General features: G+C 48.9%; 4 protein-coding genes and 1 non-coding gene across 12 annotated transcripts; 4 read left to right on the top strand and 1 right to left on the bottom strand.

Moving 5' to 3' along the window:
* Window positions 1-4,733: 4,733 nt before the first annotated feature.
* Window positions 4,734-33,168, bottom strand: LOC105496156 (defensin beta 124). Of its 4 annotated transcripts, XM_024797406.2 has the most exons (4): window positions 33,073-33,168; window positions 30,477-30,609; window positions 9,091-9,173; window positions 4,736-4,927 (listed from the first exon to the last, which is right to left on the bottom strand). In XM_024797406.2, the coding sequence occupies exons 3-4, from the start codon at window positions 9,152-9,154 to the stop codon at window positions 4,770-4,772; spliced, it is 222 nt and encodes a 73-aa protein (XP_024653174.1). In that variant the 5' UTR covers window positions 9,155-9,173; window positions 30,477-30,609; window positions 33,073-33,168; the 3' UTR covers window positions 4,736-4,769. The 4 variants fall into 4 exon arrangements, with proteins under 4 accessions (XP_070935649.1, XP_024653174.1, XP_024653175.1 ...); XM_071079548.1 differs by lacking the exons at window positions 30,477-30,609; window positions 33,073-33,168 and adding an exon at window positions 10,765-11,253 and having other exon boundaries at window positions 4,734-4,927; XM_024797407.2 differs by lacking the exons at window positions 30,477-30,609; window positions 33,073-33,168 and adding an exon at window positions 20,505-20,674.
* Window positions 11,393-25,731, top strand: LOC105496155 (RRAD and GEM like GTPase 1). Of its 5 annotated transcripts, none has more exons than XM_071079546.1 (5): window positions 11,393-11,492; window positions 12,533-12,910; window positions 13,939-14,045; window positions 18,698-18,899; window positions 23,393-25,731. In XM_071079546.1, the coding sequence occupies exons 2-5, from the start codon at window positions 12,571-12,573 to the stop codon at window positions 23,590-23,592; spliced, it is 849 nt and encodes a 282-aa protein (XP_070935647.1). In that variant the 5' UTR covers window positions 11,393-11,492; window positions 12,533-12,570; the 3' UTR covers window positions 23,593-25,731. The 5 variants fall into 5 exon arrangements, with proteins under 5 accessions (XP_070935647.1, XP_011764582.1, XP_011764580.1 ...); XM_011766280.2 differs by lacking the exon at window positions 23,393-25,731 and adding an exon at window positions 20,564-22,430 and having other exon boundaries at window positions 13,963-14,045; XM_011766278.2 differs by lacking the exon at window positions 23,393-25,731 and adding an exon at window positions 20,564-22,430.
* A 17,925-nt stretch (window positions 33,169-51,093) lies between the features above and the next one.
* LOC105496157 (histocompatibility minor 13) lies at window positions 51,094-107,531 on the top strand. Its single transcript, XM_011766283.3, is given in 14 exon segments — window positions 51,094-51,399; window positions 64,296-64,394; window positions 75,959-76,041; window positions 83,088-83,176; window positions 87,212-87,297; window positions 87,390-87,515; window positions 88,305-88,362; window positions 92,717-92,800; window positions 97,913-97,949; window positions 99,920-100,022; window positions 104,486-104,571; window positions 106,361-106,507; window positions 107,402-107,445; window positions 107,448-107,531. Coding segments are annotated over 14 exon segments (1,275 nt in total). The 5' UTR covers window positions 51,094-51,216; the 3' UTR covers window positions 107,498-107,531.
* On the top strand, window positions 83,183-87,205 carry LOC139358482 (MCTS family member 2). Its single transcript, XM_071079544.1, has one exon. The coding sequence runs from the start codon at window positions 85,688-85,690 to the stop codon at window positions 86,231-86,233; it is 546 nt and encodes a 181-aa protein (XP_070935645.1). The 5' UTR covers window positions 83,183-85,687; the 3' UTR covers window positions 86,234-87,205.
* Window positions 107,532-119,213: 11,682 nt separating the features above from the next.
* On the top strand, window positions 119,214-119,317 carry LOC112429283 (U6 spliceosomal RNA). Its single transcript, XR_003021475.1, has one exon. It is a non-coding gene; the product is annotated as a U6 spliceosomal RNA (small nuclear RNA).
* The last annotated feature ends 13,549 nt before the right edge of the window (window positions 119,318-132,866 follow it).

The raw sequence follows: 132,866 nt of genomic DNA, 5'->3' as shown, positions 1-132,866 counted from the left end.
CCTGTCTGAAAAATCATATAAATGGAATTACTCAGCGTGTATTTCTTTGTGTCTGACTTATTTCACTTAACATAGTGTTTTTGAAATTAATTTATGTTGTGTGTATTGGTAAATTATCACTATTTATTGAGTAGCCTATTGTATGGATATAACTCAACTTATCCATTTACCTGTTGAACATTTGGGCTGTTTCCATTTATGGGTTATTACAAATAAAGCTGCAACAAACAGCTCTACCCCAAACACCGTTGGGGTCACAGGGAAGGACAGAGAAGTCTTTGTATAGATATATGTCTATTTAATTTTGTTTGTTTGTTTGTTTGTTTGAAACGGAGTCTCACTCTGTCGCCCAGGCTAGAGTGCACTGGCGCCATCTTGCAACCTCCGCCATCATTGCAACCTCCGCCTCCCGGGTTCAAGCAAATTCCCCAGCCTCGGCCTCCCAAGTAGCTGGAATTAGAGGCACGCGCCACCACGCCCAGCTAATTTTTGTATTGTTTTAGTAGAGACGGGGTTTCGCCATGTTGGCCAGGCTGGTCTTAAACGCCTAACCTCGAGTGATCTGCCCGTCTCTGCCCCCAGAGTGCTGGGATTACAGGCATGAGCCACCCTGCCCAGCCAACATATGTCTATTTAATTTTATAAGTAATTATGCACCTGTTTTTCCAGTTGCAGAGTGGTTGTCCATGTTACAGTCCCACCAGCAATGTATCAGCATTCCAGTTGCCCCATATCCTTACTAACCTTGCTATGGTCAGTCTTTTTTACTTTAATTATTCTAGTGAGTGTGTATGGTAGTATCTCATTGTGATTTTAATTTGCATTCTCCTGATATACTAATGATATTGAACATCTTTTCACAAACTTATTGGCCGCTTACGTATTTTCATTTGTAAAATGTCATTTAAATATTTGCCCATTCTGTTATTGAGTTGTTTTTTCTCTTTTCTTATTGATTTGTAAGAGTTATTTATATATTGTGGATATGAGTCTTTTGTCAGATATATGTTTTGCAAATATGCACAATAACAGTCCAAATAAGCCAGAAAAATCCCTCCTTGAGCCAGTGTCTGAATGAGTGGGAGATGGGAAATGGATTATTTCCTGTGCAGGGAAAGCTTCTGGCAGTGAAGACATCACATTGCACTGCGTGATTCCACTATGGAAAGATATTTATTTTTCACCAAAAAAAAATGGTGCCTACACATAACCAACCACTTCCTTTAATGCACGTTCGGAGAAATGTGGTATGTTCCATCAATGGAGGAAAACTTGCTGTGTATGTCTGTCTCCAAAAAGGTGCCTTCCTGAGCAGTTTTCAAGGATAATTTAAGTCATGTGCGATTGTCACTTGGCTCTCAGACTTAAACCTAGCCCTAGCAGAATAATAAACAATTCCACTGAACACTCTGCAATTGAAAGAAGGGAGTGGGGATAGAAGTCAGACACCCAGGTCTACCCTGAACTACCTACAGTATCCATCCATTGTCGTAACTTCCTTGTTATTTTCCTTCCCTGTGACCCCAAAGGTGTCCACCTGATCAGCAGAAGCCCCTCTCGTAGAAGAGTCTCTGATGTGTGTGAAAATGCCTTCAAATATATATATATTTTATATATTTATATATATACGTATTTACATATATATTTATATGTATTTACATATATATTTACATATATTTGTATGTATTTACATATATTTGTATGTATTTACATATATTTTTATATATATACACCAAAATACTAACAGGAATTATAAAAGACAGGTGAATATTTTGAGGCTTATCTATACTATACTTTCTTAGTTTTTGACACTGTATTTTATTTTATTTTGTTTTGTTTTTATTTTTTGAGATGGAGTCTCCCTCTGTCACCCAGGCTGGAGTGCAGTGGCACAATCTCAGCTCACTGCAACCTCCACCTCCCAGGTTCAAGCGATTCTCCTGCCTCAGCCTCCCGAGTAGCTGGGATTACAGGCGCACACTACCATGCCCGGCTATTTTTTGTGTTTTTAGTAGAGACGGGGTTTCACCATGTTAGCCAGGTTTTGTCTTGAACTCCGAACCTCAGACGATCCACCTGCCTCAGCCTCCTAAAGTGCTGGGATTACAGGTGTGAGCCACCGCGCCTGGCCTCCATACTTATTTTAAACGTACTACTCAAGTTATAAAAACTAGAAGTGACTTAAAATTTTTCAGGAGGAATTTTAGTGCTAAAAATATTGTTTTGGAAGACTAAGCACATACATAAATTTTTATGATATATTGATCAGTGAAAAAAACCAGGATACAAAATACCTACAGCTTGATTCCATTTTATTTTTGTCACATTTTACATTTTTCTTTATTTCTGGGTATTTCTTTTCTTTTCTTTTCTTTTCTTTTTTTTTTTTTTTTGAGACAGAGTCTTGCTCTGTTGTCCAGGCTAGAGTGCAGTGGTGTGATCTTGGCTCACTGCAACCTCCATCTCCCAGGTTCAAGTGATTCTCCTGCCTCAGCCTCCCGAGTAGCTAGGATTATAGGCGTGCACCACCATGCCAGCTAATTTTTGTATTTTTAGTAGAGGCAGGGTTTCATCATTTTGGCTAGGCTGGTCTTGAACTCCTGACCTCAAGTGATCCGCCTGCCTCGGCCTCCCAAAGTGCTGGGATTATAGAAGTGAGCCACAACAGCCGGCCTATTGCTGGGTATTTCTGTACAGTGAAAATACTAATGATTTTAGTTTTCCTATTTGTGCTTCTCTGTTTACATGTTTTCCAATGAACATGTATTATTTTTACAATTAGAAAAAAAATATTATTTTTAAAGTACAAGTAAGAATGACTCTGGAGTCTGGCACAGTGGCTCATGCCTGTAATCCCAACACTTTGGGAGGCCGAGGCAGGAGGATTGCTTGAGGCCAGGAGTTCAAGACCAGCCTGGGCAACATAGCAAGACTTTGTGTCTACAAAAAATACAAAAATTAGCCAGGCATGGTGGTACATGCCTACTGTCCCAGCTACTGGGAAGGCTGAGGTGGGAGGACTCCTTGAGCCGGGGAGTTCAAAGCTGCAGTGAGCCATGATTGCACCACTGCATTCCAGCCTGGGCAACAGAGCAAGACTGTCTCCAAAAAAAGACTGACTCTGGGAGACAAAATCAGGTGACAGAGGATCAGGGTAGAGTTCCATCTCCACCACTTCCTAGGTGTATGACCTGGGCAACTTTCTTAGTTGCCTTATAGAGTCGTAGTTACCTTATAGAAAAGGCAAAGATAGGCTGGCTGCGGCGGCTCACACCTGTGATCCCAGCACCTTGGGAGGCCAAGGCAGGAGGATCACTTGAGCCCAGAAGTTCAAGACCAGCCTGGGAAACATAGAAAGACCCCATGTTTTTTTTGTTGTTTTTTGTTTTCGGTGTTTTGTGTTTTTTTTGTTTGTTTGTTTTTTTAGCAAGACTCCATCTCTACAAAACAAACAAACCAAAAACACATTAGCCAGGTATGGTGGCATACACTTATAGTCCTAGCTCCTTGGAGGCTGAGGCAGATTGCTTGAGCCCAGAAGTGTGAGGCTGCAGTGAGCTATGTGATCTCCACTGTACTCCAGCCTGGGCAACAGAGTGAGGACCTGTGTTAAAAAAGAAATGAGAGAGAGAGAGAAAGAGAGAGAGGAAGGAAGGAAGGAAGGAAGGAAGGAAGGAAGGAAGGAAGGAAGGAAGGAAGGAAGGAAGGAAGGCAGGCAGGCAGGCAGGCGGGCATAATATATAACTGAGGTGATATGAATAAAGCAATTGGCACTTTCTAAAGGATACTTACATATCATCATCTCAACCATTCAATGATTGGTTTGGCTTAAGTAGAACCTGTCCTCCAAAAAAACACTTCTGAGCACCTATCCAGGTAACTTCCTTCTCTAGCATCCCAGAGCCACCAGGCTCACCTTGCACATCTCCAGTGTCAAGGGACTCCCTTCCTCCCAAAATTTCCCCATCACACTGTCCTGTCCTACCGGGGTATGGCTCCATTCCTTGACACATCACTCGGGAACTGTACGGTCTTCGACAAGTCACTTTTCCTCTCTGGGCTTGTGGGCCTGATCTGTGAGGTATTTTGGGGAATCTTCCACCCTAGAATTGGCTGGTCTCTTTGGCTTTTTGGGTGTATCCTAATGACTTAGGAAGTTGGATGTATGCTTAGATGAGGGTCTATTTGAACACTGGGAGGAAAATGGCGGTTTGTGTGTGAAAATGGCGGTTTAATTTTCAGAAAAGTATCTAGTCTGTTGGTCTTGGCTTCATCCCTAAGTCGTTAGGATACCCTATCAAGGAACATAGGAAAACCCTTTCACTCTCAGTGGGGCCTGCCTCTCAAGCCAAATGTGCCATCTCATTCTGAATTCCAGAAGCTTATTTTTGACTCTACTATTATTCACCGTTATTATCAACTATATTATTAACTCTTGTTATTATTAACTCTACCTTTCTTCTTGCATTTCTTTTATAAAGTGCTAATCTCCTGATATTATAATTATTCCCATTTTATGGTTGAGGAGACTTTCAGAGGTTCAGTAACTTTTCCGGAGTTGGACAGAGAGAAAGTGAAGTGGCCAGGACCGGAACCATTTACAATGGTCATTAGCGCCCACTCTCCTCAGGTCCCTCACTTCCTTCCACAGACCATTTCTCCCACATCCTAGGCCTATCCCCCACCCCAGGGGGGAGAGGAGCACAGGCGAGCAAACAGAAAGAAGAGACAACTGGCGGCCCGTGTTTTATTGGACAGCAAAGAACCAGCTACTCATATTTACTCTTGGGGACCGGCGGAGGTTTCAATGCATAGGAGAGACAGCACAGGGACGCATCCGGGCACAGGTGCATGTAAGTTTCTTGCCTTGTGCAGTAAGTTCGGCAGGCCCCTTGGCCCTTCCAGCACCGTTTGAATTCACTTCTCCCTAAGCAGAGGAAGACCATAGGTCACAGAGCAGCCCAAGGGTCACAGGTTAGACCACTGGTCACAAGTTAGGCCACAGATTCACTAACACTCGTCACAAGTTAGCTCTCTGGTCATTTGTTAGATCACTAGTCATAGATGAGAGTACTGATTTAGGTTTAGGTTAGACCACATGCCATAGGTTAGACCATTAGTTACAAATTGCAGACTAAGGCCAGGCACGGTGGCTTACACCTGTAATCCCAGCACTTTGGGAGGCTGAGGCAGGCAGATCACCTGAGGTCAGGAGTTTGAGAACAGCCTGGCCAACATGGCAAAACCTCTCTACCAAAAATACAAAAATTAGCCAGGTGTGTTGTCACGTGCCTTTAGTCCCAGCTACACAGGAGACTGAGGCAGGATAATCGCTTGAACCCAGGAGGAGGAGATTGCAATGAGCCACGATTGTGCCACTGCACTCCAGCCTGGGTGACAGAGGGAGACTCCATCTCAAATAAATAAATAGAGACTAATTTCTTGACCGGGTGAAACAACACACCAAGTACACATAAGCACTTTTCATAACACTATACAATAATAGTCTTATTACAATTCCTACTATACAGGTAAGGAAACTGAGGCTCAGTGAGGTTAATAATCTTCTCTAGCTGGGCACAGTTGCTCACACCTGTAATCCCAGCACTTTGGGAGGCTGAGGCGGGCGGATCACCTGAGGTCAGGAGTTCGAGACCAGCCAGGCCAACATAGCAAAACCCCATCTCTACTAGAAATATAAAAATTAGCTAGGCATGGTGGCAGATGCCTGTAATCCCAGCCACTTGGGGGACTGAGGCAGGAGAATCGCTTGAACCCAGTGCAGCTCGGCTCACTGCAGCCTTGGCAACAAAGTAAGACTCCATCTCAAAAAAAAAGAAAAATTAAATATAAAATATAACCTTATCCAAAGTCATACCGCCATTCAGGAGCAGAACTAGGACTCAAACCCAAGCAATCCGGCTCCAGAGTCCACACCCGTTACACGAACTGCCCCTGACACATAGGGACTTGTTTAATGTTAGGTTTTAGTGAAGGAATTTCCAACCATGGGCCATGGAAAAGGTAAGGCTTTGGGGAATAGGTCCTTTGCTCCCTCCAAGGGTCTTTGGTCACAACATGGGATGGAGCCTGTCCTTCATTTATTCACTCAATAAAGACGCAGCACTAGAAGTACTACAATGAACAATATGGTCATGGTCCCTGCCCTCAAAAAAAACAAGCAAATAAATAAAAGAAATAGATTCTCTGGTAACTGCCACACTGGAAATGATGAGGGTACTGTGATGGTCAGTTAAAACCGATGTGGGAAGTGAGGGGAGACTAGGACCATGTAGACAAGCTTGACTGTTAAATGACATTTCCAGACATACAACCTCAGACAAGCAGAGAGCAAGCAGCCCAGAAGAACTAGCACTGAATGGGAGGTGGAAGAGAAAGGCTTCCCTGAATCTCTGTGGATTAAAATACATCCCATGTAATCCTCAAATGATGCCTTGGGCATATCCGCAGGTTTTATTCAGCCTGCCGAGCAGTCCACACTTCCCTCTTGCTAAGGTAGAGAATCTCAGAATGATACGGTACTGGCCTCAAAATTTCCATGAGGCAAAGAATACACCCTCTGAAGACAGTGTGTAGTATAATCGCTAACAGTGTGGTGTGAACCCAGCTCAGACCTCCTGGGTCTAAATCCCAGCTCAGTCATTTCCCACTGAGTGACCTTGGCCTCAGTTCTTCATCTGTACAACTCTCCTTCAGAGCACAGATAAGGATCACGTTAGCACAGTGCCTGGCATATAGTAAATGCTCAATAAATAGGAGGCAAGATTATCAGTATGATAGCTTAGATTGCTGGAACAACCAGGACCCATTCTAGGTAAATCCTCTCACTTACCAGTAAAGAGAGGAATGAACTTGCCCAAGCTCCCATAGCCACTAAGTGGTGGGTCTGGAACCAGAACCCGAGACATTAGCTCCCAGGTGAGGACACTTTCTATAATAATTTTTTTTTTTTTTTGAGACGGGGTCTCACTCTGTTGCCCAGGCTGGAGTGCAGTAGTGCAATCTTGGCTGACTGTAGCCTCTACTTCCTAGGCTCAAGCAATCCTTCTACCTCAGCCTCCTAAATAACTAGGACTACAGGTGCATACCACTACACCCAACTAATCCTTTTATTTTTTTGTAGAGATGGGGTCTCCCTATATTGCCCAGGCTGGTCTCGAAGTCCTGGGCTCAAGTGATCCTCCCGCCTTGACCTCCCAAAGTGCTAGGATTTACAAGTATGAACCACCACACCCAGCCAAGAAATACTCTTAACACACCATCGCGTTTGAACTTCCCAGTCACCCCAATATCCAGAAGCAGTTCCTTTCTCCTGCATGATCTGCACTCTCTTCCTCATGTCTTTGACTCCGTCTCCCACCAATTTCCTTTATGCTCCCTCCCCAAGCCACACCAGCCTCCTTGCTGCTGTTCAAACGCATCCATTACCCTGCCTCAGAGCCTCGGCCCTTGCTGCTCCCTCTGCCTGGAATGATCTTCTCTCGTATTTTCACTTTATTAAGATCTCCGTTCAGGCCGGGAGCGGTGGCTCACACCTGTAATCCCAGCACTTTGGGAGGCCGAGGCAGGCGGATCATGAGGTCAGGAGATCGAGACCATCCTGGCTAATATGGTGAAACCCTGTCTTTATAAAAATACAAAAAAAATTAGCCTGGCATGGTAGCGGGCGCCTGTAGTCCCAGCTACTCAGGAGGCTGAGGCAGGAGAACGGCCTGAACCTGGGAGGCGGAGCTTGCAGTGAGCCGAGATGGCATCACTGCACTCCAGCCTGGGCAAGGAGCGAGACTCCGTTTCAAAAAAAAAAAGAAAAAAGACCTCGGTTCAAACCCACTTTATATAAAATAAGATCGCTGGAATGTACTTCAAAATAATTCACAGGAAAGGAGGGGGAAGTGAATAACAAAACAGGATTGGTTCAAATTGGTAAGTGTTGAGGTTGGGTGATGGGTAATAGGGATTCTTTATACTATTTATTTCTTATTTCTGGTTGAAATTTTCCTAAATACCAAAGTTTCTAGCTGGGCTCATACCTGTAATCCCAGAACTTTGGGAGGCCAAAGCTGGAGGATTGCTTGAGGCCAAGAGTTTGAGACCAGCCTGGACAACATAGTGAGACTCTATCTCTACACAAATTTAAAAGTCAAATAAAGAAGTCTCTTTTAAAAACTCATGCTGTTACGGTATTCTCTATTTCTGCACAAGTTTAAATTTTCCCATAATAAAAATGTTTCAAACTCACCTTGTTATTCTCTCTACTTTCATGTATATGTGAAATCTTCCAAAATAAAAAGTTTTTAAAAAGAAAAAAATCTAGGCCGGGCATGGTGGCTCATGTCTGTAATCCTAGCACTTTGGGAGGCCGAGGCGGGTGGATCACCTGAGGTCAGGAGATCTAGACCAGCCTGACCAATATGGTGAAACCCCGTCTCTACTAAAAATACAAAAATTAGCCAGGCATGGTGGCACATGCCTATAGTCCCAGCTACTCAGGAGGCTGAGGCAGGAGAATCGCTTGAACCCAGGAGGCAGAGGTTGCAGTGAGCTGATCATGCCATTGCACTCTAGCCTGGGCAACAAGAATGAAACTCCGTCTCAAAAAAAGAAAAAGAAACAAATCTTATTAGATTTGTTTCTTTCTCATCAGTCTTCCCATCCCCGCCCTTCTCCATGCACACACCACTCTAACCCCTTCCCTTGCCTTTCCTCTTCTTAGCACTTATCACCACCCAACATGTTTATCCGCTTATTTTCTATCTCTACCAACTAAAATATCAGCTGCGTGAAAGCAAGGACCTTCTTTTCTTTCACTGCTAGATGTCTTTCACTGTTATGATTTCACAACAATCATAACATAAATTAATATTTATTGAGAGAATCCCATTTTATAGATTAGGAAACTGAGGTGCAGGCTGATTTAGCAACTTGCTCTAAGTTGCCCACCAAGTCAGTGGTGGGGCCAGAACTTAAATGCTGGTAGAGGCCCCTCTGTCCTCCAGGACCTAAGAGTCTAGTCCTCATTTTTACACGCACACACGTGCAGACACACACACATGCACACGATGTTGCTACCTGGTGGCACATGACCCAGAACCAGGAGAGCCACAAGGAGCAGAAGCAGCTGTGTCATGGCCATGGGGCTCCTGGGGAGGCTGCTGGAGAGAACACAAGAGAGATCTGAGCATGCTGAGCCTCGCTGCTTCCAGTCCAGCCTTTATTGAGCTGCAGATAAAGGCAGTGCTGTGGGCAGCAGGCCTAAGTGGGAGTATGAGGCCATGTAGTCCCCAGGCTGCTTGGGATCTCAGCCAGCTACGTGGGAACTGGTCAGCCACACCCTCCGGAGCCTGTTGAGCTCGGAAGCTGGGGGTAGAATTTCCTGAGGCATTGTCTAGGGTCAGAAACTAGACATCTTCCCCACCTAAGACAGTGGAAAAAACTTTGACTTAAGAGAGACCTAGTTCAATCCCCACATCTCCCCCTAACTGCTGTGAGACATCAGACAAGTCACTTAACCTCTCTGAGCCTCAGGCTGTTGTCTATGAAATGATGACTAGTATCGCTTACAAGGCCAAGTGACCAGCATGTATGCAGGCCTACTCTAAAATGGGAAGAGTAATAGTACCCATGTCATAGACAGTAATAGCTACCTATCTCATTTAGGGGATTAAATGAAGTAATACAGTGGCTCCTATAGTGTGGTTCCCAGACCAGCAAGCAGCAGCAACACCTGGGACTTGTTAGAAATGCCAGTTCTTTAGCCCTACCCCGAACCTACTGAATTCACCTCTCTCTAAGCAGAGGAAGACCACAGGTCACGGAGCAGCCCATGGGTCACAGGTTAGATCACTGGTCACAAGTTAGACCACAGATTCACTAACACTGGTCACAAGTTAGCTCTCTGGTCATTTGTTAGATCACTAGTCACAGATGAGAGTATTGGTGGGTCCTGGCAAACTGTGGCTTAACAAGCCCTCCAGGTGGTTCTAACACACCACCAAAGTTTGAGAACCCCTGAGATAATATTCGTGCAGAGCTTAGAACAGTGTCTGGTACACAGGAATCTAAATTGCATCATGAAAGATGAGTAGGGGAAAAGGTATCCCAGGCAGAAAGAACAGAATGTGCCTAAAAGAGTGGGGCATGAGCCAAGCAAGGGTTTTCCTGGGAGGAGAGGTTGAAATGATTCTGCAGAGAATATGATGGGGCTTGAATGCCAAGTTCAGACTTTTGTATTATAGACAACCAAAAGTTTTTTAGCAAGAGTGTAAGCTGTTCAGATTATAGTTTTAAATAAAGGAACTGAAACCCAAAGAGGGGAGTTGACTTGCCTAAGGTCACACAGCAATTGTGCTGCAGAGATGGAACTAAAAGCCAAGTCACCTCACTCCCAGACAATGAAGGGTGCCGCACCACTCACGGCCCATCTTGCAAGGTAGAAAGGTAAGCTTAGAGGGCCACGCCACGGAAAGAAGCCAGGCACGAGGGGGTTCTGCATCAGCTCCAAGACCTGTGGGGGCTGAGCCAGTCTGTTCAGCTGCTGTGGGAGTTATTCCAAGCTGAACACCTGAATCCCCTCAGCCATGACAATGAGCCCCACCCACAGGTGCAGCCTGGCCTCCATGGCTCCACACACGTACACACCCCAATTTCTCAAGACCTAAAGGGAGGCACCCCAGTCAAAGAGTCTGGATCCTGGCCCCTTGGATAGCCAACATCACCAGTGATCTCTTTCCTCCTCCTCTATACCTGGGAGCATTTATTTTTAAGCCATGAGTGATAGAAACAGTAGACAGAATGGCAGAGACCTCAGGCCCAGGCCCAGCTAAGCCTGTTGGTGAGTGAGTGAATGAATGAATGAATGATGCCAAAATAAGATTTTCAGAATTCTTCAGTGCAGACTTTCTGAGCTCTCTCTTCCTCCAAGCCACCTCCCAAAATTAATTCTTCATCCAGAGCAGAGTTTCTTAAAGTGAGGTCCATGAACCGTCTGCATCAGGATCACTTGGGGCGCTTGTTTAAAACCCAGATTCCTGAACCCCTCTCCCAGCACTGTGGAATCCGCCTCTCTTGGAAGGTGGGACCTGAATATTTAGCAAGTTCCCCAAGTGGTTTTTCTGGGGGCTAATGTGTTGGTGCATCCCCTACGCAGATGGAGCTCCAGACCCAGGAATCCAGAGCCCCCATCCTTCCTCTCTCGTCTGCCACCCTCACTCGGTGCATAGGGCTGGCAGAAGCGGGTCAGCTGAGCTCTGCACTTTCAGAAAAGTCACTGAGCGGCCAGGGCCTTAGGGCGGGGACCCCGGGGCTGCCCTAATGGGGCGGGGCTGGATGGGGCGGGGTCGCGGCTCCTCCCCCGGCCCAGGCGGCGAGGGGAGGGGAATTGGCCTGAGGGGCTGCGTGCGGAGGCGGGTGGTACAGCCTGGAGCATCCAGCCGCTGGAGCTGCGAGGGACCCTGGACCCCTCCCACGCCGAGGTAAAGCCCTGCGCTACGCGCGGCCAACTCGCTCAAGTTGGAGCAGAGTTCTCCAGGCGATTGAAGGGGAATTCGGCAGCGTTGGCAGGAGTAGGAGGGCTTTGAAACCGCGTCCCTAGGGTGAGGGTCTTCAGACCTGCGACCCGGAGGGCTGGATAGTCCTGGACAAAGACCCCTTCAACCCCAGGATGGGGGATTCACACCCAGGATGCCGGCTGGGAAAGCTCGGACCCAGACTCCAGGAATGGCACAGCGTTCCCGGGCCCTGTGGTCTGCCCTCCCCGTCCCCTGCCAGGACCCTGTCCTGTCACCTAACCTGGGGCCTGGCCGCCGCAGCTCCCGTCCCCAAAAGCAGTTAGAGGCCGTAGCGTCAGCCGCTCCTGAATATTTCACACAGGGGGCGGGTCAGACACGCGGTTCCCATGGCACCAGGGCACTCGGGTTACAGTCGGGTTACCCCTCTACCCCCCTCGCCCTTCTGTAGTTCCAACCCACCCTCCTGCCTCTTCTTCCTCAGACCCCGTGAAATTGGGCATCCAAAGTTAAGTAACCCCTACTCTTGCAGTGGGGGAAGACCTGAAACTGCACTCCCAACCCAGAACCTGTGAAAGAGAGCGGTGGGGAAGGGGAGAAGGGGGACAATTTGGATGCCTTTCAGAGCCAGGGCCTCATGTTCTGTGGGAAGGGCAGGTCCGTGTGCACGGAATGGGGAGTGTGCATGTGAGGACATCCCACCTCACTACTGCCCCTCTGCCTGCCTGCCTGTCTGTCATCATCCTTAAGGCGAGGGAATGGCCTCTGGGTGTGTGTGTCTGTGTGTTCACAGCCTGCACACTCACTCCTTCCAGCCACATCCAGGTTTACGCAGAGCCTGAGGCCAGAAAGCCTAGGGGCTTTCTGCCCCAAGAAGCTGAGGCACCTCCTACTCCAATCTGAACAAGAGGGGGATCTGGAAGAAGCCATCTCAGCAGCTCATCAGGACGCTATAGAAAGAAGCAGCCTAAAGCAATTGACTGACAACCAATTCCCCCTTCTTTCAGAAGGAAGGAAGGAAGAAGCAAAACCCCCTCTACCAAAGATGACACTCAACACCGGACAGGAAGCAAAGACCCCTCTGCACCGGCGAGCCAGCACCCCACTGCCCCTGTCCCCACGGGGCCGCCAGCCTGGCCTCCTGAGCACAGCGCCTTCCACTCAATCCCAGCATCCCCGGCTGGGTCAATCGGCCTCCCTCAACCCTCCCACCCAGAAACCTTCACCTGCCCCAGATGACTGGTCTTCTGAATCCAGCGACTCTGAAGGCTCCTGGGAGGCCCTCTACCGTGTGGTGCTACTTGGAGATCCTGGAGTGGGGAAGACCAGCCTGGCCAGCCTCTTTGCAGGGAAGCAAGAGAGGGACCTCCATGAACAGCTGGGAGGTAGGGGCCATATGGGCTGGGCTGGGATGTGGCCAAAGGAGCGAAAGCCCTGTCACCAGGGGCACAGGGCTGCCAAGAACAGTTGTACAAGTCATGCACTGTTCAACTCTAAGGGGCATCATTCACTTAGACTATGACATGAATGATGCCCCCTTGCCCTCCAAAGTTGTACATGGCACAGCCTGCACACTGGTCAAAGGGAGGGAAATTCTTGAATAGAACAAGAATTTTGCCAATTTCCCATGAACAAGAAGTATATGATTCATTTCCATGTCATATGGGTGGCAATTCTGAATTCTTCTGAATGAAGAAATGGTAGACTTCCACCCAGTTCAGAAACTCCCCTCCCCAACTCCTCTGACTCTCAGATTCTCCCAGTCCCATAGACACCCATCCATGGTCACCATGATCTACAGCAAAACTAAGATCCTTTGCAGAAGGGAGACTCCTAGACCCCAAGTTCTGGGCCCTGGGGTGCTTTATTCCCAAGAACTGCGGTGAGCTAAGAGTGTCAGGGGCCCCAGGGTGGTGGGATACAGGGAAGATAGAAGAGATGAAGGTAGGCCCCTGAACCACTGACCAAAAGGACATAGGGTGAGTAGGGGAAGGGGGTTGATTAAATGCAGAGAAAAGGTAGGGACATCTAGCTAGACTCTTCTCTAGTCTTGACTTCTCTCCCCCAGCCTCAAGAGTGAGAACCCATATGTGTTACAGATAGGGAGACTGAGGTCAAGAGAGGATAACATGACCTGCCTGAAGCACGCGCTAAGTCAGACAGAGCAGGCCTGGGAGAATTCCTAGCCCAGCTTTAACCCCACCACCCCACCTTCATTCAATCAATCAAATCTTTCTGGCACTTACTATGCGCCAGGTACTATGGCACCTGGGGAGACATGGGTTCCTACCAGGAGAGACAGGCATCAAACAAGTGTGATAAGCGCTTCTGAGGACAAGTGGAGGGGGTGATGTGACCAGAAATGGGGGGTAGCGAACACCACACTCTCTCAGGCTTGCCCCTCCTCCCTGAGATCCAGCTCTTCCCTCGGTTGCAGAAGATGTATATGAGAGGACCCTCACGGTGGATGGAGAAGACACCACGCTGGTGGTCGTGGACACCTGGGAGGCCGAGAAACTGGTATGGCACTGCAAGCAGAATTTGGGGAGAGGGGTGCTGAGCCTAATATTAGACTCTTTCCTGTCCCGTCCTGGGACACTACAGATCAGGTGTGAGCAAGAGCCATCCTCAGCACCCTCCCCCAAAACCCACAGCTCCTAAGCAGTCTTTCCAATCCCAAACAGAAGACCCTTATGACCCTGACCCCTTTTCTCACTCCACAATCCCCTCCTACCAGCCATCTCAGAATGTGCTTCTCCACCTGCAGATCTCCCCATCATTATTTCCATCCTCGTCCCACCCCTCCCACCCACATTGTGCAGAAGGAACGCTGGATTTGGCCCCAAAATGCCCCTTTCTTTTTCTTACTAAATTTTTTTCTTACTAAATTTGGCCCCAAAATGCCCCTTTCTTTTTCTTACTAGTTATGTAGTTTTGTGCAATTGACTTAACCACTCCAAGCTTCAGTTTTCTCATCCGATAAATGGGTTAACTATTCCTGCTTTCCTCATCAGCTGGTTTTTTAAAGTTCTTATGCAATTTCAGAGGTAAGCCCAGTTTAAAGCATGAAAAACTGCTGAATAGGGGTGAAGAATTGTAAATGATAACTCTTAGTAATTATGACTTGGTAGGTAGAGAAAAAGGAAACCAGAGCAGGAAGAGAGCAGCAGGCAGGAACATGTCCCTATTATGATTTTATCTTGTTTGTGTTTTCTTTTCTTTTGCTACATGGGTAATACATAATTTCATTGTAGAACTTTGAGGAAAGTTGTAGAACTTTGAGGAAAAACATCAAAGCAAAGAGAAGGATCTAAAATCACCTGGGATCCCATCTCTCTAAGGGATAGGCTGCTCCCCTAAAACTGAGGGAGGCCCTGCCCTCAGGGTGGGGCTTAGGAGGACACTGGTGGGTGATTGACAATGGTTGACAGCTCTCCTTCTAACAAGCATAAAAGGAAACCCGGGGCCAAATGAGCATAATAATGATGACGACTCTTATAACAGTACCTGACATTTATGGAGTGCCAGCTTCCAAAGTGTCAGCCCCTGTGTTAACCACTAGACATATTCTATGAATTCAATCAAAACAAAAACTGGGCCTGGTGCAGTGGCTCAGGACTGTAATCCCAGCACTTTGGGAGGCAGAGACAGGTGAATCACCTGAGGTTAGTAATTTGAGACCAGCCTGGCCAACATGGCAAAACCCCACGTCTACTAAAAATACAAAAATTGGCCAGGTGTGGTGGCATGGGCCTGTAGTCCCAGCTACTTGGGAGGCTGAGGCAGGAGAATCACTTGAACCCGGGAGGTGGAGATTGCAGTGAGCTGAGATCACACCACTGCACTCCAGCCTGGACGACAGAGCAACGTTCTGTCTCAAAAACTAAATGGTGAGTCTTCTGATTCCCATTCTACTGATGAGGAAACCAAAGACCAGAGCGGTTAAATAATAATAATAATGTGTCCAAAGCTCTCAAATAGCAAGTGAGATTCAAACCCAGATCTACAAAATCTTTGTAGATCTTATTCTTTTTTTTTTTTAGACGGAGTTTCACTCTTGTTGCCCAGGCTGGAGTGCAGTGGCGCCATCTCAGCTCACTGCAACCTCCGCTTCCCAGGTTCAAGCGATTCTCCTGTTTCAGCCTCCCGAGTAGTTAGAATTACAGGTGCCTATCACCACACCCGCTAATTTTTGTATTTTTAGTAGAGACAGGGTTTCATCACATTGGTCAGAATGGTCTTGAACTCCTGACCTCAGGTGATCCACCCACCTCGGCCTCCCAAAGTGCTGGGATTACAGGCGTGAGCCACCATGGCCGGCCAAGGCTGTATTCTTATGCATTAGGACTGCATAAGAGTCCTTGTCTTATGACTTTCCTCCCCCTCAAGAGCATCACCTTCTGAACCTTCAGCTGAGGTTTCAGTTATTCGCTCATTCATTCATTCAGAAATACTTGCTGGGTGTCTATCATGGACCAGGACCTTGGAGACACAGAGATGAATAAGGCAGACATGCCCCCTGGCCTCGTGGACCTCACAGGCTAGTGAGAGGGTCTACTTTTCAGATGCAGCTGAGGATACTATGGGGCAGTGTCCAGCGAGTTAAGATGGGTGATCAGACTGGGAGTCCCACTCAGGAAACAGGGGAGAAAGGATTCTAGACTAGAAGGCAGGAACTGGAACCCCACACCCAGCTTGAGTCAGACAGATGTGGGTTCTCAACCTTGAGTATGGACGGGTTTCTTCCTCTGGGTCTTAGTTTTCCCCATCTCTAGAATGAGAAAGTGAGTCTTGACCATTCATTCATTCATTGCACAAATATTTTTGGAGGATTTGCTGTGTGTCAAGATCACAAAAGCCAGTTGGTGCATGGATTTGTGAGTATGAACTCATTCGGAGTGTGATTAAAAATATAGATTCTTAGCTGGGCATGGTGGCTCACGCTTGTAATCCCAACACTTTGGGAGGCTGAGGTGGGCAGATCACCTGAGGTCAGGAGTTCAAGACCAGCCTGGCTAAGGTGGTGAAACCATCTCTACTAAAAATACAAAAATAGCTGGGTGTGGTGGCGGGCACCTATAGTCTCAGCTACTCCGGAGGCTGAGGAAGAATAATAGCTTGAACCTGGGTGGTGGAGGTTGCAGTGAGCCGAGATCATGACACTGCACTCCAGCCTAGGTGACAGGGTGAGACTCCATCTCAAAGAAAAGAAGAAAAAGAAAAAGAAAAAGAAAAAAAAGAATAAGAAGCTCTAAAATTGGGGCTCTAGTATCTATCTATCTATCTATCTATCTATCTATCTATCTATCTATCTATCTTTTTTGAGAGGGAGTCTCGCTCTGTTGCCCAGGCTGAGGATGAGGGCCAGGGTGAGGCCTGATAATTTGATTTTTATTTATTTATTTATTTATTTTTTGAGACAGAGTCTTGCTCTTGTTGCCTAGGCTGGAGTGCAGTGGCATGATCTCTGCTCACCCCAACCTCCGCCTCCCAGTTTCAAGTGATTCTCCTGCCTCAGCCTCCTGAGTAGCTGGGATTACAGGCATGAACCACCACACCTGGCTAATTTTATATTTTTAGTAGAGATGGGGTTTCTCCATGTTGGTCAGGCAGGTCTCAAACTCCCTCCCTCAGGTGATCCGCCCACCTCGGCCTCCCAGAGTGCTGGGATTACAGGCATGAGCCACCGCCCCCAGCCGATAATTTGATTTTTAATACACTCCAAGTGGCCTGATGGTCAGCCAGCCTGGTACACTAAGGTCCTAAGACCCACCCAATTCTGTCAGATTCAGCCTCTCTGATATCAGAGTACCATGTAGTGCACAAATGGAAAGGATGGATACTTATTTCGATAATGCTGCTACTGCTTGGACCCTCTTTGAGACCTCTCTTCACAGTCACTGACCAGGGAAACTGGTTCAGTTTCCTAATTTTACTGTTTGGAAAATAAAAGGCCAGAAAAGAGGAGAAAATTTTCTCAAGGTCTCTACCAAAAACACAAAAATTAGCCAGGCATGGTGGCAGGCGCCTGTCATCCCAGCTACTCAGGAAGCCCAGGCAGGAGAATCACTTGAACCCAGGAGGTGGAGGTTGCAGTGAGCCGAGATCATGTCACTGCACTCCAGCCTGGGAGACAGAGTGGGACTCCAGCTCAAAAAAAAGAAAAATGAAAGAAAATTTCTGGCTTCTTCACTACCTCACAACCACACTCAGTCCTTCTCACTTCAGGCCTTAGCTCTGACTGTTCCTTTTGTCTGGAATCTCTTCTCTCCTGCTTGGCCTGCCCCTCCTTCCTAACCCCATTCGCCAGTCCCCTGTGAAGCCCTTGCACACTCTTCCAGGTGGGGTTGTTCTGGCCTCCCCACACCACTCCTCCAGCCACTTGCACATGCCTCTTACTGGTACTTTCACACTACACTATAACTCCCCATTTCCATAAGCTCTCTTCCAGACCATGAGCTTTTGGAGGGCAGAAACTGTGTCTTATTCAACACTTATAAAGTTACTACCCAAGTAGTCCAGTCTTGAAGGGCTGCCCCTAACAAAAGATCACCATCTGAAATATCAAAAGCACTGCAGTTCTTTCTTTTTCTTAGTCAAACAACTTGAAAGGAAGCCACTTCTTAAAGTGTCCCTTGCCCCTCTCATCCCCTTGTGAACTTACACTTTACAGTTGCTCCTTCACCTCTGTCTTCAAAACTGTCCTGAAAAATGCCTTCCCTCTGAAGTCAGCCTCCTGTCCTCACTTCTCTCTCTCTTCCTTTTTTCTCTTCATTCTGGATTTCACCAGGCATAAAGAACCCTCTGGCAAGGCTAAACCCTCCTCAGAAACAAGACAAAAGAGCTAAACAGGTCAAGGCAGAACCCTCTTTAGCAGGAAGAGGAACCAAGTCAATTTGCCTCCAGTACCCAGCCTGCAAAAGTGTCAGTGAGTGAGAGAATTATGTGAGGGAGTGTCATTAGCCTAAATTTTCAAGCAGAGAAACTGAGGCTCAGAAAGGATCACCGATTTTCCTAAAGTGACACAGGGAATTATGGCAGAATTTGTGCCCCACACCTGTCCAAACTATAAACCTCAGCCCCATCCCAACCATTAGACCATCCCAGCTCTACCTTCCTCAGCCAGGGCCTAGATACCCTCTGAGGATGGGCCTTGGGTCCCTCTCCTGCAGGATAAAAGATGGAGCCAGGAGTCCTGCCTGCAGGGGGGCAGTGCCTATGTCATCGTATACTCCATCGCAGACCGAGGCAGCTTTGAGAGTGCCTCTGAGCTCCGCATCCAGCTGCGGCGCACACATCAGGCAGACCATGTGCCCATCATCCTCGTGGGCAACAAGGCGGACTTGGCCCGCTGCCGAGAAGTCTCTGTGGAAGGTGAGCCCTCCATCCCACCCCCTCCTCTTCCCCTGGGCCCCGCTGTCATGGCTGCTTCTCCAGCGCTCTTCATCTCAGTGACTGTCCCTGCCAAGCTGCCCCTGCCCTGCAGCCACTTGCCTAAGCCTGAAAGCTAGGAACCATTCTTGTCTCCCACTCACCACCCCCAAACCAGTCCCCAAGTCCTGTCAGGCCACCTCCGTTAATCCCACATTCCCTTCCCTCTCTGCCTACAGTCTCTGTGCTATCCTGGCATCTCCACCTTCTCCAGTCCTCCCACTTCTCAATTATTCCTCCTTGCCAGCTGCCAGAATTTTCCAAGACCAGAGCTGAATTTGCACTTCTTAAAAATTCGTGTATGTGGTGGGGCATGGTGGCTCACAACTATAATCCTAGAACTTTGGGAGGCCAAGGCGGGAGGACTTACTTGAGCCCAGGAGTTTGAGACCAGCTTTGGCAATACAGCAAGACCCTCTCTCTACAAAAAATAAAAAATAATTTTAACTCTTTTTAAAAAAAAAATTCTGGCCAGGCCCAGTGGCTAACGCCTATAATCCCAGCACTTTGGAAGACTGAGGCAAGTGGATCACTTGAGGTCAGGAGTTCAAGACCAACCTGGTCAACATGGTGAAACCCCATCTTTACTAAAAATACAAAACTTAGCCAGGCATAGTGGTGCACACCAGTAATCCCAGCTACTTGGGCAGCTAATGCATGAGAATTGCTTAAACCCAGGAGGCTGAGGTTGCAGTGAGCCAAGACCACGCCACTGTACTCCAGCCTGGGTGACGGAATGAGACTCTGTCTCAAAAAAATAATAATAGTAATTTCCTCTGTGGCTCCCCTAGCACCTTAATCAGAGACACTTTATCTACCAGAATGATAGGCCCAGTGCCTACAGGCCTTTCAAGGGCTTACATTTGAGAACTGAAAAGAACCATTACTGGCTCCAAAATATAGTGAAAAAAATTAGAAATTTAAATTTCACAAAGCTTTAATTGTCTGTAAAACATATTTTGTCAGCAAGCAACTACAAACTAAAACTTTAAATGTCATATATGGATTGTATTTACAATGGGATGGGGAATATTTTAATAAGTTTGACATATCAGATGGGGCCCATAACAATTTTTAAATGGTCTTATTCACAGAGTAAAATCTAAAAAATATGTAAACTGAGACCTAGAAAGGAAAAGTCAGTTTCACAGTCACCAGCCCCTGAAGCCTAGAACTCGGGCCCAGTGGCATCCTGGAGGTGGAAGACCGTAAGCTTTGTGAACAGACATCAAAAAAAAAAAAAAAAAAAAAAAAAAACTGCAACATAAGCCCCAGGAGATTTTGTTAAAGCACAGATTTCCAGACCTACAGAATCAGAAACTCTGAGGGTGGGTCCAGGAATCTGCATTTTAACAAGCTCCTCCAGGTAATTCCGATCCACAGCAAATTAGACCCTTTACCTGGCATTCAACGTGACCCCTCCCTGGCCCCAGCCTCTCTGTCTTCCCTCAAAGACCAGTCTGATTTATCTGAGTCCCCAGACAGCAACACGAGGTATGGGCACAGGAAAAATTTCTTCCAATCAAGACTGAACACATCTTTTCCTACCTTTTTCTCCGCCTTCCGGTTATGGCTCCACCCCTGCTCGTCGGGCCCCGCCCCCTCAGAGGGCCGCGCCTGCGCTGTGGTGTTCGACTGTAAATTCATCGAGACCTCCGCCACGCTGCAGCACAATGTGGCTGAGCTCTTCGAGGGCGTGGTGCGCCAACTGCGCTTGCGCCGCCGGGACAGTGCGGCCGAGGAGCCCCCAGCACCCCGACGGCCGACCAGCCTAGCCCAGCGCGCTCGTCGCTTCCTAGCACGTCTGACAGCCCGCAGCGCACGCCGCCGGGCACTCAAGGCCCGCTCCAAGTCCTGCCACAATCTGGCCGTGCTCTGAAGCCTCCCGCCCTTCTGAGAGTTGGCGGGTCGCTGAGTTGCCTTATGGGTTCCACGGACGCCACTGCGGGACAAAGGCGCCGTTACCTGGAGTCTGCATCATGTGTCTTGCTTGCCTGCTGCCCTGATGGCCTGAGCATCCCCCAGATCCAAGCCTGGGGGACCCCGGGAAAGCGATGAACAGACAGACGACGGGGCCGAAGCCCCAAGCTGGGCACAAAGTAGTTTTTTACGTGGTGGGTGTCTTTTTGTAAAAAATCTTCCTTGTCCCTGGGCTCTGGCCAACCCTCAGAAACCCTCACAATAAACCAGACCAGAAGGATGTCCCGTCTGAATGCCCAGACATCTCTGTCTCGGCTCTTCCAGGCGTCTCCACCTACTGCCCTCCCATCTACACTTGACTGTAGACTGACTGGTTTAGCCTGCCGGCTGGGCGTCAGGGCCAATCAATAAAGTACTTGGACCAATTTTGTGCTCAGGCCCTTCTCCCGACAGTGGATCACAACCACAGTTTCGTGACCAGCTACTTTCTCATTAACCCATTTTTTACGTTCTAGATTCACATGTCTGGAAGGACCTCAGTACTCATCCTGGCAATAGAATTGCTGGCGTTTGTTGGGAGCTGTGTACTAAGCTGTCGCAACAATTAATCCTCCCAACACCTGGGAGAAGGGTGTTACGATTAACGTCATTTTGCTCATTAGTAAACTGAGGCACAGGACACCGAAGGCTCACCGAAGATCATACAGCTGCTATATGCGAAGTTGCCAGGATTCCAGCCCAGGCTTGTCAGACTCTAGTGACCAACATATCCATTGTCCTCTTTAAAGATGATACAAAACCCTATAGAATCTTGGGAAAATGAATTTAAAAATGTAATTTCACATCCAATTTAAACGAGGTTGGGGCAGGAACTCTATGAAACTCAATCCATTAATCCCCGGGATGGACCCCAGTTTAATCCGACTCACTCATTTCCCGAAGGCAGAAACAAGCCTAGAGAGGGGAGGTGAGCATGCCAGAGTCGCCCAGCCAGGGAAGACTACACCCCAGGGCCCAGCCTCCTCCTGGGTCTCACTTTGGCTGTGCGGGAGGAAGGAGGTGGTGAGGCATCCAGCCTGGCTGGGGTCAGGGCTGGGTGTTGGGGATCAGGTCAGGAGTTTCCAGCCCGAAAGGAAGGGGTGTCACGGCTTTGAGAAGAAAACAAGACGCAAACCGTTATGACCATCATGTCCCTGACGCCGGACATCCCTTCCCCCAACTAGCCCAGACGCCAGTCCCGGGGTAAGCGGTGCAGAGAAAGACGGCAGGACCCGCCAGCCAGCCAGCCACGTCCTCCAGCCGCGACTCCCCGCACCCCAGCCTTCCAACGGGGACGGATGGCACTCAATCCCACACCCCAACCCCAGCCTGGGGAAGGGAAGAGAAGGAAGGTCTTCCCCCACCCCAAGCTGTCTCCGGCCTGCGGTCAGGGGGAGGGGCTCTAGCTGTGGAAAGTTGGCAGAGGCAGCCGGCAGCAGCCGGGAGAGTGGAAAAAATGATATCAAACCCGGAAAAATGCAGGCCGGATGGAGGGCCGGAGTGGGCCCTGGGAGGTGAGAGGGCGGGAGGGAAGAGGAGAGGGGGAAGAGCTGAGAAAAGAAGAGGGGCGCGGGAGAGAGTGCAGGAGCTGGCTTTAGAAAACTGAGTACGATCGCCCTCATCCCCTCCTTTCTTCATCTACAAATATTTATTGAGGGCCTACTAAGTGCCGGGCACAGTGCCAGGCTCCGGGGAGATGTGGCGAACAGAAAGAGGGAGCTCACTGCTCAGTAGCTCACAGTAGGGTGGGCTGGCAGACTAGAAAACAAATCAGCAAATAAAAGAATCACAAACTGATAAGGAGCTGAAAATTAGAGTAGTCAGGGAAGAACCTGAAGATAATCCAGTCCAATCCCCCAGCCTCAGATGGGAAAACTGAGGGCCAGAGAGAGAGAGAGAGCTTACCCCAGGCCACTCAGAATGTGGAAGAAATACTTGAGAACGGGATAGGGGAGGAAAGGGGGAGGGAAGAAAGAACTGGTGCAGATCAAGATAGGGAGGTGGGAGGTGTTGAGGGAAGGAAAGTTATGCAGCCAGCACAGCAAGAGGGCAGGGTGATTGAAGACATTGCCCTGAACCAGGGGGTGTGCGTTCAAACCTTGCTCCCCTCCATCTCTCTGTGCCTTAGTTTCTCCATCTATAAAACGGAATTCATGACAATTCTTTCATTTAGGATCGATGTGAGGATTAAATGATTCAAGTTGTGTAAAATGCTTTAGACACTTTCTGTGTCTAAGAAGATTCAATAAATGTGGGCTCCCGCTAGCATATCTTTTTTTTTTTTTTCTTTTTTTAAACAGGGTCTCACTCTGTCTGTTGCCCAGGCTGGAATGCAGTGGTGCGATCACAGCTCGCTGCAGCCTCCACCTCCCAGGCTCAAGCCATCTTCCCACCTCAGCCCCCCAAGTAGCTGGGACTACAGGCACATGCCATTATGCCCAGCTAATTTTTTCTTTTTTTTTTTTTTTTTTTTTTAGAGGAGACAAAGTTTTGCTGTGTTGCCCATGATGGTCTCAAATTCCTGAGCTCAAGAGATCCTCCCACCTCAACATCCCAAGGTGCTGAGATTTCAGGCATGAGCCACTGGGTCCCACTCTGCTATCCTATTTTAAGGCCTTGCAGAAACCAGGATATGTTATGGGTAAGATATTCTGAGACTGTGAAGACCTGCTTATGAGTCTTTGCCTGGCATATGTGTTCACATGTTTTTGTCTGTCTGCCCCACAGGAATGAAAGCTCCTTGAGGGAAGGGCCCTCAGTGCTGCTCTGACCCCAGCACCTACAACAGTGCCTGGCTCATAGTAGGTGCTCAGTAAATATCTGTTGAATGGATTAATTCATTATCCATTAATAGATACCCATTAATTCATTATCCATTACCTGTAAAGTTGCCCTTCCAATCCTGTCCTCTCTGATTCTAGGTGTCTGTGAATAAGGAATGGCTGGGAAAGCATGTGAGAAAACCACACTCTCCCTCAGCCTATTATAGTTTAAAAAGTACTTTCTTGTCCATAAAAACAAAACAAAACAAAAAATAACTAACTTCGTTTTAACTCTCTGTGTTAGTGTTGGGCCCCATGCTACATGCTGGGTACACGTTTTCTCACGTGCTCACCACCACAACCCTCTACTTAATAGGTACTGTTTAATACATGAGGACACAGAGGCCAGGAGAACCCAAGAATCTCTGCAAGGCTACACAGCAAGAAAAGGCCAGATCAGTGGTCGAGAGGCAGGCAGGAATTGCCATCCTAGTTGTACAATTAGAGAAACCGAGACTCAGAGAAAGAAGATGAGTTGTCCAAGCCCAAAGTCGTGTAATAAACAGCAAGCAGTTACATCACTCTTACTATATACCAGGTGCTGTCCTAAGTGTTTTTCATACATTAATCATTAAATCCTGAAAACTGATCATATTATCACCACCCCAGTTTTCAGATGGAAAAACTTGTAGCACAGAGTTCAGTACCCCACCAAGATTGCACAGTTAGCAAGTAGCAGAACCAGAATTCAAACCAGGGAGGTCTAGCTCACCCCGTTAAGGGGTGGTCTGTGTTACACCATTTGTTTGTACAGCAAGCCTGGAACAGGCTGGTATAAAAAGGTAGGTGTCTTTGTCTCCAGCCCTGCTGCCTGCGCTAGGGGCAAGACAGAGAACAAAAGCAGATTGACAGTATCCTCAGCTGCCAGCTGGGACTTTCCACCTTGAAGGGAGGATACTGTTATGGAAAAAATGATAAAGCTCTGGGAAGATGGATGTCTCCCCAGGGGCCGCCAAGCCTCCTCAGAGTCCCTCCCCTTGCTGTGGGGAGGGCCACAAACTGTGCTGGCCTGGTCCAGATGAGACAAAGGCCACCTGGATCCCAAGACACCCAGCCAGGCTGCTCAAATACTGAGGATCATTGGCCTTGGTGGAAAGTTCCAATTTCTCATCCCAGGAATGAAGCTTCTGCTCAGGGACCCGAGGAATCAGGTTCGGGCTGGAGCTCCCTGTCCTTGAAGATGGGAAATATACATCTCATAGGGCCCGCTCCCTCCTTTCTTCATTCAGCACACATGGACAAGGATGTGGGCTCTGAAGGAAGGTAGAGAATGTAGAGAGGATCACAGCTGGTGGGTACAGGAACTTCCAAGTCCCTGCCCTGGCCACGAAGGGAAAGGGAGGGTAAAAGAGGGGTAGAAGTAGTGAAAAAATCACCTACAACTGCTTTGTAACGGCTAAGAATCCCTCAGGTCTGTCATGACCATATGACCTTAGGCAAATCAAAATATACAGAGTGAAGGGGTTAGCATAGAATTCTCTATGTAATTGTCTCTGTCTCCAGAATATTTAAATATTGTAGTTCAACAGCTTGAAAAAATATACAAGTTCAGTTTCAATTTGAGCACTGTTCCCTTCTGTTCAGTTCAGGGTTCAGTTAAAAATAATACGAATGATGGGATGGGAGCTCTGGGTGCAGCAATGCATGTGGTTTTACCCAGTTCCATATGGTTCAAGTTCAGGGCTAGGGTGTGTGAATATGTGCGTGTGTGCGTTGTGGCTTACATTCCCATGCATTGTGGATGTGACCATTTATTGGTGGAAAAGCATAGGCTTTGGAACTAGAAGAACCCTGTGTTTAATCCCACCTCAAGCACTTGATCTCTTTGTGAGCTGGGTTCTTCTTTCCTTCATTTTGAAATGAGAAGTGATAATTCTTATCCCATAGGATTAAATGAGATTTTTAGTACTTAAGAAAGAACCACTATATGCCATTGGTAATGTACTTCCCCTCTCTAGGCCTCAGTTTTCTCATCGGGAAAGTGGGGATATTAATAGTATTTCTTGGCCAGGCACAGTGGCTCATGCTTGTAATCCCAGCACTTTGGGAGGCCGAGGTGGGCGGATCACCTGAGGTCAGGAGTTCAAGACCAGCCTGGCCAACATGTTGAAACTCCATCTCCCCATTAAAAAAAAAAAAAAAAAATTGGGCCAGGTGCGGTGGCTCACACCTGTAATTCCAACACTTTGGGAGGCGGAGGTGGGTGGATCACGAGGTCAAGAGATCGAGACCATCCTGGCTAATATGGTGAAACCCTGTCTCTACCAAAAATACAAAAAATTAGCCGGGCGTGGTGGCGGGTGCCTGTAGTCCCAGCTACTTGGGAGGCTGAGGCAGGAGAATGGTGTGAACCTGGGAGGCGGAGCTTGCCGTGAGCTGAGATCACGCCACTGCACTACAGCCTGGGCAACAGAGCGAGACTCCGTCTCAAAAAAAAAAAAAAATTAGCTGGGCATGGTGGCATGTGCCTGTGGTCCCAGCTGCTCAGGAGGCTGAGGCAGGAGAATCACTTGAATTCCAGAGGCAGAGGTTGCAGTGGACCAAGATCATGTCCCTGCACTCCAGCCTGGGCGACAGACCAAGACTCTATCTCAAAAAAAAAAAAAAAAAAAGTATTTCTCACTAAGGGTCGATGTGAGAATTCGATCAGGTTGGCTATTTCTTAGCATGATGCTTTGCACACGGTAAACACCCAACAAATTGTAATGCATTTCCATGCATTACTTTATACTTTTTCCCACATATGTAGTTTGCTAAGGCAAAGTATTGGATGCTTTTAAACATCATACTATACGTATCCTTCAGCTTTATTATTTTTCACATTCAACATTATATTTATGAGATTCCTTGTGTTGAAATCTGTAACTGTAACTATCGTTTTCATCACTGCACAGTATTCCATTGTATGAACATATAAGATTTATTTATCTTTTCTTCCTGTTGATGGACTTTTTTTCTGCTATAAACAATGCACTATGAACATTGATGTGCCTCTTTGAGCACATATATGAGAGTTTCTCTTTCCATCTTTCCACTCTGCCATCTTCTGGGTCTCAGCTTGCCCTGGGGTAGCTACCCTTAGGGTCCCAATATGGCCACCCCAGTTTCAGACATCAAACATGGACACGACCAAGTCCAGGCAAAGCAAAAAGGTTGTTTTTTCCTCAGCACGTCCCTTTCATCAGCAAGGAAATTCTTCCAGAGCCCTCTAGCAAATATCCTTCATTTCTCACTGGCCAGAATCTGGTTACATGGCCACCTTCAAACTAATCAGTGACTTAGGTTAATCAGGGTTTGCATAAAGTACAACATGGGCACACCAAGAAGAAAAGCTAGAGCTGGGTTAACACCCCAGGTGCTCTAGTCAGGCAGTCAAGGGTGCATGCTCTTAGTTTTTCCAGTCTTACAAAACAGTCCAGAGTGTGACCATTCCAAATCCAGTCCACTTCAGGGTCTGCCCAACTCTGTGAATGAGGATAGGTGCCTTTTCACAGAATTGTCTGGAATGAAACTTTGGGAGGCCAAAGTGGGCGGATTGCCTGAGGTCATGAGTTCAAGACCAGCCTGGCCAACATGGTGAAACCCTGTCTCTACTAAAAATACAAAAAAAAAAACAAAAAACAAAAAAATGCCAGACATGGTGGCGTGCGCCTGTAATCCCAGCTACTTGGGAGGCTGAGGCAGGAGAATCCCTTGAACCAAGGAGGCAGAGGTTGCAATGAGCCAAGATTGCAGCACTGCACTCTAGCCTGAGCAACAGAGCAAGACAATGTTTCAAAAAAAAAAAGATTGGAAAGCAATTTTTGAGTCTTACACACACACACACACACACACACACACACACACACACACACACACATGCATACATATTAATTCCAAAACTGAAACCAGGATTCACTAACTCAAATGCTCACAGAGTCAGATCGATAATATAAGTCAGTGAAGTTGACTGGGTAGAAGACATTAGGGAGCATCAAGGTCTGTAGCAAACTGGAATCAGCTGCCTTGCCTAAAGGGAGGATAGGAACTAAGCTGCCTGTGACTGCTGTTAGAATGTGAATCCAGGCCGGGCACGGTGGCTCAAGCCTGTAATCCCAGCACTTTGGGAGGCTGAGGTGGGTGGATCACGAGGTCAAGAGATCAAGACCATCCTGGCTAACATGGTGAAACCCCGTCTCTACTAAAAATACAAAAAATTAGCCGGGCGTGGTGGCAGGCGCCTGTAGTCCCAGCTACTCGGAGGCTGAGGCGGGAGAATGGCGTGAACCTGGGAGGCGGAGCTTGCAGTGAGCCGAGATTGCGCCACTGCACTCCAGCCTGGGCGACACAGCGAGACTCCATCTCAAAAAAAAAAAAAAAAAGAATATGAATCCAGTGTTGCCAGATACCACATGTCAGTTTTTCTAAGAAAGGCAGAAAGCCTTTATGTGAAATATCCCAATCCTTTTGTCTTGAGACAGGGCCTGTCTGTTGCCCAGGCTAGAGTGCAGTGGTGTGATCACAGCTCACTGCAGCCTCAACCTCCCAGGCTCAGGGGATCTGCCTGCCTCAGCCTCCCAAGTAGCTGGGCCACAGGCATGCACCACCAGGCCCAGCTAATTTTTTTTTTCTTTTTTTTTTTTGTACAGAGTTGCTCAGGCTGGCTTCAAACTCCTGGACTCAAATGATCCTCCTGTCTTGGCTTCCCAAAGTGCTGAGATTACAAGCGTGAGCCTCTTCACCCAGCCCTAATTCTTTCTTTCTTCCTTTTTTTTTTTTTTTTTTTTTTGGAGACAGAGATTCGCTCTTGTTGCCCAGGCTGGAGTGCAATGGTGCGATCTCTGCTCACTGCAACCTCTACCTCCCAGATTCAAGCAATTTTCCTACCTCAGCCTCCCGAGTAGCTGGGACTACAGGCGTGCACCACCACACCCAGCTAATTTTTTGTATTTTTATTAGAGATGGGATTTCTTCATGTTGGTCAGGCTGGTCTCGAATTCCCAACCTCAGGTGATCCGCCCGCCTCGGCCTCCCAAAGTGCTGGGATTACGGGCATAAGCCACTGTACCTGGCCACCCAGCCCTAATTCTTAAATAATTATTGCTAATTGTCATTTTGTGTTTTGTTTGTTTGTCTGTTTGTTTTTTTGAGACGGAGTCTAACTCTGTTGCCCAGGCTGGAGTACAGTGGCACGATCTTGGCTCACTGCAACCTCTGCCCCCCAGATTTAATCGATTCTCCTGCCTCAGCCTCCTGAGTAGTTGGGATTACAGATGCCTGCCACTGTGCCCTGCTAATTTTTTTTTTTTTTTAGTAGAGATGGGGTTCCACCATCTTGGCCAGGCTGGTCTTGAACTCCTGACCTTGTGATCCACCCGCCTTGGCCTCCCAAAGTGCTGGGATTACAAGCATGAGCTACCGTGCCTGGCCTAATTGTGATTTTTTTTAAAACCCTGGTGCCTGGGCACAGTGTTTCACACCTGTAATCCCAACACTTTGGGAGGCCAACGTGGGTGGGTCATTTGAGGTCAGGAGTTCGATACCAGCCTGGCCAACATGGTGAAACCCCATCTCTACTAAAAATACAAAAATTAACCAGGCGTGGTGGTGTGCACCTGTGGTCCCAGCTACTCAGGAGATTGAGGCAGGAGAATCACTTGAACCCGGAAGGCAGAGGCTGCACTGAGCCGAGATTGCGCCACTGCACTCCAGCCTGTGCAACAGAGCAAGACTCTGTCAAATAAATAACTAAAACCCTGGCAGAACAAGCAAAACATGTCTACTAACCAAATTCTGACCAGAGGTTAGCAGTTTATAACCTCTGGTCTAAATCCAAATAGTGATAAAGAAATGTACTCTTAGCCATCCCCTAGTCCGCAAGGTCACCGCTAGCTCCATGCAGTTAGTACATAATTATAAAGAACAGCTTGGGCCGGGCACGGGTGCTCACTCCTATAATCTCAACACTTTGGGAGGCTGAGGCAAGTGGATCACGAGGTCAGGAGTTCGAGACTAGCCTGGCCAGCATGGTGAAACTCCATCTCTACAAAAAATACAAAAAATTAGCCAGGCATGGTGGCAGGCACCTGTAATCCCAGCTATTAGGGAAGCTGAGGCAGGAGAATTGCTTGAACCCGGGAGGTGGAGGTTGCAGTGAGCCGAGATTGTGCCACTGCACTCCAGCCTGGGCAACAGAGCAAGACTCTCTTAAAAAAAAAAAAAAAAGAAGAAGAAGAAGAACAGCTTGGGCCAGGTACAGTGGCTCTTGTCTGTGATCCCTTTACTTTGAGAGGCCAATACCAGTGAATCTCTTGAGCCCGGGAATTCAAGAGCAGCCTGGGCAGCATGGTGAAACCCTATCACTACAAAAATTACAAGAATTAGCCAGGTGTGGTGGCCACACCTGTAGTTCCAGCGACTTGGGAGGCTGAGGCGGGAGGATCCCCTGAGCCCTCGAGCTCAAGGCTGCAGTGAGCCGTGATCGCACCACTGCACTCCAGCCTGGGCAACAGAGGAAGACCCTGTCTCCAAAAAAAATAAAATAAAATAAAAGGGAAAAGTTCAGAAATAGGTTTTATTTTTATCAAGGAGGAAATTGTTCTACCAGAAGTTTTCCTTTGCCTCTTGCTACCCCAAACAAGATGGCTTCTATGAATGAGGGAGAAGTGGGTGAAGGATGTAAGACAGACAACTTTGGTATTTGCCACAGAACTCCGTCCATCCTCCTCCCAGTCCCACTGCGCTCCCTGGAGGTACTCACCATTAACAGTTTGGGATATATCCTTCTGGATATTTTTCATTCCACTTATATACACGTTGTAGAAGATAATTGGCCACTTTTCTTTCTTCCACACAATCAGAATTGCAATTTTGCTCTGTTGTTCTCCTCTTATCTATGGAATCAAGAATAAATCCTGATTGCTATAAGCCAGAGATTAAAGGGGGACCTACAGTCCAGCTATGGCCAATGAAGTGTGATGAAAAGTTAGCTGGAGGTTTGTAGGAAAAGCTTCTTTGCTCTTAGAAAAGAGCTTAATAAATAAATAAATAAAAGAGCTGCAGCAGGAAGAGACCAGTCCCTTTCCTTTGACTGTCCCTGGAGTGTATGAATGTAATACCTGGAACTGTGGACACCATCTTGCAATTAGGATGAGATCTAGCCAGAGGATGGCAAGGCAGAAGGATGGGGAGTACCTGAACCCTTGCTGATGAAGTCAAGCCTCTGAACACCAATCTTGGTGCTTCCCCATTTCTAGACTTACTGTTTTCTTGGGGGATTTCTGGACTGGGCACGGTGACTCACGCCTGTAATCCCAGCACTTTGGGAGACTGAGGTGGGTGGATCACCTGAGGTCAGGAGTTTGAGACCAGCCTGACCAACATGGTGAAACCCCGTCTCAACTAAAAATACAAAAATTAGCCAGGCATGGTGTCGCGCCTCTGTAGTCCCAGCTATTTGGGAGGCTGAGACAAAGTGCTTGAACCCAGGAGGTGGAGATTGCAGTGAGCCAAGATCGCACCATTGCACTCCAACCTAGGCAACAGAACGAGAATCTGTCTCAAAATAAAATAAAATAAAAATTATCGTGGGGATTTCTGTGCCAAAGTCTAAATCATCGATCTGATATGCATGTATAAGTTTGTTTCCTTTTTCACATAAGTAGGATTATAGCCATATGCATTAAGACTGAATTCCGTTGCAAATCCAAAATAGCAGTGATAGAAACAGACAGAAGGGCACTTCTCTCTCAACTAAATGAAGTCCGCAAACAGGCAGTCCAAGGCAGGCATGGCATTCCACGAGGCAGGAACTGTGCCTGCTTCTCTAGCTTGTGGTTCCCTCATCTTCAACACAATATGTTGCTCAAGCAGCAGCCATCGTATTCACATTCCAGCCAGCAGGAAGTGGTAAGGAGTCAAAAAAGGCACAGCCTTTCAGAAGACGCACACCTCTGCTTATATCACATTGGCCAGAGCATAGTCAAATGGCCTCACTTAATTACATGGGAGTTTAGGAAATGTTTTTGTGATTTGTTTGTTTGTTTGTTTGTTTGTTTTGTTTTGTTTTTGAGATGGGGGTTCAATCTGTCACCCAGGTTGGAGTGCAGTGGCATGATCTCTGCTCACTGTGACCTCTGCCTCCCAGGTTCAAGTGATTCTCCTGCCTCAGCCTCCCGAGTAACTGGGACTACAAGCAGGCACCACCATGCCCAGCTAATTTTTGTATTTTTAGTAGAGATGGGGTTTCACCGTGTTAGCCAGGCTGGTCTCAAACTCGTGGCCTCAATGATCCACCCGCCTCAGCCTCGCAAAGTGCTGGGATTATAGGCGTGAGCCACTGTGCCTGGCCAGGAAATGTATTGTATTCTAAATAGCCACATACCAGCTTGAAATCAGGGATTCTGTGTTTATGGAAGGAGGAAATAGACATTGAGGGACAAGGCAGAAAAAAAAAAAAGAAGGAAAGACGTTGAGAGACAACCAGCAATCAAGGGACAACCAGTAATCTCTGCTACAATGCCATACGTATTGGTTAATGTGCTTTTTTCACTCAATGTATACTGGCTTTCTATCCATGCCTTATTCTTATACATTTCCCTTGTTATTTTGGGGGTTATATTGTCCTTATTTTTCTATCTTCTTCAGATAGAAAACCCAATCATTTATTTGAGGACTTTCTTATTTTCCAATTAAGCATTGAAAGCTATAAATTGCCTTCCAAGCACTGTTCTAGATGCATCCCACAAATTTTGGTATGTTGTGCTTTTCATTATCATTCAGTTCAAATCATTTTCTAATTTCCCCTGTGATTTTTTCTTATGCCCATAGGTTATTCCGAAGTATGTTAATTTCAAAATATTTGGGGGTTCTCTGTTTATTTCCGTTGCAAATTTGAGACTTGTTTACTAATTCAACATACGGTCTATCTCAATGCATGTTTCATGTGCACCTGAAAATACTATGTATTCTGCCATTGTTGGGCATAATGTTCTAAATACCAGTTAGGTCAAAGAGGTTGATAAAGCTGTTCAAGTCTTCTCTATACTTAGTGATTTTATGCCTACTTGTTTTATCAATTACTGAGAAAGGAGTGTTGTATGTGTCTGTTTCTCCTTCCAGTCGGTCAATTTTTCCTTTACCTTTTTGCTTTTCATGGCTGTAACACTTTTCTACAGTATGGATGTACCATAACATATTTCACCCATTGAAGGGCATTTAAGGTTTGTGCAAATGTTTTGCCCTTCATAACAGTGTGACATTGAATATTTTTACATGTATAGAAGAGATTACCAAATTCAAATTTACTAGTCAAAGGGCACATACATTCTACATTTTGACAGATCCTGCCAAATTACCTTCCAAAGGGGCTGTTTTGTTTATATTCAGATGGATCGTGCCAAATTCCCTGCTTTGTGACCCACATGAAATATTACCAGTCTCTTCTCATTTGACCTTCTACCGGGGACAAGATGAGAGAAAGTAGGAAGGAAGGTGTCTCATTGCTTATTTTGCATTTCCCTAATTATAACAAAGTTGAGCTGTATTCTGCTCAATGACTGTGCCCTTTAGCTGCCCAAAACCACAGTGAAGCTTTGAAATTACAGCTTTTAAGGGCTGCATTAAATTCTGAGCCTAGACTATTTCATTCTTTATTCTCTGCCGGGGGTAGAGGAGTGTGCTTTATTCCATTACCAGAGCCATTACCAAAGCCTTGGTATCCAGTTACTGATACTCTTGGTATCAGCCCAGAGTCCTGATTCCAGAACAGGAAATCTGGCATCAGCCAGGTCTGAATTTGAATCCCTCTGGCTCAGCCATTTGCCAGCTCTGTGACCTTGGGCAAGTAACTTGGCCTCTCTGAACCTTTGGACAGTCAGTTTTACAAAGGAGGATGACAAGCACTTTGCACAGGTGTTATATAGATTAGAAACTGGGTGTGTAAAGCACCTCTCACAGCACCTAGCACCTAGCAGGCATTAATAACAATTAAATTTTTTAATAGCCATTCACTGGGCACTTGACATGAGCAGAGCACTGAGTTTTAAGCCCTTTTCCCAGGTTATTTCATTAATCCTCACAACAGTAAGAGATAACACTATGCTACAGATAAAAGATAACTAAGACTCAAAGATGTTAAGTAGGTTGTCCAAAGTCACAGAGTTAGTAAAAAACAGCGCTAAGGATTAAATCAGAAATGTCCAACTTCTAACTAAGCCTGCTTCCCAGGGTAGCTGGCTTATTTGACAGATCAGGAAGCTGAGGCCCAGGGAGATGAAACGACACATGGAATGAAGTGGTGAGTGAGAAGCAGCCATTTGAAGAAATACCCCCCTTCCTTCTGCATCTGGGTGACCAGCTGGAGAAGAGACTGGAGAGAGTGGAGGCAGGGACAGCCACCCAGCAGAGGAGGCAAGAGCATGGAAAATGTCTCTTTCAGCCAATTTTCCTGAGGAACCCTGGCCGAGGCTCAGGGCTGGGAATGGAAAGTGTGCAGGGAGGAGGCGCAGCCGCGTCCATCCGGAGAAACTGTCTGCAATGTCCTGCCGGGAGAGGCCAGGGGGAGGGGACTGCTGGGACTGTGGTGGGTGAAGGAGCGGGAAGGGCAGATCCGGGAGGATGAGGATCTGGCATCTGTCCAGGGCCAGGTCTCCTGGGAGAGGAGGGGCAGGCATTCCCCGAGCTCCCTGCTTCCTCCTTGGGCTCCCCGGCTCTGCCAACTCCTGCTGTGCCCTGCCCATGTATCTGGGCATCAGTCACTCCTGGAATGGAGATGCTGGCAAACTCAACTCTCTGGGGATGTGCACAGCTGACTCAGGGAGGGTGCGGTGGCCAGGAAGAAGGATTGATCCTATTCTCAGAGAACTTCACCAGGACTGGTCAAAATCTGAGAGCCATCAGCCACATCAAATGCATCCTGATCTCTATGACATCAGTGTGGTCCCTCTGCCTGGTAAATCTCCTCTCGCTACTCACAATGCCCATAATTCCACCATTATGGATATAACCAAGGCTCTTACTCAGTATGCAAAGGTATGGGCATACTAATTGTTAAAATATTTAAATGCTTTCCTAATAGTTGGTAATAACCCCTGCCCTGAGTGTCCTCCAAGTACCAGGCATAACACACCATCCAGGCCTTCCTCTGAACCCTCCAGGGCCCCTTCCCTTAACAGCCATTAAAGGGGTAGTACCCCTTCCACGGCAGGGCCACCCAGGGCTGTGTGGATCATCAGTAAGTGATGGTCACAATCATTATTAATACTTTTCATATCACTCCTGGAAACAACCCTTTGGATCACAACTTCGTCTCCTGTTTAAAGGCAAATGGTAGAAATTTAGAGGTGAAGAGGCCCTGTGCAGTCTCTTCATCTTTCAGATGAGGAAACTAATGCCCAAGGAAAAGCAGAGACTTGCCCAAGGTCACACAGCCTGGCAGTGTAAAACAAGGCATTAGAACACAGGTCCCTGACTCCTGACACTTCCTTTAGGTGCCAGCTTATCTGGCCCCCTACACACTGACCTTGAGCAGGTAATGGAAGGAAGTGATGGGGAGGAACCTGTCTCAAGGAAGAACCGAGAGCCAATCATTTGGCTCTTTACCTGGTCACCATAGTCATGGCAACAGTCTCCTTGGTCACTGTCTCCTTAGAGATAGTTGCCATGGCAACCACCACCCCAGGGCACCAACTTTTTGACATTCAAGAGCCTTAAGATAAACCCAGAAGCAAGTCTGTTCCATAGCACCGACCCAGATCAGAGCTCCGAGTAGGAAAGAGACTTGCCCAACATCACACAGCAAGCTGGCAGTGAAACCAAGCTTCCTGAGTCCCTCACCCAAGGCTCTCACAGCAGCCCCACCCTCTCTACAGCTGACACTGCCCCCTCCCCCATCCATCCCCATTTTTCTGCCTGCTTTGGTGCTTCCCACATTCCTACAGCCCTCAGTCAGGATCTCCTTCCCACGGCATCTCACCCTTGGCTGCCTGTCAGCCAGCCAATCCTCCTGGGAACAGGCTGACATGAGCTTTGTGTAGGATTCATCACAGGGGTTTGCAACATTGGCTGAGGCTCCCTGAAGACCAAAGAGCCTTCAACATCCTTTGCCCTCCAAAGGAAATAATCTCCAATGGTGGAATTTCAAGCTCTATGCTCAGAACTGAGTATCTCTTTTTGAGTGGTCGGGCCCATCCACTGTGTAAGGCAGAAGTTGCTGCCCTGCTCTGAGTCTGATCCCCTGGTTTGTTTTTATCAAGTCCCTTTTCCTCTCTTGGACTCAGTATCCCCACAGAAGACAAGGGGATGAGGATACTGTTCTGCAATCACCATCACCACCACCATCAGAAGACTGCCAGAGACCAGACGCAATCTAGTGTTTCAGTATAACCAAACAAGGAATGGCCATGGTTTAAAGAACTGACCTACCTTCCTGCTATCTCCTTTGGGAAAAATGGAATCTCAGGATTGGAAGGATGTCCCAGGCACAGGGAAGATCTTGAGCAAAAACAGGGAGGCTGAAAAGAATCTAGGGAACCTGTGAGTACTTAGTGTGTTGAAGTGTAAGGATAAAGAGAAAGTAGGGCCTATAATCCCAGCACTTTGGGAGGCCAAGGCAGAAGGATCACTTGAGCTCAGGAGTTCGAGACCAGCCTGGGCAACACAGTGAGACCCCCCCATATCTAAAAGAATATAAATAAATAAATAAACACAGAGAAAGTAGCCTAGCAGGACAAGCCAGAGAAGATTAAAAGGGATCAGTCACCAGTCCCAGGGCTAAGGACATTGCCCTGTGGGCCTCAGGGACTCACCAAAGGTGCTGAGGCACTCCCCTGCCTGGGTCTAACCTGTGCAATTCTGATACCGTGGGATGGAGGGTTTGGAGCTGCATAGGTTGACGGGCAAAAGAGAGCAAGGAGCACTGCAGGAAATCATCCACTCATCCATTCATTTGATGAATATTTATTAAATGCAACCCAAGCTGTTTGACCTTGGGCAAGTTATTTAGCCTGTCTGTACCTCAGAGTCCTCACGTGTATAATGAGAATGATGGAGATGTCTGCCCCATATGATGGTGTGAGGATCAAGTGAGTTTGTAAATGTTTAGTGCAGTGCATGGGAGGCAAATCAGTACCCCATGGATGTGTGTTATAATTATAATGATTACTGAAAATCTACTATGTGCTGGGCACTCTCTAGACAGTAGAAGTACTGGGTGAAGCTCAGTGTGAACACAGCATGCATAATTTCTGCCCTCAAGTTCACAGTTAATAGAAGAGACAAACCAAAAAAGACAACTTTATTAAAATAATAAAAAGAGGCTGGGTGCAGTGGCTCACACCTGTAATCCCAGCACTTTGGGAGGCCGAGGTGGGTGGATCACCTGAGGTCAGGAGGTCGAGACCAGCCTGGCCAACATGGTGAAACCCCATCTCTACTAAAAATACAAAAATTAGCTGAATGTGGTGGCACACACCTGTAATCCCAGCAACTCAGGGGGCTGAGGCAGGAGAATCGCTTGAACCTGGGAGGCAGAGGTTGCAGTGAGCCAAGATCACACCACTGCACTCCAGCCTGGGCAACAGAGCAAGACTCCATCTCAAAATAGTAACAATAATAATAATAATAAAAAGAATTACAGATTATTGTATCAGATCTAAATCTTAACCTCCAAATTCAAGTGTGCAATAAATATTCATTTTTTATTTTCTTAAAAAGCAAATTCTACTCCTATCCTCTACTCCCATCCTTCTGAACTGCAGAGAAATTCGATCTCCATCCTTACTGAAGCCACTCCATGACAAGAAACAAGGAGGGAAGACAGGGACTTCCCCTGGCACTGGACCACGTGAGGCCTCTGACCACAGTGCCCAAGCCCTCAATAGCCCCTGAAGTCCAGCAGTCCCTGCAAGCCAAGCCAAGCGAGGGGCCTAGAAGTCTTGCTAGAGGCTGGAATCACCAGGCCTGAATCCAGCCTCTCCAAGCACACCACCTGGCCATCCCCACGGTCTAGCCACCTCTTGGGGTAGGAGAGCTCCCTGATCCTGGACTCCACCAACTTTCATGGCCTCTGACACCTCCTTTCTGTCCTTCTGTTCCTGCCCTCAAAAGCAATGAGCACCAAGCATTTGCAAACTCCAAGTCTCCAGGGGCCAAGCAGGTAGCAACAGAAAAAAGTATGAGACTTAGTGACCTAGAGCACATGCCTTGCCTAAAAAGGCCAGCATAGGCCAGGTATAATAGCTCACATCTATAATCACAGGGCTTTGGAGCAGGAAGATGACATTATCTCTACACCCAGAAAGGGGTTTTTTTTCCCAATAAAAAAAGGTCAGCACAACTTAGCTTACCAAACTTATCAGGTAACGTAGCCTAGTGGTTAGGGGGCTGCATTCTAGAGCTATGCTGCCCAGGTTCAAATTCTGGTGCCACTCTTTGCTGTCTGTGAGTCCTTAGGCAAGTCACTTAACCTCTCTGTACCTGTTTCCTAAACTATGAAAAAGAATACTTGTGGCCGGGCACAATGGCTCACGCCTGTAATCCCAGCACTTTGGGAGGCCCAGGCAGGCAGATCACCTCAGGTCAGGGGTTCGAGACCAGCCTGGCCAACGTGGTGAAACCCTATCTCTACTGAAAATACAAAAATTAGGCTGGGCGTAGTGGCTCACGCCTGCAATCCCAGCACTTTGGGAGGCCGAGGCGGGCAGATCACAAGGTCAGGAGATCAAGACCATCCTGGCTAACACAGTGAAACCCCATCTCTACTGAAAATACAAAAATACTAACCGGGTGTGGTGGCGTGTGCCTGTAGTCCCAGCTGCTGGGGAGGCTGAGGCAGGAGAATGACGTGAACCCAGGAGGCGGAGCTTGCAGTGAGCCAAGATCGTGCCACTGCACTCCAGCCTGGATGACAAAGCAAGACTCCGTCTCAAAAAAAAAAAAAAAAAAATTAGCCAGGCGTGGTGGCACATACCTGTAATCCCAGCTACTCTGGAGGCTGAAGCAGGAGAATCGCTTGAACCCAGGAGGCAGAAGTTCCAGTGACCCGAAATCACGCCACTGCACTCCAGCCTGGGTGACAGAGTGAGACTCCATACCCCAAAAAAAAAACACAAAACTTGTACCAGTAGGTACGGCAGCTTCACATGAGAAAGCACTTAGGACAGTGACTGACATTAGTAGTTACTCAGTAAACATTAGCACCCATCACAGGAAAATACAGGGCCAAGACCTACTAAATGTTCAAAAGAAGGCAACTATCCACATTTTTATTCTGAAACTGCTCCATTTTTTAACCGTGGTAACTAAGTAAACCCAGATTTTTGTTTTTATTTTGCTTTGTTTTGTTTTTTAGAGACGATATCTCATTCTGTTGCACAGGCTGGAATTTAGTGGCATGATCATAGTTCACCACAGCCTCAAACTCCCAGGCTCAAGCGATGCTCCCGCCTCAGTCTCCTGAGTAGCTGGTAATACAGGTACATGCCGCCAAGCCTGGGTTTTTGGGGTTTTTTTTTGTTTTTTTTTTTGTTTTTTTAATGTTTTGTAGAGAAACAAGGTCTTGCTACGTTGCCCAGGCTGGTCTCAAACTCCTGGGTTCAAGCGATTCTCTCACTTCAGCCTCCCAAGTAGCTGGAACTATAGGCACACACCACCATGCCCAACTAAAGCCAGTTTTTAAACCTTGGCAAAAGTCATACAAAACACATCCGTGAGCAGGACTGGGCCCATAAAACTGACGATTTATGGTATCTGCTCCACAATGTTTAAGCTTATAGAAAGCGGAGTCCAGAAAGAAAAGAGTCTTGGAAGCAGCTTTTGCTTTGGGCCCTAGAACCAAAGCTCCCCTAGGCAAGAGAGCACAGAAAGGGGAGAGACCAACAGAGAGAGAAAGATGCAAAGTATTAATAATACATCCAGTCACCCTGTCACGTAAATGCTATGTGCTGCGAGGGTTTGTTTGTCTTTTAAGTAACTCAGATAAAGACAGAAAAGTGGTCAGGGGCTGGGTATGGCGGCTCATGCCTATAATCCCAGCACGTTGGGAGGCTGAGGCGGGAGGATCGCTTGAGCCTAGAAGTTTGAGACCAGCCTGTGCAACATAGTGAGACCCCGTCTCTACCAAGAATACAAAAATTAGGTGAATGTGATGGTGGGTGCCTGTAGTCCCCGCTACTCGAGAGGCTGGAGCAGGAGAATCGCTTGAACCTGGTAGGTGGAGGTTACAATGAGCGAGATCGTGCCACCGCACTCCAGCCTGGGTGGAAGATGAGTTTGAAGCTAGGACCCATAAGAAAGAGCTATCTTAATAATAATAATAATTTTAAAAATAAATAAATAAAAGCAGGGAGAGAGAAGACCAGGCAGGCGACACCTATACAAAGGGTCTAAGGCAGAAAAGAGCTTGGATTGCAAAAGGAGATGTGCAATGAATGAGCGGACGACAAGGCCATGGTGAGGAGCATGAAGTTATCTTGAGGGCAGGGGCACCGGGGAGTCATTGAAGGGTTTCAAGCAAAGAGATGCGATGTGCAGGGGACTCCAGGAGACAAATCAAGAAGCTGATGAGCCCAGGAGAGATGGGCTGGCTTGGATTGACCAGCTGCCTTAGATATGAACAGCCCCAAATTTCTGTGACTGGAATTGGCCTTAAAGTCAAAGACTGCATTTGAGCCTCAGAGCAGGCCTGCTGCCTCCCCATAAGCCAGGTGGTGGCCGTCCATCCCAGTGTTCTCCCTCCAGAACCCAGCCACTTTGCGGGGGCTCTGCGTTAACTGGCTTATGCTGCCCTCTGCTGGCAGGAGAGGGCACTTGAGCAAGGGGAGCTGCAGCCTCCCAAAGAACTCCGCGGTGGCTTAACAGCGTGGTGGCTCACATCTGTAATCCCAGCACTTTGGGAGGCTGAGATGGGTGGATCATTTGAGGTCAGGAGTTCGAGACCAGCCTGGTGAACATGGTGAAACCCTGTCTCTGCCAAAAACAAACAAAAAAAATTAGCCGGGCATGGTGGCACGCGTTTATAGTCCCAGCTAGGGAGGCTGAGGCAGGAGAATCGCTTGAGCCCAGGAGGCAGAGGTTGCAATGAGCCGAGATTGCACCACTGCAGTCCAGCCTGGGTGACAGAGCAAGACACCATCTCAAAAAAAAAGAAAGAAAGAAAGAAAGAAAGAAAAAAAGAAACAACTCCAGGTGGAAACAGGGACGGGTGCCTCCACCCCACCCATCTTCACCATTTCAGGTCCTGGCACGTCCATCAGGCAGTTGGTCAGCTCAGAAACCCAGGACACAGTCTTCACACTTCCTCCTCCCTCACGTCCCATCAGGGAGTCCTTTTCATCCTATTTCCTAAACACAGTCCTAAATGGAAATATCCTAGATCTATCTTAATCCTGTCCACCTCTCTTTGTCTCCATTGCCCTCCACCCCCAGTCAAAGCCACCAGCATCACTTCTTTAGTCTATTTATTCACTTTTACTCTTATCCTGGCCAATCCATTTCCCACTCAGCAGCTGGAGTTCCTGTGGTGTCTTCTGATTCCAAGATCCTTTCTCCTCAGTGTTTGAGCAGGATGGGGAAATCCCTGAGAAATACATAGCACCACCCACCAGAGCACCCTGTCCATATAGAAAACTGTCCTGAAGATGCAGAACAACAGAGGTGCTCACATCAGAGCCCCACAAACAAGGTGCTTGGCCACCCTCCTACTGGGAATGTTTCCCCCTGTCTCTACCAGTGTCCCAGCCTCATGCCATCCATCTCACTGGCTCCTCTCCTTCCACATCCTCCCCTCCATTTCTTTTCTTTTCTTTATGTTATTTTATTTAATTTTTTCTTTTTTGAGACAGGGTCTCCCTCTGTCCGACTGGGAGTGCAGTGATACAATCACAGCTCACTGCAGCCTCAACCTCCTGGGCTCAATGATCCTCCCACCTCAGCCTCTTGAGTAGCTACAGACATATGCCACCACACTCGGTTAATTTTTGTTTTTTTTTTTTGAGGTTTTGTTTTTTTGGTAGAGACAGAGTCTGTGTTGCCCAGGCTGGTCTTGAAGTCCTGGCCTCAAGTGATCCTCCCTCCTCAGCTTCCCAAAGTGCTGAGATTACAGGTATGGGCCACTGCACCCAGCTGCTGCTCCTTATATTTCTGCCTGCCACTTCTCTGCCTCCCACAGATTCCTGCTCACTTCTAATGCAAAGCAGATTTGCCATTTCAGCCCTGCCAGCCAGGGTGCTTAGGGCTCACATTTTCCTCAAGCAGGTTGCCGTGGTATCTTCCTGTAATGTACATATATATATATATATATATATATATATATATATATATATATATATATATATATTCTATGACCCTGAGGTTGGTTCATCTCATGACATTCGACGTCTTTTTTTTTTTTTAGACAGAGTTTCACTCTTGTTGCCCAGGCTGGAGTGCAGTGGTGCAATCTCAGCTCACTGCAACCTCTGCCTCCTGGGTTCAAATGATTCTCCTGCCTCAGCCTCCTGAGTAGCTGGGATTATAGGCATGTACCACCACACCCGGCTAATTTTTTGTATTTTTAGTCGCCAGGTTGGCCAGGCTGGTCTTGAACTCCTGACCTCAGGTGATCCATCCGCCTTGGCCTCCCAGAGTGCTGGGATTACAGGTGTGAGCCACCGCACCCGGCCTGACATTCAACATCTTATGGTTTGGTCTGAGATTATGGAAATCCTCACTGACCTCAGATTCAGCCTGTGTAACAGAAGCCTCACCACCCACCCCAGAGGACTTTGAGAGTAGAATTAGACACCCTTCAAGACTCCCCTGACCAACTTGAGCCAAGGAAGTTCACAGATCTGGGAGCTTCTAGGTTCCTGCAGCAAACCATAACATGTTAACCCAGTTCCTGAGGACCGCTGTTTGTAGAAAGCCTGGTTTTCTGTGAAAGAGAATGAAGACTAAGCAAATAAAAGCAGAAAGGAGATGCAGAGAGAGGATCCTGGCAGCATGGACATCCTGGCTTCCAGGGGTTAGTGAGGCCCAATTCCATCCCTGCCTGTCCTTGCAGGGGTTTGGTTATTCCCCTCTTCCTTGGAGTTCAAGAGGCCAATGCATTCCAGCCTTTGCCTAAAGAGCTTCAAACTGTGCTTCCAGCCCTTGCAAACCACAGAACCCTGATTCTGTCAAAGGTTCTCCCTCTGACACTTCCCATTCCCTTTGCAAATCCAGCCTCCATCCCCAACTCAACAAAGAACAAAGGGAACTCTGAAATGACAATTTTCGCTTAAAGTCTTCTATTTTCCCTTTTGTTTTCTATTTTGAAAGCAGCAGAGTGACGAGTTCATTATACTCATTCCTTCCTCGTAGCCTATCATCACCATTTTCCACAAGGCCCCTGTTTTATTTTACTTCTCTACCTATTTTTTGTTGTTGTTTTAATCTCAGTTGCCACTCTCATTCCCATCCCTCTATAGGCAACCATTCCAATGTGCTTGACATGCATTCTTTAATATGTAAACGACCTTGTAAGATTTGCTATGTGGCCTTCTGATATATACGTTTGTCAGAGGTGCTTGAACTTTGTCAGAGGTGCTTGAACCAGAGCAACTCCATCCTTAATAGGGGCTGGGTAAAGTAAGGCTGAGACCTACTGGGCTGCATTCCCAGGCCATTAGGCATTCTTAGTCACAGGATGAGATAGGAGGTCAGCACAAGATACAGGTCACAAAAACCTTACTGATAAAACAGGATGCAGTAAAAAAAGCTGGTCAAAACCCACCAAAACCAAGATGGCGACAAAAGTGACCGCTGGTCGTCCTCACTGTTCGTTAAATGCTAATTGTAATGCATTAGCATGCTAAAAGACACTCCCACTCACGTCATGATAGTTTACAAACGCCATGGCAATGTCCAGAAGTTACCCTTTATGGTCTAAAAAGGGGAGGAACCCTCAGCTCCAAGAATTGCCCACCTCTTTCCCAGAACACTCATGGATAATGCACTCCTTGTTTAATAAATAATCCAGAAATAACTATACTCAGTCAACCAGCCCATGCCACTATTCTGCCTATGGAGTAACCATTCTTTCATTCCTTTGCTTTTTTTTTTTGTTTTTTTTGGATACAGTCTTACTCTGTCGCCCAGGCTGGAGTGCAGTGGCACGATCTCGGCTCACTGCAACCTCTGCGTCCCAGGTTCAACTGATTCTCATGTCTCAGCCTCCTGAGTAGCTGGAATTACAGGCGTGTGCCACCACGCCTGGCTAATTTTTATTACAGATGGGGTTTCGCCATGTTGGCCAGGCTGGTCTCAAACTCCTGACTTCGTGATCTGCCCGCCTCGGCCTCCCAAAGTACTGGGATTATAGGCGTGAGCCACCACGCCCGGCCATACATTAGCTATTTAAAAAAATAAAACATAGAAAATAGAATCTCCTTTACCCTTCCAGACTTGGTTCAAATGTCCACTCCACTGGGAGCCCTTCAATGGCAGAGATTGCTGTTGCCTCCTAACTTCCATTCTCCTCCTCTTTCATTGTAAGAATACTCCTGCACTCTGCAGCTTGGCATATTTAAAAAAAAAAAAAAAAAAAAGAGGCCGGGCACGGTGGCTCAAGCCTGTAATCCCAGCACTTTGGGAGGCCGAGACGGGCGGATCACGAGGCCAGGAGATCGAGACCATCCTGGCTAACACGGTGAAACCCCGTCTCTACTAAAAAATACAAAAAACTAGCCGGGCGCGGTGGCGGGCGCCTGTAGTCCCAACTACTCGGGAGGCTGAGGCAGGAGAATGGCGTAAACCCGGGGGCGGAGCTTGCAGTGAGCTGAGATCCAGCCACTGCACTCCAGCCTGGGCGGCAGAGCGAGACTCCGTCTCAAAAAAAAAAAAAAAAAAAAAAAAAAAAAGAAAAAGAAAAAAAAGAATACTCCATTTTTATCTAGGCAATTGCAAGATTTCCAATAACTAGCTTAATGCTGTCCCACTAATAGAGTGCACACAGCCTCCCTTGTGGCTAAACATGGCCAGGTAATTATGGTCTGGCCAATTAAATGTAAGTAGAAGCATTATATAGAACTCCTGGAGTGATTGTCAAAGGGGAGAGGATGAAAGCTCTTTTGCCCTTTCCTCCTCTTTCCAGACTACAATTTGAAAAAGGTGTCCAGAGCTATAGCATCCTTCTTAGAGTGCTAGGTGAGCACCCTTCTTAGATCATGAGGTGACCTTGAGGATGGAAGTTCTATGCTAGGATGATGAAAACAATAGACGGAAGGAGCTGGATCCCCAATAGCTGTGGAGCTGCTGTACTGGCCCTGATCTGCCTGACTCCACATTTCTTTCAGTTCATCTGTTTTAATTTCTTTTCTTTTTTTTTTCTTTTTTTGAGACAGAGTCTCACTCTGTCACCCAGGCTAGAGTGCAGTGGCATGATCTCGGTTCACTACAGCCTCCTCCTCCTGGGTTCAAACAATTCTCATGGCTCAGCTTCCAGAGTAGCTGAGACTACAGGTACACACCATCACGCCTGGCTAGCTTTTGTATTTTTAGTAGAGACAGGGTTTCACCATTTTGGCCAGGCTGCTCTTGAACTCCTGACCTCAGGTGATCCGCCCACTTGGCCTCCCAAAGCGTTGGGATTACAGGCGTGAGCCACTGCGCCCGGCCTCTTTAAGTTCATCTGTTTTAAATCGCTGTTACTTGGGGGTTTTCTGTTGCATGCAACCAGCCAAACCCAATCATAACTGACATGTTGTTCTGGTTATCTATTGCTGCATAAAGAGGAACTCACAAAACAACTATTTTGTCATACTCCCTAATTCTGGGGATCAGGAGTTTTGACAGGACTTTGTGGGCATGGCTTGACTCTGCTCCATGTTCTCCGGAGCCCCAGCTGGGAAGACTTGATGGCTTAGTGTGACTCGAGCAGCTGGGGACTGGGATCATCTGGAGGACTCTTCACTCACATGTCTGGCACCTGGGCTGAGATAACAAAAAGACTGGCTGGACTCAGCTGGCATTGCCAACTGAAGCATCTACACACTGCTTCTCCACGTGACTTGGGCTTCCTTACAACATGGCAGTCTCTGGGCAGTCAGACTTGTTAAAAGTGGCTCAGAGGTCCTTGAGCAAGTATTCCACTGAACAAGGTGGAAGATGTTTGGCTTCTTCCTTATTTCCTTTTTCTTTAATTTCCTCTACAGTATTTTACCTTCATGTTTGGCCTCTTCTGACCTCACCTCCGAAGTCATGCAGCATCAACCTTGCCTGCACCTGCCCTGAGCCAGCAGTTCTCTACGCACCCAGCATCAGCATCAAGCAAGATGCACCCAGCAGGGTTGGAGCAGGCATGGGCAGAGTGATGGTGGCCAGGTTTCAGCAGGGGTTGCTGCTTCTGGCACTGCTCCTACCAGTGCAGACTTATACAGCTCAAACAACTGTTGTAACTTTTAAGTAACTTCTTCCAGAATAACGGCTGCCCCCAAGTCTAGCTAATGCTACCAATAAGGCATTGATAGTGTCCTGCAGTAAACAGCCAGTCTCCTCCCTCACTCCTCAGGGTCTCACTCTCTTCTCTGCTGTTAAAAAACTCAGGCCAGGCCAGGCAAGATGGCTCACACCTGTAATTCCAGCACTCTGGGAGGGCGGGGCAGGTGGATCCCCTGAGGTCAGAGTTTAAGACCAACCTCACCAACATGGAGAAACCCCGTCTCTACTAAAAATACAAAACTAGCCAGACCTGGTGGTGCATGCCTGTAATCCCAGCTACTGGGGAGGCTGAGGCAGGAGAATCACTTGAACCAGGGATCTGGAGGTTGCAGTGGGCCAAGATCATGCCACTGCACTCCAGCCTGGTGACAGAGCTAGACTCTGTCTCAAAAAAAAAAAGTGAAACTCCATCCCAAAAAAAAAAAAAAAAAAAAAAAGGCCGGGCACGGTGGCTCACGCCTATAATCCCAGCACTTTGGGAGACCGAGGTGGGCGGATCACAAGGTCAGGAGTTCAAGACCAGCCTGACCAACATGGTGAAACCCCGTCTCTACTAAAGATACAAAAATTAGCCGGGTGTGGTGAGCGCCTGTAATCCCAGCTACTGGGGAGGCTGAGGCAGGAGAATCATTTAAAACCTGGAGGCGGAGATTTCGGTGAGCCAAGATCGTGCCACTGCATTCCAGCCTGGGTGACAGGGCAAGACTCCGTCTCAAAAAATAAAAATAAAAATAAAAAAAAACTTAGGCCAAGACAGGTCTACACTTCCCCATCTTCTAAATTCAATTCAAAGGTCATTTAGAAGGCCAGTATGGCAAGGAAAAAACAAGTCTTCATCAAATCTAATAGATCTACATAAAATAAGATCCAGGCCAGGCGCGGTGACTCACACCTGTAATCCCAGCACTTTGGGGGACAAGGCGGGTGAATCACGAGGTCAGGAGATGGAGACCATCCTGGCTAATACGGTGAAACCTCATCTCTACTAAAAATACAAAAAAAAAATTAGCCGGGCATGGTGGCGGGCGCCTGTAGTTCCAGCTACTCAAGAGGCTGAGGCAGGAGAATGGCGTGAACCTGGGAGGTGGAGCTTGCAGTGAGCCGAGATAGCGCCACTGCACTCCAGCCTGGGCGACAGAGCAAGACTCTGTCTCAAAAAATAAATAATTAAATAAGATCCGCATCTTGGCTGTGCATGGGGCTCACGCCTGTAATCCCAGCACTTTGGGAAGCCGAGACGGGCAGATAATGAGGTCAGGAGTTTGAGACCAGCCTGACCAACATGGTGAAACCCCGCCTCTACTAAAACCACAAAAATTAGCTGGGCATGATGGCGGGTGCCTGCAGTCCCAACTACTCAGGAGGCTGAGGCAGGAGAATGACTTGAGCCCGGGACATGGAGGTTGCAGTGAGCCAAGATCACGCCACTGCATTCCAGCCTGGGTAACAAAGCGAAACACCATCTCAAAAAAAAAAAGATAAGATCCACATCTTATTTTATTGACACAGAAAATGTCAAGAACCCCAAATTTGGTTGGCTTGAAGAACATGTGAAGGGTTTGACTAGATGATGAATGTCAATATTAAATCAGCTGAAGTTTCATATACAAAACGAAGAGGAACAACATTCAAACTTAGTTAAGGCATAATTTCTCTGATGGCCAGGCATGGTGGCTCACGCCTGTAATCCCAGCACTTTGGGAGGCCAAGGTGAGCAGATCGCTTTGAGCCTAGGAATTCAAGACCAGCCTGGGCAACATGGTAAAACCCCATCTCTACAAAAAATGGAAAAATTAGCTGGGCATGGTGGTGTACGTCTGTAGTTCCAGCTACTTGAGAGGCTGAAGTGGGAGGGTTGCTTGAGCCTGAGAGGTCAAGGCTGCAGTGAGCTGTGATCATGCCACTGCATTCCAGCCTGGGTAACAGAGTGAAAGTGTCTTGAAATAAAATTTTCCCTTGAATGTGGCTTAAGAAATATGGTCACTTAAAACTCTACTTTGAAAATAAATATAGATTTTATCTTATGTAGAGGTAGAGTGGGAAGTTTTCATTTGGTATATTAAATCTATAAGGCCATAAAACAGGTAATATAAAAAGCTTTCATAATTCAACGTATACATGACATTAGAAGGAACTTACAGGTGTTACTATGAATGTTCTATGTATAGTTACAGTCAATATACTTTATGTAAGAGATAAATTTAATGCCAATATAATCTAGATAACATTTTACTTTGTTATGTTATCATTGTTCTCTTGGGAAATAATTTTTTTCCTCTGGGGCTCTAGATTTGACATTGAATTTTGTATGTACTAATTGACATGTACCAGGGCAATGATGGACTGGAATACACCCCCAAATCAAAGCATCACGGTAAATCTTGCTTCTCCTTATAAAGTCAAATGATAGGCATTTTCCATCACCTATTTCTATTCAATAAGAGCACCAGATTCAGTTAGCTAATCTGCTTCCAAAGAGTAGAACTGCATTGAGCTCAACTAATTTCAAAATGCTGACTTTTATTTCCGGATATGATCCTTTTTTTTTTTTTTTTTTTTTTTTAAAGATGTGATCTTGCTATGTTGCCCAGGCTGGTCTCACACGATCTGCCCACCTCGGCCTCCCAACGTGCTGGGATCACAGGCGTGAACCACCACACCCGGCCTATTTCTGCATATGTTAAACATGTTTTACAATTTTAAAAATGAACTGTTTTGAAGGTAAAATTATAAATCTTGAAATTAAAAAAGCAAATGTATAAAGGAGCAAAAACTATAAATCAAGCATTTGAGAAGAGAAAACTGGAGGCTAACTTGTATTAAATTCACAAAAACTTCTATACTTTCTGTAAATATTTTTTTAAAAAACTATAGATCAGAGGCCGGGCGCAGTGGCTTATGCCTGTAACCCTAGCACTTTGGGAGGCCGAAGCAGGTGGATCACCTGAGGTCGGGGGTTTGAGACCACCTGACCACATGAAGAAACCCCATCTCTACTAAAAATACAAAATTAGCTGGGTGTGGTGGCACATGCCTGTAATCCCAACTATTCGGGAGGTTGAGACAGGAGAATCGCTTGAACCAGGGAGGCAGAGGTTGCGGTGAGCCGAGATTGCACCATTACACTCCTGCCTGAGCAACAAGAGCGAAACTCCATCTCAAAACAAACAGATAAACAAACAAAACTATAGATCAGAATAACCACCTTTAGAACACTTTCGGTTATCGGTCAATATTTTTAGATAGAAGCTGGTAGTAAGCCTAAAGTGGGCTTGATTCTGCAGTAAACAACTGCCTCAACACATAGAAACCTTTTTTAAAATAGGCACTCTTGTGGGACATGGCAGTTCATGCCTATAATCCCAGTACTTTGGGAGGCTGAAGTGGGCAGATTGCTTGAGCCCAGGAATTTGAGACCAGCCAGGGCAACATGCCGAAACCCCATCTCTACTAAAAACATGAAAAGTTAGCCAGGCATTGTGGCACAGACCTATAGCCCCAGCTACTCAGGAGGCTGAGGTGGGAGAATCACCCAAGCCCAGGAGGTAGAGGCTGCAGTGAGCTGTGATTGCACCACTGCACTCTAGCCTGGGCAACAGAGTGAGACCCTGTCTCAAAATAATAATAATAATAATAATAGGCACTCTTTGAAGTTTTTTGTTTGCACAGTCACACACTGATGCTTAGATGTTCCAGTATATAACATAGCCATGGTAGGCTGTGAGCAGTGGCTCATACCGGCAATCCCAACACTTTAGGACACTGAGGCAGGAGGATCACTTGAGCCCAGGAGTTTGAGACCAGCCTGGCCAACATGGCAAAATGCCATGTCTAAGAAAATATATTTTTTAACTTTTTAAACAATATAAAAAATAAGAATCACATAAATAAACAGAGTCTTCCAATTCTGAAAAGAGCCACAAAGCTTTATAAATTGTACAGGGGCATGAACTGGTGAGGTATTATAATTGCCTGGCACATAGTAGGCACTCAATACATTTGCAAACTCCACACACACCCTACTTTCTTTTGCTTTTTCTCTATCTGCATTAACATGCTATGTAACACATAACTATACATTAACATTTTACAAACTTTTCCTTTTTTTTCTGTTTTTCTTTTTCTTTCTTTTTTCTTTTTTTTTTTTTTTTGAGATGGAGTTTCACTCTTGTTGCCCAGGCTGGAGTGCAATGGTTCGATCTTGGCTCACTGCAACCTCCGCCTCCCGGGTTCAAGCGATTCTTCTGCCTCAGCCTCCCGAGTAACTGGGATTATAGGTGCGCGCCACCACGCCCGGCTAATTGTTTGTATTTTCAGTAGAGACGGGGTTTTACCATATTGGCCAGGCTAGTCTCGAACTCCTGACGTCAGGTGATCCACCCGCCTCAGCCTCCTAGAGTGCTGGGATTACAGGCGTGAGTCACTGTTCCTGGCCCATTTTACAGCCTTTTATTTTGTTCAGTTTCTTTATTGTCTTCCCAACGTCCCCCCACACACACTGCACTAAAATGCAAGCTTCACGAAGGCAAGGACGAACTTTTGCCTGTATTGTTCACCTCAGTGTCCCCAGAGCCTAGGACAGGCGTTGGCATATTGAGGGACACTCAATAAATATTTAAGGAGTGAATAAACAACTGAATACCCGATAAATGCATGTATGAATAAACACATTATTAGTTATTCGGAATATGAAGATTTGCGGAGAGTGGACAGCCTGGGATTGAGGAGACCGGCTGGGACTGGGAAATGGGCATTCCGGCCCACCGCAGTGGTCCAGAGCCCCTGTCTGGGCCACTAACAAGTTGCTTAGCAACTCGCCGCCCGGCCCTCGGCCACCACTAGAGGGCGAGCGGGCGGGGAGACGTGCACGCGCGCGCGCGTGCGTGCAAGCGTGTGTGCACGCGTGCGCGGCGCGGGCTTGGGAGGGAGCACGTCACTTCCTGTTGCCTTAGGGGAACGTGGCTTTCCCTGCAGAGCCGGTGTCTCCGTCAGCGTCCCTGCTGCATCAACCGGAGCTGGAGTCGGATCCCGAACGCACCCTCGCCATGGACTCGGCCCTCAGCGACCCGCATAACGGCAGCGCCGAGGCAGGCGGCCCCACCAACAGCACGACGCGGCCGCCTTCCACTCCCGAGGGCATCGCGCTGGCCTACGGCAGCCTCCTGCTCATGGCGCTGCTGCCCATCTTCTTCGGCGCCCTGCGCTCCGTACGCTGCGCCCGCGGCAAGGTAGGGTCAGCGGGAAAACCGGGCACTTTCCACCCCCATACCGAACACGGCCGACATGGGCCCTTCCTAGGCGGGACAGACACCTCCTCTCCCCGGACACTGAATCTTCCCAGCCCTAATCATCGCCGTTCCCTCTATCTCGGGCCCACATTCCGGGGCTGGCATTTCCTGCCCCGGGATCTGGGCACCGACCCCCGACCAGAGTATGACACCTTCCCCAATAGGAACTTGCTTCTGCTCCTGACTCGGACCCTGACCTTTCCCTCCCTGTGCATCATGCCGCGGCTGGGAACGCTGTCAGCCGGTCCCCCACTGCGACTCGGGCACTGATTGTTCTGAGCCTGTTGGGCCCAGGCAGACCAGCCCCATCTATACCTGATGGATACTGGTCCTCACAACTTACTGAATGGTAGAATTTCCTGTCATCTCCGGTTAGGAACTCTGCCTCTGCCCACCCCAGGGCCCTTTCTACCATTCAGACCCATCCCTAGAGTCTGACTCCTGTCTCACTGGAATCTATGGCACCTTATGTGCTCTTAGTGCCCCCACACCTGGCCCTTGCCCCTGCCTCTAAAACAATGCTCTCTCAGTCCCCAGTTTTTCACATCACTTTCTGGAACCATCCCAGTCAGCTAGCTCCTCAGAACCTGGCATCTTGATGCCTCTACTTTCCAAGTAGGCATGGACGTCTTATTTTCCTGGTTTCCTCTCTCTAAACTACCATCCAACCTTGGACATGGCCTAGTCAAAACCCAGACCTTGTTCCTAACCTGTAACCCTTTTCCTACCCAGCCTTTGACCCTACCTTAAAATAGCTTTTCTCCCCATACCTCCAAGACAATCCCCCCACCAAACTGGGCCTGCCTGCTGGGCCACTGTTGGCCCCCCTTGTGAGACTGGGCCAGACTCCATCCCTGGCCTTCCTCAACATCTGTCCCATTGGATACCTAGGAGGACTCCAGCACATTTCACCTTCTGCTTCCCCCTCCCCCTTCCCTGCCCCACGTCTTCCCTATATTAAGCCCTCTGTAGCCCGTTGTACCAATGGCTTCTCACTTCCTGGCATCCTCTCCCTTCCTCCACAACCTCTTAATCTGCACCTCCCAGATGCTCCTCCCCCACCCAGACCTGAAGATGGACCTAAGTGGAAACTGTCTTGCCCAAAGAGGGCAGGCCCACAAAGCAGCTGCCACTTTTGAAACTGCTGAAGCTGAGGTTCTCAAAACACTACCCAACTTGAGCAGTAGCTGAGGCCTGCCACCTTCCTTCCCCAAAAGCAGAGAACTCACTACTGGCTCTGTATGTGATCAGATGCAAAGGAAAGTAGTTAGGTAGGGCTTAGGCTGAGAGACTCAAACATGACTCCATTTTCCTTTTTATTTGGCTTTTTCTAAGCAGAGTTCAGGTGATATTAAGCCTCTCTACTATGCCTGTCGGGTAGACACTTAGTGTAGAGAGAAGTTCTGAGATAAACCAGGACAGAGGAGGCGAAGGACAGCTGGCATAAGGCTAGGCAGCTTGATCTGAGCTGCTCTCCAAACTGAGTAATTTTCCCTGGCACCTCCTGTAGGTGGATCACTAATCTCTGCAGAAAACACCTTCCAGGCATCAGTATTTCCTGAACTTCCACCACTGTCAGGGGTAAGGGAGGATTGCTGCAAAGACGAGTAGGTCAGAGCCCTGTCACCAAGGAATTCGGGAGCCTGGGTGAAAGAATAATAACTAGATCTGTGATTGTAATACAAACAATGCTACAAGGTTTAGGGAGAAAGATTGAGCACATCTGGGACAGTGCAGGGAGGCTTTGTGCTAGAGGTAGGCCTGAGCCTTGACATAGAGATAGAATTTCAGCCAGGAGAAGGCATCCTAAGCAGAAGAAACCAGGTAAGCAGAGAGAGGCATGGAGGCAGGAGGCTACGAGGCAGTTCAGGAAATAGTGGAAGGTATGGTGTGGCTGGAACAGAGGGTATGGAGAGGAGAAAGCCTTAGCCTCTGAATACCTCTCCCAAGCATCTCCTGCAGGGCAGCAGGGTGTGGAGGACTGTATGAATTTACAAACAGGACCTGACCATTAAGAGCCTGCCACCACCAATGACCCAGATGCTGTAAAACTTGCAAAACCTTTATTCCCTTTGATGCTCACAGCAACTGAGGTGGCAGGCAGAGCCAGTTTCATTATCCTCGTTGTACAGAAAAAGAAACTGAGAGTCAAAGAAATGACTTCTGAAGATCACTCTGCCATTTAGGGGCAGAACCAGGTATGCCTAGTCCTAGTCCAGGGCTCTCTCCTAATACAGGCACCTTTAAAGACAAGCAGCATTGACCTAAGGAAAGGACAGGCCAAATGACTTCCTTTCCACCCTGAGTCGTTTCCCTGGTCATGTGAAAAGGAGAGAGAAGAGTTAGTGTGGGGACCCAGTTTTGATTTCCCACCAGTGTTAGACCCCAAAACCAGTTGGGAGAGAGGGAATGTGAGGACAGAATTCTCCCCAGGGGTCAAGGTGTCCATAACAGGCAGGGAAAATTGTGAAATCATGGAGAGAAGAAGGTAGAGCCTCCAGGAGTATGTTGTGAAGAAGTAGCCTTGGGAGGAGCAGTCTCAGAGCAGCACGCATCACTGTCAGAGGCCTACATCCCAGACAGAAGCGAATCTGGCCCAGGTAGTAGCTGCACACTGGTTTAGTAGCTGCACAGTAAACATTGGTTTAAAGGGCCCTCAGTGAACAGGACTGGGTGCCCGCTCTGGGCCAGGCTCTGGGCTGGGTACCAGGAGTTCCGGGGCAAAGAAGGCCAAGCCCTCCCCTCACTGAGCCCAGTCACCCAGGAGAAACAAGACATGTGACTAGCCAAGTAAATAGAGTTCTCATAGGCCTCCTGGAGGGGGCAGCAGTTGTCTTTGCATGGATGGGAAGAGTCCAACAGGCAGAACAGGTGAAGGTGGGGTGGGGGACCACAAGATGTATTCAGGGAGGCAGTGAGGAGTATGGTGTGAGCCCAGGAGAGGGACTTGGATGTAGTGACAAGATGTTCAGGAAGCCTGTGGCCTTTCTGGGGAAGAGAATCCTGAAAGCAACGCAGCGGTTAATCGTTATTGTTACAAAAATACTATACACTTGTTAAAAAAAAAAATCAAGCAGTGCAGAAGTATAAAGGAAAAGCCTCCTGGGCACTATTCCTTGGAAGCAACCCAATTGGCTGTTGGGTATATAACCTTCAAGAATTTTTTCTGTGTATACACAAACATTGTATATGTGTCTGTGTATATAGACATATGTAAATTTATTTTTATAAAAATTGGATTATATAATACATATTTCCCTGCAACTTGATTTTTTTTTTTTTTTTTTTTTTTTTTTTTTTTTTGTTGAGACAGAGTCTCGCTTTGTTGCCCAGACTGGAGTGCAGTGGCCGGATCTCAGCTCACTGCAAGCTCCACCTCCCGGGTTCACGCCATTCTCCTGCCTCAGCCTCCCGAGTAGCTGGGACTACAGACGCCCACCACCTCGCCCGGCTAGGTTTTTGTATTTTTTAGTAGAGACGGGGTTTCACCGTGTTAGCCAGGATGGTCTCGATCTCCTGACCTTGTGATCCGCCCGTCTCGGCCTACCAAAGTGCTGGGATTACAGGCTTGAGCCACCGTGCCCGGCCCTTTTTTTTTTTTTTTTTTGGACGGAGTTTCGCTCTTGTTGCCCAGGCTGGAGTGCAATGGCGTGATCTTGGCTCATTGCAACCTCCCCCTCCCAGGTTCAAACGATTCTCCTGCCCCAGCCTCCCGAGTAGCTGGGATTACAGGTATGCACCACCACGCCTGGCTAATTTTGTATTTTTAGTACAGACAGGATTTCTCCATGTTGGTCAGGCTGGTCTCGAACTCCCGACCTCAGGTGATCTACCCTCCTTGGCCTCCCAAAGTGCTGGGATTACAGGCAAGAGCCACTGCACCCAGCAATTTTGTTTCTTTAACAATATGTTGGCCAGGCACGGTGGCTCATGCCTGTAATCCCAGCACTTTGGGAGGCCGAGGCAGGTGGATCACTTGAAGTCAGAAGTTCAAGACCAGCCTGACCAACATGGTGAAGCCCTGTCTCCACTAAAAATACAAAAATTAGCTTTGCATGGTGGGACACGCCTGTAATCCCAGCTACTCAGGAGGCTGAGGCACGAGGGGGTCTCGCTCTGTCACCCAGGCTGGAGTGCAATGGCACAATCTCAGCTCACTGCACCCTTCACCTCCTGGGTTCAAGCAGTTCGTCCGTCCGCCTCAGCCTCCCGAGTATCTGGGATTAAAGGCACCTGCCATCATGCCCGGCTAATTTTTGTATTTTTGCAGAGATGGGGTTTCACCAGGTTGGCCAGGCTGGTCCTGAACTCCTGACCTCAGGTGATCCACCCGCCTCGGCCTCCCAAAGTGCTGGGATTACAGGCGTGAGCCACCACACCCAGCCAGTACACTCTTCTTTGCACTTTGCTTTTTTCACCTAATATGTGTTACAGATCCAATCATGCCAGTACATAGGGTGTGGGTGTGTTCTTTAACAGATGTATGGTGTCCCACCTGTACCCCAGTTTGCTTAGAATGCTGGTTCTCTAGTATCTGGTCCCTGGGCCAGCAGTGTCAGCATCACCCCAGAACTTGTTAGAAATGCACATTCTGAATCAGAAGCTCAAGGTGGGCCCAGCAATGTGTGTTTTAGCAAGCCCACCTGGTGATTCTGATGCATGCTCAAATTTGAGAATTTGAGTCCTGTCCCCTACTGGTCATTTAGGTGGTTTCAGTCTTTTGCTATTACAAACCATGCTGAAATTAATATCTTTACACATTTTTATTTCACACTTGTCTGTGTATTTGTAGGATAAATTTCTCAAAATTGGTGGGTCGAAGGCTATGCACACTTTTTTTTTTTTTTTTTTTTTTTTTTGAGACAGTCTCACTCTGTCGCCCAGGCTGGAGTGTGAGTGCAGTGGCACCATCTCAGCTCACTGCAACCTCTGCCTCCTAGGTTCAAGCAATTCTCCCACCTCAGCTTCTCGAGTAGCTGGGATTACAGGCGCGCACCCACCACACCCAGCTAATTTTCATATTTTTAGTACAGATGGGGTTTTACCATGTTGGCCAGGCTGGTCTCAAACTGCTGACCTCAGGTGATCTGCCAGCCTCGGCCTCCCGAAGTGCTGGGATTACAGGCGTGAGCCACTGTGCCCAGCCCACACTTTTTATTTAGATAGATTTTACCATATGGTCCACTACAGAGGTTGTATCAGTTTACTTTCCCACAGCAATGACCTCAATTCTTGTTTAATGACTGTGGAGTAGTCTGTTCTCTAGAGGTTTTTGTTTTTTGTTTTTTGTTTTTTTGAGACAGAGTCTCACTCTTTGGCCAGGCTGGAGTGCAGTGGTGTGATCTTGGCTCATTGCAACCTCCGCCTTCCGGGTACAAACAATTCTCGTGCCTCAGCCTCCCAAGTAGCTGGAATTACAGGCGCGTGCCACTACACCCAGCTAATTTTTATATTTTTAGTAGTGACAGGGTTTCACCATGTTGGCCAGGCTGGTCTCAAACTCTTGACCTCAAGTGATCTGCCCGCCTTGGCCTCCCATAGTGCTGGGATTGCAGGCATGAGCCACTGTGCCTGGCCTCTCCAGAGGTTTGTAAGCAGGTACATTATACAATCAGGTATGGGCTTTAGAAAGAGCTCATGGCAGGGTGGGTGATAGGCAGGAGGGAAAAGTGTAATGTTGGTGCAGGGGTTGTGAAGACAGCAATGGGGGTCAAAGGATTGGGGTAGGAAGTTAGGTCAAGAAAGGTAACCTTGGAGAGCTGAGTGACTGGATGTTGTGGTAAGGAGTGGAGACCCTGGAGTTTCCAGCTGGGGCAACAGTAACAGAATGGCCCATGAATTCCGGATCATTTCCAGGGCATGGCATAGACGCAGTGCTCCGAGAGCTTGAGCCGTGCCACTGGCTTGAAGCAGGCATCTGTCCTCTCTTACAGCTTTTGTTTCCGCTCTGATAACAACATGCAGAATGTCACTGGAAGCTACATTTACTTCTGCTGTTTGTGTCAGGTTTTTCCCCCACTCTCTAATTGTGTTTCGTGTTGCAGGAGCTATTGTATTTACATATGCACATCTGGTTAAAAAATCCCAATTGGATTGGTAAAGAATCCTAACAACTTTTTAGTATTTTTGTAACTACAAAGATTAACTGTTCAGTTACCTTCTGGATTCTGTTCCTCAGAAAGGTTGCAGGCTTCCCAAGTATCTTCCTGTTACAACTTTCCAACAGAAATTTCCGGATAAGAAAGATAGAGGTCTTCTAGGAAACAGCTGCCAAGAGTTTAGGGTCTGGAACTGGACTGCCTCAGTTTGAATCCTAGCTCTGGCACTCACCAGCTGTGTGACACTAAGCAAGTTACTTCACCTCTCTAGGCCTCTGCTTCCTCATCTGTAAAAGAACTATTAAAAGTACCTTTCCGGCTGGCTGCAGTAGCTCACACCTGTAATCCCAGCACTTTAGGAGTCCGAGGCAAGCAGATCACGAGGTCAGGAGATCAAGACCATCCTGGCTAACACGGTGAAACCCCGTCTCTACTAAAAATACAAAAAATTAACTGGGCGTGGAGGCACATGCCTGTAGTCCCAGCTACTCGGGAGGCTGAGACAGGAGAATTGCTTGAACCCAGGAGGCAGAAGTTGCAGTGAGCCGAGATTGCGCCACTGCATTCCAGCCTGGGCAACAGAGCGAGACTGTCTCAAAAAAAAAAAAAAAAAAACACACACACACACACAAAAAGTACCTGCTTTGTGGGGTTTTTGTGAGGATGAAAACATGTAAAGTACCTAGAACAGTGAAGTGATGTTATTGTTATTACTATTATCGTCAGATTTCAGGTCTCCCCTTCTTTTTGTTTGTTTGTTTGTTTAATAGAGGCAGAGTTTCTTCATGTTGCCCATGCAGGTCTCAAACTCCTGGGCTCAACCGATCTTCCCACCTTGACCTCCCAAAGTGCTGGGATTCCTGTCCGGTCTCCCATTCTGACTCAACATTGCAGCATGGGATATTTATAAGTCACCCACAAAGGAGACCAGAGTCCTCTGTGTGATGGACAGGATCTGTCCAACCTTGGTTTGTCACTGAATAAGATTAGGCCTTTTCCCACCCAGAGTGCTGAGCTGAATTGAAAGGAATATGTGGAAATGAGCCATAATACTGGTTTGTAGGTGAAGCCACAGAGTCCTGTGTATCTTTTGACAGCCCTGAGCCTCTGCATGTGCACATCTTTCCGCTTGATAAGTACTTCCTTTCCTTGTACACAAAGCAGACTCCTCCACCTGGGAGTGGGGGCTCACGCCTGTAATCCCAGCACTTTGGGAGGCCAAGGCGGGCAGATCATCTGAGGTCAGGAGTTTGAGACCAGCCTGGCCAACATGGTGAAACCCTGTCTCTACTAAAAATACAAAATTAGCCGTGTGTGGTGGTGCGTACCTGTAATCCCAGCTATTTGGGAGGCTGAGGCAGGAGCATCACTTGATTTGTAGTGAACTGAGATTGTGCCATTGCACTCCAGCCTGGGCAAAAGGAGCAAAACTGGGCAAAAGGAGCAAAACTCCACTAAAAAAAAAAAAAAAAAAAGCAGACTCCTCAACCCAGTCAGCATTTATCTGGCTCCAAACTACCAGACCCTGTGCTTGACCATCAGGGCCTTGCTTAAGTGGTACCTGCTCTTGCCACCTCTGACTCCTTTACTTCTCTGCAGAAATAGTGTCTTGTTGGCCTTCTCGTGATTCTCTTGTGCTTAATAATGATACAAATGGTGTATACAGTTTACATGATGACTCAAGGCACAATGCTGAGTACTTCCAAAGCAGAAATCAGAATCCTCACAACTTATTTTACAGCTGAGGAAACCAAGGCTTAGGGGGAAAAAAAAAATCACTTTCCCAAGGTCCCACAGCTGGGAAGAAGTAGAGCTGGGAGTCCAAATGGGCTTCCTGACCTCAGAGTCCCTTCATAACTGCTGATGTTCATACTGTGTGTCACATTGATAAACGTGTCTGTTGCATCATGTGTCACACTGCGTTATAATAGCCTGTTTGGGGTTTTGTTTTGGGGGAGGCTTTGTGTGTGTGTGTGTGAGCCAGAGTCTCACTCTGTTGCTGAGGCTGGAGTTCAGTCACACGATCCCCACTCACTACAGCCTCCACCTCCCGGGTTCAAGCAATTCTCCTGCCTCAGCCTCCTGAGTAGCTGGGACCACAGGCGCACAACATCACACCTGGCTAATTTTTGTATTTTTAGTAGAGACGGGGTTTCACCATGTTGGCCAGGCTAGTTTTTTTTTTTTTTTTTTTTTTTGAGACAGAGTCTCGCTCTGTCACCTAGGCTGGAGTGCAGTGGCTCAGTCTCGGCTCACTGTAACCTCTGCCTCCCAGGTTCAAGCTATTCTCCCGCCTCGCCTCCCGAGTAGTTGGGATTACAGGTGCACACCACCATGCCCAGCTAATTTTTGTATTTTCAGTAGAGACGAGGTTTCACCATGTTGGCCAGGCTGGTCTCAAACTCCTGACCTCAGGTGATCTGCCCGCCTCCGTCTCCCAAAGTGCTGAGATTACAGGCATGAGCCACCATGCCCAGCCAGTTTTGCTTTGCATTCCATAAAATAGAATATATGTTCTCTGTGATACGTATCATGTCACAGTATTAACCTACCTGCCTGTGAGTGCGTCAAGATCAGGAACTCATTTTTGTATCCATACTACTGCTACACAGGAAATGTATTGAATGTGTGGAGGTGCTCAGAGGGGATGAGGAACTTGCCCAAGTCCAACAGCACACTACTGGCAAAAGCAGAAGCCAAGGGTTGGGAGAGAATAGGGAAGGAAGGAAACCGGGCCTCTCATGTGGGTATTGCTCACCCACCCCGCTCCCACCTCCTGGCAAAGCCATCCAAGTGACTCACATGTAGCTGCCTCCAGTGGCTCCAGAGGGGATAGTCTACCTTCCACCCCAGTGCCTGGGCTGCCTCAGCCATGCATAGGCAAGGGTGTGGTTAGGGGCCTCCTCACTCACCTCTCCCTGATAGTCACAACCCCCAATACAAGCACAGTACTTTACAGTTTGCCAGGCTGTTTCGCATCCCATATCTCATTTGGTTTAAGACTCTTATGGGACTGGGTGTGGTAGGTCACACCTATAATCTCAGCATTTTGGGAGGCCAAGGCAGGAGGATCACTTGATGCCAGGAGTTCAAGGCTGCAGTGAGCTGTGCACTCCAGCTTGGGCAATAGAGCAAGACCCTGTCACTTTTTTTCTTTTTTTTTTTTTTTTTTTTTTAAAGCCTTCTTTTAAAAAAAGAAGGCTTTTAGACCTTTTTTGAAGTGAGGCTAGAGATTATCCTCCTGTTTGACAGAGAAGTAAACACAGTCACTCAGCATGCCATTAACAGAGCAAGGAATACCTTGGATACAGTTTATGTGTAGCATTTTACTTATGTATGAACTATATCTGTAGGGAGAATTCCCACAGGTGGAATTGCTTGGTCAAAGGGTATGTGCATTTGTGATTTTTTATGTATTGCCTAGTTGCTTTCTACAGGAAGACAGATTGACTCCCATAGGCAGTGTGGGAGACTACCTCTTTCCCCCATAGCCCCACCGACTCAGTATGTTACCCAGTGTGTGGATTCTTACCTTTCTGATAGACAAAAAACAGAATCTCAGTGTGCTTTAGTTTGAGCTCATTAAGAGTGAGAATAAACACTCTTTTTTTACTATTAAGAGCCATTTGTAGTTCTTGTTCTGTGGCTCTTCTTTTTGTATCTTTGGGCATGTGGAAATTTCAATTTAATGCATCCTGCCAAATTGCCCTCCCCAAAAGGCTGGACAGGTTTATACTCTAGGCCAGTGCTGTCTATGTACTTCCTTTAGCCGGGCACAGTGGCAAATGCCTGTAATCCCAGCTACTTGGGAGGCTGAGGCATGAGGATTACTTAAGCCCAGGATTTCGAATCTAGCCCACACCTCCCTCTCCTAGTAGTCATTTTGTGGCCTTACTGCCCTCTGCCCCATCTCCTTCCCTGTTTGCAACCTTCCACCTGGGACACTAGGGCCTCTCTGAGCCAGCCTTACCTTCTCCAGACACCCTCTCTCTTAGCAGGTTTTTTATTGTTGGTTTTTGTGAGCCAAAATATTTGTGAGTCTCCGTAACTGAATGTGATCCCGTCTTCTAGGGATGCTGGTGTTTTACTCGCAGGATGGACATGGTGATGGTAGAATCTCAGGCACTGTAATGAGTCTGTGGCTACTATGGAAAGGACTTCAGCGTGAGCAGAAGTCTAATCTGGCATTGTTAGGACTTTCGGTAGCCATGATACAAAACAGTTGCAGAGTAGGCTTGTCCCAGTGGGAAAATCTGGAAGGGCTTCATGGCAATGACATTTACTAGGCCCTTGAGGACTGTGAGGATTTTGCCTAGCAGAGAGAGGGCAGGTAGAGAACACTGTGATCCTGAAAGCTTTTGACCCTGTTTGGAATACAAATTTATACCAAAAAAAAAAAGAAAAGAAAGAAAATAAATTTATACCAGTACTATATTATCATTGATAAATTTTCATTAGAAACTTCTGGCTGGGGCCGGGCGCGGTGGCTCAAGCCTGTAATCCCAGCACTTTGGGAGGCCGAGACGGGCGGATAACGAGGTCAGGAGATCGAGACCATCCTGGCTAACACGGTGAAACCCCGTCTCTAATAAAAAATACAAAAAAAAAAACTAGCCGGGCGAGGTGGCGGGTGCCTGTAGTCCCAGCTACTCGGGAGGCTGAGGCAGGAGAATGGCGTGAACCCGGGAGGCGGAGCTTGCAGTGAGCCGAGATCTGGCCATTGCACTCCAGCCTGGGTGACACAGCAAGACTCCGTCTCAAAAAAAAAAAAAAAAAAAAAAGAAACTTCTGGCTGGGTACAATGGCTCACGCCTGTAGTCCAGCACTTTGTGAGGCTAAGGCCAAGAGTTTGAGACCAGCCTGGCCAGCATGGTGAAACCCCCTCTCTACAAAAAATAACAAAAATTAGCCAGGTATGGTGGCATGTACCTGTGTCCCAACTACTCAAGAGGCTGAGGCAGGAGAATTGATTGAATCAGGAGGCAGAGGTTGCAGTGAGCCAAGATTGTGCCACTGCACTCTAGCCTAGGTGACAGAGTGAAACTCTATCTCAAAAAAAAAAGAAAGTTCTTCACCATAAATTCTCTTTCCCCTCCTCCCCCAAGACAGAGTCTCACTCTGTCGCCCAGGCTGGAATGCAGTGGTATGATCTTGGCTCACTGCAACCTCTGCCTCCTGGGTTCAAGTGATTCTCCTGCCTCAGCCTCCCATAGCTGGGATTACAGGCGTGTGCCAGCACACCCGGCTAATTTTTGTATTTTTAGTAGAGACAGGGTTTCACCATGTTGGCCAAAGCTGGTCTTGAACTCCTGACCTCGTGATCCACCCACCTCGGCCTCCCAAAGTGCTGGGACTACAGGCGTGAGCCACTGTGCCCAGCCTTCTTTGGCATAAATTCTGTGAAGCTAATTTATTCCTATGTTGGTCTGTTACTCCATTTTTAATTCTTTTCATTTTTATAACACTGAAATTGTTTTTATTGCATTTAGTTCTTTTTCATGTAAATATTTATCCTTCATCAGTTCTTTACCCACATCACATTCTTGCCAACTGTAGCATCTGCCATTATAAATTTAATTGTGGCTTTTATTTTTACCATTTTCAAGTTTGCCAGTCAAATTTCTTTTTTTTTTTTTTTTTTTTTTTTTTTTTTTTTTGAGACGGAGTCTTGCTCTGCCGCCCAGGCTGGGGTGCAGTGGCCGGATCTCAGCTCACTGCAAGCTCCGCCTCCCAGGTTTATGCCATTCTCCTGCCTCAGCCTCCCAAGTAGCTGGGACTACAGGCGCCCGCCACCTCACCCGGCTACTTTTTTTTGCATTTTTTAGTAGAGACGGGGTTTCACCGTGTTAGCCAGGATGGTCTCGAAATCCTGACCTCGTGATCCGCCCGTCTCAGCCTCCCAAAGTGCTGGGATTACAGGCTTGAGCCACCGCGCCCGGCCCAAATTTCTTAAATTTAAGTTTTGTCAAGATTTGCTTCTCCTCACAGTTGGTGTCTCCCTATGTGCAGTTTCAGCCATTGTCTGTCTTGTTTGTTGTTAATTTCAACTCATAATATTAATTACCTACTGGATGACAGAATAGTCATTTTTCCCTCTTAGCTGATCCATTAGAAAATTGAAAACAATTGTCTTTGAGAGGTCTGAAACTGCTGTGGCATCACTCGTGTCCAAGTTTTCTTCTTTCAGTTATTCCATACTGGAATGGCCTCTGCCATAGCCCCTCTCCCCAGATGTGTCACACATGCCCTGGGTTCTCCTTGGTCTCTTGATCAGGGTCCAGATCTCCTTATGGCAGAATGGCAGGATCGGCCAGTCGTGGTGGCTCACACCTGTAATCCCAGCACTTTGGGAGGCCAAGGCAGGTGGATCACTTGAGGTCAGTTCAAGACCTGCCTAGCCAACATGGTGAAACTCCATCTCTACTAAAAATACAAAAATTAGCTGTGCATGGTGGCACATGCCTATAGTCCCAGCTACTCGGGAGGCTGAGGCAGAAGAATCACTTGAACCCAGGAGGTGGAGGCTGCAGTGAGCCAAGATTGTACCACTTCATTCCAGCCTGGGTGATAGAGCAAGACTCCGTCTCAAAAAAAAAAAAAAAAAGTGGCAGGATCAGAGCATCCTGCCCCAGAATGAGGCAGGCAGCATCCCTAGCCCAGGAAACAGCATTTGCAGAGCCTTGCAGGAACACATGGGAACCAGCCGTGCTGAGCTATTGCCATTCTTCTCTCCCCTAGAATGCTTCGGACATGCCTGAAACGATCACCAGCCGGGATGCCGCCCGCTTCCCCATCATCGCCAGCTGCACACTCTTGGGGCTCTACCTCTTTTTCAAAGTAAGTCTTTTGCCACCTGTTGTGTCATTTGATCTAAATGATTTTATCTTATTTTATTTTATTTTTCCCATCACAAGAGCCATGCATGTTCATTTATAGAAAATAAAGAAGAGAGAAAAATTAATAATTCACCCTTAGACCTACCCAAAGACAACAACTGTTAGTGTTTGGGGCCCTTTCTCACTAGTCTGTATTTCTTTTCTCCATGTAGCTTTTTGTTTTGTTTGTGTGATATCAGTTTGGTTTCATTGTGCTGTTTATGTTGGGATGGGGTATAGCTTGTGCCCAGACATACCTCTACCATACTAATGGCCTTTTTTTTTTTTTTTTTTTTTTTAATTTATCGAGGTTTATTTTCCCAATAAAAGTTACACAGGCTCAGTGTTGAAAACCTGGAAAACACAGAAAAGTAAAAAGGGAAAAACAGCAGTCATCCAAAACCCCACTACCAGAGACAGTCACAGTTGCCCTTCGGAGGTGTGTCCTTCCACTGTTTCTCCCTGTGCATGGTTTCTCCGTAGCTGTGACCACATGGTGTATTCAGTTTGTAGCTGCTTTTTTCACTTCACATTAATAACATCATAAACATTTTCTCATGTTACTGCAAACTCTCTTTAGTTGTACTATTTTCTGGATTATAAAAGTAATACATTCAGAAAAGCTAAAGAAAGTATATCAATAGAGGAAAAAATAAATTCCACAACACAGAAGTAGTCATTAACAATTTGGCGTATCTCCTTTTGGGCTTTTTATTTATTTATTTTAGGACAGGGTCTCACTCTGTCCCCCAGGCTGGAGTGTAATGGCGCCATCACAGTTTACTGCAGCCTCAACCTCTTAGGCTCAAGAGATCCTCCTGCCTCAGCCTCCCAAGTAGCTGGGACTACAGGCACGCGCCACCACACTCGGCTAATTTTTTCTTTTTTGAGACAGAGTCTTGCTCTGTCGCCCAGGCTAGAGTGCAGTGGCACAATCTCGGCTCACTACCACATCCACCTCCTGGGTTCAAGTGATTCTCCTGCCTCAGCCGGCTGAGTAGCTGGGAGTAGATACACACCACCACACCCAGCTAATTTTTGTATTTTTAGTAGAGACAGGGTTTCACCGTGTTGGTCAGACTGGTCTTGAACTCCTGACCTCATGATCTGCCCGCCTCGGCCTTCCAAAGTGCTGGGATTATAGGTGTGAGCCACTGCACCCAGCCAATTTTTTCTTTTACTAGAAATAAGATTTCGCTTTGTTGCCCAGTCTGGTTTCAAACTCCTGGGCTCAAGTAATCCTCCCACTTCTGCCTCCCAAAGTGCTGGGATTACAGGCATAAGCCACTGCATCCATCCACTGGATCTAACCCCCATCCCCCACGGATGGATGGGGGACTCCAGCCTGGGGGACAGTACGCCTTTTAAAAAGCGTATGTTTAGCTTTTTTTTTTTTTTTTTTGAGATGGAGTCTCACTCTGTTGCCAGGCTGGGGTGCAGTGGCACAATCTCGGCTCACTGCAACCTCCGCCTCCCAGGTTCAAGTGATTCTCCTGCCTCAGCCTCCCGAGTAGCTGGGACTACAGGCACATGCCACCATGCCCAGCTAATTTTTGTATTTTTTAGTAGAGATGGGGTTTCACCATGTTGGCCAGGATGGTCTCGATCTCTTGACCTTGTGATCCACCCACCTTGGCCTCCCAAAGTGCTGGGATTACAGGCGTGAGCCACCGTGCCCGGCCTGTTTAGCATTATTATAATCATAACTGTAGTGTTAGATCTTCTTTTTTTTGTTTATGTTAGTTTTTTCTTTGTTGATTGGTTTTTTTAGAGACAGGGTCTCACTGTTGCGCAGCCTGGAGTTCTCTGGCACAATCATGGCTCACTGCAACCTCAACTCCTGGACTCAAGTGGAAAAAACTGGCTGATTTTATTTATTTATTTATTTTTAGAGACAGGGTTTCACTGTGTTGCCCAGGCTGGTTACCAATTCCTTGGCCTGCTAAAGCACTGAGATTACAGATGTAAGCCACCATGCCAGGCCCTTGTTTTGTTTATTTTGTTTTGTTTTTGAGAAAGGGTCTTGCTCTGTCACCCAGGCTGGAGTGCAGTGGTGCAATCATGGCTCACTGCATCCTCGACCTCGTGGGCTCAAGCGATCCTCCCACCTCTGCCTCCAGAGTAGCTGGGACTACAAGGCGTGCACCACCACACCTAGCTAATTTTCGTGTTTTTAGTGGAGATGGGGTTTTGCATGTTGCTCAGGCTGGTCTCGAACTCTTGGGCTCAAGCTATCCACCTGCCTTGGCCTTGTAAAGTGCTGGTATTACAGGCATGAGCCACCACACCTGGCCCCTTCTTGTTCTTTTAATAGTACATCAACTTTTTTCCTGGTCATTGAAAATTCCTCAAGGATGACTTTAATTTACATCTTAAAATGTAGGCTGGGCGCAGTGGCCCATACCTGTAATCCCAGCACTTTGGGAAGCCGAAGTGGGTGGTCAGGAATTCATCTGAGGTCAGGAATTCAAGACCAGCCTAGCTAACACGGTGAAACCCCATCTCTACAAAAACTACAAAAAAATCCATCCTGGCCAACATGGTGAAACCCAGTCTCTACTAAAAATAACAAAAATTAGCTGGGCATGGTGGCGTGTGCCTATAGTCCCAGCTACTTGGGAGGCTGAGGCAGGAGAATCACTTGAACCCAGGAGGCAGAGGTTGCAGTGAGCTGAGATCACACCACTGCACTCTAGCCTGGCGACAGAGCAAGACTCTGTCTCAATTAAAAACAAAAAAAGGCTCAATTTAAAAAAAAAATACATGTAGGCCTGGTGCAGTGGCTCACCTGTTATCCCAGCACTTTGGGAGGCTAAGGTGGGAGGATCACTTGAGCTCAGGAGTTACAGACCAGTGTGGGCAACACAGTGAGCCCCCATCTCATTCATAAGTAAATAAATAAATCAATTCATCAATAATGTATATCATTTAAAAAATTTGTTGCCAGCCTAGGCAACAGAGCAAGACTTCGTCTCAAAATTTAAAAAAATTTTTTTCAACCTAAAGTACAAATGAACCATAATCCTCTCCCCAGTAGTTTCCTGTGATTCTGTCATGCATAAAATCTATACTTATGTTAAATTATATATATTTATATATGTATCAAATACATGATTCTTACCACAGAGGTATTTTTATATCAACAAAGTCAAATTACCCCATTCTTTCATTCTTTTTTTTTTTTTTTTTTGAGATAGAGTCTCGCTCTGTCACCAGGCTGGAGTGCAATGGAGCGATCTCAGCTCAGTGCAACCTCCGCCTCCGTGGTTCAAGCGATTCTTCTGCCTCAGCCTCCCGAGTAGCTGGGACTACAGGTGCGTGCCACCATGCCCAGCTGATTTTTGTATTTTTAGTAGAGATGGGGTTTCACCATGTTGGCCAGGATGGTCAAGAGATCTTGTGATCCGCCCGCCTCCCAAAGTGCTGGAATTACAGGCATGAGCCACAATGCCCAGCCTCTCTCATTCTTTTTAACAGCTGTTCATGGTTCTGTTTTACAGTGTACCCTGAGGGTGTTTAAGATCTGTCCCATGTTGGGGGTATCATAGCAGTATTGTCGTGAACACTTCATACACCTAATTTGTGCACTTATTTTCTTCAAGTTTATCTGCAGTAGGTCTACCAAGTCCAATGCATCTCCATTTGTAATTAGATAGTGCCAAATCACCCTCCAAAAAGATTGTATCATTTTACATTCCCACTGACAGTTACAAGCGTGCTGGCCTACCCAGGCGCTCACCTGCATTGGATAGCACCAAAATTTTTAGTTTTTTCCAGTCTGTGAGTGAATAAAAAAACTTTTTTTTTTTTTTTTGAGATGGAGTCTCACTCTTGCCCAGGCTGGGGTGCAGTGGCACGTTCTCGGCTCACTGCAACCTCCACCTCCCAGGTTCAAACAATTCTCCTGCCTCAGCCTCCCAAGTAGCTAGAATTACAGGTGCCTGCCACCATGCCCGGCTAATTTTTGTATTTTTAATAGAGACAGGGTTTCACCTTGCTATAATCCTGGCCTCAGGTAATCCACCTGCCTTGGCCTCCCAAAGTGCTGGGATTACAGGTGTGAGCCACTGCGCCTGGCCAAAAACATAATTTTTTAACACCTATTTCCTATTTCATAGCTCCCTCATTTTTTTTTTTTTTTTTTTTTAAAGATGAGTTCTTGCTCTGTTGCCCAGGCTGGAGTGCAGTCACATAATCATAGCTTACTGAAGCCTTGTTCTCCCAGGCTCAGGTGATCCTCCCGTCTCAGCCTCCTGAGTATTTGGGACTCTAGACGTATGTCATTACACCCAGCTATAAATCCTCTTTTTTTGTTGTTTTTTGTTGTTGTTGTTTTGTTTTCTTTTGTTTTTTGAGACAGAGTCTCTCTCTATCACCCAGGCTGGAGTGCAGTGGCATGATCTCGGTTCACTGCAATCTCTGCCTCCCAGGTTCAAGTGATTCTCCTGCCTCAGCCTCCTGAGAAATGCTCTTTTTAATGGTTACAGGGTATCCCCACGAGCAACCAGCCTGGGCAACATAGCAAGACCGCATCTCTACAAAACATTTAAAAATTAGCCAGACATGGTGGTGCAGGGTTATATTCCCAGCTACTCAGGAGGTTGAGGCTGAAGGATGACTTGAGCCCAGGAGTTCAAGGCTGTGGTGAGCTATGATCATGCCGCTGCACTCCAGCCTGGACACGAATGTTACCCTGACAATAAAAGAAAAATATCCCAGGCCGGGCGCGGTGGCTCAAGCCTGTAATCCCAGCACTTTGGGAGGCCGAGACGGGCGGATCACGAGGTCAGGAGATCGAGACCATCCTGGTTAATACGGTGAAACCCCGTCTCTACTAAAAGGTACAAAAAAACTAGCCGGGCGAGGTGGCGGGGGGCCTGTAGTCCCAGCTACTTGGGAGGCTGAGGCAGGAGAATGGCGTGAACCCGGGAGGCGGAGCTTGCAGTGAGCTGAGATCTGGCCACTGCACTCCAGCCTGGGCGACAGAGCGAGACTCCGTCTCCAAAAAAAAAAAAAAGAAAAGAAAAATATCCCTATAAGCAGATACAGCACAGTTGACTTAAAGCATCCCCCTCACTTTAAACAGAAAATGTCATTCTGATTTTTACTCTAAGAAATAAGAGTGCACTAAATAACATTGACTGTTCACAGATTTATTTTTCTTTTTTCCTGGACCTCAGGTAAAGAGCTGAATTTAGGCCAGGCACAGTGGCTCACTCCTGTAATCCCAGCACTTTGGGAGGCCAAGGCAGGTGTATCATGAGGTCAGGAGATCGAGATCATCCTGGCCAACATGGTGAAATCCCATCTCTACTAAAAATACAAAAACTAGCGGGGCATGGTGGCGCACTCCTGCAATCCCAGCTACTTGGGAGGCTGGGGCAGGAGAATAGCTTGAACCAGCGAGTTGGAGGTTGCAGTGAGCCGAGATCGCGGCACTGCACTCCAGCCTGGTGACAGAGACTCCATCTCAGAACAAAACAAACAAAAAAACAGCTGAATTTATCAAGTGCCTTGGTTCATAGCATACCATCCTTGATCTATGCCAGGCCCCCGTACTTTGTTTTTTTTTTCTCCCACTTCACTCCAATATCCACCTCCATTTCCCACCTTCATTTCTGTCTCTGCCAGAGGCAGCTGCTTTAATGCATTTGACTTCTGTCCTTAGATGTATATGTTTGTTATAAAATATATAGTGTTGGTGTATCTGTGTGTATGAGTGGGAATTGCATTTCCATAAATAGAACTGTGCATTGCATCTCCCTCTGTTTCCTTTTCCACTCTCTGTACCTTAAAATCTCTCTGTGGATCTGTGTACATCCAGCCCATTGCTTCTGCCTTTGCTTTTGGCAGATATTTCTGAAGTCTTGAGAGACCTTCTAACATTTTTAGTATTTAGGATTCTTTCCTTAGACCAGATGCTCCCAAAAGGAATTTCTGGCAGCAGTGGGTGTGAGCATTTTTATTTAAGGCACTGGCTTCCTAATGCTCAGCCTTTCCTCCTCTCTAGGCAGGTAAGCCTCAGTCTGCCTCGTGCCAGAAGCACAGAGTATACCTCTTCCCCATGCCTTTAAAGTGTCCCCAGTAAGATTTCTGAAAGGCAGCTGCCTGGACAGCACAGCCGCTGGGCTCCTCCTGGACTCCCCCCTGACGTCTGGCTGGTTGGTTTGCTTAACAGAAAAACAGCCCACCACAGCGGCTCTGCCTCAGCCCTTTTCCTCCCCTCCTCCTGGTTGGGGCACTGGAGGTTGTAACTGCATTGTACCTTTTTAAAACTTCCGGGCCGGGTGCAGTGGCTCACGCCTGTAATCCCAACACTGGGAGGCCGAGGCGGGCAGATCACCTGAGGTCAGGAGTTCGAGACCAGCCTGGCCAACATGGTAAAACCCCATCTCTACTAAAAATACAAAAAAGTTGATTAATCAAGCGCGGTGGCCCATGCCTGTAATCCCAGCTACTGGGAAGCTGAGGCAGGAGAATCGCTTGAACCCAGGAGGCAGAGGTTGTGGTGAGCCGAGAACATGCCACTGCACTCCAGCCTGGGTGACAGAGTGAGACTTCGTCTCAAAAAAAGCAACAAAAAAACTTCATATTTTCCTGTTGCCTCAACATCCCACCAACAGGCCATGAACACTTTGCCCAGGTGAACAGGTACCTGTGATAAGGCTGGTCCCTGCCACAATTTCCCTTCTCGCCCTCCTCTACTGTGACCTAGTGACATTCAGACATATCAGTGAGATCCCCTTTTGCTTGTGTCTTTCACCCTGAGCCCCAAGAAAGGCACTTGGCCATGGGTCTCCTTCTGTAGGACCTATGAGTATAATAAATCCTTTCATTTCATATACCTCTCTCTCAAGGACTTTCACCTTGAGTTTAGAATGATCCCATCCTCATCACCAATTGTGTTGTAAAAAGGAAGTTCCCCTTGTGAGGTTTTTTTTTCTTGTTTTTAGAGACAGAATCTTACTCTTTCACCCAGGCTGGAGTGTAGTGGTGCGATCATAGTTCACAATAACTTTAAACTCCCAGGCTCAGGTAATCCTCCCATCTCAGCCCCCTGAGTGGCTGGAACTACAGGCATGCACCACCATGCCCGCCTAATTTTTTTTTTTTATTTTTTGTAGAGTTGGGGTCTTGCCACGTTGCCCATGCTGATCTTGAATTCCTGGCGTCATGCAATCCTCCCGCCTTGGCCTCCTAAAGTGCTGGGATTACAGGCACAAGCCACTGCACTCAGCCCCCTTTATGAAGTCGTTAAGGATCACTCGCACACAGCCACAGAAACTATGCTCAGAGAGGCTTATGAAATTACAGGATTTACTATACTCACATGTTCTAGAGAAGGAGGCATGCATGCCACACAGGGGGCCATATGGGAGGAGCTCCGAGGAAGCCACTTAACCAAGCAGGTGAGGAGAAAGGGGAGAGGACAGAGAGAAGGAAGGAGAGGGGAGGACCCCTGGACAAGTGCCTTTGTTGGGGCTCAGGGTGGTACAAGCAAAGAGCATGAGGGGATTTACCAGTATGTTTGTATGGTATTAGGTCATAGAAGAGGAGGACCAGAGGCTAGGTGCCATGGCTCACGCCTGTAATCCCAGCACTTTGGGAGGCCAAGGTGGCAGATCATTTGAGCCCAGGAGTTCAAGATCAGCCTGGTCAACATGGTGAAACCCTGTCTCTACAAAAAATACAAAAATTAACCAGTGTGGTGGCACACACCTGTGTCCCCAACTACTTAGGGGCTGAGGCAGGAGGATCACTTGAACCCTGGAGGTCGAGGCTGCAATGAGCCAAGATGGGGCCACTGCACTCCAGCCTGGGCAACAAAGTGAGACCCTGTTTCGAAAGAAAAAAAAGAAGAAGAAGAAATGGGCCGGGTGCAGTGGCTCACGCCTGTAATCCCAGCACTTTGGGAGGCCGAGGCAGGCGGGTCACGAGGTCAGGAGATCGAGACCATCTTGGTTAACACGGTGAAACCCTATCTCTACTAAACAAAATACAAAAATTAGCTGGGCATGGTGGCAGACGCCTATAGTCCCAGCTACTCGGGAGGCTGAGACAGGAGAATGGCATGAACCCAGGAGGCAGAGCTTGCAGGAAGCCAAGATCGCACCACTGCACTCCAGCCTGGGCGACAGAGCAACACTCCGTCTCAAAAAAAAAAAGAGGAGAGCCAGAAGGAGAACCTGGGCAGAATGTTCATAGTCTATTTGTGGGGATGTTGAGGCATCATCTGTAAAATAGGTTTTTAAAATAAGTTTTAAATTTTTACAATACGGTAACATTTCACAAAATCATAGCATTTACTTTATCCCACCTTATTTAAAATTGATTCCCTTGAGGCAACTCAAAAAATTAAACCCAACAGCATAAGAAAAACAAAAGAAATAGAGTTAAAGGAGAAAATTAAAATAAGATAAAACAACCCTTGGTTGAGGACCACACCCATACCCCATGCTCTAAAGCCTGTCCTCTTGCTAGAAATGGGCTTAGTTGTGGCTCTGGCTTTTTAGCAGCCAAAGCACAAAGGAAAGTGAGACCTGGTGCCCAATCCGCATGGGTCACAGTGAAACCACCCAGAAGCTCAGAGGTGTGGCCTGAGAGCAGTTTGCCCCAAGGGCTCAGATTGAAAGAATGCAATGTGAGAGGTATGCCACATCTTCATAAATAAAGCACAATTCATATGCCTACAAAGTCTGCTCATAGGTCTTTTTCTTGTAGCACTAACATTATGGACCACCGATTTGCCCTTCCATTCAGTCATTCTGCATTTATTGAGAGCCTGCTACATCAGGCCCTGGCTGGGTACTGGGGATACTGAAGTGAAAAACACAGCTGACCATCCCTGCCCTCAAGAAGCATCTTGTTAGGCCGGGCGCGGTGGCTCAAGCCTGTAATCCTAGCACTTTGGGAGGCCGAGGCGGGTGGATCACGAGGTCAGGAGATCGAGACCATCCTGGCTAACATGGTGAAACCCCGTCTCTACTAAAAATACAAAAAATTAGCCGGGCGCGGTGGCGGGCGCCTGTAGTCCCAGCTACTCGGAGGCTGAGGCAGGAGAATGGCGTAAACCCGGGAGGCGGAGCTTGCAGTGAGCCGAGATCGCGCCACTGCACTCCAGCCTGGGTGACACAGCGAGACTCCGTCTCAAAAAAAAAAAAAAAAAGCATCTTGTTAAGCGCTAGAGACAGACACCAATCACATAGATAGATGTGAAGTTACACCTGTACAAAGTGCTGTCAAGGTGAGGTCCATAGCACTAGGAAAGCATGGAAGAACCAGCTTCAGGGTGAAGCTTCTGCCCAAGCCCCTTATCCACAACAGCACCTGCGTTGACCTAGCTCAGCCGAAACCCCAGGAGTCATCCTCCCTGCCCCACCAAGCCCTCATATCCAGCCCCTTCACACATCTTGCAGCTCCAATTCCAGAACAGATCTGGAGGTTGGGTGCAGTGGGTCACACCTGTAATCCCAGCACCTTTGGGAGGCCAAGGCAGGTGGATCACCTGAGGTCAGGAGTTCAAGACCAGCCTGACCAACATGGTGAAACCCCATCTCTACTGAAAATACAAAATTAGGCGGGCGTGGTTGTGCATGCTTATAATCCCAGCCACTTGGGAGGCTAAGGCAGGAGAATCACTTGGACCCAGGAGGTAGAGGTTGCAGTGAGCCAAGATTGCACCATTTCACTCCAGCCTGGGCAACAAGAGTGAAACTCCATCTCGGGGAGGGCAGGAGTAGGGGGAGCAGAACAGATCTGGAATCCTTACACTGCTTATCACTTCCCCTCCATCCCTCTAAGCCAGGGCACCGTCCCCCTCCTGCTCCCGCTTCCCCTCTTGCCCTGCAGGGTCTTCTATACAGCAGCAGAGGGGTCCTCTCATGCTGTCTGATCATGTCAAACCCTGCCCCCAGCACTCCAGTACCAGCCTGTCTCATGCAGGTGAATCTAAAGACTTTCCCATGGCACTGCAGGGTCTGGCTCCCTCTTCCCACCTAGCCTCCTTTCCTGACACTGTGCCCATGCTCCCTTAGCTCTAGGCTCACAGGCCTTCTGTAGTCCCTGCACACATGAACATGCACCCACCTCAGGACCTTTGCACCTGCTCCCTTCATTTATGACTCTCGTCCTATGTCCTCTCCTCCAGAGCGTTCCCTGACCACCTGTCTAAAATAGCAGCTCTGCCCTTTCATTTTCTATCTCCCTGCCCTGGTTTGTTTTTCTTAGTGCCCATTACCACCTAACAATATATGTAACTGTTTCTTTCGAGATTCTTTCTCCCTCACTGGCCCATGAACTCTAGGAGAGCAGCAGCTTTGCCTGATTCCTTGCTGAATCACTGATGTCTAGCACAATGCCCTGCACATAGTAGGCAATCAATCAATATGGGCTGAATTACTGAGGGGTTGATTGTGTCATGGAAACTATGTGAGCAAAGCTTCTCTGATCTGGGAGCTAAAGAAGGTTGAGTAGGGGTGGCCTCGGTGAAGACAGACGAGAGGAGAACATCTCAGGCAGCAGGAGAGCTTGTCCACGGCTGCCTGTGGGTGGGCATGTAGCACACACATCACACTGCAAAAAGGCCAGTGTGGCTGCAGTGTGTAGAGCAAGAGCATGTGTGAGCCAAGGCTCAGGAGACCTGTGGTGGCCACCACGAGGGCAAGAGGCCAACAGGTGGATGTGAGCTTTCAGCTTATGAGAGCAGAAGTTAGCTGCAGAAAGGCTTCCAGCAAAGGAGTGATATGATCTGACAGGTGTTCAGCAGATTCCAAAACAGCCCTGCTTGAGAGTGGCCAGGTTCCCTATACCCCACACAACAGCACATTATTCCCTCCAGCTTAGAGACCATCATAGTAATAAATTCAGCAGTGATGCAGCAAACATGGTGCACCATGGCATAGCCTTTCCAAAGTCCAGAATTAACACGTGACCATTGACTGGAACATCGTGACAGAATATTTCTCAAGTTTCACCTAACGACAAAAAGACCAAGCAGCAGCTGTCAGGGATGCCGTCATAGCTTCAGCCATCACTGCAGGAGGAGTCATCAGAAAGTAGAATGTGGAAAATGGAGTGGGAAAGATGTCTTGTAACTAGCATGCTTGGAGCCTGGGTGGCCACTCTGTAGGGGCTCCCTGGATGATTAAACAGGGAGAAGGAAGTGTGGAAGAGTGAGTTCTGAGGTTCCAGCAGCTCTCTTGGGCTCTATACTGAAGACTCCCTTATCCCTTCAGAACCCCTGTGCAGCACTCTGAGCACAAACATAGTTGCTTCTCTCCAGATAATAGAGCCACTAAACGTAAACCTGCAGACCCCTTTGCAAGGTACATCTGGGGGCTTGAGGTTTCTCCCTTTCCCCCACAGCTGCAGAAACTAGAATGCCACTAGTATTGTCTGAGACTCTTCCTGACAGTCCCCCAACTCAAGAAGGGTAAAACCAACCTCCAGAAGAGAAGCAGGGACTCTGGTTTCCTCACAGCCACTGGCAACCCTAACTTCCTGTTTCTCTTTGTATTTCTGCCTCAGATATTCTCCCAGGAGTACATCAACCTCTTGCTGTCCATGTATTTCTTCGTGCTGGGAATCCTGGCCCTATCCCACACCATCAGGTCAGAAGGCATCTCTCTGCAACATTTGAAGCAGCTTTCTCGGGAACCAGTACAGGGTCTTGGATGAGAACATGACTTTTGGCATCACTCAGAGCCAGGTTTGAATCCTGGCTATAAAACTCAAGGGACTCTTTCCCCTGCACACTGTAGATGACTAGGACAAGAACAATGACCTCTCTGGGCCACAGTTTCCTTATAGAAATGATGAGGATCTGGTGGGTGTTTCCACCACCACAGCTGTTGGGAAAGTGATTTGTGAGCAGTAATGTCATGTTAGTTGTGACAGTACTCAGGTGAGTAACACCAGTACCACCTGCCGGGTGTTGTGGCCTAGCTGTGTGCTAAGCGTCATGCTGGGCCTCTCACACATGATCTTGTTTCATAAGGAGCCAGAGGCAGCACAGTAAAAAGTTAGGAGCGTGGGCTCTGGAATTTGACTACCTTTGAGTCCAGACCCTGCCACTTAATAGCTCTGTGATCTTGGGCAAGTTACTTAATCTCTCTGGCCTCAATTTCCTAGTGAATGTGGAGAAAATAATAGTACCCTTCCCATGGGGTCATGTGGAAAGCTTTAGCACAGTATCTGGCGATATAAAGTGTTCAGTAACTATTAGCTGTCACTGTCATTATCTGTGTTAACCTGCCAGACAACCTTATATGGGTTGCTTTTGCTTTCACACCTGTATGATAGTCATGGAAACTGAAGCCCAGAGAGGTTAAGAAATTTGCTAGGATCACACCGCTAATAAGCAACAGAGCCAGGATTCAAACCCAGGTGTGGTCCAGAGCCCATCCTCTTCCCACTGCTACCTTAACTCAAACTGCCACACACTCATGTCCTTTCAGTGGGGAGAGTGGTTCATTAGGGAGGTTGCTACTTGTGTTTTGGACAGGCCAGTTCTCCACTCTGCAGGACTATCCCACACATTACAAACAGTTGGCATCCTTGCCCTGCTCACCAAATGGGAGTTGCATACCCGTCTTCCCCAGCTTGTGACTACAAAGATGTCCCAGTATGTTTCTGTCTACCCCGTTGAAGAGGTGCAGCCTCAGGCTGAGAAACACTGATAGACCAAGAGGTGGCCAGGGTTCCCAGAAGGAAGGAACTCAACTTGAACTTTCCTACCCTTCTTTGAAGGGTAGGAAACCTGGAAGACATACAAAGGAGGGAGAGGTCAGGTGCTGGAAAGTTTGTGCACATTGAGGGCATAGGCAGAATCTGCTCCCAAAAGCACTGAAAGCCAATATGAGGCCAGGTGGTGGCTCACCCCTGTAATCCCAGCTCTTTGGGAGGCCAAGGCGGACAGATCACGAGGTCAGGAGATCGAGACCATCCTGGCCAACATGATGAAACCCTGTCTCTACTAAAAATACAAAAAAATGGCCGGGCGCGGTGGCTCAAGCCTGTAATCCCAGCACTTTGGGAGGCCGAGACGGGCGGATCACGAGGTCAGGAGATCGAGACCATCCTGGCTAATATGGTGAAACCCCGTCTCTACTAAAAATACAAAAAACTAGCCGGGCGAGGTGGCGGGCGCCTGTAGTCCCAGCTACTCGGGAGGCTGAGGCAGGAGAATGGCCTAAAACCTGGGAGGCGGAGCTTGCAGTGAGCTGAGATCCGGCCACTGCACTCCAGCCTGGGCGACAAAGCGAGACTCCGTCTCAAAAAAAAAAAAAAAAATTAGCTGGGCTTGGTGGCACATGCCTGTAGTCCCAGCTACTCAGGAGGCTGAGGCAGGAGAATCGCTTGAATCCGGGAGGCAGAGATTGCAGTGAGCCGAGATCGTGCCACTGCACTCCAGCCTGGTGACAGTGTGAGACTCCATCTCAAAAAAAAAAAAAAAAGGCCAATATGAATGTGACTTCATTCTTCTAGGCACACTGGCAGGACAGTGTGGTAGTCAGGAGCATGGGGTCAAGAGGCAGGCAGCCTTGGGACCAACACCTGGTGCTGCCAGCTCTAATTTGTGTAAGTTACTCAAGCTCTGAGCATCAGTTCTTCTACCTATAAAATGGAGAGACTGCAGATACCTCTTCAGAGGTGTGGGGAGGGTCTAGTGAGCCCCAGGCTGTAACATTCCTAGAGCACAGTGCCAAGCACACAGGGAGCCTAGTGGCTGGCCCAGGGTTACATAGCTGGGACTTCACCTCTTGTCTTCCAACTGAGGTCATTGTTGTCCTCACCTGCACTGATTCTTCACCCACAAAATTTTATTCTAGCTAGCTTGGGAGAATTCTAGTCCAGCCCTGCATCCTGAAAAATGGAGGCCCAGGCAACCTGAGTGACTTGGACCCAACCAAGATAATGGCAGGCCCAGTCGCCCTTGCTCATAGGACATACCTGTCCTTTCGTGGTAGACCTGGGGTGGGGTGGGGGCAGTCACTTCCAGACATTGGGTGTCCTTTCCCATGCTGATTAGGATCCTCCCCAACTCTAGCCCATCCTACCCTAGCATCTGTGAGAGGCTTGAGACCCCCAGGTCTCACCACAGCCCAGCCTCCACCTCAGAGAGAGCCCAGTGTGTTTTGAAAGCCACTGTTAGGCTGTTTGCTGAGGAACTGATTATTTAACATTATCGCAACAACCCTACAATGAAGATCTTATCTCTACCCAGCTGTCTAGGCGCGGTATTATGAACCTTTATCATCTCGACACCAAAGACTTTTTTTCCCTTTTAGAACAATAACTAAGGGACATTGTCCCAATTTCTCATAGATGATTAATCTATGTCAAGAAATAATTGAGGCTGGGCATGGTGGCTCACACCTGTAATCCCAGCACTTTGGGAGGCCAAGGCAGGTGGATCACCTGAGGTTAGGAGTTCAAGACCAGCCCAGGCAACATGGTGAAACCTCATCTCTACTAAAAATACAAAAAAGTAGCCGGGTGTGATGGCATGCCCCTGTAATCCCAGCTACTCGGGAGGCTGAGGCAGGAGAATCCCTTGAACCCAGGAGGTAGAGGTGGCAGTGAGTCAATATCGTACCACTGCACTCCAGCCTGGGTGACAGAGGGAGACTCCATCTCAAAGAAAAAAAAAAAGAGAGGGAGGGAGGGAGGGGAATGGGGGGGGGAGAGAGAGAGAGAGAGAGAGAGAGAGAGAATTGATTATCTTTTAGCCACTTCATAATTTTTATAGATAGATATTATCAACAGAAAATTAAAAACCAACAGCAGCTAAAAGTGCACATGGTAAAATGTATGAGTGACTAGAAACTAACAGAAGAATCATTTTCTTAATGAAATTTAGAGCAACAAAATTTGACCTGGGAAAACCATACCTTTTAAAAATAATGGATCGGCTGGGCATGGTGGTTCACACCTGTCATCCCAGCACTTTGGGAGCCCGAGGCCGGTGGATCACCTGAGCTCAGGAGTTCGAGACCAGCCTGGGCAACATGTTGAGACGCTGTCTCCACAAAAAATACAAAAATTAGCCAGGTATGGTGGTGTGTGCCTGTGGTCCCAACTACTCGGGAGGCTGAGGTGGGATGATCGCATGAGCCTGGGAGGCAGAGAGGTTGCAGTGAGCTCTGATTGTGCCACTGCACTCCAGCGTGGGTAACAGAGTAAGACCCTGTCTCAAAAATATAAAAATAAGAATAATGGATGGCTGTAGGCAGAAGGGATGCTCACCATATGGGGCTAAAAAATTTGATGGGGACCAAAAACTGTCAGATGAAGGAAATCATTATTGTAAAGTTAACATGGAAAAGAACTGAATCCAGTGAAAATAATTTTAGTAAGTAAGGGATTATTTGATCATGCTTTTTAGAAAGTTGGTCCACTAATTAAATTGATGTTTCAATTAAATTGAGTTTTCTTAAATAATTTCTCAAGGAAAGGCTACAGTGTTGTTAGAATTTTGATCAGCTGCCTGTATCCATAAACTTAGACCTTCCTCAGGATCCGAACAACAGATCCAAAGGTTTAAGACAGGGAAATTGGGCTCAGAGGGGTTATGTGACCACCAGGATTCACAGCTGGTAAGGGCAGAGTGAGGTTTTGAGCTCAGGTCTGTCTGACTCCAAAACCCCTATTCTTTACAGTTTTGGCAAAAGTGAAGTTGGGGGAGCTTAAAAGAGGGTGGGCTGGCCACCTCCTGTCATTGAGCCTGTGGTCTCCTGGGGACTGGCAGAGGAGAGGCCTGCTGAAAGGCTGTAGAGAGCTGCACCTGAGCTGTGTCAGCACAGGCTGAGGTTCTTAGGATCCCCTCCACCTCCACTACCACTTCCAAGCCCACATTAAGCCTCTTTGGGAACAAAACCCAGCTGGGGTATTGGAGGAAGGCAGGGGCCACAGCCTGCCTTACCTTGTGTAGTCACCAAGATTCAAACCCAAGACATCCTTCCTGCAGAGGGAACCTTGGCTTACTTCATCATCTGTGTCTGAGCTCGTGCCCCACCCAGCTGACCTTAGAGGGAGGAAAAGCCCAGAAGGTCCAGATCTGCCACCCCAGAGGAGGAAGCCACGTCACCAGTTTCACTGACCCTGCCTTCCACCCCCAGGGGAGAAGCGCACCAGGATGTGGCTTGTCAGTGGGAAGGAATGACCTTTACGTTTGACATGAGCCATCAAGGGCCAGGAAGAATCTCTGCCTGCTACAAAAGTCTGCATTCAGAGTCATTCAGTAAGCATTTAGCAGATGTCTAGCAGGCACCAGGCATCTTCACCCCAGGGTAGGGTGAAGATGATGAGACAGGGCCTCGTTCTCAAGTCCACAGACTCAATGCTAGCCTAGTCGCTTGACTCTTCCCCTGTGTAGTGCTGAGCAGCCTCTCTTTTCTCAGAATAACAGACACCAATCTGGAGACTTGCTACTTGAAGTTGAAGCTGCAGTTAAGTTTATAGGGTACCAAGTGCTCATTTAATCCTCTCAGTAGCCCTACAAGAAAGGTGTTATAGCATTCCAGATGAGGAACAGTTGCACAGAGCAGTTAAATAACTTTCCCAAGATCAGACCACTAATAAGTGGCAGAGTTAGGATTTGAGCCCAGGAAGTCTGGCTCCAGAGTCCGTGTCTTTAACTGTCACACTCTGCTGGTTGAGAAACTGAGCACCAAGCTCCTAAGGAAGAGGCCGGCTAAGATGGGCAAAGGGCTTAGCTCTTCAGCCTGCTTTTCTGCCTCTGTCCATACCTGCACTCACACCCTGACTTCAGACTCCCCCAAAACTGATTCAGCAAACTAATCTGAAAGTAGCTTCCAGTCACCCACCCAGCTTCTGCCTCCCACCGCCTCAAAACCCTGTTGTGGGAGCCCATTTCCAATTCTGCCCTTACACCTGCTGCGCTTCTGTTCACAAAGCCCTACCATCATTCACACCACAGCTCTACAGGCTGGGAGGGATCAGCTCTTTGAAAAGTGGAGAAATGGAGGGCCAGAGATGGTTTTTTGTTTTTGTTTTTGGAGACGGAGTCTCGCTGTGTCGCCCAGACTGGAGTGCAATGGCACAATCTCGGCTCACTGCAACCTTTGCCCCTGCCGGGTTCAAGCGATTCTCCTGCCTCAGGCTCGTGAGTAGCTAGGATTACAGGCTCCTGCCACTACGCTGGGCTAATTTTTGTATTTTTTTAGTAGAGATGAGGTTTTGCCATGTTAGCCAGGCTGGTCTCGAACTCCTGACCTCAAGTGATCCGCCCACCTCAGCCTCCCAAATGTTGGGATTACAGGCGTGAGCCACTGCACCTGGCCAGAGAGGGTCCTTGAATCTACATCTTACTCCATGCCACCAGGGTCTTTAGAAGAGAGTTCCCATCGAGCCTTCCAGGCACGGTGGCTTATGCCTGTAATCCGAGCACTTTGGGGCGCCGAGAAGGGTGGATCACAAGGTCAGGAGATGGATATCATCCTGGCTAACGTGGTGAAACCTCATCTCTACTAAAAATACAAAAACAATTAGTCGGGCATGGTGGCAGGTGCCTGTAGTCTCAGCTACTCGGGAGGCTGAGGCAGGAAAATGGCATGAACCCGAGAGGCAAAGCTTGCACCACTGCATTCCAGCCTGGGCGACAGAGCAAGACTCCATCTCAAAAAAAAAAAAAAAGGGAGTTCCCTTTTCCCTCCCTTTTTCACTGTGACGTGGGTACTTCCTGGCCTGCCTCATTCCTGCTAAAGACTCCATGCCAAGCGAAGCATTCGTCCTGCCTTTCATATCTTCATAGCAATGCTCTGAGACAGGTGGTATTGTTAGCCCTGTATACGGGTGAGAAAATTGAGGTCCAGGGAGACAGAGCCATTGAAATGGTCTCCCACAGCTGCATGGCAGAGCAGGCCTCAGGGCTGGGCCACCCAGGCTTGTAGCCACTCCACAGTACGGCCACGAGGCTGGGTCAAGAGGCCGTGGTTTGCTTATCTTGCTCTGAAAAAGGTCCAGAAAAGGTCTCTGCTTCCTGCCTGGCTGGGAGGTGGGGCATGCTGGGTAATCAGAGAGAATGCTTCTGGAGACAAGGCCAAGCTGGTCTTAAACAACTGAGGCCTTGTGGAAGGAGTGAATGTGATGGTGATCCTGCCCAGGGGCTATGATTCATCTGGCTGATTGATTCCAGCTGAGTCTGTAAAAATCTCAGGCTTGCTGTTGGAGAGCAGAATGTCAAGTCATGGAGTGGGGTGGGGGTGACTGTCAGGTCACCAACTTGATAGGCCTGGAAGGGAGTCCACAAATATGCTTCTTGACAAGGGACTCATATAGGTGGCATGTGGGCCAGACTTTGGGATCCTGTGCTCTCCCAAAAATGGTATTTTGCCTGAAAGTCTATCTGCTTCTGCTTTGCATTTCTTTGATGTTAACAAAAAGGCAGTACAGAAATCACTATGAGGGCAAAGACCTAGGTTTGAGTCTCAGCCAAGATATAGGACCCCTGTGTGACTCTGGGCAAATCACTTACCTTTTGAGGGCCTTTGTTTTCACATCTGTAAAGTGGGAACAATAACACCTACTTATCAGGACAGCTGTAAGGGTGCCAGCTGTAAATGGGGCAGGGGAGTGTTAAGGCTGACTGCCCACGGGGGCTCTGTTTGCCGACTTGCTTTGTCTTTCCTTCCAGCCCCTTCATGAATAAGTTTTTTCCGGCCACCTTTCCAAATCGACAGTACCAGCTGCTCTTCACACAGGGTTCTGGGGAAAACAAGGAAGGTCAGTGCTAACCACTTTCCCTGTAGTGTGCCTTGGGTATCTTCCTCTGCCATTCCCTTTGTCTCTCCAATATTGGGGTTCTCCGGTAGAGCGAATGATGGAAGAAGTGGGCTCTGGAATCTCATGGCCTGGATTCACATGCCAACTCTGCTACTACCTAGACATGGGACCCTGGGTGAATGCCTTACCTCTCTGAGCATTGGGTGTTTTGTTTTGTTTTGTTTTTCCCCATCTGTAAAATGAAAGTGTTAATCTAGGACCTCCTTCACAGTCATGTTGTTAAGATGGCGAGTCAGTAAGTGGAAGCATTCAGCATGCTGCCTGGCTCATAGTAAGCACTCAGTCAAAGTTGGCCTTCGTGACTATTTTATTCGTATATATTTTTAGTGTGATCAGTGCCTCACCTAAGGTTTGAAAAGGGGGTTCCACAGCTCTTTTTCAAAAATAAAAACTGACCAGAAACAGTGTCTCATGCCTGTAATCCCAGCACTTTGGGAGTCCAAGACAGGATGATCACTTGAGGCCAGGAATTTGAAACCAGCCTAAGCAACATAGTGAGACCTCATCTCTATAAAAAAATTAATTTAAAAAAAAATGCAAACTATGGGGAAGTGTGGAGATCCTGGAATTTAGAGGTTAGGGAATGGATTCAAATACTGTAACAAGATTATCAATGGCTTGACCAAATAGCAGGTATTTCTTTTTTGTTGTTGTTTTTTGTTTTTTGAGACAGAGCCTTGTTCTGTCACCCAGGGTGGAGTGCAGTGGCACCATCTCAGCTCACTGAAACCTCAGCCAACTGAGTAGTTGGGATTACAGGCCTGTGCCACCACGCCCAGCTAATTTTTTTTGTATTTTTAGTAGAGATGGAGTTTTGCCATGCTGGCCAGGCTGGTCACAAACTCCTGACCTCAAGTGATCTGCCCACCTCAGCCTCCCAAAGCACTAGAATTATAGGCGTGAGTGAGCCACCACGCCCAGCAGGTATTTCTCTCCTGTAAAATACTGAGCATGTGAAATCTAGTTCTTTTTTTTTTTTTTTTTTTTTTTTTTTTTGAGACAGGGTCTCACTCTGTTGCCCAGGCTGGAGTGCAGTGGCACAATCTTGGCTCACTGCAAGCTCGACCTCCTGGGTTCACACCCTTCTCCTGCCTCAGCCTCCCGCGTAGCTGGGACTACAGGTGCACGCCACCACACCCGGCTAATTTTTTTGTACTTTTAGTAGAGATGGGGTTTCACTGTGTTAGCCAGGATGGTCTCCATCTCCTGACCTCTTGATTCGCCCACCTTAGCCTCCCAAAGTGCTGGGATTACAGGCGTGAGCCACCGTGCCCGGCCATAGCATTCTCTCTTACTGGTGCCTAGCACATGCTGTCTTGTCCCTAATCGGCAGCAATTTTATGTGATTGCTTTGTGCATCTCTAAGGAACCTCTATCAAAGAAACAATTGTTGATTTTTTTTTTTTTTAAGGTTAAGCTTGGGCCAGGTGAGATGGTTCATGCCTCCCAGCACTTTGGGAGGCTGAGGTAGGTAGATGACTTGAGATCGGGAGTTCCAGACCAGCCTGGCCATCATGGCGAAACCCCGTCTGTACTAAAAATACAAAAAAAATTAGCCAGGCATGGTGGCGTGTACCTGAAATCCCAGCTACTCGGGAGGCTGAGGCAGGAGAATTGCTTGAACCTGGGAAGGCGGAGGTTGCAGTGAGCCTAAATCGCGCCACTGCACTCAAGCCCGGGCGACAGAGTGAGACACTGTCTAAAAAAAAAAAAGACTAAGCTTGGCCAGGCGCGGTGACCCATGCCTGTAATCCCAACACTGAGAAGCTGATGCAGGAGGGTCGCTTGAGCCGTGGAGTTGGAGGCTGCCGTAAGCCACGGTCACACCACTGCACTCCAGCCTGGGCGACAGAGCAAGACCCTGTCTAAAAAAATTAATAAATAAAATAGTAAAAAGGCTAAGCTTGTACCACAGAGTCTTCAAGGTCCCACACCCTATCTATCTCATGCTCCGCCATATACAGCGCTGGCCCTCGGGTCAGGGTGGTGTCATCACTCCACTGTCCAGCCAGAGGAAAGGAGAGGCATCCATATTCCGGGTCCATTTAGCTATAAGAGAAGCTTGAAAATGACCGTGAGTCGGCCTCATGTCCAGTTGGAACTAACTCATCAGGGTGCGGAGCTCCTGTCTTCTCTTTCGGCAAGGAGAAAGCATTCGTATCACTTCTTGCTTCTCAAGCCCTACTGTTTCAGCGATCCTCATTGGAGAGGAATCAGCAGTCGAAAAAACAGTGGGCCAAGCGCAGTCGTGACGTGGCGTTAAGAGAGCGGAAGTTGTCAGATTTCACCGGGCCGTAAAGCGCGCTGGCTGTGTCATCTTCCGGTTAGCGACAACGGCTCTGACCGTCCGGCAGTCCGCGTGGCGCCCGCACTGGCCTTCCTGCAGGGGACTCTACCGGAGCTTTGCCAATTCCGTTTGTTTGCCTGTTGTCGCCCGCTTCACCCTGGATCATGTTCAAGAAGTTTGATGAAAAGGAAAGTGTGTCCAACTGCATCCAGTTGAAAACGTCAGTTATTAAGGGCATTAAGAGCCAACTGGTAGAGCAGTTTCCAGGTATTGAACCATGGCTTAATCAAATCATGCCTAAGAAAGATCCTGTCAAAATAGTACGATGCCACGAACATACAGAAATCCTTACCGTAAGTGGAGAATTACTGTTTTTTAGACAAAGAAAGGGGCCTTTTTGTCCAACTCTAAGATTGCTTCACAAATACCCTTTTATCCTGCCACACCAGCAGGTTGATAAAGGAGCTATCAAATTTGTACTCAGCGGCGCAAATATTATGTGTCCAGGTTTAACTTCTCCTGGAGCTAAGCTGTACCCTGCTGCGGTAGATACCATTGTAGCAGTCACAGCAGAAGGAAAACAGCATGCTCTGTGTGTTGGGGTCATGAAGATGTCTGCAGAAGACATTGAGAAAGTCAACAAAGGAATTGGCATTGAAAACATCCATTATTTAAATGATGGGCTGTGGCACATGAAGACATATAAATGAGTCTCAGAAGGAATGCATTTGGGGGGCTAGATGTAGATATTGATTGTGTCGTACGTGTGTTTGTGTCTGTGTGTGACAGCGTGAAGACAATGCTTCTGTGGTTATGCTAAATGAGTTTAACAGATACTTTATAGAAAACAAATCAGGGTGCTCTTACCACAGAGGAAAAAACAAATTAGGGGACAAGCAGTAAGCAGTCGGCTACACTCTGGAATGTGAAAGGAATGGCTGGACTCTGTGACTCCCGACAAACTCCACAGCCTCTAGTTGTCTTCTTAGGAAGCTTGGAAGCAATCAAGAATGGTCTAACATCAAGATGTCTACCACAGGGCCCTCTACAAAAGCAGCCTCGGGGACTCTGGCCTTTCCTTGAGACCTGCATCTCTTCCCTTCTTCATCGCCTGCTAGTGAACTAAGGCTGCCACTAACCTTCTTCATCCTTTGGTGGCAAAGTAGAAAGATTCCAGAATTAACTTAGACCTTTCTAAAGACCTGGGTTCAGTGGCAGCTGGCATTGACTGAGTACCCGCTATGTGCCAGGCACTGTGCTGGAGGCATTGTAAGGACTATCTTTCTTATTCCCCACAGCAGCCCTCAGAGGGGATGCCGTTGTCCCCTTTTTACACATAAGAAAACTGAAGCTCAGAGAGGGAACTGCCTTCCCCAAGGTCACCCAGCTACAAGTAACAAAGCCTGTGCTTGTAACACCAAAGACCACTTCCCGCTGACCCTGTGCCAGGCTTGTAAGTTTCTCTGGGCCTCCATTCCCTCCTGTAGGAAATTGGAGGGGTTGGAGTGGCTCCAGTGAGCGCTCCCCTTCCTGAAACTCATACTAATCTAGGGCAGCCAAGGCTTAGCCCCCCCCAGCCTGTGAACCTCTCGCAGTGCCCATAGCCATGCCCTCCTCCATCCAGGGGCTGACAGGTGGGAGGGGTAGCCTCGCCCCGGGGAGTGGACTTACCTGGCCTCTCTGCTCAGAGATCATCAATTATGAATTTGACACCAAGGACCTGGTATGCCTAGGCCTGAGCAGCATCGTTGGCGTCTGGTACCTGCTGAGGAAGGTGAGTAGCCGGGACCTGGGCAGAAGGGGAGGATGGGGTTGACAGGGCAGGGTGGGGCACAGCAAGCTGGTCTCACTCCCCGCTTTCCTCAGCACTGGATTGCCAACAACCTTTTTGGCCTGGCCTTCTCCCTTAATGGAGTAGAGCTCCTGCACCTCAACAATGTCAGCACTGGCTGCATCCTGCTGGGCGGACTCTTCATCTACGATGTCTTCTGGGTGAGTCAGGCAGGGATACCAAGGATGTCTGGCTCCAGGACCATCTCATCTTCCTACTGCCCTGCCTGTCTGGCCCAAGTGGCAGTCATCTGATAAAGAAGAGCTGTTTTGGGCTGAAGTTCCAGACCCCAGAGCAAGTCCTCTCTGGGCCCATATGTGAGATGGAGCCAGAGAGAGCAGATTCTACCTCTTTCTGAGAGCACACTCGTGCCCAGTGCCTTCCAACCACCTGCATATCTTCCTTGCCAGTAGGGGTGTTACCTAATCCCATGTCTCCTCGGCAAGGGAGTTGAGACTCAGAGAAGTTCAGGTAGGGGTGGAAGAATGTTGATGAATGGGCCCAGCAAGGGCATTGACCTGGGAGGACAGGCCATCTGTGCTCAGCTGCACACCAGCCCTGGCCTGTGATGCCTCTCACATTGACTCTGAGAGGCATCGCAGAGGGACTGAGGTCAGCTTGACTCAGGCACCCTTTTCCTGGCCCCAGGCAGCCTCTTCTCTTGAGTGGGTGGCGCTGGGGGATTTTATCACTTGGGAGGAACAGAACTGTGAACAAACATAGGCTGCCTGGCTTGGGCCATCAGAAGTCCTTTCTATACTCCCTCGAATTTCCCCTCTTTGTTGCCCAGAACCAGTATCAGTGGCTACTTCACCTCAACTTCAGATCTGCACCGGAGCCCCTCCCAGCTCCCCTCAGATTCCAGGCAACAGCACTTCTAGAAGCCCAGGGACAGCCATTCTTCCCCCACAGCCCCTTACTTCCTTCATACTGCTCTTTTCTCCTTCTAGGTATTTGGCACCAATGTGATGGTGACAGTGGCCAAGTCCTTTGAGGCACCAATAAAACGTAAGTGACCACCCTGCCATAGGGAACCCCTCCCCTACCCCTGCCAGGCCATACCCCCACAGCCCATTTCAGTCAGTACATCCCCCTGTCTCTTCCCCATGTACCTCTTCCTCCTGTGGCTCTCCAGCCTGGTTTCCTTATCCTCATTGATTCATCTGACTGTGTTCATCATGCCCAGGCCCCGGCCTCTGGCCACTTGGTCATGGTGCAGCATGGTGTGAAATGAGGCAAAATGGGAGCAAGCTTAGAGGGAACTGTTTAACCCAACCCGGGGGGCACATGCAGGGGCTTTCCAGGAGAGAAAACCTCTAAGCCGAGACCTGTAGCACCCCTCACTGGGGTCCCCTTGGCACCTGAGTGTCAGGTGCTATCTATCCCGTGCCGCTCAAACTGCCTTGGTTTTGTTCTTCAGTGTATCCACTCTTTATAAGTAATAGAAAATCCACCTACAGGTTAAGCGTCTCTAATCCGAAAATCTGAAATCCAGAATGCTCCAAGACCCAAAACTTTTTGCGCACTGACATGACACCACAAGTGGAAAATTCCACACATAAGGACTTAACAAACTGTTTCATGCAGAAAATAGCATTTTAAGTATTGTATAAAACTCTTTTTAGGAGGCTGAGGCGGGAGGATCACTTGAGGCTAGCAGTTCAAGACCAGCTTGGGTAACAACAAGACCCTATCTCTACAAAAAATTAAAATATTAGCTAGGTGTGGTGACACACACCTGTAGTCCTAGCTACTTGGGAGGATCTGAGGCAGGAGGATCACTTGAGCCTGGGAGACCCAGGCTGAAGTAAGCTATGATCATGTCCCTGCATTCCAGCCTGGATGACAGAATGAGACCCTGTCTCTCAAATTTATATGTATATAAATATATGTATGTATATGTGTACATATATAAAACTACCTTCAAACTATATGTATAATATGAATTTCATGTTTAAACTTAGGTTGTATCCCCAAAATATTTCATTATGTATATGCAAATATTCCAGAATTCAAAAAAAGTCTGAAACATTTCTGGTCAAACCATTTCAGATACGGGATACTCAACCTATATAACTGTCTTTAAACGGGGAAATTTTGTCATCTCACACTACAGCAAGCCCAGGGGTAGAAGGCTCAGAGTGGGTTAATAACCCTCTCTTCACCAAGAGCCAAGGTTACTTCAGGAGCATTCTCAGCATGTCCACCTGCTCCTTAGGTCATCCCTTCATGGTCCCAAGATAGCTGCCGCAGCTCCCAGCATTGACTCCTCACATAGCCATGTCCAGAAAAAGAAAGGGGAAATGATGTCTCAGGGAGGGATGGTTTTCCCCAAATCTCCCGTGCAGCCTCTCTCATACTTTATTGGCCAAAACTGGGTCACAGGCCCAAGTCTAAACCATTCACCAGTGAGGGGGTTAGGAAACATGATTGGCTTAGAGTTTAAGCTTTAGACTAGTGGAGAATCACCTCCTGGGATTACAAGGCTCAAAGAGGGGAACAGAATCCGTCAGGCATGCTAGCAAGGAAGAGAGGAAGATGCTGCCGGGAGGGCAGGCAACAGTGAGCATGTGCCATGAAAGCACTGGCTCGTGGCGACAGGCAGTCGTCGGGGGAGATTGGGGGAGATTCCACTCAGGGAATCAAGAAACAGTTGTCTTTCTCATGACTCACTCTCCACCACTGTGGACAGCCTTTCTCCCTGCGTTGGGGAGAGCTTCATGGCCACAAACAGCTCCTGAATTCTGTGGTTCCAGCTTAGTGACCCCAGAGGAAAACAGGTTTCTCCCAGCTTTGGCCTCAATAAACCTATAAGGCCTGGCCTGGCCCGTGAGCCAGACACTCCCACTGGAGAAATGGAGGATCGCGATGGACAGGCCAGGGTCACTGCCCTCTCCAGTGCCTGGAGGCAGAGTATTAGAATTGGCAGCCCCCCAGAACCAAGTGTACAAGGGGAGGGCACTTCTCCAGAGCAAGGGAACAGATGCTGGGCCAGCCGGAGCAACAGCTTTTCCCCACATGCCTTGATGGATGAGTCCGGAAGTGTCGAAGCCCAGAGAACCCAGCCAGAGTGTCAGGAAAATCTTTTCTGGGTCATGAAGGATGAATACACATTTCCCAACCATGCAGGGGCAGTATGGGCATTTGAAAGATAATGTACAGCTTCAGCAAAGGGCTGGAGGCAGGAAGGTGCATGGAGGGACCTGGGAGCAGAGAATCAGGGAGTGGGCGTAGCTGAGTTCAGGGAAAAGAGGCTGGAAAGAGGTAGGCAGAGGCCAGATTTGGGAAGCCAAGGATGCCTGTCCAAGGAGCTTGGACACTGCCCGTAGGCCACCGGAAGGCTCCGAGCAGCAAAGTGGTGCTGTCATATTTGGTTTCTGATACTTAGGGTCTGGTTTTCCGGGCTAGGGGGAAGACCCACTGCCTTCTACTGCTAGGACTAGAGCTCAGTGGCAGAAAGGCAGAACAGTGAAGTGCACATATGTTGAAGTCAGGCTGCCTGGACTTGAATCTCAGCTCTGCCATTTGCTGACTGTGGCCTTGGGGAGACTTGTCCTCTCTGAGCCCTGGTTTCTAGAACTGTAAAATGGAGACTATAGTCTCTGCCACTCAGAATTGAATGGTACCAGAATTGAGAGAGAGAATCTGCAAATCACCGTGCGTTGTACATACAAGGCAGGAAGAGGCAGGCAGGGCAAGGGTACCTATCCATGTATTAGGGAAGCACAAGCTTACCCAGAAACCCTGTGTACCTCTGTGTACATATTGTTGGCCAGATGAAGGTTGCAGTGAGCCAAGATCGCACCACTGCACTCCAGCTTGGGTGACAGAGTAAGACTCTGTCTCAAATATATATACGTATATATATATATATATATATATATATATATATATATATATGTATGTATAAAAAATAAAATTTTTTTTTAAATGGCCAGGTATGGTGGTTCACACCTATAATCCCAACACTTTGGGAGGCTGAGGCAGGCAGATCACAAGGTCAGGAATTCGAGACCAGCCTGACCAACATGGTGAAACCCCATCTCTACTAAAAATACAAAAATTAGCCGGGCGTGGTGGCGCACGCCTGTAATTCCAGCTACTCACGGGGCTGAGGCAGGAGAATCACTTGAACCCAGGAAGCGGAAGTTGCAGTGAGCCGAGATTGTGCCACTGCACTCCAGCCTGGGTGACAGAGCAAGACTCCATCTCAAAAAGAAAAAACATATTGTTGGTCAGAGCTGACGCCCTACCTGCAAGTAAGGAATTCAAGGAACAGGATTTTCCTAAGTGGCTTAGTCTTGCACCACACTTGACCTGTCACCTGGAAAGGCTGCCTCACACAAAACCAGGACTGGATTAGTAAAGAAGGCATGGGGTAGCAGTTAACAGTGTGTACAAATCATCTAATCTTCACTACTACCCTGAGGGGTCCGTTCTGTTGTCTACGCATTTCACAGGTGAGAAAACTAAGGCAGGTAAGTAAACTGTGCAGAGCACAGAGCTAGGGCTCAGACCCACAGACCCACAAGTCAGACTTTAAAACCCACTTGTAACTGCTCTGCTTGCAAGGCCCTATGGATGAAATCCAGTTACAACCTCCTTTTGCTATAACTAGACACAGAGGGAGACGTTTCTCCCTAATCTGTATTTATTCAAACAAGCTATCCAGCAAGATTTCTGAGTGAGGGGCCTTAAGGAATCTGCGGGTGTGTGGCATTTTCTCCCTCAGCAAATACAGAAGGAGCTTATAGCCCAGGCTCACCCTGCTTCAGAACAAGGGCCACCATCTGTCCATACCCCTGTTGTGAGATGGGAAACCTTGTAGATGTTGGCACTGTGTGGCTCTTTTCTTATATACTGGGCTTTAGTGTCAATCCCATTTAACCAAAGTGTTCTATAGCTACAAAAAGGCATTGAAATTGTATGGTTATTTGAGTTACAGCTCAGTAAAGGCATTAAACCTTCAGCCTAGATGACCCGATTCCTCCCCCCTCTAACCAGCTGTGACTCAGATGGAGACATTGCCCTGCATCCTCTCACCACCTCATCCCCCACGTCCCACCCAGAAACACAAATGTGTGAGTTTCATACAACAAGAATGCGGGTTAGGAGTCAAATTAAGCTGGGAATACAAAAATGGGGCGGGTGCCTATAATCCCATATACTCAGGAAGCAGGAGAATCACTTGAGCCTAGGAGACAGAGGTTGCAGTGAGCCAAGATCATGCTATTGCACTCCCGATTGCAATCCTCATTGCCCTCGGCAATAGAGCAAGCCCCTGTCTCAAAAAAAAAAAAAAAAAAAATACAAAGTAAACTGGGCTCCAGCTGACTCCTCACATCCCCGCCTCCCCCTTCAGTGGTGTTTCCCCAGGATCTGCTGGAGAAAGGCCTCGAAGCAAACAACTTTGCCATGCTGGGACTTGGAGATGTCGTCATTCCAGGTGAGCCTGCTAGGCTGGGGGTCATGTGAAAGACGTGGAGAGAGTATTCTCTGGAGCAAGGGGATTACTGCTAAACAGACAGGCTTACCAGCTTAGAAAGAGAAAAAGTAAGGCTGGATCAGCCCGGGCTCTGGTGAAGGGTTCCACCTTAACATCTATTTAGAGTGCCAATCAGGTGCCATGCTCCAGGCTGGGCCCTGGTCAGGCGTCATTGAACAAGACTGTCTTCACAGAGCCTCTGGTCTAGGTGAGCAGATGTTGCTCAAGAACTACAAAAATAAAAGTCTAATGACAGACTGAGGTACACTCTGAAAAAGCACATTTCATGACAATCTTAATGGACTGAACCCCTCTCACACACACCCACACGTACACATACCCCTTCCAGCGTCTGCAAGCATCACAGATGTACCAGAATTGCCATAGCCCCCTTGCTCCTCCTCCCTGTGCCAAGATGTCTCCAGGGAGAACACACACGTGGGCTCCTGTGTCTGCACTCTCAGCAGAGGAGCATGTGCATGGAAACCTGCTTGTCTGCAGAAGCTGGCCTTTGAGCCCCTGGATCTGCGTGTGGGTTCTAGTCAGTGTGTCAGTGGGTATGGACACAGGGGCCCCGTCCACAGTCCAAGCAGGAGAGCACATCCTGCACACCCACAGCCTGGCCTCACCTTGGGGCAGGAGCAGCTCAAACTACCAGTCAAGAAAGAGACAAATGGCAAAGCTGAGCTGCCACTCTGAAGGCAGCTGAAGTGACTGAGGCTCAGGTGGTGTGTGTCTGCTGATCTGGGCTCAGTAGTGGGGGCAGTGAACCCAGGGGACGTACTTGTCTTCCTAGTCTCAGAGTCAGAGGGTTAGAAGCTTGCTTACAAGAAGAAAGTTTTGCTGGGTGCGGTGGCTCAAGCCTGTAATCCCAGCACTTTGGGAGGCCGAGACAGGCGGATCACGAGGTCAGGAGATCAAGACCATCCTGGCTAACACAATGAAACCCCGTCTCTACTAAAAAATACAAAAAACTAGCCAGGCGAGGTGGTGGGCGCCTGTCGTCCCAGCTACTTGGGAAGCTGAGGCAGGAGAATCACTTGAACCCGGGAGGCGGAGCTTGCAGTGAGCTGAGATCCAGCCACTGCACTCCAGCCTGGGCGACAGAGTGAGACTCCGTCTCAAAAAAAAAAGAAAGTTTTAGGCCAGGCATGGTGGCTCACGCCTGTAATCCCAGCACTTTGGGAGGCCGAGGCGGGCGGATCATGAGGTCAGGAGATGGAGACCATCCTGGCTAACACAGTGAAACCCTGTCTGTATAAAAATATAAAAAATTAGCTGGGCATGGTGGCGGGCGCCTGTAGTCCCAGCTACTAGGGAGGCTGAGGCAGGAGAATGGCGTGAACCCAGGAGGCGGAACTTTCAGTGAGCCGAGATCGCGCCACCGCACTCCAGTCTAGGCAACAAGCAAGACTCTGTCTCAAAAAAAAAAAAAAAAAAAAAAGGTTTTACCTGGGCACAGTGGCTCACACCTGTAGTTCCAACACTTTGGAAGCCTGAGTGGGGAGGATCGCTTGATGCCAGGAGTTCAAGACCAGTCTGGACAACATAGCAAGACCTCATCTCTACCAAAAAAAAAATTAGCCAATTTATGGTGGCTCATGCCTGTAGTCGCAGCTACTCTGGAGGCTGAGGTAGGAGGATGGCTTGAGCCCAGGAGTTTAATTAAGGTTGCAGTGAGCCATGATTGTGCCACTACACTTCAGCCTGGGTGACAGAGTGAGGCCCTGTCTCTTAAAGAAGAAGGTCTGGGCGAATTGTGAGACTATATATATATATGTGTGCGTGTGTGTGTGTGTGTGTGTGTGTGTATACTCCTGACTTCAGGTGACCTGCCCACCTCGGCCTCCTAAAGTGCTGAGATTACAGGCATGAGCCACCACGCCTGGCCGACCCTGTCTATATTTTTTTAAAAGAAGAGGAATTCTTTTAAAGCAGCAGATTAAAGGCTGACTTACTTTCCAGGGCAGGATGCTATTAGCAATTCTGATCACCTAGGGTGATACAGGCACTTCTATTTGTGACAGTTGCATCTTGTGACACATGGAGGTGACACAGAGGCTTTCCCTGTTTTACCAGTGAGGAAACTGAAGCTCAGAAGTAAAGGGACTGATACAAATTCACACACTAGTAAGCAACAGGGCCAGGACTCAGACCAGCGCTGTCCAACTGCGAAAAAGGCTATGCTGTCAGAACTGCTCTTACAGCAGTACTAGCAGTAATAAGATGGTAATCGCAACAGCTACCATTTATCAAGCACCTGTTGTGTACCAAGAATGGTGCTAGGTGCTTTTTATATGTTATCTTTACTTCTCCCAGCAGTCCAGTGAGATAGAGGGCATTCACATTTTACAGATAAGGAAACAGGTTTGACTTGCCTGAGACCATGGGGGTGTGGGCTTGCACCCATGTGTCTTCATAATTTGCAGTGCTGTGAGGCAGGGAGACTTGCTTCCCCAGTAGAAGGCATCTCCGTCAGAAAGAAGAAATGGAGTCCTGTAAAGCATTTGACTCACTCTCCAGGGCACGGTCTGTCAGGCACCCCCACAAACTTCCCCCGTGTCCTTGTCATAATTTCTGGGCTTGAGACAAGCACAGGGTATCTCGGCATATTTGTCCTTCCCCCACCTTCTATATATATCCCCAGTAGTCCCAAAATCACAATAAATGTAAGTTGATCACAGAGTCTCAGTGGAGCGTTGCTTGGAAGGCCAGATGCACTTTATGAGTGAGAGCCCTGGCCGGGCGCGGTGGCTCAAGCCTGTAATCCCAGCACTTTGGGAGGCCGAGACGGGCGGATCACGAGGTCAGGAGATCGAGACCAGCCTGGCTAACACGGTGAAACCCCGTCTCTACCAAAAAAATACAAAAACTGGCCGGGCGAGGTGGCGGGCGCCTGTAGTCCCAGCTACTCGGGAGGCTGAGGCAGGAGAATGGCGTAGACCCGGGAGGCGGAGTTTGCAGTGAGCTGAGATCCGGCCACTGCACTCCAGCCTGGGCGACAGAGCGAGACTCCGTCTCAAAAAAAAAAAAAAAAAAAAGGAGTGAGAGCCCCTGGCAGAGCTCTGACTCTTGGTTTAGCTGGAGAACACTTGTAGAAATCAGCCGCCAGGGGGCGCTGAGTTCCCAGTTGTTTCCAGAATAACCAGTTGTCTGCTCTCTCCCCAACCAACTCCCTACTCCTACAGAGTATTCATCGAGAACTAATTCATTTCCCTCTTTAAAATTAATCATATGTTGACAGGCAGTGCTGCTTTTTTGCTTTTTTTTTTTTTTGGAGATGGAATTTTATTTTGCTCTTGTTGCCCGGGCTGTCGTGCAATGGCACAATCTAAGCTCACTGCAACCTCAGCCTCCTGCATAGCTGGGATTGCAGGCATGTGCCACCACACCCAGCTAATTTTGTATTTTTAGTAGAGACGGGGTTTCACCATGTTAGGCTGGTCTTGAACTCCTGGCCTCAGGTGATCCACCTGCCTCAGCCTCCCAAAGTGCTGAGATTGCAGGCGTGAGCCACCGTGCCCGGCCAGGCAGTGCTTCTTATCAATGCCTTCCTTGAAGTAAATGAGACTCTGAGCCCAGTGAGGGAGGCAGACACACAGGGTGTGTGTATAGCACAGGGGCAGGACTGCTTGGCTGTGTTTTGGGGATGCTTAGACTTCTGGGATGTCTCTCTTTTTTCTTTTTTAGCAGAACCATTGCTTATAATTGGCTTGGTTTTGAAGTTTCAGAGTGAGGTGGGTAGACTGAGGTAACCCTCTCCTGTGCTCCTGTGGAGCCTTCAAATGGCCTGCTACTTGCCCCTCCTTCCCCATCCAGCCACACAGCTGCCACAGGGACCGTTTTCAAAATCTGTTTAGGTTGTTCTGCTCAGAACTCCTCCAGGGCATCTCTTCACTGAGGATAAAGACCCAACTCCTCCCCATGGTCCTCAGGGCCCTGCAGGGCTGGTCCATCTCATCTCCTGCCGGTGGGCAAGCTGCCTTAGTGGCCCCTCAGTCCCTGCCACATCTCTGAGCCCTCTTTCTCCAGGACCTTTGCACGTGCTGTTCTCTCCTCCTGGCATGTGGCATTTCCAAGAAGCCTTCCTTCTTTCCCCTCCTTCGCCCCCGCCCAGCCTAGGTCTCATCCTGTTATACCTTCTCAAGACGTGGGAAGCACATTTCTCCTGCCTCAGCCTCCCGAGTGGCTAGAATTACAGGCGTGCATCGCCATGCCTGGCAGATTGGGGGGAGGGGGGTTGTTTGTTGTTTGTTTTTTGTTTTGAGATGGAGTCACTCTGTCGCCCAGGCTGGAGTGCAGTGGTGTGATCTCAGCTCACTGCAACCTCAGCCTCCCAAGTAGCTGGGACTACAGGTGCCTGCCACCACACCTGGCTATTTTTCGGTTTTTGTTTTGTTTTTTGAGACAGAGTCTCACTCTGTCACCAGGCTGGAGTGCAGCAGTGCGATCTCGGCTCACTGCAGCCTCCACTTCCTGGGTTCTAGCAATTCTTGTGCCTCAGCCTCCCGAGTAGCTGGGACTACAGTTGTGTGCCACCATGCCTGGCTAATTTTTGTATTTTTAGTAGAGACGAGGTTTTGCCATGTTGGCCAGGATGGTCTTGAACTCCTGACCTCGTGATCCACCCACCTCGGCCTTCCAAAGTGGAAGCACTCTTTAACAGTTACAGTCTCACAGTGATGTCCATGACTATTTGAGGTATGTCATAGTGTGGCTACCCTGTCCCCCTGGCTGAGCTCTGCGGGAGCAGTTATTTTGCCTACTCCTGCATTGTCCATAGCGTCTGGTACGTAGGCACTTGATAAGCATTTGGGCAGTCACAGTGTGACAGTATGGTGCGGTGAGGGACCGGGTCATTGTCCCAGGCCAAAGTAAAATCCCGGGCCACTCTCATTGTTCTAGGCAGAGAAATGGGACTTTCTGCTGGCACTTGAGAGTAGTGGCCACACCCTTGGTCTCCAATGATTGCTCCAAGATGGAACACCAGGTCAGGGACCAGGACCCAGTCTCTTGTTAGGTCACTGCCCGGCTGCTTCCCTTTCACTCTCTAACCCCGGCTTTCTCCCACAGGGATCTTCATTGCCTTGCTGCTGCGCTTTGACATCAGGTGAGTGAGTGAGGGCCTGCCCCAGCATGGGGTTCTCCAGGGATTCTCCAGTGGCCTTCAGGAACCCAGAGAAGGTACCTCAGGGGACCAGACCCTCCACCCCATAGCAGCCAGAGCAATTCTGATTTTATCTGCATTTTGCATCTTGAAGTTCTAAGTGTTTGAAGAGCTTGTGGTCAAAAAAAATGTTTTAAGAATCACAGGCCAAGAGTTTTAAACCCACAAGGACCTGGTGGTACTCACAGTGCTTTCTCACTGTGTGACCTTGACAAGTGGCCTGACCTCCCTGAGCCTCCGGTTTCTCATCTTGAGTTAATAACAAGAGTTCCTACCATGAATATCTGGAGAGAGTGCTGAGCACATACTGACCTCAGCTCTTGGTTGAATCCTGGTTGCAGTCATCATCATCATCTTTTATCAGCCTAGGATCAGGTCACCATGTCTCAGCTCCTCTAGCTGTTCCCTGCCCTCTCTTTACTCAGACATTTTTCAGTCTGTTGTAGACAGCACGAGGAAGAGAAGGTGGGCCAACTTAGGTCAGCATTTAAAACACAGGAAAGGTCTTATCCGAGTTAATGCACCTGTGTGCAACAGGACTTGCCGTCAGCAGGGGGCGCCAGCAACAGCTCCATTCATTTTATGCTCCGTCATCTCTGTGAGGGCTGGCAGTGTGTGCACTTAACTTTGAGGTGGTTTGTGAACTCTTGGTTTCCTCATGCCTGATAGTTGCAAAAGCAGTAATAACAGTGACAGTGATAATGAGAGACTTACTACCAGCATCATTGAAATCCAGTTTCCATGTGAAACTTAGGTTTTTCCCACTCACATACACCTGGGTTATTAGTGTAGTGCCACTTCGAACCTTAGGAGCATATGGGCTCATAGTCACCTTTGGAAGAGACCTGGCCAGTCTGTAAGTAGAGGGATGTCTGTGCCAGCCGTGTCTACTCCTGGCTGTTCAGAGGTAATACAAAGTGAAACCCATCAGAAACCCCCAGGCTATTTGCTGGAAACAGATTCGACTGCCAGCACCCTCAGAGACAGAGTCTCATTTCTAGCCTGGGCTCACAGCATAAGCAGCTCCTCAGCTGATTCCAGAATCAGTGCAACATTCCCAAAGGGAGTCACTTGTACCCAAGTTCTCACGATAGGCGAGTTTTCAATGTACTTGCAGCTGAAGGCTTAGAAGCACCCAGGACAAGGAGAGAAGGGCGTCAGAAGCACTTATTCATTCCACAAATGTTAACTGAGTCCATAGTACTGGCTGGGCACATCCCAGGCACTGGGGACATGCAGAGGTTGTGGAGCTGGCATTGGAGAGGGAAGTCACGTAATGGCAATGTCGGGCTGCATATGATTCATCTGTTCTGAAGCCGATCTTGGATGAATCACCTCCAGGAAGCCGCTGGCATTTATTTACGCAGCCAGCATCTGTTAGTGCCACCAATCGGCCACTGAACTATTACACCCACTGCACTTAAAAGTAGTGACTTACCTTTGCAGTTTCTGTATCTGTGTTTCTCAAAGCATGATCCAACAGTATGAGATTCACCGCAGATGTTTTTTCAAAATACAGATTCCTGGACCTTGCTCTAGGGCTATTAGATCAGACTCCCTGGGGATGGGACCTTGAATTCTGCATTTTTTCACAAACTTTCCAGATGATTTTTATGCTGACTAAAGTCTTACAGCCACTGTTCTAGGTTGTAGCATTTGACATTCATAACTACCAAGGAGATGAGCTCCTCATTTTCCCATTTGCAGATGAGTAAACTGAGGCTAAGAGAAGGAAAGCAACTTGTCCAGAGACACATAGCTGGGGGCAGTATCAGCGTGCACACCCACCTCAAGACTCCCACCCCAGAGCTCAGTCACCCCCACAACCTCTAGGGTCTTCCCCAGCTCCCTCAGAAGGGGTGTTTTATCTAACCTATATCTAACCTTCCTCTTTCTTCACACCTTCCCTGAAGCTTGAAGAAGAATACCCACACCTACTTCTACACCAGCTTTGCGGCCTACATCTTTGGCCTGGGCCTTACCATCTTCATCATGCACATCTTCAAGCATGCTCAGGTGAGCAGGATGGTATCAGAGTGTCAAGAACACCTCACTGCAAATAGAGGAACTTACAGAGGATTTATTTGTAAATGCAAGCAGTCCAGAGATAGGCACTCTCCACTGGTGTTGAAGCAGTCATGTCTGTGATTCTCTTGGCCTTTCATTTGTGGTTGCAAGATGGCTGCCACTGCTCCAAGCAGCATGGGCACGTTAGAGGCAAGAAGGAGGGAAAAGCATAACAGCCATGACTGCTTCCTTCATCAGGAAGGCAGGAACTTTCCCAGAACCCTCTCAGCATCTCGTGGGCCAAATTGGGGTCCTAAAGCAACCCTGGCTACAGGAGAGTCCAGGAAAGAGGGTTTGGCTTCTCAGCCTTGGTAGTGGGAAGCAGACAGAGAAGAACAGGATTGGAGTAGGTGTTGGGTACTGGGGCCTCCCTCCCCCTACTCCCAAGTAGCCCAGGCTCTGCCTCCTCCCACCAAGATGAGGATGGAGTACTGAGCTGCCACAGAATGAGGCAACGTAGCACAAGGACTGGGAGCCTTCAGTGTGGCCTTGAGAGGGGAAGATTCAGGGGAAAGTGAGCAGACAGGATTGCCCTACTCTCTGCTGGAAATAATAAGAACTCCTGTTTGTTAAGCACTTCCACATGCCAGGCTCTGTACCCGTGAGGGTCCTTGTGAACAGGTGGGGAAACGAGTTGAGGTGCCACACTGCACGTATGTGATAAAGCCGGGATTCAAACATGGGTCAGCATGGAAACCACACCCAGGCTGTCAAGCCCTGGCCATGGGAAAGCCAGCATGGAACAGGGGCTAAGGGAGCCCTGTTGTGAATCCCAGCACTACCCAGTAACCATGGAACTCTGGGCTTGCTGCTTCTGTCCCCTTTCCCCTTCCCCAGGGCCCAAATACAGACGAGTCATCTTTGAATTAATCACCAAAGCTGGGTTTTTTTTGTTTTTTTTTTTTGTTTTTTTTTTTTTTTTGAGGCGGAGTCTCGCTCTGTCGCCCAGGCTGGAGTGCAGTGGCGCGATCTCGGCTCACTGCAAGCTCCGCCTCCCGGGTTCACGCCATTCTCCTGCCTCAGCCTCCCGAGTAGCTGGGACTACAGGCGCCGCCACCACGCCCGGCTAATTTTTTTTTGTATTTTTAGTGGAGACGGGGTTTCATTGTGTTAGCCAGGATGGTCTCGATCTCCTGACCTCGTGATCCGCCCGTCTCGGCCTCCCAAAGTGCTGGGATTACAGGCTTGAGCCACCGCGCCCGGCCAGCTGGGGTTTTTTTAAATCACTCTGTGCCAGGCACTGTGCTAAACTCTTTTGCTAATAACTCATTTAGTCCTAGTATTACTTTATAGAAGGTCAAAAGGCCCCTAGCCCATAAGTAGAAAAACCAAGAACCATTGTGGAACTGCCTCTCACTTCTGCTCAAGGGCTTCAAGCGTGTGTAAGCTGAGAGTAACATGCATATGGCAAGGGGTGGCAGAGAGTGACTGGACCTGGCTGGACTGGAGAACTAGTTAAGAGGCCTTTTGGAGGTCTCTGCAGCTCTCAGCCCCTTCCTGGAGTCCAAGCCCAGAGCCAGTTCTCCCAGTGGCCACAAGGGGGCAACCTCGCCTTCTGCCTGGCTGGACTGGGAAAAGGCACCCATTCAGAGCTCTGGCACACAGGAGTCCTCCTTTATGGGGCAACTGCAGCGCTGAAAGAATGCGGACACTACGTCAGGCTGGGCCCTGGATGGCTATCTGGACTCCGGACTAACGAACTCCTGAACCCTGGCCCAAGTCCTGTGTTACTCAACAGCAGAAGCCTAGCCGTTCTCCCTAGTCATCCAAGTGGGCACCTCTAAAAATTCTTCTTGGAAAGGGGATCCAGGACGTGAGGGGACTGTGTTCCATGGGGTCCCCTACTCTCCAACACACAGGTAGTCCCAGTGCTCTAGGTAAGGGACACTTCTGCCTTTGTGCAGTGGTGTGATCTCAGCTCATTGGAACCTCTGCCTCCTGGGCTCAAGCAATTCTCCTGCCTCAGCCTCCCAAGTAGCTGGGGTTACAGGCATGCACCATCACGCCCAACTGATTTTGTATTTTTAGTAGAAACAGGGTTTCCCCATGTTGGCCAGGCTGGTTTCAAACTCCTGACTGCAGCTGATCTACCCACCTCAGCCTCCCAAAGTGCTGGGATTACAAGCGTGAGCCACCACTCCCAGCCTACTTAGGGATTGTTAGATTCAATAATTTAATATACGTAATACAGTATTGATCACAGCCCACCTATGGCAGATGGCAAGAAATAAATCTGAATATTAGGATCAAGGGCATGTGGGAAAGATTTATTTGTTCTCTGGCCAAGGGCTGGCTTTACATTAAGAATGAAGTCTCCAGCCAGGTGTGGTGGCTCACACCTGTAATCCCAGCACTTTGGGAGGCCAAGGCGGGTGGATCACCTGAGGTCAGGAGTTCAAGACCAGCCTGACCAGCATGGGGAAACCCCATCTCTACTAAAAACACAAAATTAGCCGGGCACGGTGGCTCACACCTGTAATCCTAGCACTTTGGGAGACCGAGGTGGGTGGATCACGAGGTCAGGAGATCAAGACTATCCTGGCCAACATGGTGAAACCCTGTCTCTACTAAAAATTAAAAAAAATTAGCTGGGCGTTGTGGTGGGCACCTGTAGTCCCAGCTACTGGGGAGGCTGAGGCAGAGAATCACTTGAACTCAGAAGGTGGAGGTTGCAGTGAGCCGAGATTGCACCACTGTACTCCAGCCTGGCAGCAGAGTGAGACTCCATCTCAAAAAAAAAAAAAAAATTGGCTTGGTGGTGCATGCCTGTAATCCCAGCTACTCAGAAGGCTGAGTGAGGCAGGAGAATCTCTTGAACTGGGAGGCGGAGGTTACAGTGAGCTGAGATCACACCATTGCACTCCAGCCTGGGCAACAAGAGTGAAACTGTCTCAGAAAAAAAAAAGGGAATGAAGTCTCCTCACCCTCTTCAGGACAATCTCTTCACTTCATGAGCACCCATGAAGAAGCGCCATGAAGGAGCCATTCATTGAGTATTTACCAGGCCCTAAAGATTAGCCAGGCATGGAGGCTCACACCTGTAGGCCCAGCAACTTGTGGGACTGAGGTGAAAGGATCACTTGAGCCCAGGAGGTCAAGGCTACAGTGAGTGAGCCATGTTCATATCACTGCATTTCAGTCTGGGAGACAAAGTGAGAATGCTGTGAGGGAAATTAGAGGGACTTACAGAGCATGTAGCAAGGGACTTGACTCCATGTGAAGGAACGCAGTGCACCAGCCTGGCCAACATGGTGAAACCCTATCTCTACTGAAAAATACAAATATTAGCTGGGCATGGTGGTGCACACCTGTAATCCCAGATACTTGGGAGGCAGAGGTTGCAGTGCGCCAAGATCACACCATCGCACTCCAGTCTGGGAGATAGAGCAAGACTCTGTCTCAAAAAACAAAAAAAAACTTGGCCGGGCACGGTGGCTCACACCTGTAATCCCAGCACTTTGGGAGGCCAAGGCAGGCAGATCATGAGGTCAGGAGATCGAGACCATCCTGGCTAACACAGTGAAACCCCGTCTCTACTAAAACTATAAAAAATTAGCTGGGCGTGGTGGTGGGCGCCTGTAGTCCCAGCTACTTGGGAGGCTGAGGCAGGAGAATAGCATGAACCCGGGAGGCAGAGCTTGCAGTGAGCCGAGATCGCGCCACTGCACTCCAGCCTGGGTGACAGAGCAAGACTCCATCTCCAAAAAAAAAAAAAAAAAAAAAGATTTGGGTCTCTGAGTCCTCTCCTTGTGAAGCATTGATCTTCCTCCTCTGCAAAAGGATAACCATCATGGGATGTGCCATTGAGCTGACTATTCCTGGGAAGGCTAAGCTCAGTGCCTGTACAGTAGATGTTCATGATTGGGGTCTTAGTATAACTATGTTTTTCTCCAAACCCAGCTTTATCAGGAGTCTCGGCACAGACATGCCAAATTGCTTGGATGTGAATCCTGGGGGAGCCAGTGGCCAGCTAGGTCATCTTAATACAGGCTGCAACAAGTACTCATTAGCGCAGCCGTGACGTCATCATCACTATAATAGCATCTGGAGCATTTGCTAAAATGCAGGTGTGAGCCCCAGACCTCAGGAAGCAGAGTCTCTGGGAGTAGGACCAAACCAGGAAGTTGCATTTTAAACCTAGTGACCCAGGTGATTCAGATGCTGCCAGCCAAACCCTTGGGAACCCTTGAAGCCCTGCCTGCTTGAGTTTCTTAGTTTTCTTGCATTCCCTCTCAGGAGGAGCAGCCCTTGTCTGGGAGTTAGCCCTGGGTTCAGGTCCAGCCACTAATTTGCTGTGGTCCTGGACCAGTCACTGTCCTTCAGTTCAGCCCAGGAGGGGTTTGGGGTGCTGGGTATGGCCCTGAAGCAGTGCGGTGCCCAGCATGGCCTCACCAGCCTGTGTCCTCTCATAGCCTGCCCTCCTATACCTGGTCCCTGCCTGCATCGGTTTTCCTGTCCTGGTGGCGCTGGCCAAGGGAGAAGTGACAGAGATGTTCAGGTAAGGCAGAGTGGGGGGCAGATGTCCTCATGGGCACCAGTGCACCTGCTGGCAGTCAGTGGAACCTGCTGGTGGTGTCTGTACACCTCTCCGGGGGAACATTGTTCCTGCCACCAGCCCCACCCCTCGCCCTTTCCACCAGTAGTACATGGGTACCTGGCCTGTGGGTACCAGTGGGAACCTTCCCCTGAGCCAGGAGCCAGGGGAGCACAAGGCATCAGGGCCCTCTAGGCATCCCCCCATCCAAATGCTAGCCAGATCTTAAGAATAGCTGTTGTGGATTTTTCTCTGCCTACTGTCAGAAGCCCTGGTGACTCTGCCCCCAGGTGATTTCAGACATGTCTTCCCCTCTCATGGGCTCAGTTTTCACATGTGAGTAATAGAACAGGGGGCGTGTGGGATGCCCTAGTGTGGTAGAAAGTGCCCTGAGTAGAAGGCAGGTGTCAGTCCCTGTTCATTCACCTCTGTGGCTGTAACCCACAGCTCACTGCTTTCTCTCCATCTGTTTGTATCTCACATAGATACCCCTTTCCCAGGGCCACATCCACACCTGCCACATCCTGCACACAGTCCCACCCATACCCCAAGGCCTGCGTGACTCCAGCAGGTGTCTGCCCACAGCACTGCCGACCCTGCCTGCCAGGGACCTAGAAATAGCTGCCAGTTGCGATTAAAGCTGCCTACTCGGGTGCCTTCCACCCAGTTCCACCTGCCTGGCCTCCAAGCTGTCCCTAGAGTGCCTGCCAGGGCCTCCTGTGCACCTGGCTCCCCGCAGGGGAGCCTGTGACTCACCCTTCCCCCGGACCTGCCTCTGCCCTCCCTGTCCTGCCTAGAATCCCCAGCCCCCAGCCTGCCTGCCCACATTGCCTCACCCAGCAAAGCTCTGTGGTCTTAGGCAAGTGGGAGCTAGGGGTGAACTTGGGGACAGGTCTCGGGGAGCTTTGGGAGTGGGCATGGCACCCGATCCCTGAGCTTAGCACCCACCTCTCACCCTCCCTCTGCCTCCCATCCAGCCCAGGTTTCCCTGCCCTTCCCCTTGGGGTAACCTCCCAATGCTATTGTGCCCTCATCAGGCAAAGCTCTGAATACACAAGGCAGAGAGTGCCCATGGCCTTTACCTGCTTGGTGCTAAATGTTCTGCCATACAGGTACCCTGCCCCCACTTTTTGTCCTCCACTCCTACCCTGGATGTTCTTTGATTGGGGTAAAAAGCAAGTGATCTCTCTCTCTGTCTCTCTCTCCCTCCTTCCTCCCCATTTCTCTCCCCTAATTCTCCACCTTTTGTTTTACTTTTCCCTTTTATTCCCCCCCCTTTTTTATTGATTTACTTATGTTTATATTGGTACCACATTCACATAGTAAAAATTCCAGAGCTGTAACAGAGAGAGCACCCTCAGGCTCCAGCTACCCCACAGAGGCCAGCAGTGTTACACAGACATTCAGACACCTGTGCACTGAAACCCGGACGTGTGTATACATCTTCTTGCACAGACGGTAGCATTCTTCGAGCATTCTGCACCTTGCCTTTCCACGGTATTTCTTAGAGGTGTTTCCACAGCAGCACATACACTTCTAGAGCATGCTTGTTCTTTTGCACAGCGGCCTGATGTGCCTTTGTCTAGGTACATCTTTTTTCATTTTCCAAATATTCTTTCCATAAAATCTGGAAGTGCAGAAATAGGTAAAAACAAGACGGTTCTGCTCTCTGCTCCTTGGAAAGGAAGTCTGTCTTCCCTTAGTCTTTCCCTATCCATCTCTTTTTTCTGTCTCTTCTCTGTCTCTCACACAGCTACGAGTCCTCGGCGGAAATCCTGCCTCATACCCCGAGGCTCACCCACTTCCCCACAGTCTCGGGCTCCCCAGCCAGCCTGGCCGACTCCATGCAACAGAAGCTAGCTGGCCCTCGCCGCCGGCGCCCGCAGAATCCCAGCGCCATGTAATGCCCAGCGGGTGCCCACCTGCCCGCTTCCCCCTACTGCCCCGGGGCCCAAGGTAGGGCAGACACTGCAGCTCCAGGGTACAGGGCAGGGAACATTACCAGGAGTAGGCCGCAAGAGGCAGCTCCTCTACAACCACTGGGCAGTGGCTGCACCCAGCCATGGGGCTGGGAAGCAGGACAACCCCTAAGCTTCCTGCCCTCAACAGTAATGCGGGGCCCACATCATAGTGGATGGAAATGGCCCTTGTCATGCAGTAGTAGATACTGTTACCATTCAAGGAATATATATAACCTTAGGCAAGTCACTTACTTTCTTCATCTGTAAGTGGGCACATTCCTGCCTCACGGGGTTGATCTGGTGAGGAAATATGTGTATTGTCCTTGGCATGAACTCAGTTGCTTGAAAAGTGGAGCCCATAGAAGGAGCTAAGCCAGGGTGTCTGTCTTCAAAGCAGCACCTTGCCACTTGCCAGTACAGCAATGCCCTCACCTCTGGCGCTGAGCTGTTTGATTGATGCTGTGTGCCCTGGGAGGCAGCCTATCTCCATCTCTTGTAGCCTTGTCATGGCCGCCCCTTTTCCACGCTATAGCAGAAGGTTCAGGAAGCTTGATGTCAGCCCACACAAGCCCAGGCCCAACCTCTCTTCCATTGGGTGCTGCCCTCGCTGCCTCCTGGCACCCCCGGGCTCAGAGAAAGCAGAGCAGCCTGTCTGAGGAGGGCATGCGGTAGGGCTGGGGCCAGGTGCTGTTAGGTGCTGGGCAGTGGACACAGGGCTGACGCTCCACATGTGACCAGGCGCTTTCCTAGGATGGGGGTGGGGGAAGGGGACAACCAAGGTTCTGCTCACCCTCTCCTCTAAATGAATTATTATTGTTTTGTTTTTTGGTCAGTTATGAGGAGTCAAATCCTAAGGATCCAGCGGCAGTGACAGAATCAAAGGAACAGAGGCATCAGCATCGAAGGGGCTGGAGAAGAAAGAGAAATGATGCGGCTGGTGCCGGAGCCTTTCAGGACCAGACCAGACAGATGGGGGCTGGGCCCACACAGGCATGCACGGGCAGAGGGCACAGGAGGTTGAGGGCAGCTCCAGGACAGGGCAGGGGGCAGCAGGATACCTCCAGCCAGGCCTCTGTGGCCTCTGTTTCCCTCTCCCTCTCCTGGCCCTCCTCTGCTCCTCCCCACACCCTGCAGGCAAAAGAAACCCCCAGCTTCCCCCTCCCCCAGAGCCAAGTGGGAAAAGTGGGTGTGATTTTTAGATTTTGTATTGTGGACTGATTTTGCCTCACATTAAAAACTCATCCCATGGCCAGGGCGGGCCACTGTGCTCCCGGAAGGGTTCTCTGCATAAGCACCCAGTGTCTTGCCCTCGGTTTTCTAGGTCTCACCTGCCCACCCAGAATCTTTTCTGCAAGCCCCTTGAGGGTGCCCACCCCAGTGCCTGCCCAGCCCTGCACCCCAAAAACACCTTTTAGCCAGTAGAGGGGGCCCACGAGCCTTCTCTCTCACCAGCTGTCACTTTTCTCACCACCTTCCTAGAAACACTTGGGGGCAGCAAGGGTGCTGGCAGATGAGAGTCCCCCACTCACCGTGGTGAGAGCGGTGCAGAGTACCCAGGGCTGACCTGACTCACAAGGGAAGCAGTAACTGTAGAACCTGCCAACCTCCCTGGTCCCTGTGGCCATATGGCTTCGGCTGGTGAGGGCTTGGAGTCTAGGTTACCCTGAAGATCAAGACTTTCTCTCTCCCATTCTGCCCATTCCTGGGTTTCTTCCCAAAATTGCTGTGGAGCCAGTCACAGCACAAGGGCCAGGACCTCTAGAGAGGCTGGAGTGAGGAAGGATTGAGCCTAGTGATTGTCAGAGGCTTTCTGGGGCCTAAGAGCTGAAATCTTAGGGCCCGGGTTTCCCTAAAGTTTGCTGAAGACAGCAGCCCTGGCCAGCAGGAGACTGACCCCACACCACCCCAAACCAGGCAAACAGTGGCCACAACCCTCATCCACCCACCTGGTATGAGGTCACTGAGTGGGGAAACAGAAGAGGGTGGCCACTGGACTGACGGACCCAGGGCTCTTCTTTGCCCAAAGCTTCAGGTTCAAAGGCTGAAAATAATAGTGGCTTCCAGTTTGGAAGTGACCAAAGGACAATCATGACCAGAGACTCAGGAGTGTGATTGTAGTACCTTCACTAGGTATTAACATGTACTAAGTACCTTGATAGAGGATTTCACTTCCTTCTGAGTCTTGGGCTGTAGGTGCTATTATTAGCTCCACTGTGCAGATGAGGGAATTGAGGCAGCTTGCCTATGGACATCAATTTGACCTTAGCCAAGCCAAACTGAATTCCAAGTTCCTAAGGACCGCAGATCCTCCCCAGACCCCTGTGACCAAGTCACTGTGGCTGGTGTGCTGGGCATCCCTGAGGCCCAGCCACTCAACTTTACTGGCTCCAGGATTCTATAGGAAGGAAAAGGGGTAGAAAATCTCAAAAGGCTTCTTCCAGGGCCGGGCGCGGTGGCTCAAGCCTGTAATCCCAGCACTTTGGGAGGCCGAGACGGGCGGATCACGAGGTCAGGAGATCGAGACCATCCTGGCTAACACAGTGAAACCCCGTCTCTACTAAAAAATACAAAAAACTAGCCGGGCGAGGTGGCAGGCGCCTGTAGTCCCAGCTACTCGGGAGGCTGAGGCAGGAGAATGGCGTAAACCCGGGAGGCGGAGCTTGCAGTGAGCTGAGATCTGGCCACTGCTCTCCAGCCTGGGCGACAGAGCCTGACTCCGTCTCAAAAAAAAAAAAAAAAAAAAAAAAAAAGGGCTTCTTCCTTTCAGGGAGGGGGTTCCCTCTCAGAGGCTTCTGGAATCTCTACCCACTCCAGCCGACTTTTGAGGCCATGTGGTCCTGGAACAAAGCCCCTCTGAGGGCGGCAGATGGGGCAGGCGGCCCAGGCACACAGCATGGTTGGCTCTGCGGCCCAGGGCCCACAAAAGCCTTATTGAGTCACCACCAGCCCCCGGCAGAGGCTGAGGTGGCAGTGGCGCCGAGCGCCTGCCACCTAATGACTGTCCTGGCCCAGCCAGATGTTCCGCAGACCTCCGGAGCAGCGGACCAGGGCCCGCCCGGCCAGCCGGCACCGCAGAGGCCACTCTAATTCCAATTAACCAGCTTCAGCTGAGCAAACAGCGGGCAGTGGTGGCCCAGCCCGGGCGGTAGGCCCGGCCCGCAGAGCCTGTGAGTCTAGACTCCAGATGTGAACCGCCACCGCCAGAGTCCCATGGAAAAATGGCACCAGGCAGGGCAAGGATTAGGCCTGCATGCTGGGGAGGGGGTGTGGGTGGTTGCGCAGGGCCCTGAGTGGGCTTGATGCCAGTCTCACCTGGTTTGGGGTGGATCCTTAGGAAACTGCTCTAGAACCCAAGTTCTACCCTGCTTCATCCGGTTCTGTTTCTGTGCCTCAGTATCCCATGACGGCTCCAAGGGGAAAACCAGCCCTGCTGAGACCCCAGTGTGCACTTTGTGTTTCACATGTCACTAGCATTATGGTAGTGCAACTGACCCTTGAACAACACAGGGATTAGGGGCACCAACCCGCATGGTCGAAAATCTGTATAACTTTTGAGTCCCCCAAAACAAATAATAGCCACCTGTTGACCAGAAGCCTTACCTGATAACATAAAACAGTCAAAACATTTTGTATATGTACTACAGTGTATTTGTATCATAGAGTAAGCTAGACAAAATGTTATTAAGAAAAAAAAGCCGGGCGCGGTGGTTTACGCCTGTAATCCCACCACTTTGGGAGGCTGAAATGGGCGGATCACGAGGTCAGGAGATGGAGACTATCCTGGCTAACACAGTGAAACCCCGTCTCTACTAAAAATACAAAAAATTAGCCGGGTGTGGTGGTGGGCGCCTGTAGTCCCAGCTACTCGGGAGGCTGAGCCAGGAGAATGGCGTGAACCCGGGAGGCAGAGCTTGCAGTAAGCCGAGATGGCACCACTGCACTCCAGCCTGGGCTACACAGCAAGACTCTGTCTAAAAAAAAAAAAAAAAAAAGAGAAACATATTTAGTAGTAGAGGGAATGCAAAAATAAATTTTAAAAATATATTATTCATTAAGTGGGCTGGGCACTGTGGCTCACACCTGTAATTCCAGCACTTTGGGAGACTAAGGCAGGCGGATCACAACGTCAGAAGTTCAAGACCAGCCTGGCCAATATGGTGAAACCCCCGTCTCTACTAAAAATACAAAAATTAGCCGGGTGTGGTGGCAGGCGACTAGTCCCAGCTACTTGGGAGGCTGCGGCAGGAGAATCACTTGAACCCAGGAGGTGGAGGTTGCAGTGAGCCGAGATTGCACCACTGCACTCCAACCTGGGGGACAGAGCAAGACTCCGTCTCAAAAAAAAAAAAAAATTATTCAATGAAAGTGGATCATCATACATAAAGATCTTAATCCTGGTCTTTGTGTTGAGGAAGAGGAGGGGGTTGGTCTTGCTGTCTCAGGGGTGGCAGAGGTAGAAAAAAAGTCCTTGTATAAGTGCACCCGCACAGTTCAAACCCGTGTTCAAGTTTCAAATGCGTCTTAGATTTACTTAATCGCTGTAACCACCCTTTGAGGTACCTACATCATTCTTACGTTGGGGAAACTGAGGCAGAGACCGTAAGTAAGGGCCTAGGGGGCATGCGAACCCAGAGTGTCTGGCTTCCAAGATTCGTATTCACCGTGGTGCTGTTTGACATGATCAGGATACTGGATCCCTGGTTCCCTTTTTGGGGGGTCAGCGTTGGAGAAGGTTCGGCAACCTCGGAGTCTGACAGCAGGGCTGGCTCCTGCAGTGTGAATGGAGCGGTCTAGCCCACGCTGCCCTGTGCTCGACTGTGAAGGGGGAAGGACCTGCTTCCCAAGGCGGGTCCAGCTTTCTGAGGGAAAGCCTTCAGAACCTCCATCAGGCCGGCACCAGGTACCAGTTAAGCACTGGGCAGGGAACAGAAGTGGTCAAACGCCGCTTGCCGCGACTTTAAACCGCTGAATAAATGGATAATGTCAAGCGCTATGGCTTACAGCAGTAGTGACTCCGGTTCCTACGATCGTGTCTGGGGTCCCTGAGGAGCAAGGTAAAAGTCGGCCATCCAGGAGGTCAGAGTTCAGCTGTTCTTGCACAAGCAGGGAAGCTGGGTCACCCCAAAACACGGTCAAGACTTGCGGTGGTATCAAATGGCTATCAGGGGCGGGGCCTCAGGGGCCTGCCCCGGCCTCCCCGCCCCGCGTTTGGATTCCCTCCAGGATTCCGGGCCAGGGCGCGGGAGGCGGAGGCCGAGGAGAGGACGGGAGGAGGCTGCATCCTGCCCTCGTGCGTCAGGAAGAGCCGAGCGAGCGGGAAGGAAAGCACCAGCCCCCACCCCCGCCGCGGCCACACCTGGGTTCTCCAGGCGGGCAGGGGGGCCCCCGGGCAGGCGCCTGGCTCCAGCAAGTCTGGGCCGCCTCCCCGCGCCGCCCCGCGGGGGCCGCCAGATGGGCTGCCCGCCCGCCCAGCGACGCAGGCAGGAAACGGCCGGCCGGGCTGCCAGGAACGCGCTCAGGGGAGGGGACGGGCCTGGCCTGGCCACGCCCGCCGGGGGAAAGGAGGGGCCAAGCGCCGCCCGGCGGGGACTGGTGAGTTCCGAGAGCCTGCGGTCCGTGTCCCTGCCTTTACTAGCTGTTTCCTTGGATAGGTCGTTTTACTGCTCTGTGCCTCAGTTTCCCTACCTGTAAAGCGGGGCTGCTTGTCTCCGCTCTTTTCCCTTTTTCCTTTTTTATTTGTGCAGCAGGGTCGCGCTCTGTCGCCCGGGCTGAAGTGCAGTGGCGTGATGACGTCACACTGCAACCTCGACCTCCTGGGCTCAAGCGATCCTCACGCCTCAGGTGGGACTACAGATGTGTCCCGCCACGCCTGGCTGGTTTGTTTGTTTGTTTGTTTGTTTTACTGGTTGAGACGGCGGTTCTCACGCTTGCTCAGGCTGGTCTCGAACTGGGGCTCCAGCAATCTTCTCACCTTGGCCTCCCAAAGTGCTGGGATTAGAGGCGTGAGCCACCGCGCCTAGCCTCAGCTATTTTCGTGTGACCTCAGGACAATTTCTTTCCCTTCCCTTCCTTGGTTTTCTTACCTGAAAAATGGGGTGAACAATTGAACCTCCCTCAACCATGGGCTAAGCCTTTATTTTCCTCCCCACTGTAGCCCCAACACTTGGCCCATTGCCTGAAACATGAAGGCACTCAGTATTTGTTGTATGAGTGAATATAAAGGTTTGGGACAATCCTCAGGGCCTGGCTATGGCAGGCACTTCATAAATGGACACAAATTATCAAATTACCTTGAGTCTAATGTTTACCAACCTGCGACTTCAGGCAAGTGACTTCCCATCTCTGAGCTTCACTTTCCTCGTCTACTTCATGGTTGTGAGGATTAAGTAAAATAAATAATACATGGAAATCACACATAGTGTGTCCTCAATAGATATTTATGGAAGAGTCTCCAAGATGTGAGAAAAAAAAAGGGAAATACTATTTGAGTAAATTTGAAGGCAAGGAATATACAAAGGAGTTAAGTGGCTTGGAAGATTTTTGCTATATATGTAAACTAAGCTGTGTGTGGATGCATGCGTATTTTGCTTGTTGGTTGGTTTTTGAGACAGGTTGTCACTGTAGTCCAGGCTGGAGTGCAGTGGAGCAGTCATAGCTCACTGTAACCTTAAACTCCTGGACTCAAGCCATCCTCCCACTTCAGCCTCCTGAGTAGTTAGGACTACAGGTGCGTGCTACCACACCCTGCTCTTTTTTTTTTTTTTTTTTTTTTTTTTTTTTTTTTTTTTTTTTGAGCAGTCTCGCTCTGTCACCTAGTGGCGCGATCTCAGCTCACTGCAAGCTCCGCCTCCCGGGTTCATGCCATTCTCCTGCCTCACCCTCCCAAGTAGCTGGGACTACAAGCGCCCGCCACCAGGCCTGGCTAATTTTTTTTTGTAGTTTTAGTAGAGATGGGTTTCACCGTGTTAACCAGGATGGTCTTGATCTCCTGACCTCGTGATCCACCCATCTCAGCCTCCCAAAGTGCTAGGATTACAGGCGTGAGCCACCGCACCCGGCCTCATTTTGTATTGTTAAGCCTTTGGCCCAGGCACGGTGGCTCACCCCTGTAATCCCAGCACTTTGGGAGGCCGCAGCAGGCAGATCATGAGGTCAGGAGTTCGAGACCAGCCTGACCAACATAGTGAAACCCCGTCTGTATTAAAAAGAAATACGGGCCGGGCGCGGTGGCTCAAGCCTGTAATCCCAGCACTTTGGGAGGCCGAGACGGGCGGATCACGAGGTCAGGAGATCGAGACCATCCTGGCTAACACAATGAAACCCCGTCTCCACTAAAAATACAAAAAAATTAGCCGGGCGTGGTGGCGGCGCCTGTAGTCCCAGCTACTCGGGAGGCTGAGGCAGGAGAATGGTGGGAACCCGGGAGGCGGAGCTTGCAGTGAGCCGAGATCGTGCCACTGCACTCCAGCCTGGGCGACAGAGCGAGACTCCGCCTCAAAAAAAAAAAAAAAAAGAAATACGGCCAGGTGCAGTAGCTCACACCTGTAATCCCAACACTTTGGGAGGCCAAGGTGGACAGATCATTTGAGGTCAGGAGTTTGAGATCAACATGGCTAACTGGGTGAAATCCTGTTTCTACTAAAAATTAAAAAAAAAAAAAATTAGCTGAGTGTGGTGGTACACGCCCATAGAACCAGCTACTCGGGAGGCTCAGGCAGAAGAATTGTTTGAACCCAGGAGGTGGAGGTTGCACTGAGCTGAGATTGTGCCGTTGCACTCCAGCCTGGGCACCAAGAGTGAAACTCCATCTCAAAAAAAAAAAGTTTTTTAATTAGTCTGGACACGGCTCACACCTGTAATCCCAGCACTTTGGGATGCAGAAGCATGTGGAATGCTTGAAGCCAGGAGTTCAAGACCAGCCTGAGCAACATAGCAAGACTCCTCCCAATCTCTAAAAAAAATTTTCTTGGCCAGGCGCAGTAGCTCATGCCTGTATCCCAGCACTTTGGGAGGCCAAGACAGGTGGATCACCTGAGGTCAGGAGTTTGAGACCAGCCTGACCAACATGGTGAAACCCCGTCTCTACTAAAAATACAAAAATTAGCCAGGAATGGTGGCAGGTTGTAATCCCAGCTACTCAGGAGCCTGAGGCAGGAGAATCGCTTGAACCTGGGAGGTGGAGGTTGCAGTGAGCTGAGATTGTGCCATTGCACTTCAGCCTGGGCAACAAAGAACAAAAAAAGGCTGGGGACGGTGGCTTACGCCTGTAATCCCAGTACTTTGGGAGGCCGAGGCGGGTGGATCATGAGGTCAGGAGTTAGAGATCAGCCTGGCCAACATGGTGAAACCCCATCTCTACTAAAAAAATAACAAAAATTAGCCAGGTGCGGTGGTGGCCAGCTATAATCCCAGCTACTCAGGAGGCTGAGGCAGGAGATTGCTTGAACCTGGGCGGCAGAGGTTGCAGTGAGCCGAGATTGTACCACTGCACTCTAGCCTGGATGACAGAGGGAGACTATGTCTCAAAAAAAAAAATTAGGCTGGACATGGTAGCTCACATCTGTAATCCCAGCATTTTGGGATGCCAAGGCATGTGGATTGCTTGAGGCCGGGTGTTTAAAACCATCCTCAGCAACATAGCAAGACTCCATCTTTACAGAATTAAAATTAAAATATTAGCCAGAAATGATGGCACACACCTGTAGTCTCAGCTACTCATGAGGCAGAGGCAGGAGGATTGTTTGAGCCAAGGAGAAAGCTTGGGAGGTCAAGGCTGCTGTGAGCCATGATAGTGCCACCGCACTTCAGCCTGCGCAACACAGCAAGATTCGGTCTCAAAAAGACCGGGCACCACGGTTTAAGCCTGTAATCCCAGCACTTTGGTAGGCCATGGCAGGTGGATCGCTTGAACCCAGAAGTTACAGACTGGCATGGACAACATGGTGAAACTATCTCTACAAAAAAATACGAAAATTAGCTGGTCTGGTGGCTCACACCTGAGGTCCCAGCTACTCGGGAGTCTGAGATGGGAGGATCACCTGAACCGCAGGTGAGCCATGATCGCACCACTGCACTCCAGCCTGGGTGACAGAGACCCTGTCTCAGAAAAAGAAGAAAAGAAAATTAGAATAGATGTAAAAAACATTGAAAATAAAACAGCACATTCGGCCACCCATAGATTACTTTCATATTTTTTTCTGTGCTTATCATTTTTTTAACCCAAATCAGATCTAAATGAGATATTTTTTCCATAGTTAACAACCGTCTTCCCATTCCAGTTGTCATCCCATCTCACACCCAGACAGCATCCAACCTTTGTCATTTTAAGGCAGACAGGTGTGATAAACAAGGCTATCTTCATGTGAAGGCAGACCCCTGCAGAGGATGCCTGGTGGAGTCTTCAGTGGGCCCTCCCTACTGCCTTCCCAAAGCCATCAGTCCCAGCTCTGTGCCCCCTGGGATCAGCCCAGAGTTAGGGGTACCCAGAGAAGGTGCTGCTTCAAGACCCCCATGGGCCCGTCCACCTCAGACAGGTGCTTTCCTTTGCTGCCAGAAGCTGGGCACCCACCCCCTCTCAGGCTACCCCAGGGCCCAGCTGGGCTCTGAAGGGGGGGAGGGGAGGTGGAGGCACTGGTAACACTCAGATGGAGAGAAGGTGAGGGAAAACCCCGGGCACTGAGTCTGGAAAGCAGGATTCTTAGGTGTGGAGTTTGGGGGAGAAGCTGAGCCTCTTTCTGCCTGACCGGGGTCCTTTCTGCTTGACAGGTTCTCTGTGCAATTATGTGTGCATGCTGGGGTTGGGGGTAGGTGTTTGACTGAGAGTGCCTGCTCTTGTGAGAATCTATTCTAATGGACTGGGTATGGTGGCTCATGCCAGTTATCCCAGCAATTTGGGAGGCCAAGGCGGGCAGATCACCTGTAGTCAGGAGTTCAAGACCAGCCTGGTCAACATGGTGAAACCTGTCTGCACTAAAAATACAAAAATTACTCTGGTGTGGTGGCACGCACCTATAGTCCCATCTACTTAGGAGGCTGAGACAGGAGAAGCACTTGAACCTGGGAGGCAGAGGTTGCAGTGAACCAAGATCATACCACTGCATTCTAGCCTGGGTGACAAAATGAGACTCTCAAACGAAAAAAAAAAAAAAAAAGGAGAATCTATGCTAATGTTTGGGTTTCTACAAGTTGTGGGTAAGGGTGAAGTTGAAATCTTATGTGGACCGGTGCTGCAGATGGGTTTCTATATGGTTGTGTTTCTGAATGCATGATTGTGTGTTTGTGTCTGAGTATGTTTAGGAGTATGTGTTTCTGAAAACATTTGTGAGCAAGTGCCTGCATTGGTGTGTGGGTGTGTGTAAGAGAGACAGAGATCATGTGGAAGTGTTTGGGTTGATAAAAGGGCTTTTGCAAAGGCATTGCCTGTGCGAGTTTTGTGAATGTGCGCTGTTCCATCTGCTTTCTTTTTTTTTTTTTTCTTTTTTTTTTGAGACAGAGTTTCGCTCTTGTTTCCCAGGCTGGAGTGGAATGGCGGGATCTCGGCTCACCGAAACCTCTGCATCCCGGGTTCAAGCGATTCTCCTGCCTCAGCCTCCCGAGTAGCTGGGATTACAGGCATGCACCACCACACCTGGCTAATTTTGTATTTTTAGTGGAGACAGGGTTTCTCCATGTTGGACAGGCTGGTCTCAAACTCCCAACCTCAGGTGACCCGCCCGCCTTGACCTCCCAAAGTGCTAGGATTACAGGCATGAGCCACCGCACCCAGCCCTGCTTTCTGTGTGTGTGTGTGTGTGTGTGTGTGTGTGTGTGTGTGTGTGTGTGTGTGTGTTTCAGGTCTTGTTTTTTTGGTTCATGCTTCCCTTTGCCTGGATCATCCCACAGTGGTGCAGTCACAGTTCACTGCAGTCACAGTTCATTGCAGCCTCAAGCTCTCAAGCTCCTGGTCTCAAGCAATCCTCCCACCTCAGCCTCCCAAGTAGTTAGAACTATATGTGTGCCACTGACCCGGCTAATATATATATATATATATATATATTTTTTTTTTTTTTTTGAGACGGAGTCTCGCTCTGTCGCCCAGGCTGGAGTGCAGTGGCCGGATCTCAGCTCACTGCAAGCTCCGCCTCCCGGGTTTACGCCATTCTCCTGCCTCAGCCTCCCGAGTAGCTGGGACTACAGGTGCCCGCCACTCGCCTGGCTAGTTTTTTGTATTTTTTAGTAGAGACGGGGTTTCACCGTGTTCGCCAGGATGGTATCGATCTCCTGACCTCGTGATCCGCCCGTCTCGGCCTCCCAAAGTGCTGGGATTACAGGCTTGAGCCACCAGGCCGGCAATATTTTTTAATTCTTTTTTTTTTTTTTTTCTGAGACCGAGTCTCGCTCTGTCGCCCAGGCTGGAGTGCAGTGGCGAGATCTCGGCTCACTGCAAGCTCTGCCTTCCAGGTTCAGGCCATTCTCCTGCCTCAGCCTCCCAAGTAGCTAGGACTACAGGCGCCCGTCAGGACGCCCAGCTAATTTTTTGTATTTTTCATACAGATGGGGTTTCACCGTGTTAGCCAGGAAGGTCTCGATCTCCTGACCTCGTGATCCACCCGCCTCGGCCTCCCAAAGTGCTGGGCTTACAGGTATGAGCCACCGCGTCCGGCCAGGCTAATTTTTTAATTTTTTTTTTTTTTTTTTTTTTTTTTTTTTTTGAGACGGAGTCTCGCGCTGTCACCCAGGCTGGAGTGCAGTGGCCGGATCTCAGCTCACTGCAAGCTCCGCCTCCCGGGTTCACGCCATTCTCCTGCCTCAGCCTCCCAAGTAGCTGGGACTATAGGCGTCTGCCACCATGCCCAGCTAATTTTTGTATTTTTTTAGTAGAGACGGGGTTTCACCGTGTTAACCAGCATGGTCTTGATCTCCTGACCTCGTGATCCGCCCGTCTCGGCCTCCCAAAGTGCTGGGATTACAGGCTTGAGCGACCGCGCCCGGCCAATTTTTTAATATTTTTGTAGAGACAGGGTCTCATTATATTGCCCAGGCTGATCTCAAACTCCTAACCTCAAGCAATCCTCCTTCCTCGGCCTCCCAGAGTGCTGGGATTACAGGCATGAGACCCCGCACAGTATGTTTCTGCAGCGGCCTCTCTGTGACTTCCTCTCTTCTGGCCTCATGGAGAAACCCCAGAAAGAGCACAGACTCTGCAATTAGAGAAACAGGGTTTGGAATTCTGTGCCATTCTCTCCCTGTGTGATTTGGCCAACTGATTCAAAGGCTGTTTCCTCATCTGTAAAATGGGGATAAATTAGTCAGTGGTCCTTGTTATTATTCTGATTATTCTTCTCTCTGCTACCTACCCCCTTCCAAAACACCAGCCGGTCTTCTCTGCTCTGGCCAAATTGACGACAGCTTTGTTTTCAAGCCTAAAACCTGCTTCTTCCAATTTGCTCAGCAGCTATTTGCTAATCATCCAGAGTGAAGCCACTGGGGGAAAGTGCTCCTGGGAATGCCTCCACAGAGCTGCTGATTGTGCGCATGCTGTCAAAGGCTCAGATTTTTCTGTTCAGGCCCAAACGGGCAGCACGATCTGGGGAAGTTGCAACAGGGAAAGCCAAAAGAAAAAGAAAAACCACGAGAGTTTTTACTTCCTTAATAAAATTGGTTTCGGTGCTCTCTTTGGCAGCACATATACTAAAATTGGAACTAGACAGAGATTGGCATTGCCCCAGAGCAAGAATGACACACAAATTCGTGACGCTTTCAATAAAAAATAAAATAAATTTTTTTTCCCAGTCTGTGTCTCTCTTAAGCCCCACAGGATAGAAATGTCCTAAAATAAGACATTAAAGAAGAGGAGAAGTCCATGATCTGTTCTGGTTTTTGGGTGTTGTCGTTGTTGTTTTTTAATGGGTCTCTCGGGATTCCACCAGACCGCCCCCCCTTCCCAGCCGCTGTGTGGTCTGGGCCTGAGAACACCAAGCCCCCCGACCCGCAGCCCACGCCCACCCACCACCCAGCCTAGGCAGCGGTTTCCCAGGATTCACATGGTAATGAAGGCATCCATCTTCTCCCAGACACACACTGGGCCCTCCGACCCTCCCAGGGCCCGCACAATGGCCCACAGCGCCGCGGCCCCACCACCTGTTGGATTTTCCCAGGGAAGGGAGAGAGGCGGATGGAGGGGAAGACCAGCTCGCCTCCTCCCAGCCCCCAGCCCCATTTGCGCCCTGGTCGCAAGAGTAAGTCAGAGAGGGCACCCATGTCCTCGGACTCCTAATCCATCCTCAGCACCCTGTTTCCTCATCCTCAAACAGGGTGATTGGGAGGATTATAATGGGAATGGTAGTAAGGACACGCTGGGGAACTGGATTGCCAGAATAAAGAGGGAAAGGCCAGGCAGAGTGGCTCACGCCTGTAATCCCAGCACCCTGGGAGGCTCATGCCTGTACTAACCCAGCACTTTGGGAGGCCAAGGCGGGCAGATCTCTTGAGGTCGGGAGTTCGAGACCAGCCTGGGCAACATGATGTAACTCCATCTCTACTGAAAATACAAAAATTAGCTAGGTGTGATGGTAGGTACCTGTAATCCCAGTTACTCAGGAGGCTGAGGCAGGAGAATCGCTTGAACCCAGGAGAATGAGGTTTACAGGTGTAAACCAGCATGCCTAGCTGGAATTATAATTTCTATTTGATTTGTACCCACCAGGAACTCAAATATTGGTGAAATAAATGACTCTCCCAATAGATACACTATTCCACCTTGTGAGAAGTGACAGAGACTGGGGTGGCTGGGAGCAATCACAGCAGGCCTCTGGGAGGTAAGGATAATTATAGCAAGGAACAGAAAATCAGTATTATCACTTTTTTTTTTTTTTTTGAGACAGGGTCTCGCTCTGTCTCCCAGGCTGGAGTGCAGTGGTGCAATCTCGGCTCACTGCAACCTCTGCCTCCGAGGTTCAAGTGATTCTCCTGCCTCAGCCTCCTGAGTAGCTGGGATTATAGGCATACACCACCACTCCTGGCTAATTTTTGTATTTTTAGTAGCGACAGGGTTTTGCCAAGTAAGTCAGGCTGGTCTCAAACTCTTAGCCGTAAGTGATCTGCCCACCTTGGCCTCCCAAAGTGCTGGGATTACAGGTGTGAGCCACCACACCCATCCAAGTTGTACAATTTAAATGGGTGAATTTTATGGTATGTGAATCATCTCTCAATAAAGCTGTTAAAGAAAGAAAGGGGGGCCGGGCGCGGTGGCTTAAACCTGTAATCCCAGCACTTTGGGAGGCCGAGATGGGTGGATCATGAGGTCAGGAGATCGAGACCATCCTGGCTAACACGGTGAAACCCTGTCTCTACTAAAAAATACAAAAAACTAGCCAGGCGAGGTGGCGGGCGCCTGTAGTCCCAGCTACTCAGGAGGCTGAGGCAGGAGAATGGTGTAAACCTGGGAGGCGGAGCTTGCAGTGAGCTGAGATCCAGCCCCTGCACTCCAGCCTGGGCGACAGAATGAGACTCCGTCTCCAAAAAAAAAAAAAGAAAAGAAAAAAGGGGGCCAGGCGCAGTGGTTCATGCCTGTAATCCCAGCACTTTGGGAGGCCAAGGTGGGCAGATCACCTGAGGTCAGAAGTTCGAGACCAGACTGACCAAAATGGAGAAACCCCATCTCTACTAAAAATACAAAAAATTATCCAGGCATGGTGGCGGGCATCTGTAGTCCGAGCTACTCAGGAAGCTGAGGCAGGAGAATGGCATGAACCTGGGAGGTGGAGCTTGCAGTGAGCCAAGATCGCGCCACTGCACTCCAGCCTAGGCAACAGAGTGAGGCTCTGTCTCAAAAAAAAAGAAAAGAAATGCTCCTGTTTCTGAGCACCCAGCACAATGATAAGGCATTCACTACCTCCAAGGTCCCCACTTCCCACACCCCTCCCCCACTGCACTCCCATCCCACTTCCAGGTGGCTATGACTGAGCAACTATTAGACCTAATCAATCATGGGTCCAGGTGAGTTTAACCCACTTGTTCACAGATGTCTCCAAACCACACAATCTCAGAGTGGGTAAAAACCCCAGGGCTATAGAGCTTTTTCTTTTTATATATATATATATATATATATTTTTTTTTTTTGAGATGGAGTCTTGGTCTGCCACCCAGGCTGGAGTGCGGTGGCCGGATCTCAGCTCACTGCAAGCTCCGTCTCCCGGGTTCACACCATTCTCCTGCCTCAGCCTCCCGAGTAGCTGGGACTACAGGTGCCCGCCACCACACCCGGCTAATTTTTTTTTGTATTTTTAGTAGAGACGGGGTTTCACCGTGTTAGCCAGGATGGTCTCCATCTCCTGACCTCGTGATCCGCCCGTCTTGGCCTCCCAAAGTGCTGGGATTACAGGCTTGAGCCACCACGCCCAGCCCAGAGCTTCTTCTTAATCTTTTCTGAATCCACACCTCTCCCCTTTATATTTTAATTTCATTTCATTTTTGAATAGGTAATATATGTTCCTGTTACAACATTCAGAAAGGACAGATGTCTCCCTTCTTCCCCATTGGAGGCAGCCACAGTCATCAGTTACCTAGTGAGATACAAGCAAATACATATATATATTTTTTTTTTTTTTTTTTTTTTAAGACACTGGGTCTAGGCTGGCCTAGAACTCCTAGGCTCAAGTGATCCTTGGCCTCAGCCTCCAAAGTAGCTGGAACTACAGGAGCATGCCACCATGCCCAGCTTCAGACACAAGTGGTCCATACAGGGTCAGTTAAAAAGAACAAAAAGCACTGGTGGTGATGAGACATGAACAGTAATAGGTGGTCACAGGAGAAGGGAAAACTCCAGGCTAGGTGTGGTGGCTCACACCTATAATCCCAATGCTTTGGGAGGCCAAGGAAGGAGGCCAGTAGTCCAAGACCAGCCTGGGCAACATAGTGAAACCCCATCTCTACAAAAAAATACAAAAATTGGCCAGGCACAGTGGTTCACACCTATAATCCTAGCACTTTGCGAGGCTGAGGTGGGTGGATCACTTGAGGTCAGGAGTTTGAGACTAGCCTGGCTAAAATGGTGAAACCCCGTCTCTACTAAAAATACAAAATTAGCTGGACGTTGTGGGGCACGCCTTTAATCCCAGCTACTTGGGAGGCTGAAGCAAGAGAATCGGTTGAACCCAGGAGGCGGAGGTTGCAGTGAGCTGAGATTGTGTTACTGTACTCCAGCCTGGGCACAGAGCAAGACATCATCTCAAAAAAAAAAAAAAAAAAAATTAGCCAAGTGTGATAGTGCACGTCTGTAGTCCCAGTTCCTCAAGAGGCTGAGGCGGGAGGATAAATTGAGCCCGGGAAGTCAGAAGCCTCGACTCCCATTTCTGGATGGGAGAGGTAGCTTTTTTTTTTTTTTTTTTTTTTTTTTTTGCGACGGAGTCTGGCTCTGATGCCCAGGCTGGAGTGCAGTGGTATGATCTCGGCTCACTTCCACCTCTGCCTCCTAGGTTCAAGCGATTCTCCTGCCTCAGCCCTTGAGTAGCTGGGATTACAGGCGCCTGCCACCACGCCCGGCTAATTTTTGTATTTTAGTAGAGACAGGGTTTCACCATGTTGGCCAGGCTGGTCTTGATCTCCCAACCTCAGGGGATCCGCCCGCCTCGGCCTCCCAAAGTGCTGGGATTACATGTGTGAGCCACCGCTCCCGGCGCCTAAGTTTTTATCACCAGATGAGATCATAGATATTGCACTTACTGTGTTGTGTCCCCCAGAATAAAAACCGCACAAGACAGACTTCTGTCGATTCTGTTCACTATATACAAGAGTAAAACCAAAAATAAAATTCTAAGGGTCCCCAGCCATCTGAATGGACCCCTCCTCTCTGCCAAGAGCATTCCAAAATGAAGCTGAAAAATGAGTTCAGGCCATGATGGAAGCAGGTGTTAGGGGAGCGTCGAACTTGTCTCATGACACCCTCCTTCCTTTTGGAATTCAGGAAAAGCTGACTAGCATTAACATCAACACAGACCTTAAGTCTGATAAGAAACATTTACAATCTATTCTCACTTAAACCTGCCACCTGGAGGTTTCATCTGCATGATAAAACCTTGGTCGCCACAACCACTTATTGTAACCCAGACATTCCCTTCTACAACCTTGGGCACACTCCTGAGGCTGCGTCATGGGCATGTCCTTAACCTTGGCAAAATAAAAGTTCTTTTTTCTTTCTTTCTTTCTTTTTTTTTTCCTTGAGACGGAGTCTTGATGTGTCGCCCAGGCTGGAGTGCAGTCGTGCAATCTTGGCTTACTGCAACCTCCGCTTCCCGGGTTCAAATGATTCTCCTGCCCCAGATTCCCGAGTTGGTGGGATGACAGGCGCGAACCACCATGCCCAGCTGTTTGTATTTGTAGTACAGATGGGGTTTCACCATGTTGGCCAGGCTGGTGTCAAACTCCTGATGCCAGGTGATCTGCCCGCCTCGGTCTCCCAAAGTGCTGGGATTACAGGCCTGAGCCACTGAGCCTAGGCGTTTGTTTGTTTTTTTTAATGTAGAGATAGGGTCTTGCTGTGTTGCCCAGGCTGGTCTCGAATTCCTGGGCCCAAGCAATCCATCCACCTTGGCCTCGTAACGTGCTACTATTACAGATGTGCCACTGTGCGGGGCCAAAATAAACTTTCTAAATTGATAGAGACCTGTTTCAGCTGCTTTTGGGTTCATACCAGTCAGATTAGTGCAACAATATTCTGCTTACTGTAATATGCCAGCGCTAGCCCACAGCCTGGCAAGCAAGAGATGCTCCACAGCTTCTAGAATCCTGGACTCCAACCCCAGTTCTGCCTGGTACTCGCTGCCACCGTGGACAAGTTCCTTATCACTCAAGAGCTCCCTGTTCACAGTCCGTCACCTGAAAGGGATTTTTCTTTTTGAGATGGAGTCTCGCCCTGTCACCCAGGCTGGAGTGCAATGGCGAGATCTAGGCTCACTGCAACCTCAGCCTCCGGGTTCAAAGGATTATTCTGCCTCAGCCTCCTGAGTAGCTGGGATTACAGGTGCCCGCCACCACGCCCAGCTATGTTGTTGTTGCTGTTGTGAGACGGAGTCTCGCTCGGTCGCCCAGGCTGGAGCGCAGTGGCGCGATCTCGGCTCACTGCAACCTCCGCCTCCCGGGTTCACGCCATTCTCCTGCCTCAGCCTCCCGAGTAGCTCGGACTACAGGCGCCCACCACCAAAACGCCCGGCTAATTTTTTGTATTTTTAGTAGAGGCGGGGTTTTACCGTGTTAGCCAGGATGGTGTCGATCTCCTGACCTCGTGATCTGCCCGCCTTGGCCTCCCAAAGTGCTGGGATTACAGGCGTGAGTCACTGCGCCGGCCTACGCCCAGCTATTTTTTTGTATTTTTACTAGTGACGGGGTTTTACCATGTTGGCCAGGCTGGTGTCGAACTGCTGAGCTCGTGATCCGCCCGCCTCGGCCTTCCAAAGTGCTGGGACTACAGGCATGAGCCACCGCGCCCGGGGGATTTTTATTTTTATTATTATTATTATTTTAACGTTTTCATTCTGTCTCGGCTGCTTGAATCAGAATAGAGGCGACCTTCAGCACAGAGTGGGTGTAAGAATTAAATAAGATAATGCTTTAAAGCCCGGTAAGAGCTTTATAAATATCAGCGAGCACTGCTGCCACTATGCTGATGGTGTTGTGGCAGACAGCGGGGTGCAGAAGAAGAGGGGTGGGGGGAAGGCGGTCACATGGGGGAGGGGCGTTCAGACCAGATTCCTGAGATGTCATTTTTAGTACTCTCCAGCAAGAAGGTGGGACAGCTGGTGTGGTGGAGGAGGCTAGAGGTACAAGCTTCACCTGAGAAGTCCTTAGACCCTGACCTCAGCTCCCACCTTCCTAGTGGCCCCGGGGGGCGGCCAAGCCAGCCGCACTTTCCACCCACCCGCCCAGAGCTGCCGCTGGGGAAGGGCGGAGGGAAGGCAAGCTGGTTTTTCCCAGGCTTCCCCCGCTCCTGGAACATCTGGCCGAGAACATCTGCCCTTTGGCTTTGTCGCGCGGCCGCAGGCCGGCCTCGCACCCATCTGCCGCCTCCTCGGCTCCCGCCCCATCTGCGCGCGGCTCCCCTGGGGCGGTTCCCGGCGCCCTGGCCCCCGCCCGCCGGGCCCAGTTCCCACGGGCCGAGTGCGGGAAGCCAGGGCGGCCCATCTGCCGCGAGCGGCTGCCAGGCGCGGCGGGTCCAGCCCCCAGGCGTCCCAAAGGGCGGGGCACGGCGCCCAGGAACGCCTTTCAGGCGGGTGCGCCACCGAACAAAGTCGGGGTGAATGGCCTCTCCCCGCGCGGCTGTACCCAAAGTCGCCTCCCGGGGCTGCTGGGTCCAAGGGCGGCCGCCGCCCCTCCTGCCTCTCCCCAGAAGGGCCCGCGTGTCCCCCTGGCCGCAGCCCCACACCGGCTCTTCCCCCGCACCGACTACTTCGGGCTCACTGAGGCGTCCTCTCCATCCTGAACCCCAAACCTCCAAAGTGCAGCAGACAACTGTCATCTCACCCTGCAAAAAACGCTAAAGTCTGATAAAATAAAATGCTAGGAGGACGTGTGAAAATAAAAACTCCCAACTGCGGTGGCCCTTCACCCTGGAACACCCCTTTTCCTCATTGCCTGCTTAACTCTTGATTTTGTGAAATATAAAAATTACCGAGAAATATAGCGATTTATGTTCCTAGTATCACATTCCCACCACTCAAGACTGACAACTGTCAGCTGTATTTGTGCCTATTTCTCTTTCGCCAAAGAACAAACCTTTACAGAGAGTGCTCCTGTCTTTTTGTGTTTTTTGTTTTGTTTTGTTTTGTTTTGTTTTGTTTTGTTTTGTTTTGAGACAGAGTCTCGCTCTGTCCCCAGGCTGGAGTGCAATGGTGCAATCTCGGCTCACTGCAACCTCCGTCTCCCAGGTTCAGAGGATTCTCCTGCCCTGTAGTCCTCCCCAGTAGCTGGGACTACAGGCTCATGCCACCACACCCAGCTAATTTTTGTATTTTTAGTAGAGACGGGGTTTCACCATGTTGTCCAGGATGGTTTCCATCTCCTGACCTCATGATCTGCCCACCTTGGCCTCCCAAAATGCCGGGATTACAGGCGAGTGGTGCGGTGGCGTGATCACAGCTCACTGAAGCCTTGAACTCCAGGGCTCAAGGGATCTGCTCACTGCAGCCTCCACAGTAGCTGGGACTAGAGGTGCCCATCACCAGGAGCGGCTAAGTTTTGTTTTGGAGAGGCAGGTCTCACTATTTTGCCCAGGCTGGCCTGGAGCTCCTGGGCTCAAGCAATCCTCCCGCCTTGGCCTCCCAAAGTGCTGGGATTACAGGTATGAGCCAGCAAACCAAGCTACTAGCCTTCTTTTAACCAGAGCCGTCTTCCCTTTTCTCTAAGACTATTTGCCACCCCACCCACCATGCAATTCCCCAATTAATATTAACATAATGACTTGGGTATGTTTTCTTCCAGGTTATGTTTTTTGATACTTTTACTACATGTAAATATATTACCATTGTGTGTTTTTTAAAATTTATACTTCTAAAAATAATTCTGCATTTTCCCTAAGCAACATTTTGTTATGCAGGTATCTAGCAGAATACACACAGATGTAGCTCATTCCTGTTCAATACTGGGTACGATTCCATCGCCATTTCATTTCCCTGTTTTCTTGTCATTGGACAAGTAAGTAGTTTTCAATTTTTTTTTTTTTTTTTTTTTTTTTTTTGAGACGGAGTCATGCTCTGTCGCCCGGGCTGGAGTGCAGTGGCCGGATCTCAGCTCACTGCAAGCTCCGCCTCCCAGGTTTACACCGTTCTCCTGCCTCAGCCTCCCGTGTAGCTGGGACTACAGGCGCCCGCCACCTCGCCCGGCTAGTTTTTTGTATTTTTTAGTAGAGACAGGATTTCACCGTGTTAGCCAGAATGGTCTCGATCTCCTGACCTCGTGATCCGCCCGTCTCGGCCTCCCAAAGTGCTGGGATTACAGGCTTGAGCCACCGCGCCCGGCCAGTTTTCAATTTATTATTATTATTATTATTAAAATAGACATGGGGTATCGCTATGTTGACCTGGCTGGTCTTGAACTCCTGGCCTTGACTGATCCTCTTATCTCGGCCTCCCAAAATGCTGCAGTTACAGGCATGAGCCGCTTGCGACTGGCCTAGTTTTCAATTTGTTGTTCTTAGAGAAATGGCTGTCACATTCTTGCCCACATCTGCTTTCTCGTGTGCAGGACTCCCAGGGTATGTCCGTGGGAGTGAATCACTGGCTCATAGGGTGTTTTCAAATATTCACTTTTGGTGGATATTGCCAAATTGAGTTCCCAAGTAGTCATACCAGTTTACACACCCACCAGCACTGGATGAGCGTTATTTTCCCACATGCTCAGCAACATTTTCTATATTATCAGACTTTAAACTTTTATTAATTTTTTTCTTTTTGAAGACAAGCCTTTATTTTATTTTTTTGAGACAGCTTTGTCACTTAGGCTGAAGTGCAGTGGCAGCGTCTCTGCTCACTGCAGCCTCAACCTCCCAGGCTCAAGTGATTCTCCTGCCTCAGCCTCCCCAGTAGCCAGTAGCTGGGACTACACACGTGCCATCATGCCTAATTATTTCCTTAAAATATGTATATATATATATTTTTTTTTTTTAAGACGGAGTTTTGCTCTTATCACCCAAGCTGGAGTGCAATGGCGCGATCTCAGCCACCATGCCCGTCTAATTTTTGTATTTTTAGTAGAGACAGGGTTTCACTACGTTGGCCAGGCTGGTCTTGAACTCCTGATCTCAGTTGATCTGGTGATCCACCTGCCTCGGCCTCCCAAAGTGCTGGGATTACAGGTGTGAGCCATCACGCCCGGCCCTTTAAAATATTTTCTAGAGATGGGATCTTGCTATATTGCCCAGTCTGGTCTCAAAATCCTGAGTTCAAGTCATCCTTCCACCTTGGCCTCCCAAAGTGCTGGAATTATTGATGTGAGCCATGTGCTAGGCCAGACTTTAATGTTTTTTGCAGGGTGACATTGCAGTTGTCTCCTGCTGACATCCCAGATATGCAAATGCTGGGGCTCAGGAGCATCTGCATAACGCTTCCTCACTTTGTCTATCAGCTGGACTATCACCTTCTCATGCAGGAAGGCCTCTCGGATCTCCCTTAGCTGACTGGCAGCTTCCCATAACCTCATGTGCTTTCCCATCACAACACTGGGGACTTGAGGGGTGACTGTCTCATTATGGTCTGTCTTCCCCAGCGGACTATGAGCTCCCCAGGAAGAGGTCACATTTGCAGGGCCACTGAGCAGGCTGAAAGGAACACAAAGGTGCTACAAATAGTGCTTTTGTGGAAGGCTCCATCTGCTTGAAGTAAGGGGTTCCTTTTTCTAATTCCTACAAAGCACACCCTTGGGATGGCAGTAGCTCACCTACCCACCGCACCTCTGTGTCCTCGGCATGTGGATACAGCAGCAAGGAAGCAAGCACGTGACTGGCGGTGTTTATTCCCATTTGGGTACCCTCAACTAAATGTAGCTCTGAAAGCCTGAGCCTAGGTCATGTTCTTTCCATGCTTTGCCTAGCACAAAGCAAGTGCACACTAATCGTTTATTATTTAATGATCCTAAAGCTCTGTATTTCAGTGGTGGAGGATATGCCCAATTAGAGGTATAGTCACTGTAATAATAACTACTGCCTACTGAATGCTGACTGCCAGGAACCTGCGTGGCTTTTTTGTTTTTTTTTTTTTCTTTTCCTTCTTCTTTTTTTTTTTTGAGACAGAGTCTCGCCCAGCCGCCCAGGTAGGAGTGCAGTGGTGCAATCTCAGCTCACTGCAACCTCCGCCTTCCAGGTTCAAACGATTCTCCTGCCTCAGCCTCCTGAGTAGCTGGACTACAGGTGCACGCCACCACGCCCAGCTACTTTTTGTATTTTTAGTAGAGACAGGGTTTCACCATATTCGCCAGGTTGGTCTTGAACTCCTGACCTCGTGATCCACCCACCTTGGCCTCCCAAAGTGCTAGGATTACAGGTGTGAGCCACTGCGCCCAGCCTTCTTTTCCTTCTAATTATTTGAGACAGGGTCTGACTGTCACCCTGGAGTGCAGTGGCGTCATCATGCAACCTTGACCTCCCAGGCTCAAGCAATCCTCCCACCTCAACCTCCCCAGTAGCTGGGACTACAGGCACATGACACCCACACCAGCTTTTTTTTTTTTTTTGAGAAAGAATTTCACCCAGGCAGGAGTGCAGTGGCACAATCTCAGTTCACTGCAACCTACACCTCCTGGGTTCAAGCAATTCTCCTGCCTCAGTCTCTTGAGTAGCTGGGATTACAGGCACCCTCCACCACACCTGGCTAATTTTTGTATTTTTAACAGAGATGATTTCACCATGTTGGCCAGAGTGGTCTCAAACTCCTGACCTCAGGTGATCCGTCCTCCTCGGCCTCCCAAAGTGTTGAGATTACAGGCGTGAGCCACTGCCCCAGCCCTGGCTTTTAAAAAAAAATTTTGTAGAGATAGGGTCTCGCCGTGTTGTCCAGGCTGGTCTTGAACTTCTGACCTCAAGTGATCCTCCTGCCTTGGCTTGCCCAAAGTACTGGGATTACAGGTGTGAGCCACCTCACCCAGCCCGTCTTTTTTTTTATAGGGTTTTTTTTTTTTTTTTATAGGGTTTCCCTCTGTTGCCTAGGCAGGAGTGAATGGCAAGATGGGGTTCACTGTGGCATCAAACTCCTGGACTTAAAGAATCCTCCCATCTCAACCTCCCCAGTAGCTAGCACTACAGGCATGTGCCACCAGGCCCAGCTGATATTTTTTTTAATTTTTAATTTTTATTATTAATTTATTTATAGAGAGTTCTTGCTATGTTGCCCAGGCTGGTCTTGAATTCCCGGCCTCGAGTCATCCTCCCACCTCCGCCTCTTCAAGTGTTGATATTACAGGCATTAGCCGCTGCGCCCAGGCTTAAATCACATAAACTCTTTTTTTTTAGACCAAGTCTTGCTCTGTCGCCCAGGCTGGAGTGCAGTGATGCAATCTCAGTTCACTGCAACCTCCACCTTCCTGGTTCAAGCGATTCTCTTGCCTCAGCCTCCTGAGTAACTGGGACTACAGGTGCGCACCACCACACCCAGCTCTTTTTTTTTGACGGAGTCTTGCTCTGTTGCCTAGGCTGGAGTGCAGTGACACGATCTCGGTTCACTGCAAGCTCCGCCTCCCGGGTTCACTCCATTCTCCTGCCTCAGCCTCCCGAGTAGCTGGGACTACAGGCGCCCGCCACCACGCCAGGCTAATCTTTTTGTGTTTTTAGTAGAGACGGGATTTCACCATGTTAGCCAGGATGGTCTTGATCTCCTGACCTCATGATCCGCCTGCCTTAGCCTCCCAAAGTGCTGGAATTACAGGCGTGAGCCACCGCGCCTGGCCTTTTTTTGTATTTTTAGTAGAGACGGAGTTTCACCATGTTGGCCAGGCTCGTCTCAAACTCCTGACCTCAAGATCTGCCTTGGCCTCCCAAAACGCTGAGATTACAGGCGTAAGTCACCGCACCCAGCCTTTAGCTTCCTTTTAAACAGCACATCATTTCTTTTGCATCAGCCAGAAAAAAAATATACTTTTTAAAAGAAAACAGCCGGGCGCGGTGGCTCAAGCCTGTAATCCCAGCAATTTGGGAGGCCGAGACGGGCGGATCACAAGGTCAGGAGATCGAGACCATCCTGGCTAACACGGTGAAACCTCGTCTCTATTAAGAAATACAAAAAACTAGCCGGGCGAGGTGGCGGGCGCCTGTAGTCCCAGCTACTCGGGAGGCTGAGGCAGGAGAATGGCGTGAACCTGGGAGGCGGGGCTTGCAGTGAGCTGAGATCCGGCCACTGCACTCCAGCCTGGGTGACAGAGCAAGACTCCGTCTCAAAAAAAATAAAAAATAAAAATAAAAAAATAAAAGAAAACATACATTATCATGAGTCATAGTATTTGAGGAGTACAGCTCTGAATCGGCCCGAGGTGAGGGTGCAGCTGGAGGCGCCGCCCCCTGGTGACTGGGTACCCAGGGTTGGGTTGAGCCAGGAGGGTGGTGGTTGCCCCAGGCTCTGTGAGGTGGGCAGGGAGCTGGGCGGGGTCCTGAGACATTCAACCTCAGCTGGTTCCTGTGTTCCAGGCCCTGGAGCAGTGAGGGAAGCCAGTTATATGGGAGGCAGGTGAGTCAAAGGAGGGTCAGGCTGGGCACCAGAGAGGAGGGCCACTGCTTCTGGGAGCGGACCTCTGGGGCCTTCCGTCCCTCACCCAGTAGGCATATGGGGACACCACAGAGGCCCGGAGGCCTCTTGCCCAGTCTCTCCACTCTCACCTCAGAGGTCCTTGCAGCTAGGGGCAGTGGTCTCTGCTTAGCTTTGCCCAGGGTGTAGCCAGTTGGCCTCGGGGCACTCCTGACTGGTGGCTGATGCCTCCCAGGCTGCCAGGGTCAGGTCAGCTCCCACGCCTCCACGCTGGGCAGGGCCAAGGCCTGCATTCATGGGTGCGAGAGGAGAGAGACGCCTGGGCCCTGGATGGGTGTGGTTGTGTGTCCTTGGGGCTTATGCAGGAATTTTTTTTTTTTTTTTTTTTTTTTTTTGAGAGGGAGTCTCGCGCTGTCTCCCAGGCTGGAGAGCAGTGGCCGGATCTCAGCTCACTGCAAGCTCCGCCTGCCGGGTTTGCGCCATTCTCCTGCCTCAGCCTCCCGAGTAGCTGGGACTATAGACGCCCGCCACCTCGCCTGGCTAGTTTTTTGTATTTTTTAGTAGAGACGGGGTTTCACTGTGTTAACCAGGATGGTCTCGATCTCCTGACCTCGTGATCCGCCCGTCTCGGCCTCCCAAAGTGCTGGGATTACAGGCTTGAGCCACCGCGCCCGGCCGTTATGCAGGATTTTTATTTTATTTTATTTTATTTTATTTTATTTATTTTATTTTATTTTGAGACGAAGTCTTGCTCTGTCGCCCAGGCTGGAGTGCAGTGGCACGATCTCATCTCACTGCAACCTCCATCTCCTGGGTTCAAGCAATTCTACTGCCTCAGCCTCCCAAGTAGATGGAGTTACAGGTGCGCACCACCACGCCTGGCTAATTTCGGTCTTTTTAGTAGAGAGGGAGTTTCACCATGTGAGCCAGGCTGGTCTCGAACTTCCAGTCTCATGTAATCTGCCTGCCTTGGCCTCCCAAAGTGCTGGGATTACAGGCGTGAGCCACCGCACCCGGCCTTTATTCAGGATTCTGAATTGTGTATGTGTGGAGAGTAAGGGGACTGTGTACTCTAGAAAGGCTGTGGTGGGAGGTCTCTGAC

Source organism: Macaca nemestrina, chromosome 15 (assembly GCF_043159975.1).
Source record: "Macaca nemestrina isolate mMacNem1 chromosome 15, mMacNem.hap1, whole genome shotgun sequence".
Lineage (NCBI taxonomy): Eukaryota > Metazoa > Chordata > Mammalia > Primates > Cercopithecidae > Macaca > Macaca nemestrina.
This window is presented reverse-complemented; position numbering and strand designations above follow the sequence as displayed.

Excerpts from the sequence above, each read along its gene's own strand:
- LOC105496155 (XM_011766278.2), top strand. The coding sequence starts at position 12,571 with ATGACACTCAACACCGGACAGGAAGCAAAGACCCCTCTGCACCGGCGA. Across the intron at positions 14,046-18,697 it reads CCTGGGAGGCCGAGAAACTG|GATAAAAGATGGAGCCAGGA; the intron begins GTATGGCACTGC and ends CCTCTCCTGCAG. Across the intron at positions 18,900-20,563 it reads CCGAGAAGTCTCTGTGGAAG|AGGGCCGCGCCTGCGCTGTG; the intron begins GTGAGCCCTCCA and ends CCGCCCCCTCAG.
- LOC139358482 (XM_071079544.1), top strand. The coding sequence starts at position 85,688 with ATGTTCAAGAAGTTTGATGAAAAGGAAAGTGTGTCCAACTGCATCCAG.
- LOC105496156 (XM_024797406.2), bottom strand. The coding sequence starts at position 9,154 with ATGGCCATGACACAGCTGCTTCTGCTCCTTGTGGCTCTCCTGGTTCTG. Across the intron at positions 4,928-9,090 it reads TCTGGGTCATGTGCCACCAG|GGAGAAGTGAATTCAAACGG; the intron begins GTAGCAACATCG and ends TCCTCTGCTTAG.